At 34.8% G+C, this 138,929-nt stretch overlaps 10 protein-coding genes and 1 pseudogene across 21 annotated transcripts in view; 6 read left to right on the plus strand and 5 right to left on the minus strand.

Moving 5' to 3' along the window:
• The first annotated feature begins 6,033 nt into the window (after nt 1-6,033).
• LOC111619338 (leucine-rich repeat-containing protein 4B-like) lies at nt 6,034-7,953 on the plus strand. Its single transcript, XM_023361049.1, has 4 exons — nt 6,034-6,307; nt 6,386-6,844; nt 6,920-7,071; nt 7,219-7,953. Exons 1-4 carry the CDS (start codon nt 6,093-6,095, stop codon nt 7,362-7,364), a joined length of 972 nt encoding a protein of 323 aa, XP_023216817.1. The 5' UTR covers nt 6,034-6,092; the 3' UTR covers nt 7,365-7,953.
• Nucleotides 7,954-9,054: 1,101 nt separating this feature from the next.
• LOC111619353 lies at nt 9,055-18,092 on the minus strand. Its single transcript, XM_023361063.1, has 10 exons — nt 18,063-18,092; nt 16,683-16,905; nt 16,146-16,604; nt 15,284-15,432; nt 15,055-15,195; nt 14,218-14,230; nt 11,500-11,697; nt 10,875-11,333; nt 9,544-9,692; nt 9,055-9,448 (listed from the first exon to the last, which is right to left on the minus strand). Exons 2-10 carry the CDS (start codon nt 16,889-16,891, stop codon nt 9,297-9,299), a joined length of 1,929 nt encoding a protein of 642 aa, XP_023216831.1. The 5' UTR covers nt 16,892-16,905; nt 18,063-18,092; the 3' UTR covers nt 9,055-9,296.
• A 15,169-nt stretch (nt 18,093-33,261) lies between these two features.
• On the minus strand, nt 33,262-50,718 carry LOC111619387 (rab11 family-interacting protein 4A-like). Of its 6 annotated transcripts, XM_023361086.1 has the most exons (16): nt 50,521-50,718; nt 48,917-49,016; nt 47,583-47,626; nt 43,447-43,586; nt 43,265-43,363; nt 43,021-43,128; nt 42,726-42,761; nt 42,528-42,639; nt 41,392-41,495; nt 41,239-41,329; nt 41,113-41,162; nt 40,896-40,977; nt 40,306-40,443; nt 37,919-38,065; nt 34,630-34,761; nt 33,262-34,383 (listed from the first exon to the last, which is right to left on the minus strand). In XM_023361086.1, exons 1-16 carry the CDS (start codon nt 50,650-50,652, stop codon nt 34,261-34,263), a joined length of 1,638 nt encoding a protein of 545 aa, XP_023216854.1. In that variant the 5' UTR covers nt 50,653-50,718; the 3' UTR covers nt 33,262-34,260. The 6 variants fall into 6 exon arrangements, with proteins under 6 accessions (XP_023216854.1, XP_023216855.1, XP_023216856.1 ...); XM_023361087.1 differs by lacking the exon at nt 43,021-43,128; XM_023361088.1 differs by lacking the exon at nt 47,583-47,626 and having other exon boundaries at nt 50,521-50,654.
• A 945-nt stretch (nt 50,719-51,663) lies between these two features.
• Nucleotides 51,664-57,605, plus strand: LOC111619390 (fringe glycosyltransferase-like). Of its 3 annotated transcripts, XM_023361096.1 has the most exons (10): nt 51,667-52,080; nt 54,673-54,721; nt 54,793-54,835; nt 54,910-54,969; nt 55,035-55,182; nt 55,289-55,368; nt 55,432-55,502; nt 55,569-55,663; nt 55,742-55,824; nt 57,409-57,605. In XM_023361096.1, the coding sequence occupies exons 1-10, from the start codon at nt 51,784-51,786 to the stop codon at nt 57,461-57,463; spliced, it is 981 nt and encodes a 326-aa protein (XP_023216864.1). In that variant the 5' UTR covers nt 51,667-51,783; the 3' UTR covers nt 57,464-57,605. The 3 variants fall into 3 exon arrangements, 2 of the variants coding, with proteins under 2 accessions (XP_023216865.1, XP_023216864.1); XR_002755741.1 differs by lacking the exon at nt 57,409-57,605 and having other exon boundaries at nt 51,664-52,080; nt 55,432-55,506; nt 55,742-55,768; XM_023361097.1 differs by lacking the exon at nt 55,742-55,824 and having other exon boundaries at nt 51,665-52,080; nt 57,409-57,584.
• Nucleotides 57,606-57,621: 16 nt separating this feature from the next.
• On the minus strand, nt 57,622-69,643 carry LOC111619388 (spermatogenesis-associated protein 7-like). Of its 4 annotated transcripts, none has more exons than XM_023361094.1 (10): nt 69,618-69,643; nt 66,417-66,496; nt 65,085-65,165; nt 64,749-64,838; nt 64,262-64,309; nt 61,555-62,165; nt 60,575-60,780; nt 60,428-60,502; nt 59,766-59,820; nt 57,622-59,568 (listed from the first exon to the last, which is right to left on the minus strand). In XM_023361094.1, the coding sequence occupies exons 2-10, from the start codon at nt 66,490-66,492 to the stop codon at nt 59,305-59,307; spliced, it is 1,506 nt and encodes a 501-aa protein (XP_023216862.1). In that variant the 5' UTR covers nt 66,493-66,496; nt 69,618-69,643; the 3' UTR covers nt 57,622-59,304. The 4 variants fall into 4 exon arrangements, with proteins under 4 accessions (XP_023216862.1, XP_023216861.1, XP_023216860.1 ...); XM_023361093.1 differs by having other exon boundaries at nt 69,534-69,632; XM_023361092.1 differs by having other exon boundaries at nt 66,417-66,501; nt 69,534-69,631.
• Nucleotides 69,644-71,681: 2,038 nt separating this feature from the next.
• LOC111619339 lies at nt 71,682-72,888 on the minus strand. Its single transcript, XM_023361050.1, has 2 exons — nt 72,640-72,888; nt 71,682-72,537 (listed from the first exon to the last, which is right to left on the minus strand). The coding sequence occupies exons 1-2, from the start codon at nt 72,743-72,745 to the stop codon at nt 71,702-71,704; spliced, it is 942 nt and encodes a 313-aa protein (XP_023216818.1). The 5' UTR covers nt 72,746-72,888; the 3' UTR covers nt 71,682-71,701.
• Nucleotides 72,889-74,059: 1,171 nt separating this feature from the next.
• Nucleotides 74,060-84,582, plus strand: LOC111619391. 2 transcript variants are annotated; one of them, XM_023361098.1, is made up of 3 exons: nt 74,060-74,145; nt 74,869-75,018; nt 84,196-84,582. In XM_023361098.1, the coding sequence occupies exons 1-3, from the start codon at nt 74,115-74,117 to the stop codon at nt 84,387-84,389; spliced, it is 375 nt and encodes a 124-aa protein (XP_023216866.1). In that variant the 5' UTR covers nt 74,060-74,114; the 3' UTR covers nt 84,390-84,582. The 2 variants fall into 2 exon arrangements, 1 of the variants encoding a protein (XP_023216866.1); XR_002755742.1 differs by lacking the exons at nt 74,060-74,145; nt 74,869-75,018 and adding an exon at nt 82,387-83,996.
• Nucleotides 84,583-84,969: 387 nt separating this feature from the next.
• On the plus strand, nt 84,970-85,803 carry LOC111619392 (annotated as a pseudogene).
• A 9,120-nt stretch (nt 85,804-94,923) lies between these two features.
• On the plus strand, nt 94,924-104,970 carry LOC111619354. Its single transcript, XM_023361064.1, has 2 exons — nt 94,924-101,431; nt 101,804-104,970. Exons 1-2 carry the CDS (start codon nt 99,920-99,922, stop codon nt 102,800-102,802), a joined length of 2,511 nt encoding a protein of 836 aa, XP_023216832.1. The 5' UTR covers nt 94,924-99,919; the 3' UTR covers nt 102,803-104,970.
• An 11,800-nt stretch (nt 104,971-116,770) lies between these two features.
• Nucleotides 116,771-117,700, minus strand: LOC111619356. Its single transcript, XM_023361065.1, has one exon. It carries the CDS (start codon nt 117,698-117,700, stop codon nt 116,771-116,773), a length of 930 nt encoding a protein of 309 aa, XP_023216833.1.
• A 20,081-nt stretch (nt 117,701-137,781) lies between these two features.
• LOC111619357 overlaps nt 137,782-138,929 on the plus strand; it is a 2,749-nt gene continuing 1,601 nt past the window's right edge. The window contains exon 1 of the mRNA XM_023361067.1: nt 137,782-138,926. Within this exon, the coding sequence (XP_023216835.1) occupies nt 138,089-138,926 (838 nt within the window). The 5' untranslated portion in view covers nt 137,782-138,088. The remainder of the gene's footprint in view (nt 138,927-138,929) is intronic.

A 138,929-nucleotide genomic window follows, 5' to 3' on the forward strand; every position in this document is an offset into this window, starting at 1 on the left:
ACTGATTGAAATTTCAAACAATGTGTACGTTTATGGGCACTGAATACCACCTTTTGATTAACGAGAAAGCACCTTTAAAAATATCTTTTTCGAATATTGTTACCTAAATTATAGTAATTTTCTTTGTAAGCACAGTAGAAGGAACTGAAATGTTTACACCTATAAACTCGCCAGAAAGGGATATCCTCCTTTTTCTGCTATCTTTCCTGCAATCATCCTACGATTAATTACTAAAATTATACAAAATATTCTCAGTTAACTACTCGCTCACTTTGTAAGACATTCATTATTATTTTTACCTCTACTTGACGTATTCTCATAATTTTCAGAAGCACAGAAGTTACTTCTGTGCTTCTGAAAATTCAGCACTTAGAAAAAGCATTAATCCAATCTTGTCATTTGTAGGCATTTAAATGTAGAAATTTGGAAACAGAAAAAATACAATTCAAATTCAATAATAAAGTAAATATTTCTATTAAATTATAACTGTCTTAACAATTTAAACTAGTGATATAAATGCAAACTAAACTTTTTACTCAATTATTAAACTACAAAAATATGAAAACATACCTTAAAAAGCTTTTCATACTTGAGAAGTGAAGAGAATGTTAAACTTTATTCAATATACTTGATAGAACCTGAAAGAAATTTACGCCGTTTAGTCATTAAGCAGGTAATTTCACGGGTAGATTTGACACAAACCCAAGGGCAAATACTAATTTTCTGCACTAATCACTAAGCACAAGGTTTGCAGTAAAAACTTCCGGGAGTGAAGCGAAATTCGACTTATTTTCATTTCAAATTTTATTAAGCATTATAAATTATATTTATATTTATGAAACATTTTATGCATTATGGAAATACTTCATATTTTTCTACTTTTTGAAACTTTATATAATAATTAAATTTATTTTCACTAGTTCACAACGTTGAAGAATTACGTTCATGGTGTTAGCTATTATGAGCTTGTTTTCTGAATTACATCACAAGGATATAAAAAAAAAATCTCTTCTGGCGACGGTTAAGTAAAGACAAAAAGTCCTTTTTGTATTCCGCAATATCTTTATATTATTTAAATTGTTGTTGGACATTTTTAATTAAACTATAGGTTTAGGGAAAACTGTTGCACTCTTCTCTAATCTTATGAGTAACTTACACCAGAGTCCGTGCTCAACCGTCTTTTTTGCAAACTCCAACTTTACATGTCATATCAGAAAGTGTCTCCCGGCTGAGGTGATCGAAAAGACATTTTCAGATGACTCAATATATCTGTCTCAAACTGTTCGGATTAAAAATAAACACATGACTTTAAAGAGATACATTTTATACACCTTATTACCAGGGACGTGCCGTGACATTTGATGATAGGGAAGCTGTGTTTCTATAAGAAGCCGACTTCCAGGGGCAATCAGTTAATTCTTTCTTTAAATGTATTTTTAATAGATTATTTATCTGACGTACTTAATAAATAAACAAGTTCAATATAATTACCCTCTGTTATTAGTTTCAATAGGTTTCCTTTGCCCTCTAAATGCCAATTCTTGCTTTGATAAAAACATATAACATCTATTTATTTAGATATATCTTTAAACCAGGGCTGTGGAGTCGGAGTCGGAGTCGGATGGTAAGGAAAAGTCGGAGTCAAAGTTGGAGTCGGTAGATTTTTACGCGACTCCACAGCCTGCTTTAAACCGTAACTATCTCGTTACAATTTTCAATATTTATTTTATATCATTTACTAATGTTAAATTCTATTCCGCTTAAATTCCAAATCGCTTCAAATACGAAAGAATCGACGATTTTTCGTGTCTTTTGCCAGCTAAATCGTCAAAGCCATTCTTATTCCACACACTAATTTCATTTGAAAATAGTAGGCGAGCCAATAAAACAATTTTTGCATTTACAGAGCCATTTTATCGTGAAAATGTCGAACAAATTTTTTTATTGAAGCGTTTATATTTAACTTAGGCATTGGCCTTTCTCTTTTAATAATGTTTTCTTTTTCATTATATGATCTCGAGCCAAAACTTTTTTAAAATAAATTTTCAATATCGCAATTACATTCCGAATCGCTAGCCACGATATAAGGGCTAAAATTAAAAATAAAATTATAAAAACTTACTCGGTGAAATAAAATGTGGTGGATATACATATCCGGTACAAAATATTCTTCAATTGTACGAATATACTTTCAAAGAAAATTATAATTAAATATAGCTTTGTAATGAAACGTACATAAAAGTATTCTTTACTCTTTAAATCTTAACCACTTAGTGAAACAGCTCCCTACGAGTGGAATCAGAGACGGTCTTGCTAGGTATGCATGCACGCGGGCTGCCAAATCCCGAGGATGCCGATACCGGTTAATGTCAAATGTAAAAAGACGCGACAGGGTTCTTGTAAATTTTAAACGTTTCTCACCATAGCTGTAAAAGTCTAAATATGTTAAATTTAATAGATTGTCCGTCGTTTGTTTTCTAATTCGTTTTAGGACCAGGTGTCGTCCACGGAAATTTCCAAAATTTACAACTTTTCGGTCACTCTCGTTGAACTGGAAAAATGTCTGTCTTTATTACATCTAATATTTCGAAGAAATCATTCCCACTGTACTCAGCTACAGATTGGTTCGGTTAGGCTTTTCTTTAAGTAAAATTTCGGCTCTTTCATCAGGGTTTTGTTTACGTCCCCAATTCCCTAATCGCTTAATTATTTAACTACTTCTTAAGTAGAAATAAGTCGAAACCAGTTACTTTGTACTCGAATATTTGGAGTCTCGGGAAAAAAGTGGAAAGACAAATTTTTATGACAAACGGATACATAAATCGTAAATTTAAGAAAAATAAATTCTAGAGCTTTTTCTGTACCTGGTGCATTTCTTTCATTCATTAAATTTAGTTGTAAATGACGCTGTCAAAGTAACAGTTAATTTTTAACATTATACAAGATTACAAGTTTTTCTTCTACATCCCCTTAAAAATGGGATATACGAAATCGTAATATCACTGGTTTAACATCGAAATCCGTGAGTAATATAAAATCGGAGAGCGGAATAAAAATATCAAATATTTTAATGGATTTTTTAAACTCCCGTCAATTATACAGAACTATCGTAAAAACATACCAGTAAATTCTTATCGGTTGGGTTAAGTTATAAATCTACTCGTTATTCACGTAATCGAAATATCTAGTGGGCAGGCGGCTAACAGCCCAGAACCGGTCCTTGATAGAATTGGAATCGTTATATGTGTGCAGCTTCCACCCAAGGTCGTAGGCTTCCACCGGCTAAACCGGGTGAGGTTGGTGCTCTGTAAAGCGCATGCGCGAATCTGGCTTTTTGGATGCTGACAATACAGCGCTTCCACTCCGCCACTAATATTCGAATATACAATAGCAATTTTTTTTTTCACGTGTAGTATAGAAATTTGTAATAAGATACGTAATGCGGTTATAATAAAATATTATGCGATTATTTTCATATAATTAAAATTAATATGTATTTACTTTTTATAAAATACGAGGGCAGCGGTGCTTCCATCGCTTCTAATGACGACAAGCCACTGTTACAAAGCTATATTTAATTATAATTTTCTTTAAAAGTATATTCGTACAATTGAAGAATATTTTGTATCAGGTATGTACCTGTACATCCACTACACATTTTATTTTACAGAGTAAGTTTTTACAATTTTATATTTAATTTTAGCCCTTATATCGTGGTTAGCGATTCAAAGTGTGATTGCGATATTAAAAATTTATTTTTAAAAAGTTTTGGCTCGACACAATATAATGAAAAAAAAAACATTATTAAAAGAGAAAGACCAATGCCTAAATTAAATATAAATACGTCGACAAAAAAATTTTTCGACATTTTCATCATAAAATTTATGAATCCCTAAAATGGTTTTGTGAGTGCATAAAAATGCAAAAATTGTTTTGTTGACCTTGCCTATTATTTTCAAAGAAAATTGATGTGTGAAATAAGAATGGCTTTGACGATTTAAATAATTTGAGTAAAGCTGGCAAAAGACGCGAAAGTCGTAAGTGTCACATCGATTCTCTAGTAAAATTGAAGCAATTTGGAAATCAAAGCGGAATAGAATTTAACATTAGCAAATAATATAAAATAAATATTGAAAATTATAACGAGATAGTTACGGCTAATAGATATAACATCTATTATTTTAGATATATGTTTTTTCTCGAAGCGAGAATTAGCATTTAGAGGGTGTAGGGAATCTATTGAATCTAATAACAGAGATAATTATATTGAACTTGTTTATTTATTAAGTACGTCGGATAATCTATTAAAAAATACATTTAGAAAAGTCTACGGTTTTTACTGGCTTATCGAACAAACGAATACCAACGGACCCTGACGCGCAATTAACTGATTACCCCTGGAAGTCGGCTTCTTACAGAAACACAGCTATCATCAATTTCACGGCACGCCACAAGTGTCGTGTGACCACGGGTGCACATATTGAAGGATTGTGATTAATGCATGAAAAACTTGGTCAGTTGCCGCTGTTTATGCTGTAAGGCTTGCCCGTATAAGGCAATAAATAGATTTATTATGAATTTTTAAAACCGCACCATTGATTTATAAACACTCTGTATGTATTTTTTTCGTTTTATATTTCAGATTAACTTTCCCTGTTCTATGTATTTTGTCAACTGCGATTATTCTACCAATTTTTATAGATGGTCCCCATTGGCATAATATTGATATCCGTGTAAAATTCGTTGAACCGCATTGATGGAAATCGGTATTACATATATTCAATTATGAAGACATTCGCATTACAGTTAGTTACATTTAACTTTAATAAAATCATCAATTCATGTTTCATATAAGGCAAAAAATGTTATGTACCATTCTTGCAGTTGATCAGGTCATGAAAGCAATTTTTCAATTATATATCATTACTGTGCCTCTATTATTTATACTAGACAGGTGAGAACACTTGATTATTAAATAAGATCAATAATAAATTTTAAAGATGATATGTCATTAATAAAAAAAGGGTGAATGGACAGATCGCAGTATCGCTTATCATTTGGATCGGAGCAATGCAGCGAAGCAGCAATTAGACGACGCTGGCACGAGTAGGTCTTGAATGTAAAGTCAAGCGAAAAGTAGGCAATGGACAACCTACGATTACGACAAAACTGGTAGTTGCGCGATTGTTAACAGTGTCATCGAAGTTGTGTCCAATAACAAAGTGATCACCAGGACCATTATTAGACATTTGTGAGCGTATATTCAGTTCTAAGCGAACTGAATCTACGCTCACGGCGCCCATCATGCGGTTACTGTTGACCCGTAAGAATCGTCAACACCGATTTCTGTGGTTCCGAGCTCGATCAAAAGGACTTTGCATGGGGAAAATGGCCCTTATTTAGGTGTTAAACACTTGAAGGAAACTCGGAAAATTTTACGTGACCAGCCCGTTAGTCAAACACGAATCCACGAACTGTTCGGTGGTGTTTGGGCTCATCATATGTTGTTTGGGCTCATCATATGTTTACTGTGGGTATGGATGTAGATACTCGGGCTTATTTTACTGCTGCTACAATGATTATTGCTGTTCCTACGGGTATTAAAATTTTTAGTTGGTTAGCTACTCTTCATGGGTCTTATTTTGTTTTTAGTTCTGCTATGTTGTGGGCTTTAGGTTTTATTTTTCTTTTTACTGTTGGGGGGTTGACGGGTGTAATCTTGGCTAATTCTTCTTTGGATATTGTTTTACATGATACTTATTATGTTGTTGCTCATTTTCATTATGTATTATCAATGGGGGCTGTGTTTGCTATTTTGGCTGGTATTGTAGAGTGGTTTCCTGTAATTTTAGGTGTTTGTATGAATGATTCGGGCATTGGCAGGCAGAATATAAAGGGGCAAAGAAACTAGACCTAATAAAGTATGCATATGAATGTAAAAAATATATTAAAATTATTTGTTTCGACAGGTGTAAATTTTCAAATACTCAGTTTACTTTTAGATAAGATTATCTTTTACTGCAACTGAAGCATTTGTGTCGATAGAAAGAATGTTTTAATCATTTAACTTTCGTGACTTAAATATCAGGAAAATGTTTGTAATGGATGCCAGGCATTACAGTTTTATTCTAATAATAGTTTTATTTTCTGCAGCAGAAACGAGGAAGAAAGGTTGTCCACCCCAAGAAGATATTCCAGAATGTGTCTGCACTTCATCAGATTGGATGATATGCAAAAATATTATGACCCCACACCAGTTATTGTCTATAATGAACGTCATTTCCGACTACACACTTTACAGAATGAGGTATATTAATATATTATAGATATATTTACATACAACTGTAAAATTCCTGTTAATTTTTCATACAGATTTCTGTTACAGTATATTTGATTCCGAACTGATGTATCTACCAAATGGAATGTTTAAGAATCTTCCTATGACACACTTGACATTTTCTTCCTGCTCAATTTATGGCTGGGAATCAGAAAATGGTTCTGTAGCATTTGCAGGTGCCGAAGAGAGTTTAAACTCTATTAGTTTGAGGGATATAAAAGGAATAAAATCGTGGAACTGGTCCGTTTTTGCCGCTTTAAAGAATCTTCAAAGTTTGGATATCGTCTCGAGTGAGTTAGGACCCATTAGCGAAAATTTCAAACACATACCATCTGAAAAATTGGAAACTTTATTCATAAGTAATTGCGAAGTCGATTATATTGAACCTCGTGCCTTTTCCAAGTATGAAAATTTGAGGTGGCTAACATTAGAAAACATTACTTTGACAAAAGTCAATAGATCCATGTTACCTACGATAGCTAGACGTTTAGAATCTATATCCTTTACGTAAGTATTAAAATATTTATAGTTATATATTGGATTTTATCAAAAGTTTTCCCTTTTACTTTGGTTTTTGTGTAGCGGTAACAAGTTGAGAAATCTGCCAGAAGACATATTTACAAATATGCCAGTTCTTGAAGCAGTATACTTGAACAATAATCATTTTCATCATTTGCCATTCGAAGTCGTCAAACCTATAATAAATAATAAAAATTGGAGAGTGGTACTAATGGGTACGTTTTAACTATATTGTTCAATCCTTATGCTTTTACATGTTAGCTATTGTGTCGTTTAGTCTCGTCGACAATAAACGGTAAAGTCTTAATGTTGTAGTGACAAGTATAATGTGACATTGATGACGTTACTTTTATGTTTTATAGATAATGACATATATTGCTGTAGCGACATGTCGTGGGTTATTCCGTTTGGTCTGAAAATTCCAGCAATATGCAAATATCCACAGCACTTAAGGGGATTTCAGTTAGGTTTATTGAGAAAATCTGACTTTGATCATGGCGTTTGTTGAATGAAAATTGAAGCTGAGAAATAAAAGTAAATCTTAAACTCTGTTTTACTATTTTTACTTTTAAAATCGGTAAAAAAAAGTAAAATTCATTGTAATTTCAAGTTTTCTACAAGGCAATTTTTTCATTGTAGCCTGTTTAAAGTACTTTATAAGTACAGTACTTATAAAGTACTTTATACAGGCTACTTATACAGTGATTTCTATGTACTATGTAAGTATCCAAAAATGTAGTAAGTCGCCCAAATATAGTAGCCTAGAGCCCTACAAATATCTCAATCTGTTACTCATAATCCAATTTTGCAATCCCCAAACCCGGTCGTGTTTTATGAATCAGAGAAAAAAGGGTAGTCCATGGATGAGATGAGTCTCGAACTGTAAAAGCAAAGTCAAGCCAAGAAGTAGCCGTATTTTGAACTAACCGAATTCTTTACGTGTAAATTACGGGAAAATAGTACAGTTACGAACTAACGGAATTTCGAACTATCCTAGTTCGAATTAACGAGGATTTCCTGTACTTTTTTGTTTATTTAACTAATAATAATCTTAGGCCTAATAAAACTTTATTAAGGTAAAGTATATTGATCACGCTTCACTGGCATGTGTTCGGCTAAGAGGTGATACAGTTTAAAGCTAAATAAGAAAGTTATTTCTTTTCAATAAATAGTACAAAAGTTGAAATTGTGGTACATTATTAATTTATTTATTACACGTTGCTGAACGATTCCACACTTACACAGTACAGAACCTGCGTTAAAAAGAGAACAATAACAACTGAACCAATACTTATCAGAAAAAATAATTCATCAATAAACACCTTGGGCTGCTGAAATACAACATCCTAACAACACAAGTTCATTATTTAAAAATACTGATGAGCCACACTGTGATTATTATCGCTTCAATATGGCCGTCGCCGTCTTCACTAAGAAATCTTAAGGCTCCTGTTACTATTTTGTTTGTTGATTCAAACCATACGTAAATTGTAGAAGATAGTAACGCTCATAATTTAAAATAAATAAGTTAAGAATGGTGTCTTTTATGAGAAACCGTCCCGCATTTAGTTGCTAAATACGGGAAGCTGCACGCGGCCACCCACGATCAAATTTCGGTGGTTTTATCTACTTAGACACTAATGGGCTTGAGTGTGACACTAGTGATTCGTATCCTTCGACACCAGTGTTACTTAAATCTGCTGAAAGCTACTTTACAAATTCCATCTGTTGAAAACAGAGTAATGGGTTATTTGTTTTTGTTATTTCGGTTAGTTTTTGGCTTAGGAATATTTGTATTGAATATTTGTGGGGAAGCTTTCTCTGTGTCTAAGACATTCTTACTCATACACGTTATAGAAAAAGTGTGGAAACACCTGTATGTCTTGAGTAATGTTGACAAAATCGACTTTTTATGTGACAAGATGGTAAGTGGGTAGGGTCTTCCATGTTTGTTGAGCCAAAAGATAGAGGATTACACCCAATTACAATTTTATTCTTACTTTACAGAATTTATTCTCATAAAAATTATCTCATCCCACCCAATTACTATCTTGGCATATCAGAAGCCAATTTTGCCAAGCGAGTTTTATTCAAGATGGCATCGTAGTCACCATTTTGAATAAAGCTCACAATTTTTAAATGGAAATGATGTCACATTATTTATAAATTAAGCCTAGAATTAACCCAGAAACGCAATGGAAGTATCAGTTTTGGCCTAACTTCATTTAAATGCAGTGTCCACAAAGTGTTAAAAGACGTGTTCAATATGCTCATCAAGTTGCTAGTTGTACATGTTCAAGTGTCTATCATTAATCAAATTAACATACGTGTTTATTACTTGAAAAACCTTATCTAACACAAGTAATACATTAATTATATTTACATATTTTTCATATTTTATATCTTAAACGACTTTATTTCTTTAGAAACGACAGCAACTCTAACAGAGTTTATGTAAAAAATCTTTTCCTTTGATATCTTTTATCTTTTTTCCATCCACGACTTGTGGATGTTTGCATTCACCTTCAAAGTATTTTTGCACGTCATCCTTTACGATCCAAGAGAAATCGGAGCAGCAATAAAGATCGTTCCCTGAAAAACAAGTATAAAAATATAGATTTCAGATATAAATTCGGTAAAATACTTTCATATTTATAAAGGTTCGAATGTAGAAAACTTCTGCTTACCATTTAGAATGATGCTGAACTCTCTTCCTGTAAGAGGTTTGAAAGTATCGAGAGAAAGATGTTTAATTTTATTATTTTTTAAAGAAATTTTGTACAAAGCTGGCATATCCGTAAACATGTCTGCTGGAAGGGTGCTCAGTTTATTTTCACTGTAACGAAACGATTAGTGAAAAAGCGTATACATAATTATATGTGGAATCAAAGATACTTAATTAACAAGTGGCGGATCATCGCACAGAATGGGACCTCTGAAAACTATCATCTTCAAACAGAGATACATTCTGCGAATTTTAGCCACAGATACCATCTTTATTTAAACAATTACAGATTTATTTTTAAGGACGATTGACTGATCAGTTTTGTTTTATTAGGTAATAAATTGATTTGATAGCGTTACTTAGTTTGGCCCGAAACTAGGTTGCGCTTGGGGTCGTTCAATTGCTTGATTCGCAACCGCAAGTAACGCACAAAACATAGCAAAATGTCCTATTTTACTAATTGTATAGATCATTTATATATTATAACCCTAATTGATGTAACTGTTTTAAACAATGCATTGTTTGACGGTCAGATTGCCTAGTCATCTTATGGTTCTGGAGGATCAGGGATCGAATCTAAGCCAGTTCAAGGAATCTTTCATGAGCTATCCGACCCGTATATGTTTGGTTTCCACCTACTCATTTGTGGACATGTCTAAATCCACATTAGGTATAGAAAAAAGTCCCTCTTAGTGCATACAGGACAGAAACTTCTTAAGATATACAGTAGAGCGTCGTTTATCCGAAGGTCGGTTATCCGAAGGTCGGTTATCCGAAACGTCGGTTATCCGAAGGAATTCCAGTCGACAAATTTAAATTTTCTCCAATGCTGTGGCGCTGGAATCTTTGGCTATGTCTTCGGCTACTCAAATATTTTACGTTTTTGATACTAAATTAACTTCTGAAGTATAATTTTTTATTGTTTTTATATTTTTCAATATATTTATTTTGTTTGTACAAAATAAAAAAATAATTTTTAACGATACAATAGTCTTCGTTAGGCTTAACATCGACGAAAATTCAACGCAAAGCGACACGCAACGGAGAAAAATTTCAACACGGGATAAATTAATATATTTTTTCGTACATAATTGGTTATCCGAAAAATAAGTTATCCGAACAACCCCAGTCCCCAATTGATTCGGATAAACGACGCTCTACTGTAGTACTTGACAGCCATCTTTCGTTGAAATAAATTAAGTTTTTATTAGGAAATGTATTCTTAAAACAAAATTATCAATTATCTAAGTAATAATTTATTATATAAGGTATGTATACTTTAAAAATACTTACTCAAGAAGCAAATCCATCAAATGTGAAGCTGGTAATGGGAACATAGAACGTTTAATTTCCGTTAATTCGTTGTCCTGCAAACTTAGTTCCTTTAACATTATGTGCTTTGAAAATGCGTGCTTATCAAGGCTTCTTATTTCACAAAATTCCAGCCTTAACTGGGTTAATGTCTCCGGTGCGACCATTGTAAAATCTTTATCGATGTAGCCCAACTCGCCTCTTAAAATATACAAAAACTGTAGATTTTTCAATGTGGAAAGTACGATCCATCTCCAAGAATTCAATCCTTTCACAGAAAACAAACGAATGACTTGTAAACTATCTTCCGCGCCTTCAAACATTACCGATCCATCTTCGCTTTCTGTGCCTAGAACATCACTTTTTCTAATGTCTAATGCTCTAATTGGAACTTCTTTGAACATCCCACTTGGAAGATACATCAGAATTGCTCTGTTCAATCTTAATGAAATTACGATACACAGATTTCATTTCAACGTAATAATATGCAAAAACTCAAAAATTCCTTTATACAGTAAAACCTGCGTAAGCCGGAATCGGTTGTACCAAAAAGTTTTTTGTTTTAAACAGGTTTTCCTGTATATAAACTTTACACGTATATATTTACCTGAGTGTAGAAACTTTATATTCAGAAAGAGCATCCATTATTATGTTCAATTCTTGATGACTCATGATACCGTTACAGATTATTCCTCTAGGCCAGTCGCAAACACAACGTGGCATCTTTTCCTCTGGAGGACAGCCTGCTTTCCTTGTTTTTATTGTCTTGCAAAGAGTTAACAACACAACCCAAGTAAGGTACTTTCTATACATTATTTATTCTTACGTGTGATATAAATCTTTCAATGAACTGATCCTTTATTTCTGCACCTGTTAAAAAGTTACACTTAGAAGACTGTTTCCTTATGTTTATAGAATTTATTCTAATTTTCAAATATTTCAGAGCCAATGGGATTAGAGTTCAGATATTTCTTATAATTTTACAAATATAACAAGTATTTTCATAGATACATTACGAGGATATACGGTTGTTTAACACATGTTATACCTTCTGAAAATGACTTAAACGTGTAAATAAATATATATATATATATATATAACAGAGAATATATAATATTACAACATACCTTCACCATAAATTATTCATTGGAAAATTTAAAATAATGATAAATTTCTTATTAGAGAATTCATTTATATCTATATATTGTAATTTATTTGATAAACAGCTGCTAATTGATAAATGTTACTGTGATAATTAAACTCGATTGGATTAATAAAGGCAACTTAACTCATAGGTAATTCGCCGAGATAGTGTCTTCTATAAAAAAAAGGCATTCTATATCTATCATTGTGGGTTCAGTCAAGACCACAATAGGATACCGAGGAATGGGATCCTATATATTTCAATCATCCATAAAACATCTTCAGATAACTCAGATTAAAACTCGATTTTTAGAGTGACATATTGGCTTGTATTGAATTGGATTGATTGGCAACGCTACACAGGGAAGGGAGATGCCACCCGGGTTGTCTTTCTATAGGAAACTAGCTTCCTATTTAAGTGGTAATATAGCTGTTTTTCTTTTCCTTTACTTTCTCGCCAGTAATTCTCTTTTCTATTGAAAAATTCGATTAACAACGAACAAAACAAATCGTAAAAATTTCCTTTCAGTCAATTGATCTACAGTCTACCCTACTTATACCCTAGAGATTTTTAATCCCATGGTGAAGCCATTACTAGTCCCTTCACGCGTGACTTTCTTACTCTAATATTAGGGTAAGAAGAGATGTACTGTAAATACATTTATGTGATATTGAAATTTTTCAAATATAAATATTTCAAATTCAAATAATAAAGTATTCAAGATACTTAAAGCAAGATATTGATAACTTTTTATCAAATTTTCATCAATATTTATTTAATATAAAATTTGATATGATATTCTGGTAAACATATTAAGATTTTCAATCAAAACATCTTAATATTTTATAATTAAATTTTAAAATGAACTTTAATTGCCATACAATCCTGCAATGATCACATATCAAACTCGTGACTATTTTACATGATGAATAGTTTTTGTATTAAAAGTTAAATTTTGTATTAAAATAAATTATTTGTAGTTTAACATTTATAATTTATAATTCCATGAGCTAGAAAGATTACTTTTGTAAAGATTAGCCATTTTTAAAGAAAATGGGTGATGCATAATACCATTATCACTTATTGTTTATAGCATTGCAATAATAGAACAAACTGTTTTTCATAAAAATTCTAATTTTTTACAAACATTTTTATAAAATGTAGAGAAATGTTGAGCATACATTATTTTCTTGAAGTAAAGAATTAGAATTTAGTCTTTTATTACTTTAACACTTGAAAACTTGGAGACATCAAGGCATAAAAAAATTATACTTAGCTTTGATGAAGAGAGTCCACATTAAAATATTACTGTACATCAACGCATTATTTTATTGGCGGAATCGTTCCAACGTGTTTTCCAAATTTCTGGAAAATCCTTTTAAAAGCGTTTCTGTCGATTACGGTCTTGCTTGTAGACCATTTATTAATTAATACTCTGTTATTGACAATCGTTTTGAAGCACGTTCCAATCTATTACAATGGCTTTTGTTTCATTATTGCTCCTCTAAAAACACGATATCTATTTGCATATTATGTACTGTACCTCAAGAAACATCTCTTAAGGATGAAGCATATGCTGGGATTTTCAGAAAAAATCCTTTGTGACATTTGTGTGAAATGTCCAGAAATTGTTAATGTAAAATGGTTCCTTTATTACAATAATGTTACACTACCAATATTGTGCAACCAGTATTATAACTAGACATTACGTCACGTCACGTCATTCATATTCCCGTGTGTCATTTCTTTTTGTTTCTGCAACCGGCGGAAGTTATAAAAGGATATCGTATCTGACGAAGAGGCAGGCAGAGTTACAGTAACAAATCTTCGAGGTATGCCCAAAAATGGATTTTGGGAAGCATTTAAGACTTGAATACGGCAATTGCAGAGGTGTTTATAAGTTAATGAAGTGTATTTGAAACATGAAAAATTGTCAGAGGATATAGATAATGAAGCTTAAGGCTTGGTTTGGTTTATTTGTTTACGGCAACGCGACTCTTGGACGATCTGCCAAGGGAAGATGTCTCCCTGAAAGACTTTCTTTGGGAAATTGGCCCTTATTTACCTGTTACAAACGTGAAGAAAACCCGGAATACTTCACGCGGCCAGCCCGTTGGCCAGGCGCTAGCCCACCCTACCTGTGTTCAGGAGTTGAATTCACTCAGCCACTGGTGAGCTTACCTTAAGGCACTATCTAGTATTATTTCATGAATTAGCCCTTGTATTATGAATTGTCCATATGTTAAAGAATTGTTGGGCAATGCTTACATTCTTACAGACTAACATCGGTAAAGATGTAAATAGGAATGCCTTTTTCCACTACGACTAATATAACCCAGTCACACTTGATCCACAAATAATTTTAAAGTGCTACAGAAAACCTATTTGCATATTAACCAATTATTCTAAATAAATAAAATAAAAAATACATGAAAATTTTGATTGGGTTCTTTAACGTTATAACGAATGGTACTACTACTAACGAACAAAGCGTTACATGATTAAGAAAAAAAATGGAGATTGGATCTTAAGAGCGCGGACATTTTAATCATGTTGTACTCCTATCCTCTTAAACATATCTGTCAGCGCTTATTGTATTGAATACAGTCGACCCCCCTGTAACACTGTTGATAATTCCGTTTTATATGAATTCCATGTTGTACGAGTCACTTAGATTTTACAAATACGTGTGCCGGGCTGTGAACGACTTACGTATTTGTAAAATCTAAGTGACTCGTACAACATGGAATTCATATAAAACGGAATTATCAACAGTGTTATAGGGGGTCGACTGTATATCGTCTCGTAAATAGGGAAGGGAGATAAAAACGGTTCGTTATATCGAATTTTCGTACGTCCAGTATTCGTTATAAGGATCACAATATACTTTTATTAATAACTTTATTAGTAGGATGTAATAAAAAAATTGTAATGCGTAAGAATGAAAATCTCATTGAGACGAATGTTGCATATGTAGACGATATTATAGTAAGTTTTATTCTTAAATTTAACATAAACCGTGAGTAAAGTCGATTTCAGTTAATTCTCCGATCTTCTTATTCATCAAAGCGTGTGGATGTTGACAGGTTCCAATAATATGCTTCTGGAAATCTTGCTCGACAACCCATTTCATATCCGAACAACAATATAAATCGTTAGCTGAAAATGAATATCTCCATAATTTATCTTCGCACTGCAGCAAGAAATTATGGAATCTTTATATTATAGAAACCTTATGAAAACTTACCAATCAAATTCATAATCCACTGTCTTCTCGAAAGAGGATAAATTGTATTTTCTGATAGCCGTTGTATTTTGTTGTTCAGTAAAATTACACGAAGCAATTCTGGCATCCCAGTGAATATGTCATCTGGTAGAGACTTCAATTTGTTATCGCTGTAATATGTTTAATTTGATAATTATTAATACTTCAACTCATTATTATAGTTTTTATAATTGAAATATACTATTTGCACAATTTCTACAATTGTAGTAGGTATTTGCAACGTCCTTTGTTAAAATCACAAAAAATATTAAGAGTATTTACTGCAATTGTAGCAGATGTACGAACGTCCTTTCTTGGAATTACAAAGGATATTAAGAGCATTCACTACAATTGGAGAAATTGCGTTGGTATTCGGATTTCAGACATTAGATTCAACGTTGTATTCAATATATCGATATTTGCCTTCAACGATCTGCAACATGAAAGGAAATCGGCTGGCCTTCATGTTATTCATAAACTTAACACTTCTTTACATAGAGATATTTTGAGAATATAATTACCAAACTAGTCCAAAGACTGAACAATAAAATTGAATTGATGAAATAAGGCAGCACAATACATGGACGAATTTCCAATGGAAGTACCCCTGGAAGAATTTCTATGAGAAATGGCCCTATTTAGTTGTTACAAGCGAAGAAACACCCGAAAATTCCACGTGGTTAGCTATTAGTCAGGCGTAAACCCGAGACAAACTATTCGGCCACTGGTGCAAATACTTTGAAGGTCACTCAATTGTAATAAAATATTGAAGTTGGTGGGTTTTGGGTAACCCTGTCATAAACAAATGCTGTATAATATGAATATTAATCTAATTTCTACTTACGTAAGTTCAATATCTGTTAATTTTTTTGCTGGATTGGGAAACATGGAGCGCTTTAATTCCGTGATATCGTTACCACTCAAACTTATCTTTTCCAATTCTTCTTGTTTAACGAAAGCTTCTTGATGTATGCTCTTAATGTTAGCATAATCCAAATACAGTTCTTTTAATTTTGTAGAGGCTACCAAAGCAAAATCTTCACCGATCTGGCCAACTTCCGCTCTTCTAACCATTAAATATTTTAAATTTTTTAACGTGGAAAAGACGGACCATCTCCACGAAGTCAATCCTGTCACTTGATACATATAAATTTTTTCTAAACTGTCTTCGACCCCTTCAAACATCTTCGATCCATCTTCTGTTTCCCAACCTAAGATCTCGCTGTTTTGAACTTCTAATGATTTGATCGGTATCCTTCTGAACATTCCTTTCGGTAAATACATTAGAAATGCCCCGATCAATCTGGAATTTAAAAAAAAAAAAAAAAATTTAATATTGAACTATATTCTTGAATTTTGCACGCGCTAAAATGTGACTTACTTAAATGAAGAAACTGCATATCCATCGAGAACATTCATAATTGCATGCAAACTTTGAGGACTCATAATATCATTGCAAGTAACTCCCTTCATCCAATCGCAGACGCAACCTTCGAAAAAGTTTTCTTCAGGAGGACATGTTTCCTTTCTTCCAAAGGTTAAGGTTATCAGTGTCAGAAATACAATCCAAACAATAATTTTTCCACTCATTTTAATTCTTAGACCTGTAAAATAGGATAAACATTTAAAATATTAAATTATCAAATGAATAGTTATTTCAGTCATTTTTCTGGTTTTTGCGTCTTATTCTTTCTAAATTATAACGCTTAATGCACACGGAAGAAAAATTGTCTTAAGTAAAATCACTGTCATAGAACTATAATTTTTTTCAAATTGTATCTCAACAAAATGGCGACTTTTTAGCCGCCATTTTGTTCTATGATGATGATCAAAAACAAAAATGTTTAAAAACTAACTAACTTATTATGAAATTCAATCAAAAACTCTATTTAAATTTATTATATATTTTTCTGGCATATCAGTAAAGAAGCATAGGAGGTAAATCTGTCTTGAACGAAATCCTTGGTTTCGTTCAAGACCCTCATGATTCGTTTTCACGCTGCTACTCTAACTTCTTGATTGGAAAATATTCTTTTATAAATTGGTGTGAAAGATTACATTTCAAAACAATATTTTTAATTTTCGTACTTATTCGCTACATTGTTTGTTTTCTTCAACACGACAATGGACGATCTGCCGAGAAGAATTCCTCATAGAAGGACTACTCTCTATGGAAAATTGGCTTCTATTTAAGTATTATATATAACTTGAATAAAACTCGGAAAACCCTATGTAGCCAACCCGTTTGAGAAGTACGAACCCACGACCAGTGTTCAGTGGTTTTATCCACTTGGCCACCGGTGAGCGTTTGCTAAAGGTGTTAAATCTCGGACATAAATAGAATAAAATCGCATCTTATCCTATTTTTCGCGCAGTACAGTATAGTGTCAATCTACAACTTGAGATCTAGATTCGTACCTTTTTTTAACCCAAAAATATCTTGAATATAATATTCCTTACTGTAGTATCCTATTTAAATCTTATAATGTATCCGTTGTACATAAACCTTACTATATCGATATCTTGCATTAACAATCAATCGATCATTAAATATATTAATCAATTAATAAATCTCCTAAAAGCTAAAGTTGGAAATCTCTTAGTGCTCTTTAAGCGGAAAGAATCCAGGCTCCTAAATTGTTGGTTTGGCATGTTTAATTCATAAACTTTGAAGATAAAACAAAGTAAAGTATTACATTGTGTTTCAGAAGAATAGTGTATTTCACTTATATAAGTAATAAGCACTAGAATAAGCACTAACCTGCAGCCTTTGAATAATCCAAAATTTCTATTAACAATTTTTATCTTATTTTATAAACTTTCATAGAAAGGTATTATCGAGTTTCACAGCTGTCTGTGTCACATCTGATATTCTTATTTTTTTATCATTGGAGAGAAAATTGGCATGTTACTGATATTAATTTTAAAGAAACAAAAGGATAAACTTAACATTCGCTCTTAACAAATTTTTCTTACTTTCTTCTCTGATTTGCTAAAATAAATGTGTACTTCATTTTTGACCGTGGCAAAGTTAATAAAACCACTGAACGCTGTTTAGTTGCGGGTTTACGCCTTACCTAAGGGCTGAATTGTATTGCCTTTTCTTGACAATACAATTCATTTTTGCAGTAGTGGAGTGGATAAAACTACTGAACACTGTGGGGATTGGCACCTCATCAATGGACTGGCCATCCAATCTATTTTTTATTCTTTTCTTTCTGTAGAAACTAATAGAACCTCTTTTCCACATCCATCGTGGATTCCGCAGGCCCACAATGGAGCGGAGGGGTGTTGAGAGACAGGGCCCGACATATACAAGTCAGATTTCTCAAAATATTCTTGGAATTCTCCATTCGAATTTAATCCCGGATCCCCAGAAAGGTAATCTGACGCCTTAACCATTTTACTATTCGTAATAGATAAATGAAATGTTTATTTGCTTGGCACTTGACAGAATTTTACAGCTATCGTGTTATCTTCTATAATCAAATTTGAAATCTTACCTAATTAGAATGTGCTCACTTGTCAGCATTAAACATATTCAATGACGTGTAATTTAGACAAAATGGAAGTCAACACGACTACTTGGCCAATGCTCAGAATACGGGACCCAAGTTTAATATTTAATGTAAAACATGATATTGATATAAAGCCTTTTTCGATACTTTAATAGTTTGTATGTTTCGTATGAGAAATTTAAATATCTTGCATTTGTTTTAGTACGTATCAATAAAGAAAGATAACATTTATCTTTTCTATAATAAACTTTATCTGTTATATTTTACATAAAGAAACAGGAGAAAGAGAATTACTTAGAAAGTCCTTCGGAAAATTTGTAAGTTTAATAAAGAATTTCTTATAATACAGGAAAATTTTATGATTATTTTTGGTTATAAAAATTTTGCAATGATGTGTAGGACTCTAAAAGTTTGAAGGAAGTAGGCTGGCCGAATAGGGAAAAAACGAAGCACTTTCCCCTGGGATTAAGTAAAAACTACATATTATAATTATAAAAGTGATTGAGATATATGTAACTTACAATCTCAACCATGGGGACGCTTTACGTCTTTTTGTATTGATGTATCCTATAATCCACACGTGAAAAGCCCAAAAAATTAATAATTAAATTAAAATTTATTGATGTAGTTATTTGTCTCCAAACTTTGCTCCTATGGAAAATTCTCTGTGGACGTCCATGACTGCTACCGTACTCAATCAGAACTCCTAAACGTAACCAACGCAATAACTTAGTTAAGTAACAGTTTTACTTTGCAAAATAACCTATTATTAGGCTTCTAAAATTCAAGAAAAAGTATTATATTCGGATGTAGAATAATCTAATCAAAATATAATTAAAACCATAAAAATAAATTAATCGGTTTTAAACTATGAAAACTATCAATTTAGCAAACGTATTCGGACTACTTCATACTCTCTTTAGGATTCGTTATTTTTTTTTTAATAATAAATTCAAAGAAGCAAGCGTAAAGTGTTCGAAATCGAATGCGCTAAGTATTTGGTTTCTGTGTCCACGAGTGTCTGAGAGGACAAAACCACCAAACATTAATACAGTAATCGATCCAGGTTTGCATCTGACCAACGGGCTGGAACTATGAAGTTTTCTTCGCGTGTCTAATACCGGAATAGGTCCAGTTCCCCTGAAAATCCTCCCGGGAGGTCTTTTTGCAGATCGCCCACGTGCATTGCCTTATCCCATTAATTCTACCTGCTACAATTACCCGAGGCAAGGAAGCCGTCTTCAGATTGTCGGGAATGTCTGCAAACTTAAAACAGACAGAGTTGACAGCTTAAAGAGTCTGTCTTAGACTCTCTCGGCTGTAGCTGAAGCGCAAATCTTCTTAAGGTTCCAAGAAGTCGAAGATTAAATATTGAATCCATAAAAGCACTGCTGAATATAAAGCAATGCTGAGCCTTACAGTGCGATAAGTTTTATGATAAACTCGCGAATGACCAGAAATTAAAAACAAAATAATATGAAAAATATGTTTTCTGTGGTATCAAGAAATTACGGTCGGCCTAATCTTACGAGAGGACGGTATCCCATATCTTGCCGCCTGTCCAGAAAGACACATTAGAGAGGAAACAAAGAGATTTGCGCCAGCCAAGAACATAACCTATTTACGATAAAAATCTTATCAATTCGAAGACCATTGATGTAAATGGTCTTCGAATCCGTGGTATCATGTGTCTTCTTCCGATATCGCGGTAAATATTCATTGATCACCGCAATATCGCTATTGTGGACGGGAGAAATTAGTAGTTACCAAACAGGCCATTTTTTGACCAATCAGCAGGCTTAAAATAACATACATGGCAGAAGTCCAATGGGTTTAGAAAATACGACGTCCATATAGTTGAATTCTTTTGTACTGTACGTTCCGGATGCACGTTGAAAGTCTGCGTTCAATACTGTACTTCGTCCCTGTTGCGTCTGTCTTTAGCATCTTTCTCACAACAGCTATTTATATCTTGTGTTTGACTGCCACTTACTTTTCTTCTCCCTCGGTGTTTAGTGTAACACGTTAACACTACTTATCATTGTAATCTTACTATGATAAGTACAATATTTGTATCCAAAACTACAAATACTGTAAATTCATATTTTATTTTAGTTGAAATTAAAAATAATGCTCAGATATTTTGTACCTGGTTGCAATAGATTGTAACGTTGTTGAGATTCCTCGTGGAAAATGGGATACAACACCCGATGCTATTCTCACTAAACTTCATAATGCGCCTTACTTATGTAAAACGTTACCTACATAAAAACGAAAAATAGCAATCAAATCTGAATCATTACAACACAAGCCAGTTAAATTACAACATATTGATACAAAAGGTAAACTTCTCGTCACATTTATAAAACATAGAATTTATATAGCTGATTAATTTCGTTTATTTTTCAGTAGCTAAATCATCACACGGAAACATGTAAAATGCAATTAAATTATTGTGTGGACAGATGCCAGAGCAGTTCATCAGTTGGATTTCCTAATGGCGCTCCTGTTACTTTAATTTTTTTAAAACTCTTTTCGCCTTGTGGGCACTAAGCGGGCCTCTTTAGCAAGCCCATTATGGGTTCGGCCAGGCCCACAATGGCGCGGCTAGGTGGTGAGATATGGGGTCCGACATAAACGGACGTACTACCCGCTGAAAAATTCTTCGGATTCAATCCGGATCTTCCACAGCGGTAGGCTTGCCAGCTCCATTGCTCGGCCACCCGGCCGTCCATGTTACTCTAATATGAGCTATTATTAGCTCATATTAAAAAATTAAAAAATATTTATTTTAATATTAAAATATTAAAGTAAATATTTTCATTTTGTTGTGTTGTTAATTTGTTTAAAAATTATTATTAATTAATATTATATATTTTTTCCTTATTTGTAGCGCCATCTGGTGCCAACGTACGTAGTAGCTGTCATAACCTTGGTAATGGCAGTTGTCTATTTTGGTCGAGATGTTCCATTCCCTTCTCATCTGATGCGTAATTGCACCAACAATAAAGATAATTACATAAGTGCAACCCTCAGTCTTGTCTCACATGCTAAAGTGGTAAGTCGTCTCACCATTTGCTCCCTTTCTTTTGTTATGATCAATGACGCAGTTTAGGCTTAGGACCCACATACTTTATTAATAGCCAAAATGTGTATTTTAAATGAATTTTTCTCACGTTTTCCTGCCGTTGTACCCGCGAAATGTCGAAATAATCTATTTAAGGAAATTATATACCGTACAATTGATTGCTTTTTCCGTAATGTGGCAGTCTGTGATGTGATATTCCATAATGAGTTTATATGTGGCAGTAATTTCCCTATAGTAAGAGTTTTAATGAGGTCATGTTGCATATTTCTTCCATAATAAACATATAAGTGGCATATCCTCGTAATGTACCAATAAACTTATATTCTTTTAATGTACATGACAAGGTTACCCACATCATACTCTAGTAGTTGTATATTCGGTATGCTTTTGCTAAACTGGCTTCTCTTACCACAAAAGCGGTGGCCTTCTGCTCTGGACAGGCCAAAAAACCCGGGAATTTTTTGGGGTCAGTTCGTCCGGATATGTCCCTCTCTGCTTGGTTACCTCGTGGGGCCAGCTGAATCCGTATTTGGCTCGCTGATAAGTACTTAGTGTCCCTGGGGTCGAAAGAGCCAAAAACTAAAAAACAATGTTTTTTCTAAATACAGTAAACTTATAACATTAAATTTAATAGTGATTATAAGTTTAATTCTTTATGATTGTACACAATTTCACAATAAAAATGATAGACTGGTTATTCATTTCCTTCAGGAAGTTTGTGATGGTCTCGGGGTTCTTATGCACCTGGAAAGTCGAGGATTTTTGTTGATGTTTGGAGAAAGTCATGGAATTTGCTTCCTTGGCTGCCTTGTTGGTTTTTGCTGTTGATACGCTTGATTAAATGTAGCCGTCAGCAGCAAGAAGTAATATGGTGCAATATTGCTGTTGATACGCTTGATTAAATGTAGCCATCGGTAGCAAGAAGTAATATGATGCAATATTGCTGTTGATACGCTTGATTAAATGTAGCCATCGGTANATGATAAATTTCTTATTAGAGAATTCATTTATATCTATATATTGTAATTTATTTGATAAACAGCTGCTAATTGATAAATGTTACTGTGATAATTAAACTCGATTGGATTAATAAAGGCAACTTAACTCATATGTAATTCGCCAAGATAGTGTCTTCTCGGAGGACTTTCTATGAGAAACTGGCTTCTACTCTAGTGTTAAGTTCAACTGTGACAAAAAGTTTTGCATGCAGGGGTTTTGCAAAACATGGACTTAGTGATGACAATAGTCGAAAATGAAAAAATACTGGGATAATGTCTGATAATTAGTGGTTTAAGTACTGCCCGCGTTACATCCTAAAAACATTAAAAAAAAAAAAACAGCATTCTTTATCTATCATTTTGGGTTCAGTCAAGACCACAATAGGATACCGAGAAATGGGATCCGATATATTTCAATTATCCATAAAACATCTTCAGCTAACTCAGATTAAAACTCGATTTTTAGAGTGGCATATTGGCTTGTATTGAATTGGATTGATTGGCAACGCTACACAGGGAAGGGAGATGCCACCCGGGTTGTCTTTCTATAGGAAACTAGCTTCCTATTTAAGTGGTAATATAGCTGTTTTTCTTTTACTTTACTTTCTCGCCAGTAATTCTCTTTTCTATTGAAAAATTCGATTAACAACGAACAAAACAAATCGTAAAAATTTCCTTTCAGTCAATTGATCTACAGTCTACCCTACTTATACCCTAGAGATTTTTAATCCCATGGTGAAGCCGTTACTAGTCCCTTNAAACGTTACCTACATAAAAACGAAAAATAGCAATCAAATCTGAATCATTACAACACAAGCCAGTTAAATTACAACATATTGATACAAAAGGTAAACTTCTCGTCACATTTATAAAACATAGAATTTATATAGCTGATTAATTTCGTTTATTTTTCAGTAGCTAAATCATCACACGGAAACATGTAAAATGCAATTAAATTATTGTGTGGACAGATGCCAGAGCAGTTCATCAGTTGGATTTCCTAATGGCGCTCCTGTTACTTTAATTTTTTTAAAACTCTTTTCGCCTTGTGGGCACTAAGCGGGCCTCTTTAGCAAGCCCATTATGGGTTCGGCCAGGCCCACAATGGCGCGGCTAGGTGGTGAGATATGGGGTCCGACATAAACGGACGTACTACCCGCTGAAAAATTCTTCGGATTCAATCCGGATCTTCCACAGCGGTAGGCTTGCCAGCTCCATTGCTCGGCCACCCGGCCGTCCATGTTACTCTAATATGAGCTATTATTAGCTCATATTAAAAAATTAAAAAATATTTATTTTAATATTAAAATATTAAAGTAAATATTTTCATTTTGTTGTGTTGTTAATTTGTTTAAAAATTATTATTAATTAATATTATATATTTTTTCCTTATTTGTAGCGCCATCTGGTGCCAACGTACGTAGTAGCTGTCATAACCTTGGTAATGGCAGTTGTCTATTTTGGTCGAGATGTTCCATTCCCTTCTCATCTGATGCGTAATTGCACCAACAATAAAGATAATTACATAAGTGCAACCCTCAGTCTTGTCTCACATGCTAAAGTGGTAAGTCGTCTCACCATTTGCTCCCTTTCTTTTGTTATGATCAATGACGCAGTTTAGGCTTAGGACCCACATACTTTATTAATAGCCAAAATGTGTATTTTAAATGAATTTTTCTCACGTTTTCCTGCCGTTGTACCCGCGAAATGTCGAAATAATCTATTTAAGGAAATTATATACCGTACAATTGATTGCTTTTTCCGTAATGTGGCAGTCTGTGATGTGATATTCCATAATGAGTTTATATGTGGCAGTAATTTCCCTATAGTAAGAGTTTTAATGAGGTCATGTTGCATATTTCTTCCATAATAAACATATAAGTGGCATATCCTCGTAATGTACCAATAAACTTATATTCTTTTAATGTACATGACAAGGTTACCCACATCATACTCTAGTAGTTGTATATTCGGTATGCTTTTGCTAAACTGGCTTCTCTTACCACAAAAGCGGTGGCCTTCTGCTCTGGACAGGCCAAAAAACCCGGGAATTTTTTGGGGTCAGTTCGTCCGGATATGTCCCTCTCTGCTTGGTTACCTCGTGGGGCCAGCTGAATCCGTATTTGGCTCGCTGATAAGTACTTAGTGTCCCTGGGGTCGAAAGAGCCAAAAACTAAAAAACAATGTTTTTTCTAAATACAGTAAACTTATAACATTAAATTTAATAGTGATTATAAGTTTAATTCTTTATGATTGTACACAATTTCACAATAAAAATGATAGACTGGTTATTCATTTCCTTCAGGAAGTTTGTGATGGTCTCGGGGTTCTTATGCACCTGGAAAGTCGAGGATTTTTGTTGATGTTTGGAGAAAGTCATGGAATTTGCTTCCTTGGCTGCCTTGTTGATTTTTGCTGTTGATACGCTTGATTAAATGTAGCCGTCAGCAGCAAGAAGTAATATGGTGCAATATTGCTGTTGATACGCTTGATTAAATGTAGCCATCGGTAGCAAGAAGTAATATGATGCAATATTGCTGTTGATACGCTTGATTAAATGTAGCCATCGGTAGCAAGAAGTAATATGATGCAATACAACTTGTGGAAAGGTGTACAATGTTGGTCGGGGAAAGTCATGAAAATTGAAACAAAAACTTCAGTACGAACCCTGTAGTCTTTTTGTATGATGAATGTAGAAAGCTTGATAGAGAGGTTGCAGCCACCGTTTTCATTATGAAAACGTGTATGTTGAACGATGACCACAACCTCTCTAATAGTGTAATAATGTGTGTTTAGCCTAGTAAACTGGCTTTAACATGGTCCGATAAGTAAACCAATGGCATAGTCCATTGTAAAGGAAGTGGCTATGTATCATAATTGGCCTGCTTATCCAGCCACTCTGCCAAGTAATATGCCCAACATGATATCTAAAAACAGTATGTATTTGTAAATACTGCATTAAAAATATATTAGTGTGTTGGGAATTTTTGTATCAATTTCCGTTATTTATGCTTCCACTTTTATCGCTTGCATGGTTTATTGTACCACTGATATCATTATATAAACACGGCTTGTGAGTGTATATAATCAACAAAGCACTTATGTAATATCCATTATTTATGTAACTGAAAATGATAATGCAAAAATAGAACAAATAGGTCAAAAGTTAATGAATTTTAAAACTGGTAGTGTCTTTATAAAAATAGAGAGAGATAAACACTAGCCAAAATGTTATGCAATACTTTAATGGATGAAATTAAGTAAGTAAATTTTTTTAAAGCTTTAAAATTGTACAAAATTATAATTTAAGTATTCGTTTTTGTCAGAATTTATTTATTAATCTTGAATGTAATTTAAGATTAAACAGTGATAATCAAAATTTGTACATTGCACTTTATCACCACTAAGATAATGGATGTGTGTGTAGTGTAATTATAATAAAAAATTAGTGATGTAATGAATATTTGGTTACTATTCAGTATTCGGCCTATTTTTCGCTATTCAGCTGAACACCAAATATTTAATCACTATTAGGCCGAATACCTTACAACAGGAGTAAGAAATAACAAAAACACAGTAAATTAATCATTTTGGAATTTAGATTTAATGTTATCGGGTTAGTGTTGCTTGTTTATATTTATTTATAACTTATAACATGCACAAAATAAAAAAGAACATAATATTAGTCACTTGTATTCACAATTTATAATTACAAAGATCAGCACACGTACACACCTATTCAGTAAGACACCAACCAAATGCCGTAAATTAATCGGGCTATTTTAATGCTAAATTCTAAATAAATTACGTAATTAATTTGGCACTAGAGGTAAGCATTAGGTGCCATCTCTTATTAAAATTAATAATTATAAATATATTAATTAATTTAAATAATTTGGAACCGCTGGGAGAAAAAATCGGCCCGGAGCGGGACTCGAACCCACAACTCCTGCTTACCGTGCAGATGCGTTGCCAGTTACGCTACCCGGACCTCCGTTCCGATCTCCTCTTCCAGCGTATATAATCTAACTACTTAACCATCGACGGTTATTACAACGCCGGCTGGGGACACATTCAGTGCCCACGTCCTACTTCCCATACGGCTCTCAACCGGCCATCGCAAGCCCCGGCAAGGCGTAATATATATACAAACATCTCCAACCCGATATATAATTATAGCTACAACCAACAGACTGCCGAAAATCTATCGGGCTAGTTTTATGCTACTTATTAGATAAATTACGTAATCAATTTGGTACTAGAGGTAAGCGTTAGGCGCCATCTCTTATTAAAATTAATAATTATAAATATATTAATTAATTTAAATAATTTGGAACCGCTGGGAGAAAAAATCGGCCCGGAGCGGGACTCGAACCCACAACTCCTGCTTACCGTGCAGATGCGTTGCCAGTTACGCTATCCGGACCTCCGTTCCGATCTCCTCTTCCAGCGTATAACTATGTAACCATCGACGGTTATTACAATGCCGGCTGGGGACACAGCGGTTCCAAATTATTTAAATTAATTAATATATTTATAATTATTAATTTTAATAAGAGATGGCGCCTAACGCTTACCTCTAGTGCCAAATTAATTACGTAATTTATTTAGATTTTAGCATTAAAATAGCCCGATTAATTTACGGCATTCAGTTGGTGTCTTACTATATTGGATATCGGGTTTGGAGATGTTTATTTATACACACCTATTCGTTCGAGAATCGTCATACATCTGAGGGTTTGACCCTGCCTATCCTTGTTTTTAAGCGCTCGTCTTTGCTCTTTCCCTTTCTCTCTCCTCTATCGCTCTAGTCCACGTATGTCTCTACATACATCATAATACGCCCTCACGATACTTTCGATTCATCACTTTTCCATCGTAGATTTCCCATTTTACAATTATGTGACTCATTGCCTGGTGATAACAGAGAAAAGAGACAGATAGGACGTCGGTATAAGTCACAGTTATGATTTCACAGATTTGAAACAGTTTGGTAGCCCAAACGACTCCAGGCCTTCGCCCGTGCATGCTAAGTGACTTTCATTACAAGCATTTAGCTTTCCAAAGTCTATGACAATTATTTGGCATTCACGGCTGCAAATTTCATGCCAATAAGCTGCCTCGACGTGTTTGAGGCAGCTTATTGAGTTGATAACATAGTCGACTTGTTCGATTATGTTATCAACTCAATTTCATATTTATTTTCACTTTGTGATCTTTCTCTGTTCTTCTTCTGTTATTTACACGTGTAGGTCATTTCATTGTTATCCACATTGTTATCACATACTGCCATGACGCTCCTGTCTGAACTGTCAAGAATTAACACGATTGGCAAAGCGTAGTGACAGTGGGCCAATAGAGAGCAGGGTCCTCACCATAATACGGTTTGTGCGCCAATTTTCATTCGTGCGTTAATCAAGCCAAATAGTTTGGCCAAATATTCGGCTATTCAGCCACACTCCTGGCTGAATATACCATTCGTTGCAACACTATAAAAAATACATTTTTTATTCTAAAATGACTGTGTTTTCTTCAGTACTTTCTAATAAGATGATCCCAAATTTAAAAGTAAAATTAGGGGAACTAATTTTTTTTAAATGCTTTAAAACCAAAGTGCACAAGTGACAAAATTAAGGTGCGAACAAGAGTTAATGATCATTCCTGTTGGGAATATCTTGTAACTTCGTTGAGTGAAGATTGTTATTACAGTGTTTCTCGACCTTTCTGAGCCCACAGAACATTATTCGTAGACTTTTTATTACATGGAGCATTAGCATTGATATATTCAAAAATTGAGAAAGAGTGTCATGTTTGTTGTGCTCAGAAAACAATGAAGCAATAAACTAATAAACTTCAATGTATTGTGGCATAGTAAACACTAGTATTGTGTTTTATTCCAAAGACACGTGGCAAATTTTCCATCAAATTCCTTTATTAGTTGAGTCAACTCAACTAATAAAGGAATTTGATGGAAAATTTACCATGTGTCTTTGGAATAAAACACAATACTAGTGTTTACTACGCCACAAATATAAAACAGGACACTGTTTCAAAAAACAAATTTAATGTATTGAATAAAATAGAAACATGGAATTGTCTACAGATATGATAATATATTGTAGTACATTGGAATAAATTTGAAATATAAACTTTAAAACAATTTTTGCAGGTTTGCAGAACACCAGGTTATCTGTCAACTCTTGACGGTCATCGATAGTCATTTTGTTGCCATGGGTGCCATTTTCCGGCAAAATATGTCTATTCTGTTCTATTAGCTAAGCAGCACTTACTTGGGTGCTTATAGATTAGCCTATAATTGGAGCATTCATATACTTTGATCAAGCTTCTGATTTCTACATTTGTAGTTATTTAAATTTTAAAAGTAATATTTTGTAATGTTAGATGGCACATTTCATTTAAATTCTGACTTGTTGTGAAATGACATAGCAGACAGTTATTTTTTTGTCTTAATATAGTTTACTCTTATTTATAAATAATAATAATGAGTAAAAGTAAAGCGCAAAGCATGAGGCATAAAATAAATAGTTCATTTTTAAGTAGTTTGATCATCACCACCCCTTGTTTACCATGTTAATTGGTAATAGGAGTGTACACGATGTTGCATATATATCAGTATAAAGCTATTAATCATAGAATTAATTATAAGTGGACTTGTAATCTATCAGTATGAACAGTTTGTAATTATAATATCATAAGTATAGCAATTATCATGATTTATTGTGCATAATTATCCTGCATAAATTGCTACAATGCATGACCTGTACCTGCTTTCAAATTGACATTAAAACACACTAACCCATACATTATATATATGGGGAAATTTTATATATTACAGTATAATTATGGTATGTAAAAATAACCGTAACTTAAATCCTATTATTGTTTAGTTCTTGTATTGAAAATATTTGCAATACATGTGACAGGAAACTGCTTTCTTATAGAAATAAAGTACAGAGTAAACCTTTACTGTAGTGAAGAGTCCTAAAAATATAGAGAAATATTTGTAATACCTACATGCATACTGCTAACAGCAGGTTTGATTAGAGTCTGGTCAAAACCTCCAAAATTTTCTTATTTTGGTATTTTGGTCTCAGTCTTAAGCTCGGTCATCATGCAAGTTTAGTGGATCCCACAGTGATTACAAGAAAAGTTTTTGATATCCTATGGCAGAGAGTTTAGAAATATGCATTTATATACTAACAAACATCCAAAAAAGTTAGTAATTATATAGGATTTTGTTCTATGGCATCACAACTAATGCTAAAGATGGCGTCATTTGCTGTTTGAGATTATCGAGTTATGTTGCAATTATCATTATAACTTCCTTTTACCTTCTGAAACAATGACTCCCAATTTTTTTTACCTATAGAATTTTTAGTATTCTTTTTGTAAGTTTTAATAACATGAAGATTTTATTTTATTCTTGTTCCTGCTTTTAATCACTACCTTTATGATTACTGCCAAAGAATTCAAGCCTTGCATGCACTGGATTACTTCATTTAGTGTCATTCTGTTCTTATATCAGTTACTATATTTTNTAATGTACTCCAACCCCTCCTCAGTGCTAGTTCAAATAAACAAGAAATATTAAAACATGACCATGTTATACCATAGAAACAAACTAAATCATAAAAAAAAATTATTTTTATATTATTGTAGTAATAGCCTTAAAAATTATAACATTTGTTTGGCCCCATCTTTGACCAATAAAATTTCACAGAATATACACAGATATATTGATAACAGTAGTATTAATAATATGGATTGCCTAAAAAAAGCTGGCATTGTATACAGGTTGGAATGTGATTGTCAAAATCCGTATATGTACTGGTACATACGTAAAACAGGGCACATGTTAGATGTTAGAATAAAAGAACATGAAGTGGCCATCAGATTAAAGTACAATAATTCGCCGTGGTATGATCATACAAATAACAATAATTGTAAAATTAACCGTAATAATATAAAAATTTTGCATTTTGAAAAAGGTCTTTATAAAAGAAAATTTAAAGAGCATTTAGAAATAAGGAAACAAATAATTTAATAAATAACTCAGATGGTATGAAAATTGATTACTGCTAGTATGAATTAATAGATGGTGCTAAAACAAGTTAAAACATGGTATAATTATTTGTAAAAAATCTTCCATAGTAATTCTGATACTGGTATATTTTTAATATTGTCTGTGTATCAAAACAACTTTTACATACATATGTCAATTTTTACTGTTAACAATTTTTTACTACATCTGTTATATACCCATGTGTAAAAAAATTTAAATGATTGAGTATAATGGAAGTTCATTTGTTGGAAGTTATGGTGGTTTTAATTTTAGATGTATATTAATACGGAATGCACAATTTTATGGTTAAATAAAGGTTAAGGATGAGGAAGGTTTGCCCTCCCAATCCCTATTTTGAAAACAAAAAGAATATTTTGTAATTTACATAATGTGGAAATGTAAGTGTTTTTTATGATTTAGTTTGTTTCTATGGTATAACATGGTCATGTTTTAATATTTCTTGTTTATTTGAACTAGCGGAGGGGGTTGAGTACATTATACCAACCCGAAATATATTTGTAGTTCAATGGAAAATAAAAAATAATTTCTTAACCAGAAAGTGCTGTGAGATACATCTACCAAAGTGTTTTTTTTTTGTTTTGGATTACAGAGACGGATTTACATTTGTAATATACCATACAACAAGCCATTTATATATTAATATTACACAATGGATTGTGACAAGCAACCAAAACCAACTGCAAAAGGTGGATTGCATCCAAAAAAAGTTAGTGGGATATATCAGGTATAATTCACTTTGAGCTATTAAAACCAAATCAAACAATTACAATTCAAATATATTGTGAGCAATTAGAGCATTCAAGTGAAAAATTTTAAAAGTTGACCAATTAACAGAAAGCAGGTTTTCTTGCAGCATGCCAGACCACATGCTGCAAAAATAACTGTGCAAAAACTCTAAAGCTACAACTGGGAAATTTCACCTCATCTGCCAGATATTGCTCCCAGTAATTATCACCTTTTTTGTAGTTGCAGAACTTTTGAGGATGAGAATAATGTCAAAAATGCTATTAAATTAAATTAAATTAAAATATTTCTGATTATTTTAATTTAAAACCAAAGTCATTTTACTACGATGTGATTAAAAAGTTACATCAAGATGGCAAGATATTGTACAAGATAAAATTTAATTTAAAACTTTTTTTTTTTTTTTGTAGATATACATTGTTAAATTTTTCGTGCTACTTCCTACAAGTTCTGTTTGGTTGCAATTTTTCTCAAAGGAATCTAGATTAAAGGTAAATATCATCATACTGCAAACTCTAGAGAAATAGTTCCAAACTCTTTTGAGTTTGAGTTTGGAACTATTTCTCTAGAGTTTGCAGTATGATAATAGTATAGTATGATAATATGTATCATACTATACTATTATCTAAAATATTTATTCGGCAGCTTATTTCTTCAAATGCATATTAACAAACTTATTCGGCCATCTTTGGATTAAACGACCGAATAGAGCATTATTCACAAGAGTGTGTCGTGGATTGGTTATACATGCAGTTTTTTCTAAATTTCATATTTGAATGACATTAGAGTTTAGTTGATTTATAAAATAATTTAATTTGTTACAATAATCCAATAAATTATACAAGCTGCTTAAATTAACACAAATGAAAGTGGCTTTATAGTTCAAAAAGTGGTGTGTTTAAACAGCAATACACATGCCAATGTTCTTGTATGGTATCAACACAATTTTTCTAAAAATGATTTTTAAAATAGATAAATTGCACTAATTGCTCATTAAAGGAATAGGGGAACTGTCGGATTGCAACTTCAGAAAATGTCAATTACATTTGTATATAAGGACTTTGCTATGAACCCTGTATTTGTCTTTCGTAACTGATAAGTGCAGATAGGTACTGTACAGTTATGGTAGTGACTGCACTACAAGGCAACACTGCTTGTGACGCTCCTAGTGTTAAAATTTGGAAGTTAACACTCCTGTCTCAAACAATGTAATTCACTTTTCCATATCTTGCAAAATTGTAGAGCTGCACCAATTTAGTACAAAAAGGACTGTATGATAATAGAGAGTATGGAGTGTTAGTGGGCATGAACACAGGCAAGAAAATGAGAAATACACATTTTACTGTGACTTTGTGCTGCTTTGTCACCATGTTGCACATTGCTCGCACATTACTGTGTGAGAATGTTCCTATATACCATGTATATCACACAACAGCTTCAGAAACCATTATTGTTTCTGAAGAAAATGTTTTACATAATTCTTAACCTGAGAGGCAAACAAACAGCCATTAAGAATAAAAGAATATTTATTGTAAACTTAGAAAATTCAGAATCTGTTAATAAGACTATATAACAATGAAATTTGACACAGATTGGCCACCTTGAGAGAAATATTGGATGGAAGCGGTAATCAAACTATATCGCGTCACAATTCTAGAGTATCAGAAAAAAAATAATAATAATCCTCCGTCTATATACAAACCGATTCATTGCACCTCAAGTCTCCGGAATGTCGACCTGTAAAATATTTACATGGAATGCAGATGCTTAACAAGTTAAATATTGCAATAGAAAATATATGTATATATAACAAAATCTTACAGAATTAAATCGTTATCTTTTGAATTTTTTGGCAAACTTTTTAAAGTTACAAGGCACTTTCGGTCTCATCTCAACATACTGCATGTGACCGTGTTCAAAAGCAGAATTAGGAACCGATTTTGCAAACCCATTAAGACATTTAGAATAATTGCACATGGATTTTAAAGCGGCATAACATGCTTAAGAACATTAATGCATTACATCAATCTTCACAAGTAGAGTAAAGGAAAGAAAAATCCTGGTAGTTTTCAGAATGTGTTACAATAAAATTACATCCCTCAATTTATCTGTAAGCTTTGCTTCTCTTGTTTGAACAGAAGTAAAACAGAATAACCGACGAAGCCAAAAATGTCAAATTAATTCAGCTGTGCACCACAGATTTGGAATTTATACCATTTGGAACTTGTAGAAAATAGCCGTAGCACTTTACGTTATACTCGTCTTATACAGCACGTTAAAAAGATATACATGTTCGTACAAACTACGCCTGTTATGCTGTTTTACTTGTAATTAAAGGACCGGCAGTTTTATTCTGGCAATCATTTCTAAAGACAATGCAACAAAAACTTCCGTTACAAAGACATGTAATTTGGCAAACGCAGAAATTGTGACTTCGGCGGTCAGACAAAACTCCACGGCGGCTCTGCAAACTGCATCCGTCTTCGAAAGAAAAGGCCACAGGCCAATCACAAAATAGGTTTCACTTCCAGCAGCTCAGGATAATTCTCCACGATGTTCAGAAGAATTCCATCAATGTACTTTTTCAACTTGGTGTTGTCTTCCTCTTGTTCTTGCAGAAGTTTCCTCAACTGGAATCAAACGCAAATTTTAATTTGCAGACCTGCTCCAATTATGTACGTACTCAATAACTCTTGCTATCGAGTATGTTATCAAGATAATGCAATAACTATGTAGTCCAATCATTGCAAGGAAATTGAACTGAAAGAAATATTCTACATTCTACTGGGCAGTTTTTACCCTCGCATTCTTTTAAATCTTAACTGTCGTTACTCAATACTTTTACAAAGAAACGGAAGAAGTTTCTTTGAACTCACCTGTTCCTTCGACAAAGTTTCTAGCTCATCCTCCAAGGGCAATGGTGAACTCTGAGGCAGCTCTTGGATGATGGAAGAATTTGATATATACGCCTGCAGTTCCTCGTTTGTTTCCTGCAATTTTGTATTTTCCTAGAATTAAACAAGGATTTTACATTTTTTAATCATTTCGTTACTGCTGATGTGATGTAGCAGACATTGAATCTAACATTATATACACTAAATTTTTGCTACTGATTTCTTTAATGCATTAGATTCAGTCATTACTATATTGTGCATGACATTATTAAGGAAACAATGCACTAAAGCATTGATTCATTTCTTCCTCATGCAGATTGTAATTTATAAAATTTGCTAATTTACACATGTACATAGTTCTAAAATAACCATACTTATGGAAAGTACCACAGGAAGACGGGTGGAGTAATTTTTGTAGGCCTTTTATTATATTTGTGGTTGTAATATTTGTCACGCACAAATTTAAATTATGCGAGATATTCTGAAACATCAAATTATAGTGTTTTGGAATCTTTCTATTGTCACAAAGCTTTCAATGTAATTCCAAACAAGCAGACCATCCTACAACATTTGTTCAGCCATTAATTAAATCCAAAAAGCATTATTGTATGTTTAGTGTTTGTTCTGACACTTTAATTTTAAACTACTACAAGAATTATCAGTTTGAAACTGATAATTCTTGTAGTAGTTTAAATTAGAATAAAACAAATTAGAATGAATGTCGACTACATTGAACCTCCAAAAGTTAAGTCCCAGATATGAGGCCCCCTCCTACAAAAGCTATGAAAACATATGAATAATGTGAATATTTGTGGAAGTTCTGTGCATCCAGAGTCTAGGTTTTTACCTAGATTCTGACACAACATGCATAAGCGACTCAACAGGGAGGAGGTTTTATCTTGGTCCTTATGGCATTATCAATATTGTAGCAATTAGCATCTTTTGTTACCACTTTAATGTTTTATTCAAAATTACTATAAAAATTTAGTAATGCATTCAAGGTTTTAAGTTCAAAGAAGTACTAAAAATTACAAAAGTTTCATTATTTGTTTAATTGTCACAGAATGTGATACAGAAAATATTTTATGGAGTTAAATATAAAATAAACAACAGATCTATTATCAATCTAATAATATAAGCTAGAAATAGAAATGTAAAAACTCACAGTAGTAATATTTGGAGCAACATAATCTAGGCACAGATGCAAATAGAGATTCAGACAAAGTTTATGGATCAGGCCTTTTATTGCTACCCACAAAAAAATGTGATCATCAGTGGAAGATTCTTATGAATGAATGCCATCGTAAAAATGTGTTTTTATGCTAATGCCTTATTTAAAAAATCCAATGAGTTCTTTAACTTTCCTAGCTGTTATAAATGTTATATTTTTAATAAAATCTCATATTAATCATAACAAAAAGGCTTAATTTTCAGAGTAGGACGAGTTTTTAAAAATAATCTAAATAGCAATAATGATTAAAATTTCCATTAATTCCTATCCAAAATATGACACACAAACCCCTCTATCTTCCCCAACCTGATCTTTAACCATCAAAATTAAATGGCATCGATACCCCTTATAAACAAGTTAATGTTCCAAATTTTGTTTCTTAGTCTTTAACCCATCCTGAAACATCACACAAACTAGATGCCAAGACAGTTTGATTTTTTGGGTTCAGCAGTATCAAAAAAAATTGATTCTAAAAACCTGGAGTGTCGAATGTGACATGATTACAACATATTATAAAAGCTTGGAATGTAACTCATGTTACATTATAATAGTCAGGAAAGTAAAAATTTAAGATGATTACAATACTTTTCCCTGTTATAACAGCCGGAAAAGTACTAAAGGATTTGTATGAAGGTAATAATCCTTTTTTTCTTTTCATTACACCAATTTTAAGTAAATTTTATCATTCAAGTCTATATTAAATGGCATAAATGTCCACCAAAACTAAACAAGTTTTGTAGCATTCTATATAATTTCTCTCCATTTTCAACTTACATTTATCACAGTGGCCAAAATAGTAGTGATTGATTTAACAGTATTCTAAAGTCTTAAATTCACATTTGTTTTCAATGTTTTTCTCTCCCCTCTTTTCTGCCATTATCATTATCAAATACTTTAAGTCAATCAGTTATTTGCAAACAAAAAAATTAACAGATATTCTCCATTTCCATCTTGTCAAAAATTTTATATAATAATCATGAGTCCTTCTGTCCATTGCTAAATTAATTCATTACCTATGCTGCTTAGAACGTGACCGGTTATTGTCATTTTTAATATTTTATCTCATCCAAACTAATTTTTGCCCATTGATAAACACTGACCTAGACTAAATTGCAATTATATAATTTCTCCTCTAAAGGTGTCCTCTTCTATGCAGCAAAGCCTGGTTTCTAACCAAAACATACATTCAAATAATTGGAAGCTACTTTGTATTTATGAAAGTTATTTAGGAGTTACTAAATTATATCAATGGCAACATCTCGATGTTAGAAGAAAAATAAAAAACAGAATAAATTTAATGTCATCCAATGCATAATAGATAAAGAGGAAAGACAAGTAGAATGGATGGCAAATACTTATCAAAATTGAAATTTTCAACATAAACCTCACACAGAATATAGCACATTCCAAAAGAAGAATTAATAAATGCACCTGTAACAGTGGATGAAGCTTAAAGAATGCTAATGATTTTCATCCCAAGAGCCATCAATGGATGTGGATGGTGATGATAACAAAGTCAATGTATCTTTTATTAATGATGGATTCGTTATTGATAAAGAATGTGGCGATGATAAATCATTACATCAAATGTAGTAGCTTGACAACCGGAGAATCAAACTTTGTCATCTTATACACAATATCCAAACTACATTACCTACTTCTAGGTTAAAATAAAATCTCAGACACTGCACTTTTTTACTTCTTTTACTGTATTTCAAATCATATTAGAACAAAAGAAATGATGTCCAACATCTATTTGATAGGATTGCTTTCTAATATATTTTAAAATATTTACTCTCCCAAAAACCCAATGCATGGACCACAATTCCACTTATCTCAATTTTAAAATAATTCAATTCAAATCTGTATAGCTATTGATAATATATACTTGTACACTAGAAATGCTAGAGTTAATGTCACGACATAACAATTATATAGGGCACATCTTAATTATATAACAAAAATTCAATGCATTAATGGTTAAAATAACAAATGTTTGCATTTTTAATTGGTAGTAATTCTATAAACAAAGTAACTTACCTCCTTTAGCTGCCTCAATTCCCTCTGAAGTTCAAAGAACTGGTTAGGTAATTCCTGCATGCTGTGACTACGGAAACGTTCCAGTTTCTTCATGTCATCCTCGTAGTCCTTCAGTTCTTCCGACTTCTGCTTCAACTGTTCGAGGAGCTGAAAACACAAATAAAAATGCAAATTTCAATTACATTCATTTAGAAATGAAATGAAACATGCAGAATTTGGAAAAGCTGACATAAAATTTACTACTATTTCATTTATATAAATTAGATGAGTAAGTGAAAGTGGGCAGCACACTATTCTACGAACTGTCTATAAAGTAAAAAATATTCCAACAACTCTTGGATTTACTATTTCGCTCTTTATTGCATTTGATCCAAATAAATTTAATATTTCTAAATTTTCAAGAATTAAAACAAACTGCAGCACTAGAACAAGAATTCTTTCGTCAAATATTACAAGAATAACTGAAAATTTTGATATACAACATTACAAATTGTAAGTCCCAAATCATATTACTTTACAAATCATAAACAGATAGGTTTGATTTCAAAATAATAGAAATTAATGACAGTGTCAAAATATGAGGTTAAATGTCAGTTTGAAGGTCAGCCAAGCAATTTCTTTTCTTATTTAAAGAATAAACTAAAAACCTTCAGAAGTATTATGGATATAACGAATGTATACAAGATTAAACAGGAACGAAGCAAATTTTTGAAATGATCTTGCAATATTTTAATACAAACAAACTATTATTAACGTGTTATTTATGTAATTTTTCTAAAAAAGACATCGTTATATTTACTAGAAATATTTTTAACAGTTAATTAAAATCTTGAGCTAGACTACAGAATTTTGTATGAAGTGCAAAAGTTATCATATAGGAAATAAATTTTTTCTAAAAGCTTCTTTAATAAAAGTAAATAAAACAATTGACAATAGACACTTTAAAGCTTATAAAGCTGAACAAAAATCTAAAGCTTTATTAAAATATATATATATATAATAAATTTCCTCCTGTTAAAATAATTGTATAGATTTTTAATGTTACATTGTTTAATTTGTTTTCATGAAGGCCAAATCATTAATTTCAAGTTTATCAGAGAACGACCACTGTTGAAATAGAAAAGATTTCATTGAAAATGTGAAAGATAGTTATCTTTTGAATGTAACTTTGAATTCTTATTCAAAATTAACCCCAAAGTCCCGAGACTTGAAAATTCTTAAAAAACTGAGGACTTTTGTATTAAAGTCTCTTTTGTCTGAATGATAGTACAGTAGAACCTCGAAAACTCGGCTCTCGATAACCCGGCACTCCGGATAACTCGGTCACACCCTGGCAGGCCAAAAAAATCCTTAGTTAATTAATTTTCATTATTGACAGCTTTATAAAAGTATAAAAGCTCTCATAAAATATTTTTCTGAGGTCTGTCTTATCAGGTAAATTACTGTACACAGTGTATTCATTAATTTTCATTTTCATGTAGTGAAGACTCTATGCCTTCATAAAGTACGTACTTTTCCTTTGTTTAAGGGTATTTGGGCAGTTTATTCTCTGTTGTATTCTCCAGCAAACAATACATACAAATACAGTACACTATTTTCTGAGGAAACACGCATACTTATCCTTTTTTTAACCCCATTTCCGATAACCCGGCATTTTCACAAACTCGGCCACTCTTCGGTCCACATTAGGCCGAGTTTTCGAGGTTCTACTGTATCAAATTGCAAAATGTTCTAAATTGAAAATTAATTTTGCATTATACCATAGAAATTTATACATTTTAAATATAATTAAAATGAGAAAACCAAGTTATATTCTACTAGAATTACATTTTTCTCATTTAACATAATGCAGCAGTTATTGGTAATGTACATACACATACATTGTTAATTCATAAAAATAATTAGGATAATTATTGTACATGTGCATATATGTAAATGATTTTTCTAATTATTTTTAAGAATTCATGAAAGATAGCATAGAATAGCAGAAAGGCAACATCAAACTGTACAGCTCGAAACGAGACAATTTTGCATCATTCCTGCATCACTTTCTTTACATGGTTTGCTTTTTTAACTCTTTCCATCCCGAGATACTAAAATGGCTTTTTCTGAACCTTTCGTGGATTTGGCCAGTCTGAGAATGGGACGTCTGGTCCCAACATATCCCAGGACAGACTGCCCCTGAAAAACTCCCAGGATTTTTTGACCCAACCAGAATCGTCACCAGATCCCTCAGAATGATAGGTTGATGCTTTAAAAATTCAGCAATTATTAAAGCAAATTGTCAAATACAATTAAAAAGGAAAAGTATAATTCATTTTTACACCAATTTTGCATGCTTTTGTAACATTTAAAAAAATATATTAAATGATAAAATAAATTCTAACCATTTTGTTTTTTTCTTTTTCTTCCATAAAATTTTTTCTTTCCTGAGAAACTGCATCTTCCAAATTCTTTTTCTCTTCCTTCAACGAAGTTAATTCTACCAGATTCAATTCCAGTTTGATTTCCATCTGCATTTTATCCTGTTAAGAACACTGCCAATTATCAAAATGTTAATAAAAGCGTTTAATCCTAATTTAAAATAAACATTCACAATTACATTATAGTTGCTTACTTCAAAATACATAAGTTGAATGTTGAAGCACAGTTCCAATAGGCAGGTTTTTTTAAAGTGTGGCTGAGCAATTGACTTTTATTATTGCAAAACAAATGCTAACAAACAGCCTTTATAAATTTTAATTCATTTAAAATCTATAGTTAATGATTGTAGCAATTGCATATTATAAACTGTCGTCATTTGGCTTTATCATTACATAGTACCAACTGTTATCTACACAAACGGACCACAAGCATAACTCCCAAATGGCAATTCCATTTACAAACACGATTGTGATGACTGTGCGCAAATAACCGATACAGTAATGCCAATTGAAACCACTTTAATGTGTGTTTAAAACACTATACGCCCTCTTACCTGTTTTAACTTCTCCACTTGACTTTTCAGATAACTAACTTCTTCCAAGGCATTTTGATTTTCAATTTGTAATATGTGAATTCTAAAATTAAAAATCAAATTTATTAATTATCTATAAATTAATATAACAGCTGTAAAGAAGAGCTTGCTTCCAAAATAAAAGTATTTTTGTTCTGACAGAAAAATGGTATTAATTTAGAACAAAAGATTTATTTACTTATTCACGTAATCTTCTATTTCTTGACTCTTTTCTCTCTCGTGACGGCTCTGAAACAAGTTCATGTAATTCATTTTTCACCTAATGCCAAAGTTGTAACACAATCAAGCAAAGAAATAAAAATACCAATAGTTCTTTCAATTTCTTCTGCTCTTCCTTCATCTTTTCTTCTGACTTTATCTCATGTTCTCTTATCTGTTCTTCCAAAAGATGTATTCTGTTTCAAAATAAACTTTTAATTAAATCATAAAACAAACAAACATATAAAGAAAATTGTACCTTGTCATCAAATTAACATTTTCCTGCTTTACTTTTTCGTATCTGTCGTCGTTATCGGTTTGGACGTCTTGAAGTTCTGACAGTAGTTTCTGGAGATTGTGAATCTGTAATAATAAGAAAAAGTTTGTAAAATGTTTCATCAATAATTTTTAATTTATAAGTTTTATGATTTATGAATCTAACTGTGTGAAAGAACAATACTTGTATATCAAATATCAGTGTTATATCTGGGCAATTCAGAATGTAAAATGCTCTACTTTTCATGCAATGGCAAACTAGGATTTCTCTCTTTAATGTAATATGGTTTTTTGGTGTATAATTATATATGCATGTATTTATTATTTATACATATTTATTTGCATAGAAATGCTTCTTTTTAGTGTGACAGTAATCATGGTTACTGCAGCTTTCCTCACTGTTAACATGAACAAAAAAATACCCAAGATGATAGCTACTTACAAAGAATGTTTAAACATGCCACCCAGTTTTCCTTTTCCCTCATAAATGTCTATATCAAAGGACTTCTGGATCATCAAGTACATTAAAATAAGTAAATCTGTATGTAATAACAATATGTAAAGTATGTAATAACAACACTAAATCCTATAATTAATGTCATGAATTATTGAGTATTTCCATTTTTCTTCTTGCAGTAACTTAGTAAAAATGACCAAATGAAATTTCTTTAAAGTTGCACTTAAATTTCATCTTAAATTCCTTCATTTGTTTGCAAGAAAATTCAAATAAAATTACATTAAAACTTAATTTTGAATTCTTGAAAATTTTCGTGTTTATTTTTCACAGCAACATTCAGAAAAAATACACACAAACAATTTTTATTGCCATTTGTACTCAGAAAATCAAAAATGCAGAAGAAGCTGTTTCTAGTCACAATAAGCTGGATAAAAAAAATTTATATTGTACCTACAGAGTTAAATTCAAAGTTATGTGAGATTAAAAAGATTATGTCTATCAATTCCCATAACTTTTCTATTAAATATAGCATTATTTTACATCCAAAAGCACTCTGTTAAGCAGTTTCTACCAAAGCACTGGACTAAGTAAACTTGATTTAAAATATTGTATACCTACACTAAATTATGAGTAAAAAATCATAACTTATCAAAATTTCTTACTTTATCATATAAAGTTTGAATGTCGTCTTCTACAGAAATTTGATCTTGAGACAAGTCGGAATCATAGTCTGCACCGTGACCATTGATCGGACTGGAACTTCGGAATAATATACTATAACAGTGATGTAAAGAAATAAAGATGCTTTTTGCATACACAAGTAACTTATGATAAAGAAATCATTCAATTTAAATACTTACCGAGCAGAAGCATTCGACGATGGTCTTTTATTTGATCTGTTAATAAAAAGAAAATACCATAAGAATTCAGGTTCGATCAACTTCAAAGCTTCCTTTGAAAAACATTATGCATTATGTCACAAAGATACAAAATGGTTAGGAGCTAAAGCAAGGTTAGTATCTATACAAAACACATCCATTATAGCATCATTCACAGGTTAATGGGTTTATCGGATGGAACAAAGCACTCTACACTTTAAATTTTTCTGTACCAACACCATTTACGAGCGTGCATTATCGACTCAAAATGACGTACCGAGATGACCTACGTAAGCTGCTTCGGAGCCACGTGTTTCTCTGTTGAAACAGATTTTCCTTATTATTATTAGTTCTGTTTGTATCGTGGTTTTGAAAATTATCCGAGCTACAACATAAAACAGCATGTAAAAAATTTCACATAATTTACGTGACTGGAATTTATGAGAATTTGGATCCGAATTAATTCCATTCCTAGCTTAAATCTAACTGACAAAAGAATATTATAATTTAAATTTAATTACCTAACAGAGTGACCTCCTGGCTGAAGGTACATGCCTCGATTGTTTACTTCATCAGTGGTTTCGTACAATTCAACATCAGCGAAGTTGATCAGGTCGCTACTGCAAGAAACAACACTGTCAGCTCATAAATTACAAAACACAAAAGGCCGCTTCTATGCGAAAGACAAAGGACACATATTTACTTAGATTCGCTATCGCACAGTCCCTCGTCTAATGTCGTAAAGACGTCTTCTCTGCAATCTTCGATCTGTAGCGTGGGTGGAACATCCTTAGACATGACAATAGAATCCAACTCCAAAGATCCACCGACCGTATATTCTAGCTACAAAACATTACAATAAATTAGCATTTTATTGATTTTTGGTTTCCTGCTTCCAACATGCATTAACGAATAACCAATCATAAACAAATAAAGAGCTAAATTGATAATAATCGATTCTTATGATGCTTGCATACACAGCTGCATCCTACAATTGTATGATAAACAAACACATTTTATAATAATAAGGAAGCATTTTTATTATGTACAGAAAATGCTTTAAAGATTATCCAAACTTCATCATCAGAAGCTTTTATTACATCCTCCCATCCTGTACAGCCATACGTTACATTTGTTCTAGATTTTCCTATCTCATAACTAGTTCACTGATGTTTAAATATATCGTCAGCATGATCTACATTCTAAAATCTGCAGTATATTCATCACGTCGATATCAATATCACTAGATAGTTTTCTATAATATATACAGCTTAATGCATTTATAATCAACCAAATTGTGTATTCCCATCGAAACAATTCAAATCTGGCTAACAAATCAATTCCCATAGACTTAACTAGTCGCATCGGTATCACACACAACAACGCGACCTACATCAACAGTACACTGTTTAAGACTATTCGAATGCTACTGTAAACATTAACCGTAGCATAGGAAGGAACGTTTTAAGCACTAAAGAAACCTTGGCCCGATTTCCTTAAATGCATTATATGGATATGGAACGAAAATGAGCAAGCAGTGAAAAGACCCCTAAGAGGGCAAGATCTCGACTATGGTCAGATGTGCCCATGCATTAAATTTCCAAGTGCAAGCTTTCATTACAGACATTAAAATCGTCCCATCCATAAGAGCTACATCATGGCCATTAGGCCCTCCTAGGCAGAAGGAACAGTCTCGTCGTCCATGACATAACTCCCACAGATGGGACAATTCTAACGTCTATAACGAAAGCTGATGCTCAAATGTTAACTTTTGTAGGATAATTTAGGGATTTTTTTTTTTTTGTATGTTCTTTCATTTAAGGGCAGCAATGTAGGAAAAGTTTTATTTATGCTCTAAGAAATGCAAAATTGGCAAGAATTCCTGAGAATCTTCCTTGCAAAATTTCTTGCTTGTTTTGCATTTCTTACAGCCTAAACAAGCAGAAAGTAAGCAAATTGCTTATATAAACACATGCTTAAATGACCTAAGGGAAATTTCTACCGAAATTTCATTCAAATTCATTCTTTAACAACACTTATTACAGAAAATATGACTTAATTATGTATATGGGAGGTTAACGTGACATTGCAACCTGCCAATATGTTACATCAATGTCAAAACATCTCAATCTGCATCTTCATTAGTGCATAAAATTCCCTAAATTAAAGTAATTTTCCAGGATTTTTCTCACCCACTTACCTAATTCGACCTAATTTTACTGGGTAACATCTACTTTGACACCGTCTATTGGCTACATTTTCAATTTAAGTCGTTTAATCTTCCTTCTCCCATTTACATCTTGGAAGCAGAATCGTCTATCTTTTTGGCATTTGGGTAAATTCGATACGCTCGAGGGAAATTTCCCTAGGCTAGATGATATTCCCGTCACTTATGTAATTTTTTTTTTTTTTTAAATTCTGCTATATTATATTGTTTATATTTTATTTAAAGTATTAAAAATTATTTCCAGTTTATGCATTTAAAATACTTAAAACTTTTCCCTTAAAGAAGAATTACGAATGTTATGTTTATTGCAGTTTAGAGAAATTTCTCTCTCGATCTGACTTTCCGCGTATTAATTTTTCTGGAAAAAATTACTAAAATCGAATTTTTAAATGAATTTATTATAATTTTTATTGTGTTATTTTGTATTAAAATAAATTTTAAATAAAACTTGAATATAAAGTAATATTTTATTTTGCGTTTATAATTTCGAGAACACCGGAATTTCCCTTTATTTACATAAATTTTTTATTCGTTTGAATAGTTACGAAGATTAAATTATACGAAATTACATATTTTTTTTATTTGAAAAAAATGTGTTTTCGGGATACGATATTACATAATTCGCTTCAAAGTTCGAAAAAAATATTTCTACGCGTAGGGAAATTTCAGTAGGAAATGCAGACTCGGATAGGGAATTTTTCTGCCGCATTAATTGAAAAAACAATTTTAGTTTCTATGCATATTTCCGGATGTTTTTGCGAAATTTAAACCGGAAAAATCTTAGGAAAAAAAAAACAGTGTTCGAATTTCATCACGCGAAACCTCTTTAATTTTTTTTTTCTTAAATTATTCTCGTTTTAAGGAAAAAGTGTTGTATCGAAGGAGGAAAAATAGAAGTAAAATCTCGGTCTAGTTAACGGGATTAGGGAAATTTCCTGAAAGTTTTTTCGAAAAAAATAATAAATAAAACATTTTTTAAAAGGTTTAGCAATTTGAAAATCATAATTACCTATTTTCGAACTGGCCAATCGAAGAGAATTTATAAATTTAAAAGTTTAAAATACGTCACAATTCATATAATTTTAAATTTGTATTTTAAGATAATTAAAACTCGTTTCCGAAAATTCCGTAAATACCTGTATAGGGATTTTTAAAGTAAATTTTAAAAGAATCAATATTTAAAGGTAGTATTTATAATACAGGAATTCTAGTATAGCAACCTTTATACTCTATTTTGGCATTTTCTAGTGTCTTTAAACGTAGTGTTTCTAGCGTTTTTAAGACAGTATTTCTAGTGTCTTTAAACGTACTGTTTCTAGTATAGGGACGCATAAAATAGCTTTCCTAGTGAGGATTTTTTAAAGTAATTTTTCTCGTGTGAGATCTTTCACGATCCTGAACTAAAAACAACTCGAAAGGAACATTTGCAGTGCAGAGATCGTTAACTTTTCTAGTGTGGAGATCTTTAAAATATCTATCTAGATAGTTCAATTATTTTAGGGATCTTTTAAGCGGAATTTTTTAATATAAGGAAGGCAATGACGACGAAATTAATAATATAAAAACGGAATAATTTTCTTGTGGGACGAATCTTATGTTCTTGACGCTCGACAGCACTAGCAGAGAATTCCACGAATATTTTTAGCATTTATTAAGGGGGGCGAACACGCATGAAGGATACTTTAAACGAGACAAATGTACGTCCATATCGTTTATTTTAAAATTTTTGGAGTCACGTACGACGCTCCGGTTACGTGCCTAAATCTCGTCATTCGATCTCGTGCCAACTTCAAATTGGTCTGAACCTGACGTCACCTTACACCTCACTGTTTAAACAACGCCGTGACATATCAAAATTCCATCTTGCCATCGGGTTCGAGTTTCCTTCTTGCTCATAAGCGCGCGAGATCGTGTTCGAAGTACGTGTGCAATTAAACCTGTTTGCGTCACTTCGACTAAATTTAGGTATTACCTTAGGTGCGACGAAGGTTCTTTAGCAAAATTACCTCCCGGATTTCTTTACCTGTTTGTTACGTCACTCGTCTCACACTTTTACATCTGTTGCTGGCCCTTATTGTGACCTGTTGTATGCCTAATAGAGCTCTACTCAGACATAGGACCAAGCTTTGCAGATGCTTTGATACGTGACCTCGTAATAAACTTCATCTATAGGAAGGATGCGTTCAGTTGTAACATGATTACAAGCTTGTTTAAGGTATCTGTACTCTTTAATCACATGACTTTCTCTACACTTGTAGTCTATAGTTTTATGCATACGTCACGTAACAAAGGATGACACAAAATCGCCTTTCCTTAAAACACATCTTCGAATGACGTTGCTTGACGTGCTGTACACTTGTACATATACAAAACGCAATTAAAGTGTAATCGCTTGACCCGTTCGTGTACTTTTTACGCAAAGTGTGGAGGTGGCAGAGGTCGCGTGGTATGACCCAACAGAGGCAGCAGGCCCTTGTTTAATAACATGCACGTCTGTCGTGTGACATCGTACTTATTTATAATTAATACACTGTACGAATCTACGTATATTCGAAGAGGATGAGTGGCGTAACAACTAGAAAGTTTCTTAAGCAAATATGGGAATTACTTACCTGTTCTCCTTCGTCCAGACCTGTAACCACATCGGTGTCACCATCTGCAACAAGTAAAACAGGGTCAGACTGGCGCAGACGCAGGTGTTTCTAACAATACTTTACGGCGACGTACTCGTTCACGTGGTTGCTACTTTACCAAATGTGGGATGGGTCGGTTGTGCGAGATGCCACCTGTTATCGATCACGTGAACTGTCGCTCTAAAGTGTTTCTGTTTAGATGCAAGACTCAGTAAGCATTAGATTGCGGCGCAAAAGAAAACTATTAATCACGTGATACGGCAACTCGAAACAATACCGTGTGAACACGTGATAAAAACCACCCGCGAGCATAAAGCTGTAAGTGCCTACACCTGCAGCGTAGTCGCTGGCACGTGTTTTCAAACGAACGACATGCTGAGAGATCACGTGATTCAAACAGTAGCTACGCAGTTTACTAAACAAAAGAGGGAATTTGTAATTAAACCGTGGCTCGTGTTTAGCGATTTTTCTCGTATAATAATGCCATTGACTAAATAATCTATAAATTTAATCAATTCCTGTGTTTAGGTACCTTAGGTACCAGATAATCCCGATCACATGATATCATTTTCTTAGCTCCGTCACTTCTTAGCTTACTTCCTCCTACTTTTCCACCTAAAAACCGGGTCTGGAAATCACGTGGTAAACGAAACAAAGGGGGAAATTCCTCGAAATCTTTACCGACACCCGCCAGCACGTGGTTAGTGTTTATTTTTATCAGTAGTTTTCGACAAGCGACGACATCTGGTGAGTGCAAGGTTATCGACACTCATCTGTCAAGTTCGTCTATGAAACTGTATCGTAACAAATGAACTTTTATTGCACTTTTAAGGGATGGTTGTTGATTTTTTCAATGGCCTTGCCAGTTTGAAGGCAAAGTTTTGTATTAGACAATTTTTAGCAAGAATTTTTTCTTAATAATTAGTCGAGGACTTCATAAATACCATGTTTATGTAAGGCCATTGTTAATCATTTAGAATTCAACAAACCTCAACATATTCAAGACTTGATTTTTTTATGAGGTTCACTTGTGTAGAAATTGATTGATGGAAGAAGGCAACTTAACACATGGACCATTTGCCAGAGAGGATGTCTCCCGGGAGGCATTGTATAGGTGTTAGACGCGTGAAGAAAACACGAAAAACTATGTGGCCTTTGAAAATCTATGCGGCTAGCCTTTTGATGAGGCGCGAATGGTCATGTTTTATGATATATTCCCTCAAACAACGCATAACATGCGTATTTTCTGCGCGCAATTTAGAATTATTGTATGCTTCAATCGTTTTATGCGCATAAAACTCAAAATAACTTACCTTTAGAATGTAGGACCGTATCGACCCCCGCGCAGAATTCCTCGAAAGAAATTTCTCCATGTTCTCTAGGGTATAAAATCTCAACCAGCCTCTTCGTATCCTATAAAATCAAATTACACAAGGCATTACTCCTTTCGGGGCTACAGTTTAAGCCCCAAAAGGAGTAATGCCTTGTGGGGGGCTTTAAATTATGAGCTTTCGAAACACGATTTCATATCCGTATTATAAATTAACGTTTCCATCCCACACAAATGTATTAGATACGTAATATTTTAAATTCCACTCCTTTCAAGGGATGGAAGTAGTTTTGTTCTGTTTATATGTTAAGAAATTCAAAATTTAATTTAAAAAACAAAAATGTAAGGAGTCGCCACTCTTGAAAGTCAGTGCAATTAAATTTTGAAATTCAAATTTTGAATAAGAGATGGCGATACTAGAATAAATTTTATACATTTTTGAAGTTATTAATTGTGTTTTATCGAAAATTTATATTATTTTTATAAATATTAAATGGGTTAATATTACAAAATTCAATTTTAAAGCAATTAAAATGAATAAATCTTGAAACGATCGGGTTAATGCCCTATAATTCTTAATGACGTCAAATCGAGCGAGTCTCGTGCTCTGCCCACGTGTTAGCAGGAGAATCTCGTATTCGATTTTTTGTGCGCGCGTGTTTTTCGAACACAGGATGTGCTCTTTGAACTTTCTCTTTAATCAAAAGTCGGCTCACTTTGATTAAATTTTTATCGATTTTGACCTCTTACACCGATTCATTTGGAAATTTTATCACTCTCCTATTCTTTTACACTAGGACATTTCGTGAATTTTCACCCTTACGAGGCATACCTTCTATCGATATAACTTGGTTGTATGTCTAGGAAGAACATTATAAAATATCCCTTTACTTTGAATGTATGCCTCGTGAATGATTAATCAAAAAATAATTTTCAGGATAATATAAGTATGCCTTGTACTTTAGACTGGAAACTTAGATTTTTTGTGGCTCTAATAGGCCCTTCCTCTCCGCCAAATAATGATACGTGTAAAACTGTAAGGCCTTTAGCTGTACTCATAATGCTAGGTAGGCCCTAATTTGCAGATTATTTATATGCAAATCGGTTCTACTTGCCACAAAAAGTATGCCTCGAATTAAGGAAACTATGCCTCGTACAGGCTGTGTCGAAAAAATGCCGCTTTGTAACATACCTGCTAACATCGAAATGGTGTAATTTACATTTTACACATTATTGTGTATCGTTATACGTGTTGTGTCTCTTATCACAGTTAAATAGTCTCTTCCTAATTATAATGTCATGCTTATAGCTCGTGTTCAGCCACGCATATAATTTGGACAGACTCATTAGGATCATCTCAAAAAATACTTTTATTAGAGGCTCAATTATATCTGGCCTTCAACTGTAAGATTTTTTATGAGGCGCGTGTCTTATTAAATTAATTAATACACATTATAACGTTACTAGCGATGATTAATGTTCTTTGTACCACACATCCCAACTCTATACTATTATGTTACGTGACCTTCTATAACAACGAAAGGCTCTATCGATGGTACCGTAGAAAATAAATGTACCAAGACCTACCTGAGCGCCAAAGTATCCCCTAGCAGATTCTTCTAACTCTTCCACCGATAAATAACCGGACCCGTCGCGATCGCAGAAGTCGAAAACCTCCCTCAACTGAGATTTGGATTCTTTTTCCTCCTCCTCATCCATCACCAATTTTTTTTAAAAAAATAAAGCAGGCAATTGTTTACAAAGTCTCGCACCTCACTCGATTAGTCGAGGGGCGGTTTGGTCACGTGATTCGTATCTAATTTCGTTATATTATTTGTGTCGCGATTAGATTATGGCAGTTGTTCCTCTACGCAACATAAAGGTCCAAGAGCACTTTTCTATTGTCCACTTTTTATCTACATAACAAAAACCAAACTCAACATACCGTGTGATATGTCAATTTTCTCAGAACGTTGTCATCTTTTATTAAACATACTTATTCGTCTGACGTCTTCCTGTACGTAAATCGCTGAGACATTTATACTTTATAAATTTTGTAATGTAATTATATTATCCGCATAATAGTATAGCAATAATACTTTCTCTATACACGAATTATTGTGATGGTACTACTGCTCTACACGCACTATTGTGTCAATAATACTACTCTACACTTAAACTACAGTGACAATAATACTACTTTAAATACAAATTGGTATGGCAATAGTGGTTTATTTACATATTTTCAAGACAACTTTTTACAAGCAACGTACAGTTGTTCATATTTTACATCAAAAACACCAGACGAATGTAATTTAACCTCCAAAACTGGTAGGGCACTTCAATAAAGACTTCTTTTTTGTTGATTTCTAGCGACTAGAAATGTCGAGGTAGTATTTTCTCTCGGTAAATACACAGAAAATATACGTGATTTTCTGTAATTTCTGACACTACTCGAGTATATTCGCGACGGATCGAATAGATTTTCTAAGCAGGGTGTTTAAATGGGAATTAAAAGCTTAAATACGCAACACGTAACATCTACTAGGGGGGTCATCCTTACAAGAAGAGGCACAAAAACCGTACATAAGCATGCGCAACACGTTTCTCTCTTTAACATCGAGTAAGCGATCGTTACGAGGAAACTCACGAGCCGATTAGCGCCGGGAGCTTCAGCCAATCCGGAACCTCCTCGGCACGAACCACCTGATAATCCCGATGGCGCATGCTCGAGAGCGCGTGCCTCGCGGTGTCACGTTCCCCTGGCTTCGAATGACACAGGCGCGCACGCGATCGACCGGTTCGGACGTGCGCGCGTCCGACCACGCGGGTTGACAAGCGCGTGTCACGATGCGATGCTGCTTCAAGAAGATAGCCCGTCTGGTCACGTGCGTCATCCTCATCCTCCTGTATCTTTTCTTAATAACACTGAGGGATCATCGAAGGAATGCGCAAGATGGCGGATCGTCACACAATGTTTCCGTTTTTACGGAAGAGGAGGAGGAGGAGGAAATCATTTTTAATAATTTAATCCCTCGAGACACGGAACTTCGCGATCTGTTCGTGAGCGTGAAGACGACCAAAATTTTCCATCAGAACAGGTTGGAAATACTCCTCAAGACCTGGTTTACCTTGGCACGCGAACAGGTAAGTGTTTGGTGTCATCCTCCTCGTTTTTTTTACTTAAAATTTTGGAATTTCGAGTGGGATAACGGGAATTTTTCCATTCACCCCCCCGAGAGTCCGCAGAAAAGTGGAACGTCAGCCACGAAGGTGAAACCATTGGAATGATAGAAAGGTCACGAACTGGTATCGAAAATATTCTATCTTTGCCCTTTGCAGCGAATACAATGGGTGTAGACGAGGGGTCACATAATTTCGCCTCACGTTCCGAAGGTCGAGTAACGATTGCGTCACGAGTTTCGTTGCTCGTGACTTCGAAATTCCATCGTTCGAACGGGAATCATTTAACGATCTCGAGGGGAGGGGGAGCAGCTTTGTTGATAAAGGCCCTATTTTGGGCACGGTCATACGAGTAGGACCTCAATATATATTTACTTTATAAAATTGCAAAGAGCGTGGTTGTCGAGTGCCCCTTTTAGAACCACAAATTACGCAATCTACCGAAGGCTTAGTTTTAAACAGGCCCTCCTGTACGCCCCTTCGTATGGGCAAGATGCCCATACGCATCTATTCGATAACGATCGGAAAGGAACAATCTCCAAAGTCAATACGCGGGGCCGAAAAACAAATCATTTTCTAAAGTTAACAGATCCTGTTTGCATCTCACGACTCCGTCCTCCCGATGCACGATTCACGAACGGAATGCGCACGCCGCTTGCGAGATTACGTGGCGCGTAACACGAGGAGATGGTAACGTCACGTAGAACGTGCCTTCCTCTCGCGCTTTTAAAAACTCGCACGTGTGATGGAATGCGGCGCGTTCGGCCGGGGGGCGAAAGCTATCTCCCTTATCTGTCTGTGTTTAAGTAATAGTGTCTCGGAGCCAACTAGATTGAAATTTACTAGTTGTTCGTGACACTAGACCAGCCACCAAGTGAACTTTGAACTCTCGTCATTCATTTACTCGGCCGCTTATTGGCCCGTTTGAGGTTTGAAAATACTTTCGATTCCTTATTTTTATTGCTAATTTCGAAATTTTTGAGCTCGCGACGGACGCGGTGGTGTGGCAACGCGCGAGAATTACGCAGAGGTACCCGATGAGCGCGCGACGCGTCGCGTCGCGCCTGTTGTGCGTCGATTTACTATAATAAAAGTAAAACACAAACAATGTAACTATGACTGCGGTATCCTTGACGTGTTTCCTTTTATTCTAATTATTTTAATTCTTTAATGAAATTGCGTTACATGCGACGCGACGCGCGAAATTACCCTATAATAATATTAAATTACGTTTATTACGTCTATAAACTGTTATGACTGAGTTTAAATATCTGTAAACGTTTAGAAGTAATTTGTTTATATTAATGTTTTTGTTTATTTAGTAATCTTATCGTATTTCATCTGTTTACGCTCGCGCTATGCGACGCGCCACGCAACATCAATAAACACAAAAGTCAAGTCTGGTACAAAATTTATTTACAATTTCTGGAGTAATTAAAAGTGAATGCCCGTAGATTACGATTTTTATTGACTTTTGATTGTGTATATTAAAATTTAGACATATTACCATAGGGAAAAATCCTCATTAAATCTTGGAAAAATATAAATTTCAGTGGAAGATTGATGGAAAAATGAGCAAAATTCACATCCTGTACATTTCTAAAATGTTTACTAGCTTGAAATATTCTTAGAATATCTTATTGTTTTCTATTTTTGTTTCACTTAAACTCTTTCTCTCCACTAAATGCGCCATTTTCTGACCCCATGATCTGGGTTAAATTGCCATTAAAAATTTGAGCTTCTGGTCTAGCCTTAAAACTCGAATTCCTGGAACCAAGATTGGATTCCTTTGCAGCTCTGGAAGATTTTGAATAAGTCTGTTGTTCTGCAAGATTTGGTTAATATCCTTATCATTGTAGAAATAGTTGGCCATAGTTATTTGTTGTAGGATGACAACAGTTTAAAAAGTGTTGGCATATTGCTTGGGGACCCAGGATGAAATCTGGATGGTTGAGAAACACTGGGAATTTTTCATGGGCACTCTATCCTGGATATGTTGGGCCACCCCCGTTCCTTACCATACAGCGACCACCATTGCAAGCCTGACTGAACCCATGATAAATGTGAAAAAAGTGTTCTCTTAGTGCCCACGGAGCAGAATTAAAAACAATCATCAAACATATTGTTTACATATTTTGGGAAACTAAAGCACCATTACTTCATGGTTTTAATGGTCTGTTTACTGAAAGCAGAGCAAAAACTGACTCTTCTCCAATATTCTTAATTCTTAAATTTCTAGATTCAAAAGCTTTAAGATAGAGGGAATGAATAATGTTTTTATGTTAATTTGACGATAACTTTGTCATTCAAAGAAGAATATGAATGCATTGTTCTATATAATGTAAATGCATTTTTTGTGAGTGGTCTGTGTTAAATATGTTGGGTCTCATACAGTGCTACCCATCTAGACCCTCTTCTGACCTGTATGTTCTAGCAGACAAGCTTAATGCCTACAGGATGGAAAGAGACGATGATAAAAATAAATATAAATTTTTCAAAACTCTTTCTCTTAGTATCAAATATTTTAATCCCCATTTTCTACTTTTAATATTTCAGACTTATTTCTTTACCGATACAGATGATCCTGTCTATCAAGCCAAAACTAGTGAGTAAATTACTTATCCCTTTGAACTTCTTCCCTTTTCCAAACTAATTAATGCTTTTCTTCTCTTGCAGATGGTCATATGATAAATACAAATTGTTCCTCCTCACATAACAGGTAGGGGTAGCATTCTTCTCTTCCTTGTTTACAAAACACAACTTGAATCCTTAGCTCAATTATCTGTCTTACAGAAAGGCTCTCTGTTGCAAGATGGCTGTCGAACTAGACACCTTCGTAGAATCTGACAAAAAGTGAGTTTTATACTGCCAATAATGTTAGAACCAACTCGAATTTAATGATGAATTCCCTTCTGTAGATGGTTCTGCCATTTTGATGACGATAACTATGTAAATGTGCCAAGGTTAGTGAACTTGTTGAAGAGTTATCAACCCCAAGATGATTGGTATTTGGGTAAACCGAGCATACATTCCCCATTACAGATGACAACTAGAGATAATGTTAAGGTACGTACTTTTTTTTTTTGACATAATCCCAGATTGTTAACTAAAATTTGGATTGTTACATTCAATTAAATGCCTGAGGAATTATCATCATCCAATTATATTACAGTTATCATTTTGGTTTGCTACTGGAGGTGCAGGGTTTTGTTTGAGCAGAGCTTTGGTGTTGAAAATGATGCCATTTACTAGGTAATTTAATCAGTAAGAAATCACTTACTTTACTGCTTCAATTTACAAGCAATGTTGTTTCAGTGATGGCAAGTTTATCAGTGTCGGAGAGAGGATACGACTTCCGGATGACGTCAGTCTGGGTTACGTCATCGGTAGGTAGGGTCCATATTAATCTAACATGCCCAAAAATTACAATTTTTCAATGAAATTAATTTCAGAGCATCTGCTGAAGAAGAGGCTGACCGTTGTTGAACAATTCCACTCACACTTAGAACCCATGAAATTCATTAAACCTGAAGAATATAAAGATCAGGTAATATAGTTATAGTTAACAATCATTTATCAACTTTGTGAATATGTATAATTAAATACCTAACAAACTTTTGCTTAGATAACATTCAGTTACTCACGGCTAGGACAAGAGATGAACGTCCTTCCTATAAGTGGTTTCGACAACAGGGTCGATCCTACCAGGTAATTCTCAAATTCAATTTAATACAACACTAGGACCTTCAAATCTATTGTTCATTTAAGAAAAAAATTAATATTCTAATCATAATGTCTATCTTGATAAGAAGCAAATGAATCTAATTGATGGGATAAGGCAATGCAAAGCATGGGCAATGCATTGAGGAGGATGGACTTTCTATGGGAAACGAGCCCTATTTAAGTGTTAAACATGTGAAAGAAACCCAGAAGCTCCTCGTGACTAGTCCATTGGTCAGGTGCAAACCCACAAGCTACCAGTGTTCAATAGTTTTATCCACTATGCCTCTGGTCAGCAGAAATGAATCTGACTAAATTTACATTCTTTAACAGCAGCTAATTGTCAAAATATCAGCCGCAAACATATATTTTTTCTATAGTTTCTTTAAATATAACATAATATGTTACTTTAGGTTAAGAATGCTAAAAATTGTACTTTCTCGTAATTAATTTTCCAATAATTTAATAAGTTTCACGACACTGCAAAATCTAATACAATTTAAGAAATGCAGTTAGCATACAGATTAGTCTTTGAGTAAAACACAAAAGTATTCACAAGCAAGCTTTCAAAAACACTTGCATACATGATAGCAGAGGAAAAGAAACTAATACAGATTCTCCTCATAGAAATGAGCAAATAGGAAAGGCTTTACAGTGAATCTGATTCCTCTAGTAATAGTAGAGTAGAAACCAGTTGGGAACCTCTTATAATGGAGAGAAAGAATGACTAATTCCTATCTTATTCTTCAGAAAGAAAAGTGGTTAAAATGGATGCAGAAAACCACAGTGAAAATCTACCTGGTGATGCAGTTTCTGTTATGTAAACTTTTTCAACTGATTCAAAGCAGCAATGTTCTTTCCATCATGGGCAGACATCATCACCAGCATGTCACAGTTCTAAGTAAGCAGAAATCATGATTAAGGATTCTTTTTAGTCATGAAAAGCATGCCAAACCTCACATTACTGTGGATATAGAAAAGTACAGCATTAGAGAGGCAGTGGCGTAGCATGGGTGTCAGCTGCCCGAGGCAGAGGAAAATTTCGTCCCCCCTTATTTAGGTATCTTAATTTAAAAGACTAAAATTCAGTTTTGTCACAGAACTAGCAATGTAAAATTTCATGCTAGTGCTAACCTGTTTAAAATAGCTCTATTGGATATTGGAGGTGTACATGAATACGAATGAATCATACAAGCAGAAAAAAACAAAAAAAAAAAAAAAAAGGATATCATCTGACGAAATTACTAGTTCACCCGGACAATAGCACTGCACTAACATAGGCGCAATGCAAATATAGATTAGAATGGTTCTAATTTTTACAAGATATTATTATTGTTTATTGTGAAATTTTGCCACAAACAGGGGCGGCCCGCCCCTGCTGCCCCCACTATGCTACGCCACTGTTAGAAAGGTTAATTTCCTTATGAGCAATGGCACAAGATCCTCCAATCACATTAATGCGTGGCCTGTAACTGCCATTGCCACATTGAGATCCAATGCATTTTGAGCAAAAGTTTTCAGTTATTTTCACTGAATAATATTAATTTACAGCATATTTAAATGTTTTTACAGGTTCCTTTCACTTCATTGTTACCTCTTCCCAGAAGTTAAATTTTGCAGCAGGTGACAAAAGATTTTTGTACGGAACATGTCATGCCAACTGCTAGCTGTGATAGAAAATGAATTTTTTACCTATCATTTTGTACTTTTTTACATTTTGTAAATGTTTAAAACTATTGTGAATACGGGTAATTAAATAAACAGAAAGTTTAATTAACTTCTCTGCAAAGATTACTTGTTATAAAATTACAAATTTAATTGGGAAATAACAGTAAAATGAATAACATTGTTCAAATTATATTCTGTCTCTATTTGCAGTTTACAAGGAACAGTTTAGGAACTTAATTTCATGAGAATAATCTGAGAAAGAAATTTACTAAATTTTTCAGAAATTATTTGTAATTATTAATTATTTTTCGTAACAATAAATAATATATCTATTTTTAAAATGGCAAAAGAAACAAAATTATGTTCTCTAGTATCAAAATTTTTTAAGTCCAAGCACTTTCAAGCCTTCTCAGCTCATCTCCACAGCCTAAATTGTTCTAAAAAAGTAAAACTTCTGAAAACTATTGACCTTTAAGTATTCTAAATAAATTAAACATTTAAAAAATAAGTATTTCTTTCTGGATTTTCTGATTATTAGAATAATATAGGCCCAGATGATGAGCTAGGAATGCTCAAAAGCACTTGATTATATAGATTTCACTGCAAGAAAGCTTAAGTTTTTTATACTTTTGAGATTTGATTGAAGTTTGCCGATGTAAGTCAATAAAAAATATAAAAGTAATACTTTAACTGAAGTCAAAATAGTATTCATGGATTCAATTGATTAATAACACAAATATGCATTGTTTAACAACAGGGCTACATTCTGATAAATATGTTGTTAAGCAAACATCATAGAGTGTACAGTACTTAAATAAGCTTTAAGACAGCTCCACATGTTCAGTATTTGCAAATTGCATATTTATCCCCTTTGAACTGGCATATTATACCAATAAGGAGGTCATAATGAATACTAGACACAAGTCAATCATCTACATTACTCTGTATTGGTCAAATATTTGCTTGAAATTTGGAGCTGGCTTGATGTGAGACAGTCTACATGTAACACAATGATAAGTGTTTATGTATCTAAACACAGAAAAGCTACAGGTGACTATGAATTTTTCAGCTTCATTATAGTCTTATGGAACCTCCATTGTTAAACAACACATATCTCTACATATTTCACTACAAAATGTCATGTTAATGTTCAAGTAATCTGCAACTTTTCAGTACTTTCAACTTAAAAATTCAACTTATTAAAACACAAAACATTAAAGCTGTATTGCAATTTTATTCAGCTTTGAGTAAAGTTTGTCATATATAAATTTTATGATCACAGATAGCTTCATCATAAATATATAAATAAGTTTATAATCTACAAAGTTGAGCAGTTAAAACAGAACTCTAATCCAGTACAAAATTACTGCACTTCCAAACACATCAGATTAGTATTTTAGAAAAAAATTTATTATTTATCGCTGTAGAGGGGCATCAGTACCAATGTTTTTTATATATATTATCTAATAAAACGTTCAAGGATATTCTTCATATACTTAAATAATTAATAAACATTAATCATTCTATATTTCAGATTGCTGATTCTCTATAAGTTCATTGGAAACTACTAATTTGGCAAACCAATGCTCTTACTACTTTGGTACATGTACTATACATAAGTGGCACATTCTACAATTACTGAGATTATCACGTTATTTTTGTTTCATATTATTTTACAATAGCATTGGACAGTAAACATTAAATTGGAGACGCATCATAATGGAATGGCAACCCATTACTATATAAATCTACTAATACTAATAAATCTTTGCAACTTATCTGTTTCATGATCAAGAATTCTCATTCTAAACTTGTCTCTTTGATGGGATTAATTGAATTGCTGCTAACGTCATCTTCTTCCACACTAGAATTAGCTTGCTGTTCGAGTATTTTCTGCAAGGGTACACCATTTCCCTCATTTGAATTCTCATCTAGATGATCCTGAATTGCTTTTTCTCTTTCGGGAGGTGAAGTCCTTCTGACGGAATTCTGTTGTTCATTCAGTTCTTCCTTGGGTATGCTCAAATCATCGAGAAATTGATCCATTAATTGTTGCATAATATCCTAATAAAATAAAAGACACACTTGATAAATGAAAGAAAATCTCATATCATTTCTAATCTTTGAAGATTTTTTTTTGCATAATGCAATTTAAAAACTTCTTGATAGTATATTGTTTTTGCTGATGTCTTGAATAAAATTCCAAACATAAAAATAATTGATTTTAAGTGAATTAATAATAAATAAAACATTTTACCTACCACATTCAACTCTTTCTGCTGCTTCATATGAAATTTGAATGCTTTCTTTATTGCTCTATAATTAAAAAATATTTATATTTTCTTATATTCTATTTATTAATAATCTTAATATATACATCTTGTGTTGACTGACTTTTAAGTCAATCTTCTCACATAAAAATTGAATTATTTGCTGTTGTTTTTTTAACATTAATTTTTCTTTAACACATGCAAAGAGAATTTTATTGTAAAAAATCTGGCAAGGACTCTTGCTCGACTTTCCCAGCACTCAAACAGAAACAGAAGGTTAAGGGATCATTAAAAAGTTCAAGTTGCATTAAGTTTGAACCCACTCAACATCACAAGATCTCCTCTATATCCCACCTCCTCAACCTTTCTCTACCAAAATTAATAGCATGCTCCTTACATACAAGTTACCATGCTAAATTTTGTTTCTTCATCTTTACACTATCCTGAGATGTTAAACAAAATAGACATCAACACACACACACAAACAGGTTATATTTTCCTACTACTTTTGACATTTTTGGATTTGGGAATCTCAAGACATTGAGATTCACTACAAACCCAAAGAAGCAAATCTGACACGATTACAACACTTTCCTGTGTTACGTTATAACATCTGAAAAGTAAAAAAGCAAAAATAATGGATAAAATCTTACCCGTCAGTATAGATTCCTCGTTTAAGTATGTCTTCAGTTACGGTTGACAAAAAATTCAGATACATTTCTTCATTTCTTTAATGAAATATTAGATATTTTGTATTTGAATGCCATAGAATTATGATTTTAAGTTTTATTTTAACTTACCTATTAACAAATTCTAAGGAACCTCTGTACCTCTGAATAGGGAAATCAAACGAATCTTGATGAGGATCCTGTCTCAACTTAAAATGAAAGGTTTTAGGATTGTGTGATGATTCCTTTCTACTATTTCTTCTGTAGTGTCTCCATGAAGTCCTGTCACAGTCCAAATTATGGCTTCCGTCCGTATCTTCCGAACTATCTTCGGAATGCTATTTGTTTTCCAAAAAGCAAAAAATTCATTATGATCGATTAATAGACTAAAATAAAACAGCCGCTTAAAGTAACCAAATTATTTATTCGAAAAGAAATTTGGTCTGTTCTAGGACATCTTCAGCTTATACATGTGATGCTGAATGTAACGACTGCAACAGGAATGTCAGTTAGTTTAATTGTTTTTCCGCTATTAGAATTTGAAATATGACAGATTCTACCAAAACAAATTGTATTTGGTTCTTTCTGATTATGAAAACTTCATGGTTTTATATCAACATACTGTTAATGATCAATATAACAAACTATTGTAGAGAAGCAATGGACTAATAATGTCAATTATTTGTGGTATCCAAATATGTCACAACAATTACAAAACAAATTTATAAGAGATGCAACAAGAAACACAAACAGTCTATTTTGATAAATATAAGACAAACAAACACTCTGCTTCCAAGCAAGAATGTAAACAATAGTTATACTGTTTACATTCCTGCTTGGAAGCATACAGTGCAAATGTTAAAATGGCTCCACAAATTTTGTATTCACTGATTGCCAAATAATTGACTTTAACAAAAGTATTTGTTACGTGGTGGGCACATAAGTACAGATGTATGATTATTTGCTTTCTAACTTAGCAAATGTCTTAGAACAAGCAGATTTTGTCTGCTGTTTCCTAATAATTGTCATATTGGGGTTCATAAACTTAAGGATCAACAGTCAACAATATACTGAATTAATATGAATAAAATTATAATAATTTTTCATCTCACCAGCTTAGGATGATACTTCATGTTGGCTTTCTTCTGTTGAACTGGTGGGTGATAACATTTCATTTCTAATAATTTAGACTTGGTTTTACTTATCCTAGATTTTGCATCTGTAGAATTCTTTCTATGTCTACTATCTTTGCTTGTACTAGGATTTTGTTTTTTAGTACTGCCAATGCGAGTTTGAGTATTGTTTTGACTCTGTTCTTCATCACTATCTGTAGAAATGCTACCAAATCCAGGATAATTACTAACATATTCCTGAAAAGCACCCTGCTGTACTGCATCTAGATACCAAGACAATTTGTCAGCCACACTGGCTGTATTTTTCACATTTTGGGAATTATTCTTTGGTTTTTCAGGAGTCGAAATATCCACTTCTCCTTGAATCAGAGCAGTGGGCATTCTCTTCCCTCTATTCTTTTTTACTGAATTTAAATACCATGAAACTTTGTCGTCCAGTGTTAAATCACTGCAAGAATATCTCCTCGTTGATATATCTGAAGTGGAATTGCCTTCTTCACGTGGCATAGATGCATTTAATTTAATCAATGGAGAGGCACTTCTACTATAAGTGGATTTCTGCCAATATTCTTTTTTCTTTTGTCCCAAATCTGAAAATAAAATTCAAAATCTAAAAATAAAATTCAAAATCTACTTATAATCTTGTGTATTATACGAGTATATGGTACATCAAATAAGAATGTATTATTCTTACTAATTTCATTCATGTATTATTCTTGTATCACTAATAATTATTAACAGTATGAGCAGGCCTACCGTAAGCAGGCGGCACGTCCAGGGGGCGGCAAATCGAGCGGTCGGTCACATAATACAGTAGACCTCCCTATAATAATGTTGATTATTTCGTCTTATATGAATTCCATGTTGTACGAGTCACTTAGATTTTACAAATACGTGTGCCGGGCTGTGAACGGCTTACGTATTTGTAAAATCTAAGTGACTCGTACAAAACACGGAATTCATATAAAACGGAATAATCAACAGTGTTAAGGAGGGTCGACTGTACAAAGTTATTGTCATAATACTCACCCTACTCATAGCATAAGAAATGTCTTCGCATGGAGAAAAAAATCTGACCGGCGCATAATTACTATATTCTTATTTATATTATAGCGTTAACAGCGCCTCTATTGGCATTTATCAGAATTAAGATGCAATGCGAAACGTCTGTAGGCAGGTTTAACCATCCGGCGGCGCTTTAAAGCCAAGTACCCATAGTCGTGCTGTATGACAGAAGTTGACAAGATCGGCAAAAATAGGGAATTCCCACAGAGCTTCCTTCTCAATTTGTATTTGTACGCATTCGAACAGTTCTATCGCATATCAAATTGCGATTATTCTGACATGGGTCTAAGTATAATTAATGATATTTTAACTTGGTTAGGATTTAAATCTGAAGCTTAAAGACGATTCAAGTAGTGAAACAGACATTGACGGTTGCATTTTCCAGAAAACCAGTCTAATGATCCACGCAGTTGCGTAGCGTGGGTGTCAGCCGCCCGGGGCGGGAGAAAATTTCGCCACCCTCTTATTTAGTTATCTCAATTTAAAAGACTAAAATTCAGTTTCGTCACAGAATAAGTAATGAAGAATTCCGTGCTCATTTCAATCGGTCCGAATCGTAGGTGCGACAAAAATATGAAATTAAATGGTTCAAATTTTTACAAGATATTATTATTTATTGTGAAATTTTGCCGCCCCCACTACGCTACGCCACTGGATCCACAAATCCTATTACAATATCTTTTTACTGATGACTTAATTTCAACATTTCCGAACACAGCAATAGCACTAAGAATATTACTTATATTGCCAGTTTCAGTTGCATTTGGTGAAAGGTCCTTTTCAAAGTTAAAAATTATAAAAAAAAACTATTTAAAATTAACAATGCACCAGCAAACACTAAGTAATTTAGCTATAGTTTCAATTGAACATGAAATCTTAGAAGCTTGGATACAAGAAAATTGATAACAGATTTCGCAAACATAAAGGCAAGAAGAGTTCAATTTTGGGAGATAAATATTTATATGATTTTACACTTAAGTAAACAAAAATAACTTAGTAATAATAAATAGTTTTTCTTTGTAAAGTATTTGTTTTCTTTTTTCACACCTTATGAGACAACACTAAAGAGCTTTTCTGGCAAGCTCAGCCTAGGTAATCATAGTTAAACAGGGGGCGGCATAATCGGTATTGCACACGGGCATTCAAACAGCTAGCGGCGCCCCTGAGTATGAGTCACTATTTTCATATTTACAGTGGAATATCAACTACACAAACTGCTAATTAACTGAGATCAAGGAATGCAAGTTTGGTTTTAGATAAGCACCCACTTGTGAGTCAAATCCCAATTGTTTGAGAGCCAGTTGTGTGAGAGTCAACTCCCAGTTGCATTCCCACACAATTTTTATTCTTGTACATTCATATCTGTTCTCAGCAATCATTCAGAGTATGTTCAGAGCAAAATGACACCTTACCACATAGTCACTTGCTAACAAAATGTCAACACTATCATTGCTTGTGTTATAAAACCTATTTGCTCATTATAATGCTTAGCATTATAATTAAAATATAATTATAATGCTAAGGTTAAACTATAGTTTTATGGTAACTAATTGACAATGATATACATTTAAATAAAACACACTTAACAATTAAAAGTTTAATTTACTATTACAATACTTACGGCTTAAACTGCTCTGCATTGATTTTGGTGCGGAATTATCTACTTGAGCTATAAAATAGATTTTAAAAAAATAACATAGTATGTATAATTTGATAAAAGTAACTTTTTATATGTTATATTTAAACCACATTTAATCTACTTTAATAAAATTTATATAATTCTAGTCAAATAACAAATTAGATTATGTTAATGTAAAATCTTTCCATCTTTTCGATAATAAGGGGGGCCTTTTTTCTTATCCATTGTGGGCCTGATCAAACCCACAATGGATAAGAAAAAAGGCCCCCCTTTCAACAAGGTGAGAGACAGACTGCCTGTGAAGAATTTCTGGTGTATTTCAACACCAACATTTGATTCCGGGCTCTCCAAAACAGTAGGTTAATAACTTACCTGCTTCAACCATCTGGCCGTCTTTACAGATTTAACAAATTAATCATACTAATTTCAATAATTTTTAACTACAGTAATTGTTAGAATCTTTCTTTACCTTTAGCATTGCTGATCATTTGATAATGAGCACATAACTGTTCCAAAGCAAGATACTGACTCGTTAGTCTTGTAGACGACGGAGACAAGACTGAAATAATCATTAAAATTTAATATCCTCATACATTATGTAAAGTATATGATAGTATTTATTTTAAACAATTGATTTTTCTTTAAGCAATCAGACAAATCAAATCTGGCAACAAGTTGCATAAGTTTCCTGGCAAAAACATTTAAAACTGTATTGTATCAAGTTAAATTGTTTAAACCTTTTAAAATTGTTAAGTTTTATTATCTCAATACTATGATACTATAACAACAAACATGAATTACTAACCAGAACTCTTAAGACATAAATAACTTGGGAATAAATTATTAATGTTCGAATATTCTTCGCTTAAATTTTCACACTTTGAACCTAAAAATAATGAAATTTCCAGTTAATTATTTATTAATTAAATTTTTTGCAAAAACTAATATATAATCTTGCTAATTAAAGTTTTTATTAATAATTTTATAATACAAATGTAGATAAATTTGCTTAAAATTTAAGTCTTTTCTAAAATTAAAACTGTTTTAGAGTGAATACATTTACACATAATACAGAGTGAGACAAAAATCTTTGTAAATGTGCATAAAGAGTTCACAAGACATTCTCCACATGACTGAAATTTAAATGAATGCACATACAAGATGCATTCCTTCCAGGAATAAATGCAATATTATGCACATAAATGCATCAGAAGTACATTCCTTCGTGTAAGGTACATTGCACACATCAGGAGATGAACCAAATAAGAGATATATCAGATGGCACAATATATCCAACGTATCTATTAACCCGTTTTATTTATTTTTGATTTCTGAGCCAACTTACTTTTTCATTGGTTGTTCCTCCTACAACAGTAGTTACAAGATCAATGATTGGTAATATTTACTGGTAATATTTATTGGTAATATTACCAATATTTACTTGCCAGTAGAAATTCAATGGCAAATGTTATTTTAAAAATTATTAGTTAAAGTGTTTTTATATTTGTAAGACAGAAAAAAACATGCTATATGTACAAATGAGTGATATAACAAGGGATTAATGTTTGTTTTATACCTTTATCTAGTAGTAGGGCCAGCTTGACAGGTGAGGCAACAAGGCAACTGCTTTAAGTGGCAAAACAACAGGGTTTCAAAACAGCAGTCAAAAATATTCAAAAGGAAAAAAAATAATAATAACAATAATAAGCCAAATGCAATTAAGTCACATAAATATACTTTAAAGTTGTTTATAAATAGTTTGTACAAGAGTTTCAGAGCTAGAATCACTTGCTATCTGCAACCATTCCAAGAGAGGTGACAAAAATTGGTTTCACCCCAGGGACAAATTATCTTTGAGCTGGCACTGCCTAATAGGTTATGGTTTTCAAATGCTTCCATTAATAAATATCAAGAGAGTGAAAACTAGAGAGTTACAAAGACAATCTATTATACATGACTAATCCAGTGTTCCAGTAACTGCTAATCCAACTACTAGTGCATGTACGAAAACTTGTGACCTGTCCTGTCGACTCAGAAAACTTTCTAATACTTTATGCAGAAAGATTACATATATAATAAACAAATCTTTAGAATATTCAAATTGCATTTTCTTTTAAATTAACTTAATTATACTCACTTCCATTGTTGCCAAAACTAGAGGTAGGTGGATCTATTATCGTCAAAGATTTTGCACTTGTATTTCTGCTCTGCATATCCCTAATCTGAGAAGAGTAAAAGAAATTCATTTTCTCATTTAAAAATTAAAAAAACAAAATGATAAAAAGTTTTTGTTTAATTAAAGCAATTTCAAATTAATATATAACAACAGATTTTGACAAAATCATCACCCTATTATATTTCATGATTACAGAATGTGTTCCTTACAGATTACCTCTCCATGAAAATCATTTCAATTAGCATGTCAAATAAATCACGTTGAAATAAGGAAGTTTTTTTAAATATTTCTCAAAAAATATGTAAAAAACCAAATAAATAATGCATTATAAATGCATAAAATTATCTCTCCTTAAATGTGAAATCTCCATTTTAATTTTAAAAGCTGATTCTCGCTATTACACAATCTGCAAAGCTGTGTTGTAACTTGCTATCATCACATTATACAATGACAGAAGTTTACAAGTTGAATCAAGCTTGACTTTAGACCCATACTGCAGGATCTATGCAATGGATAAGATCCCCGTAGTACCTATTTTATAGGCTTTATAATATGCACTTTTGCTTCCATTATATAAACTTAGAGTACTGTTACTTAAGGGAAATGTTCTCGGTAGTGAGAAACAAATTCTAGTCAACTCATTTGTGAAAATTTCTGAGCCAAGAGTCATGTCCACTAACCTAGCCAAGTGTGCAGAGGAATATTGAGAATAGGAAGAGTCAACTAACTTGTAGAATTTGACAGATTAGAAGTAATTGCAGAAAGCTTACAATCACTTGTAAAGAAGACAGAATATCTTCATCCAATGGCATCATTTCTACAGGAATCTGTAAGAAACTTGTAATCGACTAGGTTGGAATACATGACTTGGATCTTCCAAGTGGCAGATTAATGCCTTTATTGCTCCAGCCATCCAGTTTATCAATAGCTTTATATATGTAAGGTTTATCAAAATATTCTAACAAACAAAATGGACATAAAAACATAAAACAGCAGTAGATATAAAGTTTGTCGTTTTGAAGCTATCAACACTACAGAATAGTAAAATTGCCAAAACCATGCTCTAGTCATGTTTACTTCTTTCCAATCACCCTAAGATACTCATTAGAAAGGAGACAAGTGAATTTCAAACCCTAAACAAAAAATCTTGCACTGATTGTGATGTATATCTACATTAGACTGAACAACAATCCAATATATCATCAGATTTAAATATCCTGGCTCCTAAAAGGAAGACAATAAGTTTAGCATATTAAATAAAAGTAAAAGTAAACGTGAATTTTATTTTAGATATTCTATAGGAAATGATTATAAAATATTCTTTCAATGATAAGTTTACAGTCCAAAACTTGCTACTTCTTTGCTTTGTTTATTACCATACTTTATGGCATATAAAACACAACTTTTGTCCAAAAATCAAAATTCAAAAACACCATCCTGCAAATTACATGTGCAGTTGCAATCACCCTTAGGCTAATGAATTTTTTAAATGGTCTTTAGCAGGCTAGAGATAACCTCTACTTAGTCTAACTCTTGAATAAAAATGTTATGATTTAATTAAACATAATATTATTATTATATTTTGATACAGGTATACCTCGACTTACGTCGTTTCGAGTTACGTCGTTCCCGATTATATGTCATTTGTCAAAAAAGTATATGGAAAAATAAAAATCAAGTTTAAGTCATTTTATTCGACTTTACGTCTGTCTGCCACAAATATTGAAGTCGTAATATCACTAGAAAAGCCTTTAAAGCACATAAAATCACATTAAAATATATACATTTACAAGTATGTACTGTATTTACAGTACATGCATTCGTAAATTTAGATTACTTTTCTTGTACTATATTAAAAACTACAATTTAATAAAATTGTTTGTAAGCTTAATAAATAAAATACAGAACCGGGAATGGTAATTTATGGTTTAGCCTAGTGACAAGTAGATTCGGAGACAAGTAAATTCGACTTACGTCGCTTTCCTGGAACCAATTACCGACGTAAGGCGAGGTATACCTGTATAGCTAAGCAGCCTTTGCAAGTATTCATGTAGAATATTTTAATGGTACATTTTAATTGTAAATGACTTCTTTTAAACCCTATTTTACCGATAACTAAAAGTGTGCATTCTAACTTTACTTTTTTAACCAAAATACATTAAAAATCATTTTGGGTAAGTGCAAAAGTGGTAGGATAGCTTAAATACACTAAATACTTTTAAACAGTGGTAGTTAGTGGCAGGTTTAAGCCCAACCAATGGACCGGCCACAATTGACGGCTGGAGCTTTTAGACTTTTCTTTATGTGTTTAACATCTAAATAGGGATCCCAGTAAGATACGAATTCTGAATGTGGGATTTGCCACCCCAGACTTATAAACACCTTGTAAATGCAAAAAAGTTAATGAAACCATACCCATACATCCTTCACAGGATATTTCCTCCAAAGGTCAGTATTTACCATAAACCAGTATACTGCCTAGTCTCCGTGCTCCACATCAGTCAAGGCAAGTGACTGAGAGCCTCGACCATTACTAATGTAGTCATGCAGTTTGATGGGTAAGATTTACTCTCCGAACGAGGGGGTGGCGACCCCCCAAAGTGTAGCCCCCCGTGCGAACAATAAATGTCTACTGAACCATACCCCTATGCACTACCCTTCCCGAGATATAAGCCCGTTTGATGCTCGCTATCCTCAGTGGCCGCACAAGGCAAGCCCCAAACCCCCTAACACTATATAGCATCAAATACTCCACAGTCAAGTGGGCTAAATAACTAAATCATAGTTTTAGCATAACAACAAGACTCCCAGCAACGTGTGACCCAGAAGTAGATCGATTTTAGGGTATGGTTCTTTTGACTTTTTTGCTCCTATAGACATGCTTGCCAATCTCCCAAGTGTTGTTGGATTGTCTTATTCAGCTAAATACTTTTCCTAAATATTCTGTAACGTGTGTTACGGAGAGGCGAGTATTACACGTCGTAAAAAACTGTATTAATGTTGAAAAAAACATATTTTAAATGTACAATTCCCGTTAATTGTACAAAATTTTACATTTTTCGTTATAAAATTATTTACCGAATTAATTTAATAATAAAAATACGTAATTAAACGACTATAAACAATTCCGATACGTGACTGATGCTTATAGAAATTACTCGCCTGCCTGTAAACAAACCCAAGTAAACAACACGTTTTTTTTTCAGTAGTGTTGCCAGCTATGTTTCGTTAAATTTAAGAATTTTATGAGAAATTGGCAAAATGTTAATATATTATTACTTTAAATTAAACGTCAAATATTTTTAAATTGTAGCAAATTTTAATTTGTCGCATTGAAAGGTCACGTGGTATGATAATGTAAATAATCTATCGCGATGAACGATCCTAGTTCGAATTCATACGGGATCTTCATAATTTATAATGCTTGTAATATGAATCAGTGAGTTGTTCTTCGCTGCTTACTTATATGCCTTTTTATTTCTTGTTATTTACTCCCTTAGAGTCAATGTTGCCATCTTTTCAAATTGTTAACCTGGACAGGGACCAAGGTCCTAGAATATATTCTAAGACCTTGGTATGAGGTAACCTTATGTTCTAGGATCTTTTTTTAACTCTTTCCGCCCTGTGGTCACTAAGAGGGCCTCTTTTTTGCAAGCCCATTATGGGTTCGGTCAGACCCACAATGGGGCTGCCGGGTGGTGAAGGACGGGGCCCAACATATCCGAACGGATCACCACCCCGAAAAATTCCTGGGGATTTTTCGACCCATTTGGATTCAAGCCCGGGTCCCCCAGAGCGTTAGGCTGCCACCTTGACCGCTCGGCCATCCGGCCGCATATTTAGGATTTAATTATTTCAGTCGAAGCGGTAGGCTGCCACCTTGACCGCTCGGCCATCCGGCCGCTGTTCTAGGATCTTGGACAGGGACAGCAATTTTGAAAGGATGGCAACACTGTCTCCAATAGATGATAACTATTTTTGAAATTCGTTTTGTGTCAGCCAATCTTTATTAAATTTACAAGTTCGCTTTCTCTTTTTTAGGTTTTCAATTTCTTGAATTGTCATATTAAATAATTAAAATAGAAATTATGTACTTGTAAACCGAAACTGTCGCATTCTCTTTACAACAGGTTTGTTTCAACACAAGTACCTGACTGGTTTCAATTTGAAACCGCACGAGCAGTGCCGGCCTGAGGAAATTTTAGGATGGAGCGAGATCCTATTAAGGCGCCCCCCGAAAATATCGAAAATTGAAAAAAATATTTTTTCCTTTAATTTTCTTTACCACTGGGGCGGCCCCTAGGACTTAGCGCCTGGAGCGGCTGCTCCGTTCGCCCTATGGTTGGGCCGGCTCTGCGTACGAGGCATGCGAAATGTCATTTTACAGCCAAAAACTAAACAATGCGCATGCCAGTTTTAAACCAGTTAGGGACTTGCGTTGGAACAAACCTAATATTTGCCAGATATATTTGCAAGTTAGAATTTTAAAAGTACATTTCCTGTCACTCTTACTTGTTAGTCTAGGAATAAGATGGGAGTAAGTTTGGGTGGGGGTGTGAAGTTAAAGTCTTTAACCGTTAAAATAAAATACCCGCAAAAATTTTTATAAATTTATTTTGTTTCATCATAATTTAACTATTTCTACAAAACCTTCGGATCGTGAATTTAAAAACTGGCTTGTCCGGGTGAAAACCGGCCTTGTGGCAACACTACTTAGAATACTTAGAAGGTCTTTCATCCGTGCGCATCATGATATTTTTTAAAATTATTTCTGCCCTGTGAGCACCAAAACGGCTTGTTTTTAAGAAGGCTGTTATGGATTCGGCCAGACCTACAACGGGGCGGTGGGATAGTGAGGGACGGACTCCGACACATCTGGACGGATCATACTCGAAAATTCTTGGTGTTTTTCACCTCTTCGGATTCAATCTGGGCTACGATTGAATCCGCTGAGCGATGGACGGCTACGTTAAAAATTTTCTTATTTAGCCTCTTATTTTTCATATATCATTTCTCTTAAATGGTTTTTATTTTCATGTTTTTACAAATTTCACAGTTTCAACGCGTATCAGCCATTGATCTGCCGCGACTATAGCTAAATGAAAGAGTATCGTGGTTCAATTTTAATTAAAGGAACGAAATTAATTTTAAGTTCAATAATTTACTTAAAAACTACTTCTCTAAATAACTAAAAACGGAAAAAAATTTAGTATATTATTTGATAGATAGTTTAGCTTATGTGCGATTTAATTTTTAATATTCTTAAAAAATGTTTTCCAGTTACACAAGGTGATATTGCAATGTTGACAATATAAAAATGACGGGAACTTGCACGAAATTGGGCTATATGGCTGGTGATCTAATACAGACATTACTTGCGAAAGAACTTTCTTACTGATGTCAGATTGATATTGATATTTCTTCTTACAACAAGACAAACAAAACAGATCATTACTCAAGATATGGCTGAATATATGCTTTCTAATGGTATCCTTCTTCTCGTCTTGCTTATTGCAAAGAGCACATTTATATAATATCGTTGCTGAGAGCTTATTTTTTTCTATGACACATTCGTGTCTTAGTAAATCAACTAGCTGAATATCCGCTTCAGAGAATACTACGTCACACAGTCCACAATGTACCGGAATGATTTCAACTTCACCAAAATTAAATTTAACTCTCATTTCCTCTATTTTTTCTGTACTGAAAGGCTTTGTTAATACAATACCCACTTCTGTCAAAAACTGATTTTTACTTTTATGATTTCTAAAATAGAAAAAAGTCGATACACCCGGATATTGATTTAAAAGCACTAACTGAACGTTTTCAAGAGCTTCTATTATCGGAATTTGATCTGAAAATAACGAAACTTCAGATGATGAAAACGCCGATTCTCTCTTTGCCTGTAACATAATTGATATACTTGGACGATGAATTGGAACTATTGATGTGCCAGGTAGAGAAGGACCAAGTAATTTCTGAATGTTAATGAGTTTTTGGATTCTTTTCAATCCCGAGAATTCGTGCACGGATTCTTCCTCAAAATGTGGCTTATTTACGATTTTACTCGTCCAAATTTCATCTGTTTATAATTGTTTAGTGACAGAAATGCATTAATTAAATTAAACAGAACTCATTTGATCTGCGATTTTTAAACAGTGCTAAGAATAGTATTATTACGTACCATTATTTTCAGGAATGGTTAAAGAGCGTTCAATTTTTTCAGTTTTTTTTACTGAAGGTTTCTTCCTATTTCTGTTTGAAGATTTTTTGAGTTTAGAGAAGTACATTGTTTCCTTTAGATTTAAAACAAGTAAATAAATATGTACACATTTTACTAAACCTCAAATAATATTCAGTACTTTTATCTTATTTCGTGTCTTGCAAACAATCGATACAATATTTTGTTGGCGATAAATTATATTGTTGCAGATTTTTATTAGTACGAAAGATTTCATTATTAATTTTTGTTTTTTTTTCTTTTAGTATTTTAAATCTTTCCATCTCGTAGGCATTACGATGATCCGTTTCAAAAATCACCATGGATTTGGCCGAACAGTGAGAGATGGAATCCGACATGTCCAGTACTAATTGCCCATTAAAATATCATAAAAAATTATTAATCGGCTTATTACTTCAAATTTTTAATGGAATTATTAAGTTTTCGGGGATTTTTAATTAAAAAATCATTTTTCCGCTTCAAATTCCCGAATCTTTTCGAATCTCAGAAATTTCAAGAAAAATATCCCAGAACAGCATAAATATTGAAATTATGTTACTTCACCTTTATTTAAAGTATAATTTCTTAAGTTCCACAAATTAATAATACAGTACCAGATAAAAGCAAATTCACAAAAACAGTTCTAAAATTTTTAATTTAGGTGCTGTGCTTGAAAATGGCAGAATTTTGAAATCGCCATCGATTTTGGTGCATTCTAATTAATTGAGTAAAATAATACATTTTATCATAATTACAGAAAATTTAATTAAAACCTTTTATAAAAAAAAACTTTTATGTATGATATTACAGTAAAACCTGTCCAAAACGGAAACCTTCATAAACGGAAAAAAATTTTCGGGAAGAAGCAAAATCCCCTAATCAAAACTGGAACTCTCCAAACGGGAAAAATATTCTATACCCGTGCGATTCCGGTTTACGCAGGTTTTAGTGTATTAATTGTCAAAAATGTTTCCTACCAGTGGCCAAGTGTTTAAAAACGTAAATGCGGAGCTGCCACGACTCATAAAAAAAGAGAAAAGCCCTTTAAATGACGAGAAACAATATATGCGTGTGAGATACCGGGCTATTATTTATAGATTTTAATATTAGAATTTTATTGAAAAGCTTAGCAAAAACAAAAAGTTTGGAAAATCAACGAGAAGTTCGCGAGATTATACAGTATTCCTTGATAACGCTTCCTTTCGAAATGATATATCTTCCTGGAACAACTACTCACCCAAAGAAGTAGAGGAAATCTGGGATTGGACGATAATCGCACTTTCTATCCGGTTTTACCAAATTTGGGTATGTCAGAATTTGTGGGAAAGTGACGAAAGCAAAATTTGAAGAAGAGTGAGCCGAGTTCAAGTAAGAGTTCGAACAGACATCGAATTCGTCCTCCCTCGTACTAAGGATTATCTTTCAAGAATTTACCTTCCATGAGGACTTTAATTAATCAAGAACACACAGGTATTTATCGAAACTCGATCAGTTTGTAAACTCCCTCTTTGCGGAAGTCGGCGCGTGTAAATTAGAATAGCATAAAATAGATAGCCTCTGGATAATATAGATTCTAGATGAAATTTCTACTATTGTTAATATGTAGTAATATTTGCTTATTTCGAATCCGAACGGGTCGAAAAATCCTCAGGAATTTTCCGGGGGGGTGGTCCGTTCGGATATGTCGGGCCCCGTCCCTCACCACCCGGCAGCCCCATTGTGGGCCTGGCCGAACCCATAATGGGCTTGCAAAAAGAGGCCCTCTTAGTGCCCACAGGGCGGAAAGAGTTTTAAAAAAAATATTTGCTTATTCTTAAAATAAATCTTTGTTGCTTTGTTATTAATTGCTCTGTAGAGTGAATCACTTTCGGGTTTATGTTTCTTCTATCTCTCCTGCATTGGCTTACCAAGGAGCGTTAGCATACCCCAAAGTAAAAGGAAAAGAAGCACTAGTAAACTTTAAAAATTTTTATGGGGAATTTTCGACCTGTTCGGATCCAATCCCGAGTCCTCAGAGCGGTAGGCTGCCATCTTAACTCAGCCTTAGTTCGTGTGCTGGATTATGAAAGTGTTCTTTTATCGTAATTCTTAATTTTTAAAGTAATAAATACTACAAACCATCTTTATATAGTAATATTAAATTAGCTTTATTTTATGTATTTTACAATTATTTAAGTATCACGTTAACAATAGGTAGCGCTTTCCGCAATCGCTTGCCAGTTAGCGAACTCGTCGGCGGGACGCTAAAGCCTCGAAGTAGGCGTCCAACTTCCCACATTAATAAGAATAAGTTAGCGAATTTTGGAGCGCTAAGCTTTAATAAAGTCTCCAAGTGTATTTCAGGTAACATTGATAATACCTTTCTTTCTGTTAAAGTTTACATTTAAGAGAACAATCGTTAATTAAGAACGGAAAACGATTGGGAAATCCTGAATTAGAAAACGTCAAAATTCTCCATTTATATGTGGATAAGCACGCTTTTATTGTGTACTACGAAATTAAATTTGTAATCTTATTTCGCATAAGGTTAATATTTTAACAATACCAGCAACAAAATATACGGCTAATTCCTTCCCCCCAACGAACTCTTCCACGCGTCGCCATCTTTGAAAACTGCTTCGACCAGCGCGGGAAGGGAAACGAGACATTTCAGTTTTCAATACGAGTGTTGAAAGCAACAATTTGACGTCATCAACAATGTTCCAACTTCGAGTACGAAGTGCTTAGTTTCCATAATACCATTATCATTAAGATGGATTCAAATGTCGTACCAATTATCCGCAATTCATTGGAAAGTAGCAGTCAACATATGGGCGTATTCAAAATATCAGCATCGATCCAGCAAGATGCTGCCGGAAATGACGCAACTGTTGGCGTTTTCTAGAGCAGTGTTTTTCAACCTGTGGGTCGCGACCCCCAGGGGGGGTCGTAAAGCCTTACACGGGGGGGTCGCGGGTAAAAGAAAAAGACAAGTGTTTGTAGGTCCTACACTATAATAAAAAAAACTACAATCTCAGTGGGAAGGCTGTGTCTGTTTATTTACAGTACAATTGGTTTTTTGATCGATATTTAGGTCTCAACGGAAAGAAACTTAAATATGTAGTTTTTAAAATCACTGACATAGTTTTAATATGGCCCTGGGGGGGTCGCCAGAATGTTTTTACCTTGTAAAGGGGTTGCTTATTCAAGAAGATTTAAAAACACTGTTCTAGACTGCTGGGAATTTAGGGAAAGAAAAACAATAAAAATGGCAAATGATGTGGACTTCCACGTTATGTTAAATGATTTTTGAGCTTTAATTAGAACAGATTAATGAAAAATAAAAATTTCAAAAAGAGAAATAGAAATAAAGATATTTTAAATTTCCGTAGGAGTTTTAAATAATTAAACCAATCCTAAGATTACACTTTAACAACTAAAAAAAATTGGGATGTCTTAGGTAAAAATACTAGTGTATTAAAATATTCTATTAATGTACTAACTAAATATTAATTTATTTGGGGTTTATTCATTGACAAGTAAATTAAATTCAAAATTGTCAACCCAAAATAGAGCTTTTAAGAGCCTTATGGTGGCTGCCATCTTGTTTGCTAGCTTATCCAGCACCAAAAAAAAAGACACTTACAGTTTGCTGAAAGCAATTTGAGATTTTGAACAGGTGCTGAGATTTTGAATATGCTCTTTCTATTGAGTGCCGAGTGCATTGAGTCAGCGCTTACTACAGCACCATTTTAATGTTGAAAAAAGGGATGACTTTTAATGAACATTGAGATCAGTACTGAGTGGGTTACTCATTTCTCGGTCTTTTGCTTATTCCGGGATAAAAGTGAACTGTTTTCTGGGATAGAATTAATTATTTTTAAGATATACAAAATATCATGAAATCAAATAATATAATTATTTTTCTTTTTTTTCAAGTAATTTAATATGTTCTGCAACCTCCAAAATCATGTTAACAATGTCGTACAAGATATATATTAAAAAATTACCTTTGAATTACGTAGAAATTTTCATAAATAAAATATTTATTAAAGTTTGTTGCAAACTGCTTACAACAACAACAAACAAAAATGCCTTTGAATTGAGTTGAAAATTTAAAGAAGAAAATAAACTTAGATCAAACTTCTAACTTAGAAGGTAATTTTCGTTATTTAAATAAAACATAATACAAAATATTATTGTAAATTTTTATAAGAAGATTATAAAAAGCAAAGATGGTCAATACTCCGATCACAAAAAAAAATAGAAACTACAGTAGAACCTCGATTATCCGCCCCCCGATCAACCGACCCCTCGGTTAACCGACCGTCCTAGTCGGCAAATTTCAAATGTCCGCTAGTGATGTGGCGCTACAATAGCGACAATTATTATTTAAAAAAATTTTTGTTAGGCTTAACATCGATGAAAATTCAATGCAAAATAGGTTAATAGCAATATACTAATTACATGGGATATAATAATATATTACACTAATAATGGATTTTTTCATACTTTTCGGTTATCTGACTTTTCAATTATCCGACCAACCCCAGTCCCCAATTAGAGCGGATAATCGAGGTTCTACTGTAATAATAAATAGGTTTAAAACTAATAAATACAAATATATTCTGACAGTTTATGAGTTGGTTATACTTTCTATTTGCAAAATTTCCTCAACCTTAACACAAAATAAGAAAAAAGTGAACTTTTAACAAATTTGTGTGTTAAAAAAACAACCGGGATCCCATTTGAGAAATCCTAGCACTAAGTCAGCATTGAAAATTGGAATGTCTCATAAGGTAAATGAGAGGATGCACTTTTTTCACACAAATGGCAATGGGCGTGTCTTGTAAATGATTTAACTTATTGCAGCATTATCTGTCAATCATGTCAAAAACTTAATAATGAGAGTGTTTTACCATTATAAGTAAACATAACAAATATTAAAAATAATTTTATATAATATTTTTCAATTAAATCAAGGCTGGCGGTTGGCAAAACTTTATTGTAATAAAGTTTTGCCAACCGCCAGCCTTGATTTGGAACTAGATAGCCTGATAGTCCGCAAATGCATGTATACCGTCGTAGCACCTGGCTAATAAAACGGGTCTTTCGTACTGACCACATTAGGGTCCTGGAGTCCCTAGAAATATACAAGTCTGGCCCAACGGTCAAGTGACAATTTTAAGGACAGTAAAGCATTATCCTATGCCTGGCATTGTGTGTGTGAAGGGCATGGTAACGAGAATGCTTGTTAAATTCATATTATTTGCTATCATGCTGGATTCTTAAATAATAAGCTCACAAGAATTGCCTTATATGTATATGTTGAATTTGTGTGCTTGCAAATGTTGAGTCTCTCTGTATATATTCCAAATATTTTAAATTTAATATTTAAAATCTTTCTATTCAACGCATTCCAACATTGGAATTTGTTGTTTCTATAACGTAAAGCAGACCTTGGAGAAGATTGAGAGTGTTTGCTACACGATTTATTAAATGTTTTTATTACCAGAGTAAAGGTTCTTTAATAATGCTATTGCCTGATATTTCAATGTTAACTCACTTATAATTAAAACTTTTAAAAATCGGGCAAATTTATGGAACAAAAATTATTGAAATTACTAAAAAATTAGAAGTTGATTATTTTCTGTGAGAAACAATGATAAAACAATTTCTATAGTTATGTTGCAAAAGATGAGTTGTAATTAGTTAAAAAATTGAAATTAAGGGTTCAAAAAATGAAGGCAAAATTAAATAAATAAAATTATTAAAAATAATAATTAAATTTAAAACTAATAAAATAATAATTAAAATCCTGCCTTTATACTAAAATCAAAACTAAAAATAAAATTGAATCAATTGAAAATTAGAACATTGTTATTCTAAACCGTTTAAAAGTTGTTTTGAAAGTTTCAAATTTATGTTGTGCACGGTGGTGACTGGTGACGGAACATTTTGCTTTTAGTATACTGTATGGATTGTTGGTCGAGGGCCAGATGGCAACCCTAAAGTCGCCCTATCTTCCCTAAAACAATTAGTACTAACTGAGTGCAATCTCTTGTTGCTCTGGCTGACAAAAGAAAAGTCCACACAACCAACATTGCCTTGTGTATGGGGCATCGCATACGCTCTGCTTTGTTGATGTAAAAGTTTCCAATAAACTAATATTTAATTTTTAATTAAAAAGTTTTTAAATTACAATATCTTTGAAACAAAAATTAATTTTCTTATAAAATATCAAAACACTNAATGAAGGCAAAATTAAATAAATAAAATTATTAAAAATAATAATTAAATTTAAAACTAATAAAATAATAATTAAAATCCTGCCTTTATACTAAAATCAAAACTAAAAATAAAATTGAATCAATTGAAAATTAGAACATTGTTATTCTAAACCGTTTAAAAGTTGTTTTGAAAGTTTCAAATTTATGTTGTGCACGGTGGTGACTGGTGACGGAACATTTTGCTTTTAGTATACTGTATGGATTGTTGGTCGAGGGCCAGATGGCAACCCTAAAGTCGCCCTATCTTCCCTAAAACAATTAGTACTAACTGAGTGCAATCTCTTGTTGCTCTGGCTGACAAAAGAAAAGTCCACACAACCAACATTGCCTTGTGTATGGGGCATCGCATACGCTCTGCTTTGTTGATGTAAAAGTTTCCAATAAACTAATATTTAATTTTTAATTTAGTAATTTAAAAATTTTTAACTTTTGAAACAAAAATTAATTTTCTTATAAAATATGGAAGAATCTAAAATCGTGATGAGAATTTCTCAGTTCTGATTTTTATACTTGGAAAATGTTCAATTCCAATTAATAGTCCCATCACTAATTGTATGGACTCGTTTCTGTGTTTGGCAGCTAAGTAAGCAAGCCAATGACGTAGTTTGTTTTGTATGAAACTATCTGTCATTGGTTAGCTTATTTAGCTGTTTGATAAGGAAACTTACCCTATAATTGTATTTTTTGCCAACGTTTTTACCACATTCTTCAATTTTCTTCTATTGTCGTCATTTATAAAAAATTCATTTGTCTGTTCAGCCGATTGTTCAGAGTTATCCTGAGTATCTTTATAACAGGTTGTGAACTTATGGCACAAGTGCCCACAGTGGCATGTAAGGAGAAATCATTGTCATGTAATGTATTTTACAATAAGTTATCTGTGTTTTTAATCATACTTTTTTTCAATTGACTTTTTACATTTATTCCAGGCCTGGCCAACCCAAATTGTTTCGCGGACCACTTTGATCACATGTAACATTACGGTGGGCCACAATTTAGGCAAACATGCTTTTAAAGAAGTAAAACAAATACAAAATGAATAAGATTTTATTGTTATATCAAGAGTTTGTACTCGCACTTGTGCATTATAACAATGACACATGCAAATTTTTATTTATTTAATTGTTTTGGTATACACATAATGGGAACAAAAGTTTTAATACATATATAATATTGCTTAGCGGACCACACAATTTAACGTGACGGGCTGTGGGTTGGCCAGGCCTGATTTATTCTAATTAAAGGATATTTGTTAAATTTCTTTAAATATTGTTATTCGAAGTTGGCATGCATAAATATCTTTAAAGCTGAATATGCTAACTATACGGTATGTGGGCTCAAAAAGGTTCACCATTCCTGTTCTATAATTTCATGCTTTTCTGACTTGGTCTTGGTGTCATAATTAGTCTCTTATAGCTTTTCTCTTTTTTCCTATTAATTTTTTTACAACTTGTTCACAACTTTATTATATTTTTCACTTTAAAAAATATTTTCCTCGTAATGAATAACAATGTATTACTTTCTGATGCTACAGTTTTTATAAGACTGTCAATTTGCTCTTGAATTAATTCTACAAATAATTAATTTTGTTATTATGCATTGTTTTTATTTTTAAGCCTACTTAACATACCTTGATTAGCTTTTACAATATTATTTCTTTGATGCAAATCTAACCAATTATAACCTTGGTTTTAACTAATGTTATTATTGGTTAGATTTGCATTTGATTTTATTTTGCATACATTTTTATTTACTTTTTGTTTATTTTTGTTGTTGTTTGATTCTTATTCGATGATGATAATTTAATTGTATATATTTATTTAATAAATTATTTGATAATATAAGTTAATTATTTTTATAATAAAGTTTTTATTACATTTTTAGTTCATTTTATTTTTATACTTTCCTAAAAATATATTATATGTATTATATTCACGATGTAAAATCTTAATGCGATTTTGTTATCTTAATGTTACATTTGCTTTTCATGAACATTGTTTATTAAATAAGTTTTGTCTGTTATACTTCAGATGAGCATTATGTACTTTTTTGGAGTTTCCTCTGTTTTTCGTATAAAAAAAAATTGGAGTTTTTTCTGTTCCTTTTGGAGTTTCCTCTGTTTTTTTTGTATAAAAAAAATTATCCTTGCATATACAAGAAATTGAATATAACATATTAATTTTCCCATGTACAGTACATTGTTATTTTTATTGATCACTGTTTTATTATTTATTATTTTGCTTTGTAATTTTTTGTATGTAGGAGCAAATTTCATGTTAAACTTATTACATATTATATCTAATTTCTCAGATATTCTTGTATGAATGGTAACTGTCAAACCTCAGTTTTTGAACGTAATTCATTCATAAAATTTGTTTTAGTTTAACAACAAATTTTATGAAATTCATTCATAAAATTATTCGTAATTCATCCATAAAATTTGTTCTGAAACCAAAACAAATTTTATGATGAGAAACAATATAAAATGGATTAAAACCATTTTATATTGGTTATTACTAGTGTTGCAACGAATACTGTATTCGGCCTCAGGCTGAATACACTATTCATTGCAGAATAGAATATTCAGCCAAGAGTGTGGCCAAGTACTGAAAATTCGGCCAAACTATTCGGCTTGATTAACGCACATACGAAAATTGGCACGCAAACCTCATTATGGCAAGGTGACCCTGCTCTCTATTGGCCTGCTGTCACTATGCTTCGCCAATCGCATTAATTCTTGACAGTTATAGCAGACAGACAAGTGTGTCATGGCAGTATGTGATAAATGATGATATCAAATGTGGATAACAATGAAATGACCTACATGTGTAAATAATGGAAAAAGAACAGAGAAGGACCGTGAAGTGAAAATAAATATGAAATTGAGTTGATAACATAATCGAACAAGTTGAGGCAGCTTATTGGCGCGAAATTCGCGGCCGTCAATGCCAAACAATTGTTGTCATAGACTTCGGAAAGCTAAATGCTTGTAATGAAAGTCACTTAGCGTGCACGGGCAAAAGCCTGGGGCCGTTCGGGCTAACAAGCTGTTTCGAATCTGTGAAATCATAATTGTGACTTATACCAACATCCTAGCTGTCTCTTTTCTCTGTTATCACCAGGCTATGAGTCACGTAATTGTAAAATGGAAAATCTACAACAGAAAAGTGACGAATTGAAAGTATTGTGAGTGCGTACTATGATGTATGCATAAGCATACATGGACTAGAGCAATAGAGGAAAGAGAAAGGGAAGAGCAGAGACGAGCGCTTGAAAAGATGGATAGGCAGGGTCACACTCTCAGATGTGCAACAATTCTCGAACGAATAGGTGTGTACGTGTGCTGATCTTTGTAATTATAAATTGTGAATACATGTGACTAATATTATTTTATTTTTTATTTTGTGCATGTTATAAGTTATAAATAAATATAAACAAACAACGCTAACCCGATAACATTAAATGTAAATACCAAAATGATTAATTTACTGTGTTTTTGTTATTTCTCATTCCTGTTGTTAGGTATTTGGTATTCGGCCAAATAGTGATTTAAATATTTGGTACAGTATTAGGCTGAATACCGAAAAATAGGTCGAATACTGAATAGTAACCGAATATTTGTTACATCTAGTTACTACCTGACCTCCAAAAAAAACAGTCTTTTTTGTTTTTGTACAAAAATATATTACCTTGATATTCACCCAGCTGATTTTTCAGAAAAAAAAGAATGTTTCAGTCTGCTAAGACCTGCTTCAGATGAAAAAATTTTTGAACAGATAGATCTTCTAATGTTTCACTGTTCTAATATGTTGAATGCAGAAGAGCTTACATGTAAATTCAAAATTAAAATTTTTAGAATTGATCAATAGGATTCGTCCAAGCGTTAAAGTTTTTAAACTGTTTTTCATGATGACATGTATTGTGAAAGGATTAGTGATGATTACATAGATGAACTGCAAGAGTGGGTCTGCAGATTTACATGTACACTGTTAACCAAACAACTCAAATTAGATAAAGAAGTAATAGTCAGCAGATATTAGAGAGGTTATTGTGCAAGTACAAACGTTACTTGTACACAGCAAGCAGAAGTACTCAGTTTACATTTTAACTCCAAGAAAAAATCATTGCGGCGCAGGTTGACAACATCACATGACTCAGTGAACATCGCGCATTGACTCATGGGAAATTTGTTGAAAAAATGGCAGATACATTTAACATTGAGGGTTACCAGCAAAGGTAAATAAACAAATTAAACTATCTTAAAGTATTTATAGGAATAACACTAAACAAGTAAAACAGCAACTGTATTTGGGACAAGACTGTCTTGGAGACTTACTACTAAGTGGAATCATTTTGACGCTCAAGATGGATCTTGTTCTCATTCTCCAATCTTCTTTGGTATTGCTGCTTTTGGGTGCAATCGTTCAAACTTTGCCGGCCATAACCACGAGGTGCATTTTCAATGAAATTAACCTATCCAATTTCGAAATTTCTCTCCATTGTGTGTCAGCCCAGGTTGAATTTTTGTCGATGTGTAATGAAAATTTTTTGTTTTTGAAAAAAGTAATCAAGGCTATTGTATCATCTGAAATTATTTTTTCATTTTGCACAAACGATATACAGTTTAACCTGATTATAACATCATCGGATCTAATGACAAACCTAATATAACGTCAAATTTTTATCAGTTCCGTGATTTTACTATTTGCGTTTTTCACCAAATGCTCGCCCTCTGGTGTTTAAAAACAAAACTACTCTATCTGGGTCGTTTGAATGTTCTTTGTATATTGTCAACAGTAAAGATGAATAGTAAAAGTAAAGTTTTCTGTTGTGTTCCAAATTGTAATTCCAAAGCCATACATGATCCCGATATAAGTTTTCATGTATTCCCACATGAAAAACAGATGATTTTTCATAAATCAGAATTTGGAGAATCTCAGAAATGTAACTGACGGAAAGAGTGGATTCGACTGCTAAGAATTGGCAAAAAAGTTACGAAATATATGGTAGTATGTTCGAAACATTTTACTCCTGAAGATTATATTTTGTCATGTATGCTATCATGTTTTTATAAATATGGTTAGATTATTGTAATACGATAGTATTAAAAAATCAAACTGAAAAAGATTGCATAGAGTCTAAATATAAAGAAATTTAGTATTTGTATTCGTTTTTAACTTATACTATAGGATTATCTTCAATAAAATGTAATTCTATTCAAATTGTGAAATAATTCTTATTTAAACTTTAGCATATGCATGTAAAAGAAGACAAAGAAAACTGTCGTACCAAGTTTACTTTTACCGGAGAGCAGTATTTGTACAAAAACATGTTCTAAAAGAATTAAAAGAAATAAGTTTTCAGAAAAAACGTATTAGACAGAAGAAACTTCCCATACAATTGAGTCAGAAATTAATGATAGAGAAGCTGCTGAAACACTTTTAATGTTATGCAATTCTAATTATGATAAAAATTTAAAATGTCACAGATCAGTTGGCATACAAATATCCACTGCAGAATTTTTGGTAAATATACGTAATTTCATTAAGACAGAATCCCAACTAAATTCCATTACTGGTATACCAACTTTTGAACTATTTAATGCTATTGTTAAACTTTTTAGTGATGTATGTAAAACAAAACAAANTGGCATACAAATATCCACTGCAGAATTTTTGGTAAATATACGTAATTTCATTAAGACAGAATCCCAACTAAATTCCATTACTGGTATACCAACTTTTGAACTATTTAATGCTATTGTTAAACTTTTTAGTGATGTATGTAAAACAAAACAAATCAGTAATACTAATTTTATTTTTGAAGATAAACTTTTTATGGTCCTATCAAATTGAAATTAAATGAACCTCAATGAACGAACACTCCTTATCAACTAATAAAGGAATTTGATGGAAAATTTGCCATGTGTCTTTGGAATAAACACAATACTAGTGTTTATTACGCCACAAATATAAAACAGGACACGGTTTCAAAAAGAAAATCAACAAATCTACAGAAACTAGAAATGGCAAGACTCATCAAACAAAAATGCAAAGAAGCCAACACCAAGATCACAGAAAGGAAGAGAAATTTCTTTTTCTGTTATATCCATATTTTTTCATTGTTCTGTACCAACTGCAAGTAGAATATTTTACCCAAGTGTGAAAATTCTTGCTTCCGTACTTAAGTGTGCAATTGTTTGGCCATCAAAAACAGATATTTTAGAAAATATGCCTAAATGTTTCGACAAGTTTTGTAATGTAAGAATAATTTTGGACTGCTCAGAAATTAGAGTGCAGAGACCAAAGTGTTTAAAGTGTCAAATACGTTGCTACTCACACTATAAAGGTGACACACCTATAAAATTTTTAATAGGTGTTTCACCAGGTGGAATTGCAACATTTTTAAGTAGTGCATATGGAGGCAGAACTTCTGATAAGGCAATCTTTGAACAGAGTGATATCTTAAATTTATTAACACCTTATAGTGACTCAGTGATGGTTGATAAAGGCTTTTTAATTGATAAACTTTGTTTAGAAAAAGGAATAGAAGTAATTCAACCACCATTTTTGAAAAAAAAATAAACAACTAAATAAATGTGAAGCACAGAACAAATGATATTGCATGTGCCAGAGTGCACATTGAAAGATTTATTCAGCGAATTAAACAGTTTCAGATATTTCCAGCAAGACTTCCGTAGAAAATGACTTTTATTATTGATGAACTTTTAATCATTGCAACAGCTGTAGGGAATCTTCCCTCTCCTATACTGTCAGATGACAAATTTTAATTCAAAATTACCATATTGTAAATAAAAATTATTTTAATAATTGTGTAATTGTTTATATTTTTAATACATCATCACACACAATATTTTTTTACAATTTTCATTTAATAAAAAGATATTTACAACAAGATAATCTTTCAATATTTAAAACATCCATATCAAACAAGCATTATGAATTAGAAAGAAAAAAATTTTTTAAATGTTTATATTTACAATATTTATACACTTTTATTGTATACACTACTCATTTTATTAGTAACAAAAAATAGAAGCATTTTATTAAAATATATTTCTTTTAATATTGAAATAAATTTATTTAAAAATTCATCATCTTTTTTTACTTCAAAAGAAATAAATGAATTATCAAATGATGAATATATAACAAAATCACACACTGGCAAATTAGTTATTAGTAACCCTAGCTGAACCTGACCATAATATTTATGTCTCTTAATTCAACATTTTCACCATTAATGGTAATAAATTTCAATGCATTCTTAAGAATTAAGGCTTGGATAGGTTCATTCCTTCCCTTTACTGGACACTTTATTTCTAAAAGAGAAGTTGGAATATTTTGTTTTATTATTAATCCATCAGGAGTATATCCTAACCATGGCAAAGCTGGTGAAATAATCAGGCCGAATTCTACAATTCTCTTGCCAGAATGTGAAGAATACAATTCTCTTGCATCATTTTCATGCAAGAGGCCATATGCTGTATTTTCATTTCCCTCAAAAATATTGTTTTGAAAATTTTTCATTCCAATTTGGATTAAAATTGAAATGATATGTATAAAAATTATAGCATATACTGCCTGTAATTCTTTTGTTCCTCTCATTCTTCCCTAATATTTTATTTACTTTGCTTTCTAGACATATTCTTTTACATTCTTCATTAGTGACCATAACTTTATTTTTATAACAACAAATCAAACTTTTTGGCAAATCTTCTAAACCAATATTTTTAAAAGTTAATATAATTAAAAACTCCAATTGTACTAAAATTTTGAATGTGGGAGAAAATAGCATTGACATTGACATCATTATTCTGATCAACTCTGTTGATCTCTCTATTTATTTCTGATAAAGATGCAAGGCTTTTCCATCCTTTCCTTTATAACAACAAATCAAACTTTTTGGCAAATCTTCTAAACCAATATTTTTAAAAGTTAATACAATTAAAAACTTCAATTGTACTAAAATTTTGAATGTGGGAGAAAATAGCATAGACTTTGACATCATTATTCTGATTAACTCTGTAGATCTCTCTCTTTATTTCTGATAAAGATGCAAAGCTTTTTTGTCTTTTCCTACAATAATAATAATAATAAATGTTGGGGCAATGATGAGGTAATCCTTTAACTTATAACTGAACTTTATTTTAATCTAAGGCTCTATATATATATATACTTGTTAATACATCCATAACTTTTGCGCCAATAGAACAACAGCTTTTTTCCTGCCTCAGGCTGTCTTAGCAGAGTGTTGTTAGTCTATGTGCAGTTTTACGACATTGATACTCGCTTCAGTTTCGCATTCCCAACAATAAACTTTATATAATATATACCAACCATTTCATATAATTAAAAATTAAAACAGATAAAACTTGCATATGTTTTGTTAGTGAAGAATTTGGTGTAGCTTCTGTTAAAATGTTTAAGTACTTTTCAGAATTAATATTTAAAGCTATTTTGCTAATATTAGATCCAGTATGGCACAATTTTTTATTGGAATTATTTCATAATTAGATTGGACATTTTCTTTTAATCATTTCCAAGAACATTCCAAGTCTGTGTTAGATAATTTTGAAGACTATGTTATTTCTAAAGATAATGATAATTCATTATTAATTAAGCAACTATCCAAACTTTTTTCATATATTAATTTCTATAATTGAATAAATTCTTTATAATTATAGTTATTTATTTATTATTACAAAAAAAAGACAAAACGATAAAAAAAACAAGTGGAAAGAATTTAGCATACTAACTAAAGTGTAAAAAATTGATAGATTAAGATATAAATATTACAAAATCTTAAAAAAACATAATTAATTAACCTTCAATACTAATTAGCTATTTATATTACACTAAAATACATATTGTGTTGTAGAAAAGAAAACAAGCTTACCTGTAAAGATACAATAATACTGCTAAGAAATGTTTGTATTTTTCCGATTTTTCAGCTTTACAGGAACAAGTTATGCTGATAAATTTTAAATTTTCAGTAATTTTGTGTGGGATAGATGTCAATGCTGATGTTTGTAGACAAAGAGCACAAAAATGTACAGAACGATCCTGCTCATTTTTCTCGATAATACCACATAAAATGACGTGTCCTGCTAGTAATAATTGTTATGCTATAAAATTTTTTGATGAACTGCTACAAGTGGCATATTTCATTATTTCAGATAGTAATATATAATTCATTTTACATTGACTAGTCACAAGCGACCCAGATAGGGTAGCCGTTTTGTAAAAATACAGCACCCTCTATAGTTTGTGAAAAATGTGAATAAGAAGGCATAGAAGTTAATTTGCAATAGGTTTGACAATTAAGCAAAAGCAGTTATGGCAACACTAGACAAATTATTTGCTCATCCTAATTTGACTCAACAGCCGGTAAATGGTGTAAGAGAATCATTGGATGTTATAACTCACTTTCTCGACGCATTAGAAATCCTAAAGCAACCATAAGTACAGTGACAAACTATTTTAGTATACTTTCTGTGAAAGAAACTCGATTTGGAAACACTGTCAGTTTATCTTAGGTTTGGAAAAGGGAGAATTACCGACTTTTAAATTGTTCACTCAAGTTTCAGCCACAGCACACAAATATATGCTCTGCAACAAGATCAGCAGTACTAAGCGGAACTAATGATTATTACTCGAAGCCGAAGGTAAAATCGAGTCTGGTCTGGCTTCCAGACATTGTTCAATATCTAATGCATGTGTATTTTTCAAATTAGTGTCATGTTCAATGTATCAGTGTTCTTCAAAGACACAATTTATATGCAACCACCAATGTACCTAAAGGAGGCTTGCAAATTTGGCCCCAAGTTCGTGCCACGCCCTAAGCTTACATATGAAAAAATTATCCCTGATGTTGAGCAAGCAGTAGAAGGGCTTAGCAAGCTTAAAAAAGAGGCTTTTAGATGAAGAACAGTTTTTAAAATAAACAATGATGTTGCAAGATCAACCCANCGTAATTAGAATGGACATTTTCTTTTAATCTGTTCCAAGAAAACAGATAAAACTTACATATGTTTTGTTAGTAAAGAATTTGGTGTAGCTTCTGTTAAAATGTTTAAGCATTTTTCAGGATCAATATTTAAAGCTAGTCTGCTAATATTAGATCCAGTATGGCAAAATTTCTTTATTGGTATTATTTCGTAATTAGAATGGACATTTTCTTTTTATCTGTTCCAAGAACATTCCCAAGTCTGTCTTAGATAATTTCTCAAGTCCTTCTATGTTATTTCTAAAGATAATGATAATTCATTATTAATTAAGCAACTACCCAAACTTTTTTCATATATTAATTTCTATAATTAAATAAATTCATCATAATTTTAGTTATTTATTTATTGTTACAAAAATGAGGTAAAACAATAAAAAAGCAAGTGGAAAGAATTTAGCATAATAACTAAAATGTAAAGAATTGCTAGATTAAGATATATTGAATCTAGAAGTAAATATAAACATTATTAAATCTTAAAAAAACCTAATTAATTAACCTTCAATACTAATTAGCTACTTATATTAAACTAAAATATGTATCGTGTTGTAGAAAAAAAACAAGCTTACCTGTTAAGATACAGTAATACTGCCAAGCAATGTTTGCATTTTCCCGATTGTCCAGCTTTACAGGAACAAGTTATGCAGTCAATTTTATGATATGTTGATAAACTTTAAAATTCCAGTAATTTTGTGTGGGATAGAAGTCAATGCTGATGTTTGCAGACAAAGAGCACAAAAATGTACAGAATGATCTTGCTCATTTTTCTCGATAATACCACATAAAATGACGTGTCCTGCTAGTAATACTTGTTCTTTTTCTATAAAATTTCTTGATGAACTGCTACAAGTAGCATATTTCATTATTTCAGATAGTAATATATAATTCATTTTACATTGACTAGTCACAAGTGACCCAGATAGAGTAGCCATTTTGTAAAAATACAGTGCCATGTTCATGAAAAATGCGAATACTAGGTAATGTTAAAAATACCCACTTGTAACAACATAAAACTGTTCTAATGTCATATTTGAAGCACTCCCAAATTTACAAAATTAGATTACAAATTTTATTTAACATAGAAGAAATTATGTGTTCAGTCTTAAGGTCAGAGTTCACTTCTTAGAATGACTGTGGGTGGTACTCTTCCTCACCTGACTTTGTGGGGTGAAGTGCCTGTTTGCAGAAGAGGGTTGCCATTTTGTATTTTATTTTGACTCTGTTCTTGGTCCCGACTACAAGTCTGGATTTTTTGTGCACAAATGATTTGGGCACATAATACTCTGTGCCAAATATCAACTCTCACATTGTACTCCTTCATACCTCTATGCTGGTAACATAAAACGGCAGTACAGTAGAACTTCGAAAACTCGTCCCTCGATAACTTAGCACTCCGGATAACTGGTCCACACCTTGGCAGGGCGAAAAAATCCTTAGTTAATTAATTTTCATTATAGACAGCTTTATAAAAGTATAAAAGCTCTCATAAAGTATTTTTCTGAGGTCTGTCTTATCAGGTAAATTACTGTACACAGTGTATTCATTAATTTTCATTTTCATGTAGTGGCTCTATGCCTTCATAAAGGACGTACTTTTCCTTTGTTTAAGGGTATTTGGGCAGTTTATTCTCTGTTATATTCTGTACAAGTAAATACTGTACAAGTACAGTACAGTATTTTCTGAGGAAATACTCGTACTTATTTTTTTTAACCCCATTCCCGATAACTCTGCATTTTCACAAACTCGGCCACCCTTCGGTCCACATTAGGTTGAGTTTTCAAGGTTCTACTGTATCTGTATATATATAACATTCAACGGGTGTCCATCTGTCCTGTAACCGTTTGATAACGGACACTAGAGGCACCCCTATCGTGTGTCATATTTCAAACATTCAAATTAACAATTATAATTAATATTTAAATTAACAATATAAATTATTATTATTATTAATTTGGTCCATAAATTATTATTTGGTCAATATAACAATATAAATAATTCAGTATATTTGTAATAGGAATTTATTATTTCAGGGGCTTATATCTCGCAAAGGGTTGTAAGATTTCAAGATATACAAAATATCTTGAAATCAAACGATATAATTATTTTTCATTTTTTAAAGTAATTTAATACATTCTGCAACCTCCAAAATCATATTAATAATGCTGTGTAAGATACATATTAAAAATTATCTATGAATTATGTAGAAATTTTCACACAGTAAGACCCTGCTTAACACGGAATGCATTCCTAGACGACAAAGTGCTAAGCGAAACAGCATTAAACAAGACCATTTTAATGTAGAGTAAATAGGGATGGGGAAACGTGACCAAAAATAAAAGAAAATTTACTTTAATTTTAAGTTATTTTTATATTAATTTGTATAATAATATATGTTAAATAACACATAAACATATGCACACAGAAATGTATAATAATATGTTAATTAGTTCATTTTTTGTGACGAAGGTACTGACTTTTCTGAAAATCTTGTTTTTTTTTTGTTTTTTTTTTTTTTTTGCAATAAAGTCATGAAGTTTCATTTGTTGCTTTTTTCTCTCCTTAAGCAATTGTTGGTAGCAGATCGCATCCAAAATGCCTTGTTTTGCTTTTGCACTCCTTTCAAAATCTAGATCATTCACTACAATTTGATCAACGATTTTGGTTATCATTACCAAATTTTTACTAAGAAAATCTGTAGAGAAATATTTTGGGTTCTTCGTATTCAGAATCTCTGTTTTCCAGTTCTACATGAATTCCTTGTTCAGCCAGTTCTTGAAGTCATCGCTGTTAAGGCTCTTACCAGAAACCTGCAGTAACTCCCCAATATCCTGCTCATCTACATCATCTGTATCGATTAAGCTGACAATTTTGTCAATCTAACAATATAGTGATAGGCTTTTCTCGATGAAAAGTTTTGGATACCTTCAGCCATAACTTCTTCCACACTCCGTTCATGCATTTATCAGTTACTTCTTGCCAAGCTAAGTCGCTATTTCCTATGGTATCCATGATGCTATATTTTTTCCAAAATTGCACCAAACAACATAGATTTAAGGAAGTATAGCACTTTGGCGAATTGCCACCTTTTGCTGATTGGTTCATGTTTGGGAATAATCGTATTATATACGAATCAATGAAATACTGCGTTAATTTGAATCAGCATAAATTTTGAGTGTTTTTAGGCGTCAAGCAGACCGCGTTATATTGAATCAGCATTAAGCGGGGTCTTACTGTAGAATAAATTTATTAAAGTTTGCTGGAAACTGCATACAACAACAACAAATGTTTTGAATTGAGTTGAAAATTTAAAAAAAATGAACTTAGATCAAACTAAAAAGACAAGTTTTCTCAGAATCACTGGAAAGAATAATTAACACACGAGAACCTTATTATTATATTCCAGTAATGATAAAAATTAAATAAAACTAATGTTTTCAACAATATTCATGGTCTTCCTCAGACTTTTGACCAGTACAATTTGAATATGGAATGTGTCGAACAATATGTTTAAATTATCTTAAAATTTTGAAAAATTTAAAACTGGAAGATAATTTTTCAGCTGAATGTGCTACTATAGTGATAAAAATATCTTTACATCACAACAAATAAATAATATGTACTTAATGGTGTAGTAGAATAAGTATCTAATGTTGCTCTCGTTTTTTCTCATAGTACCACCTCCATGCATCCTTTGTGTTGATACAGTTGCTGGCCAGTCTGGCTTTGTAAATTTCTAAAGCATCTAGGTTGTGAAGGTGCTCAACCTGACATGACATTTTTAATAATTTGGCCTTATGGATGTGGGCTTCTATTTCAGGGTCCATGGTGTGGGATGCTAGGACAGTGGGTATGCCTTTGGTTGGAGATATCATAACTGCACTTGTATTCTTTTGCTTAGTGAGTGCTTTGTTGGATCCGATGTATACATGTTGGAATCTGTGGTCTCTGACAGAAACCATATAAACACCAGGTGCTCCTCTGTCCTGTCCTTTCCATTGTGCAATAGCCCATAAGGCTATGTACATATTTGGCATTTTGCGTTGCGTTAAACGTGCATTAGCAGCGTACACACCGCATGTTGGATTGACGTTCGACGACCGTTTAGTGGAGCGTTAGCACTGGCTCAGTTTGGAAATGGACGTGAAAGTAATTGCTTGTGTGTGCCTCCTCCACCATCGCTATAAAAGACGATGGCAGAGGCAAAGAAAATTTTGGGTGCACTCAATATTACGAGATAGACTGACGCATGGAATGTGTGTGACATTGTATTCAAAACTAAGACAATATGAAAGACAATATGAACCCAAATTTTTTAATTCTTTTAGAACAGGGGTCGCCAAACTTTTTTAACCATTGACCCCCAACCACTTTCCAAAGCCTCACATAGACCCCCCACCGTAAAATTTTATTACAAGTGTATGTGTTTGAGCAAAAAAAAAAGTGGTCTCTGTGTAAGCAAAAAAAAAAAAAGGTTGTGACCCCTTAGCCACATCAACCCCCTAATCGACCCCCTAGCTGCATCGACCCCTGGGGTCGATATCAAATACTTTGGCGAACCCTGTTTTAGAATATCTATAAAATCATTTGACGATGGCTGGTCTCTTTTAGATTTCATCAATTAATAGACCAGTATCAAAATGATCATTCTCCATTTCGGCCAACATACGTCCACTCTACCCAAAAGCACGCGATCGAATGTACAACAACATGGCAGCACATATATCTTATAGCGCCCATAAAACGCGCATTTTAACAAAAATCTATCAACGCGCGCTTGGCCAAAAGTGTGCATTTGAGTATGTATGCCTATGCAGAACTCTTGATTCTTTAAAATGCGCGTTTAAAAACACCTAATGTGTACACAGCCTACACTGTGCTAGATTTCTTATTGTGTCTTTATGGGCAGTAATTTTCTTATAGACAGAGCTTAGGTGCTGGTTGTATTTCATTACTGTATGTAATTGGTTGATGCCGTTATCATGGTGTCGTTGGGCGTTACCTGTGTGTTGAGTATTGCACGTCATTAGTAGGAATATTCAAATTGTACTGGTCAAAAGCCTGAGGAAGACCATGAATATGGTTGAAAACGTTAGTTTTATTTAATTTTTATCATTACTGGGATATAATAAGGTTCTCATGTGTTAATTAGATCAAACTTCTAACTTAAAAGGTATTTTCATTTTTTAAATAAAAACATAATACAAAATATTATTGTAAATTTTTATAATAAGATTTTAAAAAGCAAAGAGATTGAGTGATTGGAGTATTGATACTCCAATCACTCAATCTGATTATTATTTTAGTAATGAAGAGTCCTGTTACTGAGAATGCCCTTTCCAATTCAATTGATGTGAGTGGAATCGTATTTAACCTGTTCCATACACCCATATTGAATTGATAGTTGTAGGAATTTCAGCAATGAATTTCCTACACAAAGTGCAACAAAAATATATATAATTAAAGGGGTCATAATGAAACAGTGATTTGTGATCTCAGAAATTTTAACTTTTCAGTTATTTTCTTGTAACTGATTCAATTTAAAATTTTTATTTGTATGTTGACTTTGTTCCACAATTTTGGCTTTTTTTGATTTAATTTAAATTGCTTCCCATTTTGAATCCTTATATATTCCTCAGTATCACCATTTTAAAGTCTACTAAGGACTGCTCCTTCAATTGTCCAATTGTCATAAGACAAGTTCAAAGATCTCCCAAAATGGGGCTACCCATTGCTACTTTCCTTTTTTGGATGTATGTATGTTAATAAAAGTAAAAAAAAAGGACGAATAACACAATAGATGTGCCAGCTCTAATATCTGTACATCACCATTTTGTTTGAAAGAATTAAAATGATCATTAATTTTGTTTATTTGTTCATTGCTACAATTCAGAATTATTTTAACTTTTTACAACGGGTGTCTGATTATGTATGTTTAATCAAAAAATGAAATTATCTTGTATCTGTATAATTTATTGTGTTCTGTCTGGCAGCAGGAAAGACCAACATCAGGTAATTGCTTTCATGCAATTTCTGTCAGCAGAATCACTGCACTTTGCTATTTTTAATGAAATAGCAAATTGTTTATATTAAAATTTGATATAGCATGTACATTATCTCTAATTTTACAAATAATAATAATAATGCATTTTGAGATGAACTTTTTACATACAAATTAACAATACATATGTAACGAAACTTATCATTGATTAATTTTATTATTCAAGTCTAAAGAAAACAAAATAATTATTTTGATGAAATTTCATCTGAGAGCAACTCAAAAAGTTATCACTTTGTCACTCCTTGGGTTTCTTGATTTTTGTAGAAAAACTTTTGCAGTGACCGTCTGTAGTGAAGGTTAACTATGTCAATCAGGCCACATCTGCCATCTTTATGTGGAAGAATAAATCTTTCTTTGACGGATTTAGGATGATGATGATTATGTTTAGTAAGTGTTGTTGTTGTTTTCTTTTGGAGTTGCTGCATTGTGAGGTTATAGCTCCTGGGAAACCCTGGTGTGACAGTCTATGGGCATCTTTCATGAGATGGCATCCCCTCGTTGGACCCCATTGCTCACTGGGAGAAGAATAAACATTCTTCAATATGAATTCAATAAAACCTGAAAGAACATGTACTGATGCATTGCCATCAAAGGATGTTAGTTTCTTTAACCAACCAGCTTACCTCATTGTTCATGCTACTGGAGAAACACCTCTCTAAACGTTCTTTCTTTTATTCAAAAATTATTTGAATTGACCATTTGGCATCTAAAAAAATACAAAAATTAAAGTCAGGAGATTTGCTTGTAGAAACAGCCTCCCCTCAACAGTCAGCAAAGCTTTTGGTAACAAAGACTCTAGGAGATATGAAAGTCACTATCACACAACACACAAGTTTGAACTCATCACATGGTGTGATATGAGATTGATCTGATGTCTCAAGGGGAATCAGCCTTTCAGACCAAGGTGTCACTGCAATCTGACACATCTCCATTCATCGAGATGGCAAGTTAATTTCTGCTAAACATCTAATCCATTTAACAAACCAACCTTGCCATTTTTCATTACAGCAGGATACCTGAACTGTCCAGTTCGTTCATACATTTCAAACCCACTGCGTTGTTTTAAATGCCAGTGGTTTGGACATTCACAAGTATCCTGTTGAGGGAAGAATGTATGCTCACAGTGTGGAATTGAAGGTGACCAGAGTACTAAGTGTACCACTACTCCGTGCTGTGTGAATTGCAAAGACGCACATCCCACCTACTCCCGGAAATGCCCTGCATGGCAGACAGAAAAAGAAATCCAGCATGTAAAAACAGTCAACAACTTACCTTATTCAGAGGTGTGTCGCATGGCTGTTTCAAGTGACCCACTAAAACAAAAGACATTCGTTACTGCTTTCAAATCCACAAAGACATGTGGAATTCAAACCGATATTTGTTTTCCCAAAAAGGTACATACTGGGGTGCCTTTTTCTATTTTATATTATGGGTAATATTCCGAAGTGTAACAGGAACCTGTCCCTTTTTATTTGGGGTGACTAGTAAATGTGCTCCAGAAAGACCTTTTATCTGTAAAGGATGTGATTCAATAACTCCTATCTCTTTACGGCTTTTCATTCCCTTTATTGTTGCCGTAACTATGTTATCTGACTGGGGAGGAAGTTTACAAGTCTCCAGTAGAATTACTTCCTTTCCTTCTTCTTCGGTGGGTTTTTGTTTCTTTATTTTATCTACTCTAACTGTGATCATAGGAATGTTATCGGAGCCAGAAGTAATTTTCCTGGGAGTATCTAATTAAATTTTTCTGGTTCCTTTTCTTGGCAAGGGTATTTATTGTCCCTTTGTTTGATTAGGTTATACCCTACCTTTCTTCTGGGAATAGGAGAACTAATAAAGGGGATAAATGTATGAGGAGGTATTATTAAGTGACCATTTTGTAAATCAGGTAGGAATCCCTTTTCTACTATCATGTCCCTACCAATTAACCCATCACAAGGATAAATAACCTTGGCATCTACTATACAATAAGGGAAGGTGAAACGTAACTCTCCAATTTGAAAAATAGGACTCAGAATACCATAGGTATGTATAGGGTGACCAGTTGCACTTCATAAATCAGTTTCCTGTTTGTAATCAATGGGCAACCTTTTCTGAATCTGGTCAATGAAAGTCTTTGATAATAGTGACACCTTGGCCCCAGTATCCACTTGTAATGTTGCTCGTATATCTTCTATTTCCCCTACTACGGTAGGTTCATTATGTATCCTTCTAACTTTTTCTGCTTCTGAAGGATAACTTTCATCTTGCTTTTTCCACGGAATTATGTTACCTGAACAATAATACCAACTAACTATCCTCCTTTTATTGTTTAATCCGGTTCTAGGGGGCATACTTCCTATTTTACCCCTATATTGATATACTGGCCTATAGTGCTCCTGATTATTTGTTGGCCTTAGCTCTCTGGGTTCCCTAGGAATGGGTGCAAACCTTACTCTTGGTTGACCTCTTCCACCTGGGTGCTTTGGGACAGCTTGTTGGAGGGGAGCGGGTTTTTGTTGCTTTGGTGAGACATTGGGTCTGGGCATTGGCGTTAAAGGGAAATAGTTATCTTGATAATCTGGAGTATCAAATCGTCTCTTCCCACGATTAGTAGAGTTGTACGAGTATCCCTTACTTTGGAACCTTCCTGCCTGTTCAGGATATTGTCCTTCCCATTGCCTTCTTCCCCTTAGTGCTGGATTCTTATTTAAGTTATTGAAATCAGTTCTTAAGGCTTTTACGACGGTTATTAATTGTTCCATCTCTTGCCCCGATTTGCCTACTGCCCTCTCCCTAAATTGGGAGGGTTGAAGTGTCTCCTCCTCTTTTATTACTTTCAGAAACCCATGAGGACGGGAAGTCAATATTTCTATATTCTCCTCACTGATGGCTACTTGCAAATCTTGGTCGAACATCTCCATTTCTGGACATTACCCGTTGTCTAATTTTCATATCTATCCCTGATAAGAATTGTACTCTAAGCCGCTCATCTAATTCTTTTTCTTTTACCCTTTTTATAATTGCTATTTCAGTATCACTAGCTCCCTCATGTTCGATTTCCACCTCTGCATCTAAAGACTGTAACCGTACAGCATAAGCTTGTACAGTACATCCTCATCTCGCACTTGTACACAGGCATAAAATTTCTGAAGCCTATATGTATATGGAATCTATTCAAAGCGTTTTATCATAACCTTCTTAAAGGTCTCAAAATCCTCTACATCTTTAATTCGCCGATCCTTTCGAGCAAATTCTCGGGCAGTGCCAGTTAACTTTAACTGTAAAGATGCCCATCCTGCCTATTCCCGGAAATGCCCTGCAAGGCAAAGAGAAAAGGAGATTCAACGGGTGAAAACTGTAAAAACTTATCATACCCAGAGGCCCGTCGCATGGTCACTCCAAGTGCACCATTATAGCAAAAGACATTTGCTAGTGTGTTGAAATCCACTAAGTCAGGTGGGGTTCAAATAGATATTTCTGTATCCCCAAGTGAATCTGTTACTCAACATGCAAAATGCTTATTAATCCATCTGCACAATCAGAAGAAAAGGAGAACACAAAGACCAAAACCTCTGTAACTAAAACGGGAGTAACAACCAGAAATCTGAATTCTAAAAAAGCCAGTAAGAACCCACTTAACAAACAAAGAGTGAAAGCAGCCCTCTCTAAAGTCTCAAAAAAATCAGAAGCTCAATCTATGAGTGAGTTCTCTGACATATCTGATGAAGAGCCTTATATGGAGGTTTCAAAATCAAAGTCACCTCCAAAAGTGAAACCGCCTGTTAAATTAAAGAGTGATACCCTCGCAAAGAATGCTGCCTCAAACACATAATGGATTATAAAATAATACAATGGAACTGTCGTGGTTTCCGCAACAACTTCTCTGACATTAAACACTTGACATCATCTACCTCATCTCTCTGTGTGGCACTCCAGGAAACCCATCTAAAACCTGGAGAAAATATTTCTCTCAAAGGATTCAATCTTTACCGCAAGGATGAAGATAGCCACAACTGAGCCATTGGCGGTGTGGCTATTCTGGTTTCCAATTGAATCCCATCTTTGCTGGTACAAATAACCACTGATTTACAAGCTGTGGCAGTCAGAATTTCTATTGGAGTAACTGTCACAGTTTGCTCTATATACTTGCCACCAGATGTCAGAGTCAAGAAGGATGAATTGGATGCCTTGGTTGAACAGCTGCCAACACCATTCCTTCTACTGGGTGATTTCAATGGCCACAATCCTATGTAGGGAAGTCCTGACATTAATTGTTGAGGCGGAGCCATTGAACGACTCATAGGCAATCAGCAAATGTATTTATTTAATACTGGAGATGCGACATACTTCCATGCCCCAACAAGAACTTTCACTGCCATTGATTTATCATTAGCCACTCCGAATCTGTTTTCATTATTTTCATGGGAGGTTGGATCCAATCCACTCTATAGTGACCACTTTCCAATATTTCTATAATATCAAGGCAGAGAAAGCTGTGAAACAGCCCATCTACCATGCTGGAAACTGGAAATGTCAGATTGGCCTGGAATCTCCTCTTTGGCTAACATCACTGAGGAAATGGTCAATACCGCTGATATCAATGACGCAGTTGAAGTTGTCACTTCCAGTATTATTCAGGCAGCTGAGAAAACAATAGGAAAGACATCAATAAGATACCCAAAGCATTCGAAACCATGGTGGAACCAGAACTGCGAGGCAGCATTTAAAGCACAAAAGAAAGCATGGGGAATTTTTAGAAGATACCACACTGCTAAAAATTTAGTTGCTTTTCGAAAGGCAAATGCCAGAAGAATAAGAAGGCAAAGCCAAAGGGATCCTTGGAGGAAGTATGTTTTTAGCATAACATCTTCCACTAGCTCAAAAGCAGTCTGGGATAAAATCCATAAAATCAATGGAAAATATGCTTCTTACTCTGTCTATGCTGGAAAAGAATGGCACAATAATCAGCGATATACAGGGTATTGCTGATACGTTGGGTGAAACCTTTTCTTATTCTTCTAGCAATATTATGTATTCAAGGAATTTTCAGGTTTATAAATTGCAAAGTGAAAAACAATATTTAAACTTTCATTCCTCATGTAATGAGGAATATAATGTGCCATTCACCAGCATAGAACTACATACAGCAATCTCTCGCTCGGGGAATATTGCTGTATGCCCAGATAAAATACACTACAGCATGATTAAAAATCTTTCAGACAATTCTCTTTGTAATGTTCTGAATATGTTTAACAGAATATGGACAGAACATATTTTTCCCGACTTTTGGAGGCTATCTATCATTATTCCCATTCCCAAGCCTGGTAAAGACCACAAGAATCCCTCTAATTACAGACCAATCTCTCTGACAAGTTGCCTGTGTAAACTCTTTGAGAGGATGGTAAACAGACGTCTGATGTATCTCTTAGAGAAAAATGAATACTTTTCACCACATCAGAGTGGTTTTCGTAGGAACAGAAGTACCACTGATAACTTAGTAAACCTTGAAACATCTATACGCGAAGCGTTTGTTAGACGACAGCACTTAGTGTCTGTATTTTTCGATATAGAGAAGGCCTATGATCGCTGTTGGCGATACGGGATACTCCGTGATCTGTACGAATTCGGATTGCGGGGTAATTTGCCGATTTTTATAAAAAACTTCCTACAGAATCGAAGATTTCATGTCAGGATGGGCAACACTTTATCTAGGCCTTTCACACAACAAGAAGGTGTTCCTCAAGGCTCTATTTTGAGTGTGACTCTGTTCCTAATTAAAATTAACAGCATAGCTAACTGTCTCCCTCCCAGTGTGAAACACTCTTTGTATGTAGATGACTTTCAGATCTCCTGTCAGTCTAGTAATATGAGTTTCATTGAGAGACAACTTCAAACTTCCCTAAATTGCATATATGATTGGTCCAAGACCAATGGGTTTACGTTTAATGCAGCGAAGACATCGTGCATCCACTTCTGCCGAAGGCGTGGTTTGCACCTGGATCCTGAAATTCACCTAAATGGGGATAAAATTCCAATGGTGAATGAGGCTAAGTTTTTGGGTGTTTGTTTCGACCAAAAACTGACATTTTTGCCACATTTGCACAACTTGAAGAGTAGATGTCTAAAATCTCTGAACCTTTTAAAGGTACTGTGCTGCTCATCCTGGGGAGCAGACAAAGTTTCTATGCTCAGGATTTATAGGGCCCTTGTTTGCTCTAAGCTGGACTACAGTTGCATTGTTTATAGCTCTGTGCGAGAATCTACTCTTCGGATGCTGGATCCAATTCACCATCAAGCACTGCGTTTGTGCACTGGTGCTTTTCGAACTTCTCCTGTACAAAGTCTGTATGTGGATGCTTATGAGCCTTTACTATCTCTCAGGAGAGAACAGTTGGTCTCTATTTTACTTTATAAAACAGAAATCTCACACTAAATCTTCAATTGATTGTACAGTATTAAATACTCAGCTGAAAAGGTTATTTGAAGCTTGCCAAAGCAGTGTCCCTACATTCGCCATAAGAATGGAGAATGTGAGCAGCACGATTGATCTGAACACAGGCAACATTTCACAGCTACTCCAACTATCTACAATTAACCAGTAACCGGTGCAAAAATTCTTTAAAATTGGCGAACGTTTTTGATTCCCGTCCTGGGATCTTCTTCAGGCTTACTTTATTTTACCTTTCGTTATTACCGGATTCTTTAATTCAAATGTTTTTGAAAAATATGGAATGTGCCATTTTTCAAAAACATTTCGAAAATGGAAGGAATCTACATGTTATTTTAAATATAATTTTTTACCATTGGGGATTCGTTGTGTGCAATACCTCATAGAATTTATCTTATAAAGCTAGAGGTTTGTAGTATATCTCCTTGGTCAACGCCTGTGATAAATGTTGACTTTAACTTAAAGCAATTTCCAAAGGAATCCACCCCAGACTACGTCTACAGACAGCACTTTGCAGAAATTCAACACAGTGACAGGAATTTAATTCCTATTTATACAGATGGATCTAAATCTGATGATTACGTTGGCTCAGCCTTCGTCTGCCAGGATGATATCATGGCAGAACAAATTGCATTGAATTTTTCCATCTTTTCTGCAGAGTTGCATGCTATTTATTTAGCTTTAAAGTATATAAATAGGAAAGGTTATTGTTGCTGTGTTATTTACACTGACTCAGTTAGTGCACTTCAAGCTTTGAACTCATGTGATCCTAGTTCTCACTCCATAGTGATTAAAATTCGTAAACTGTTTTGCCATCTTATTGCGAGTAACTTCTTTGTAAAATTTTGTTGGGTCCCAGGCCATGTAGGTATAAAAGGAAATGAAGAAGCTGATGCAGCTGCAAAGGCAGCTAGTCCTTCACAGCATGAAATGTGTATTGAAGGAGGTGATTTGAAGATAGTTGTTAAAAAACGACTTGCAGAGAGATGGCAAAATGTGTGGAATGCACAAATCCAGAATAAACTATACGAGATCAAACTTACGATAGAAAATTGGACATGCAACAAACAGTATGACAGGAGATCTGAAGTTATTCTTAGTTGTTTGAGAATTGGGTATACTCGGTTGACTCATCAATACCTTTTGAACGGTGAAGACCAGCCAGTATGTGAGTATTGCAACTGCTTTCTAAGTGTAAAACGCATACTTTGCCACTGCATTGCTCTCGATCAAAGTCGTAGACAGCATTTCGGAAATACAAGTTTGAGAGAGATTTTGGGCCAGAGGCCAAATCTGGACAACATAGTGGACTTTCTGAAAGTCAATAATATGTATAGAGATATTTGATTTCTTATTTATTTATTTACTTATTTTAGAGTTTTATTTACCTTGTTTTTGCTTAGTTATCTTGTTGTATATATCTGTTGTTTTTTATTTATTTATTTATCTAATAATGTCTTATGTTTGTTAGTGTGGTGATTAAAATTTTTACCATTTGCCCTGGCACAGCTTAGCCTACATGGCTCTTGTGCCAAAAAACTAAAACAAACCAACCAACCATGAGTAAGGCATCTGCCAGTGATGTTCTATATGTTTTGCATATACGAATGGCTGCCTTCCGTTGTATCAAAATAAGTTTTCTTTTATTGTGGATTTTGTCCACTGTCTCTCCCCATACTTGAACACCATATAGAACTATTAGCTCTATGGCTTTTTTGTATATTAATTCTGTGTTCCTTGGATTCATTCCTTATGTATTTTTACTTACTTGCTCAATAAGATCTACTTTTTCTGTCATTTTCCTATATGTTTCCTGTATATTTGATCTTCAGTTAAGTTGGCTGTTGAAAAATATCTCCAGATACTTGATATATGGTACGTTATTAACATTTTTTTCATCTACTTTTATGCCGATAGGTTTTTTTTAGTTGTCTCCTTTGTTTTTGCGAGTACAAACTATTGCTTCGCATTTATTATGATTTATTGGTTGTTTGTTCTTAATGTGGGTAACCGGACTAAAGGTAGTCTTTTCTCTAGGTCGGCAATGGTGTAATAAAAACCGCCCACTTGTCACGGAATGGCAAGGTCGATGTTACTATCCCGTGAAGTTGGGACGCGCTTTATCAGGACAGTAAAGGAGATGGATGGGTTGTTTGTAAGGCGTTGGCGATACTTGAATATACGACACCAAGTAAGCAACAAAAACAAAAATTTAATAATTTCTCTTAAACGTAATACATACTGGAACGTCGGGTCCAACTATGCTAGTTATAACCTTTCGCGACATACCAAGTGAGAGTTTACATGCTTAGTGATCATACCTCTTGGTGAGTTCTATTTTGGTTTTGACAATAAACTTCTTGTCTATTTCGGTGAAGGAGCGACGATCGATTGGTCCCTCGGGTCGGATGACAATCCGGGCTGTCTCAATCGGGTGTTGATCGGTGCGCCATTCAAGTGATTCCTCTGACCCCATTTTCGGATAGTACTCCCTATGTATATTAGGGGTCACACAATTTCAGTTACCAATTGTGCCTTTCAGTGATGACTTTTTCGTGACTCAGATTGAGAATTCAGTGAGAAAGGAAGTATCTTCCGGCAAAAGAAGGATGAGCAGAGATTTCGTTCAGAGATTCTGATATGATCTGGTACGGGGGGGTTTTACAAGAAAATTCTATATGGCTGGGCCTGCTATTCGGACCCTCACATCACATTTGTCTTTCCAAAATCATACTAGTATTTAAAGGCAAGTTCAATTTTTAATTTGTTTAAGAGGGTGACACACTCTTACATATAAGCGGTTATAAATATAAATACAAAAATGGTTGTACAGGTAACCCCATATAACACAGCACTTCTATAGCACGGATTCACTCTAACACGGTTTGAGAATTGGGAACATACTCCGTATAGCACGGGTTTACTCTAACACGGTTTGGGAATTGGGTAAAACCCTCGTACAACATGAAATGTAATAAAGGGTGCATTCTTTTATACATCCACATAATTCCGCGCGAGCATTCTAATTGTTTTCATGGCTACTTTGAATGCTCTTTCAACAAATAATCCATTTAATGGTTAAATTATACAATTGGGACCTTTCTTTTGCCTCTAAAAGCTCATTTTAGAATTATAGCGTCCTCCATATGATACTATTGATAGTGCGGGCGCCGCCATCTTTCTTTCACTGTCATTCCTAAATGCCTACAAATAGCAGTGCATTCTCATTGCAGAGCGACTGCTATTAACGAACGCTCCCAAAAACTGTTACCAGTTAATGATGATCATGCTGAGATCATCATATAAAATGAATAATCCTCTGGTAAAATATTTGCTTAAATAATAAATAAGTATTTTACCTATGAAAAAAAATGAATAATAGATCCGATTTAAATGAGGATTTTAACAACATGTTTTTTTAATTTTTGGAACCTAACCCCCCCTTTTCACACTAGTTCTTTTTTGTACAAAAGGGATTTGCATAACACGGCAATTTTTTGGAACCTAACTTCCCTTTTTACACTAGTTCTTTGTTTTGTACAACACGGATTCGCATAACATCGCAATTTTTTGGAACGTAACTCCCGTGTTATACGGGGGTTACCTGTATATTTGAACTAAAATTTTTACAAAAATCGTAATACATTATAAGGATAATTATAATTGTTATTAATGATACATAGTTAACAAAGTATAATTCTTTTCTGAGTAAATGGTTGGCTTGGTTTATCGGTGATTGGATGCACATGTGTTACTTATATCTGGTGGTTGGTTTGGAGTCGTCCAGGGATTGGCTGTTCTATGTATTGCTCTGGTAGTGAGGGTATCGGTTCTTGGAATCACGTAAGTGTACTGTTCTTTGCTCTTGAGTTGTTGTGAGGTTGGTAGACGATGCGAAAATCTTTGTTTTATACTGGTCGGCGCTTAATTCAGAAGGAATGAGGAAGGAAAAATTATTGTTCAGGTAGGTTGATGTTGCTATGAACCTGTAGAGTAATTTCATAGAATAAAATGATGACAAGTTGGGAGTTCTTCGAGTAGGAGATCTTCGCTTCGGGAGTAGGTTAGGTGACACCAGTTTCTCTCGGTAAAAATAAAAGTCATTAGTTAAAAAATTTTTGAATTAAAGTCTAGTACTTGACAGGTTGGAGGTATGAAAAATAAGTACAGAATATAATAGAGGTACTCTCTGTTGTGTACTGAGATTAATATTAAGAGAATATATAATAGTATATAATAATTAAAATGCTATATAATATATGAGTGAAAATGGATAACAAGTTAAGGATAAATATTTTAACAAATAATATATATATAGTTAGGAGTAAATATAATTAATTGGAAGAAGAGTAATATATAGATGGTTATGTTGGTAAAGAGGGAGAGAACTGTGACCTTTAGTAAGATAGAACAACAGGTTGTTGATCTCGTTGTCCAGGGTTGCTTCGGGGCATTATTTCACGGGAAGGGTTGGGTTCTACGCTTGTTAGAAGTGGAGTGGCTTCGTTTCGTCCGTTAGGAGCGGTTTCTTCCGGATTTAGAGGCGTTGGTTCGTTCTGGGCGAGTTGTTGGGTCGGAGAGGAAGTTCGTTTGCGTCGTAAAGGAAGGAGTAGTGATTTGTTGAGTGCAGAGGACCTTGACTTGGGTTTCAATTCTGTTAAATAGTGAATATTCACAACTTTGTTGAGGGGGGCCGTTGAATGGGAACATCCAAAGAGCACATAGTGAAATGTGCCATTTGACAAGTGGTTAGTTCATCTCGTTTCAACAGCATATATGATTGTTGGGCCATCAATAAGGCGATAACTGGATATGTAGTATGGAATTGAATAAAGGTATTTAAAGTAGAGATGTATGTTGGGAATTTAATAATTTCATATAGATCAAAATATCCACTGGGGGTTATTAAGGGAATCTTAGCAAAGATTCTAAATTTTCTGAGTAAGGCTATAGTTATAGTATTAATCCACTGGTAGTATTTAAATAACATATCCGGATGGATAGGTTCAATCATCATATACCCGTCTGGGAGCTGGGTTTGGATGTCTCGCAGAGTTCGTAACAGGATATCCTGGGGAATGAAGTAGGTACTTAGATGACCTTGTTCTAAAACATCTATCGCTTCCCTCAGTTCTATTAATTGGAAGTGTAATTCTTGGACAGAGAACTCTATGGTTCTTAAAATAATTTTGTAAGCTAGGTGAAAGCGATATATATTTATTTGTTCTCTGAAAGTTTCGACCTTTTTGAATAATATGTAAATTTGGTGTCGATTGAGTTTACTTATATTTAACGTATCAAACTACTTTACTGAATGATAATTCAGTAAGGTAGTTTGAGATTTTAATAAATGAATTATTTCTTCGTTACGTTGTTTAAGGTTCTCGATTTCGATATGTAAGGCCTCCACTTCTTCAGAAGTAGCGGTGCCAAAGAGGAATTTGAGAGCTTTCCTTCCTGGGTTGAGGAGTCCTCTTTTTTCTTTTCAGTAGTATTGAGGATGATTAGGGTGAGAAGTTCCTGATATTCTCGATGATAATTAAGGAATGAGGTTTTTATTAGTTCTAAGCCTTTAGAAGGAAGAGGTTGGTCAGTGGAGTTGGTCACTGGAAGGTTAAGTGCTCGTTGTTCGATTAGGATATCCAAATAGTCTAAAGACTGGGAAACGAATTGAATTTGTCTTTCTAAATGTTTGAAGGTAAAGTCATTTACGAGGGTCCAATGGCTTGCTGTCATTAGGAAATTTCCTTGATGTAGGAAAACCACACCTTTTTTTTCAGCTCTGAGGAAGTTGTTAAGGTGGTATAGCGGATGCTCCAAAATAAAATGTAAAGTTGAAGATAGATCATTATGAATGTTGTTTTTGGGTGAGGCGATTGTGGTTTCCCTGGAATAGGGGAAATAATGAAATTTTTATTAGAAAGTGAGAGGATATTAAGGGTATTGACAGGCATTAGAACGGGCAAGGTTCTCACGCTTAGCAATTAGGTTTCCTGGGGGAGAAGAGGAAAGGACCAAAAAAAATTAGACTATATAAATATAAACTTTTATTATATGCTTAGATATACATATAGTAGAGAGTTACGAATACATATATTGGGTTAGTAGTTAGTGGTTGGCTTTGCTATGGAGTAATTTGACTGCTGTAGTGTCGAGGTTGTTTCCTTTCCTGTGCAGCTTGATTATGGCGAGAATGTTCCATTGGATGTGAAGTAGGGAATAACAGAGTTCATGAGGCCGTAACAGAAGTGTCATCTTGTGGAGTGTAGTGACCCTCGATACGTACTAGCTCCTCTAAGTATGCCGTCTCCAAGTGTGGAGGGCATTTGTAATCGACGGGAAGAATAATCGTAGTGGGGGTTTTTTCTGTTGGTACTGCGACCAGTTGAAATTGATGGCGGCTTCGAGTGATGGACCCTTGATAAACTTTCGTTTTGGAGGTGGTGAGGGAGGAGAGGAAATGAAAGAGTCCCACCACTGATTATCTGTATTATCCATTTCTGGAAAGTGGTTTGGAAAATTAGGATAGTGCGATCACTCGGTATCGTTTATATTAATAGTGATAATTAGCTTAAAATTATGAAAGGCACCAAAAGAATAGATAGACTCAGCAGAAAGTTCTAACAGAGAGTAGAGGTCATAGGTGTCGATGGAGACCCATAGAGGAATATGGGAAGAGTTCCACTGAAGTGAGTGAGGTTTTCATTTTAAGCTAACTGTGTAAGTAAAGGATGAAAGAGAGGGAGGTTGGGTTAAAATATAGACCTTGATAGAACTATGCTGGTAGCCTGAGGTAGGACGAAGTCATACCTCGGTTTGATAGGCAACAGTTCGGTGAGAACTGCCCACTGGTCAGTGGATGGCTTAGAAAATGCTTTCTCTATCCCGTAAAGTCGGGATTCTTTTGTCAGGTCGAGTGGAGGAGGCGAGAGGGGTCGTCGGTAAAGTGTGAACGATACTAGAAATAAAGACGACTTTTTAATAAACAAACAAACATTTATTTAAACAACATAATCCTAACATACAAAGACTACCTACTTGCGCGTTATTCGAAGGGACCGCGCCGAGAGAGAGTGTACAATATTGGGTCATACCTCTGGTTGATTCGGTCTATTTCTGGTACTGAAGGTTTGGATCTTGATCGGGTAGGCTTCGGGTCGTATATCGGGATCGTCCCAGGGTTCGTTGGCGAGGCGGTCGGCGTGACGTCCTGGATCGCTGCAGGCGGAGTTGACCCCCCTTCCGTGTGGTACCTGGTCTTTATACCTTCGGGTCTCGTGGTCGGGTTTCACCAATCGTAGATTTTTTTGAAAGACGTCCGGGTGATTCAGTTGCGAATTCCGTTGTGAAAGGAAGTTACTCCGGGGCACGGAAGGATAGATTTCCTCCCAGGGAAAATTTTAACACACAAAGAAAAACGGAGAGTTTCATTGTTAAAACAATTGATAGTTTAATATCAAACATTTAATTTTGTTTTTATTAACTCGTTATATTTCTCACAGAACAGTGGGGATTGTCTGAATGGGTTTTAGTGACGACGATGACAAACTTCTGGCCATAACAGGCTAAGAGGGTAGCCCATATTAGTGGACTAGGGCCTTCCACATAAAGACCAAGGAAGAGTAGAGAAGATCGGTTAAATTTGTTTATTTGGGGATGAGCTTGCTGGAGGTGAGGTGAGATAAGGGCCCACTCTCCTTCCCACAGACAATTTAGATTTCTGAGAGGACAAGGTAAAGGGGTGAATGGGCACTGCTGTCCGTGAAATTCTTGATCTTCAGTTGTTAAATATTCAGGGCATTCATGTGCCTGGTTAATACATGGTAATCTTAAAGAGGAGGCTATTTGTTCTGCGACGAGACTACGGATATGTCCCATAGTGTTGTGGCACGTATGGCATTGGGTGATGCGTGGTCTGCATTGTGAACAAACAATGTGGTCATTTGTGCATTGATATACAGGCAACCTCACGCTCTCAAGGCAAATGGGACAGCTGAGTAAAGTGGTCAAAAACTTTTTAATGGTTATAGAAGCCATAATTCTGAAAGGAAGAAGGAGTATATATAAGGAATGATAATTATTATGAAATTAATTTTAAAGATGGCACCAACTACCACAAGCAATCGCAGTAGACAGGGGAGGACCGGTCTGCTTGATAGCAGGTAACCCCAACTAACCAAGAGCAGACAAAGGTGCCAGACACAACACAACACGTAATACAAACACAACACTTACACAATCACAAACGTAAACACTGGTATCCACAACAGTATCCAAACATGGCTGCTATCCAAGATGGCTGGCTCTGGCTAATGAAGATGGCTGCCACTGACAATCCAATATGGCTACTCCTGGAGATGGATCACTAGTTCAAGTGAGGAAGCCAAGATGGTGGAACTCCAAATGCAGACACTTTCAGAATTAAACTAAGCCTAGCAAAGCTAAGCCTAACTTTTTGTGCATTGATATACATTGATGCAGACACTTTCAGAATCAAACTCGCACAAAAAGTTAGGCTTAGGTTTGCTAAGACTAACTTTTTGTGCGAGTTTAATTCTGAAAGTGTCCTAACTGTAGTGCTAAGCCTAGCACTACAGTTAGGACTAAATTAGCCCTAACTCCCTATACTAAAACACAGAACTACCCTAGTTAAGCCTACCCCTCGATGTGGGTTCCTGTCCGTGGTGAGGGGACCTCCCAGAGATGGTTTAGATACTCTTCTTTACCATCCATGGGATCTGAACGCCCACCCACGTGTTTGCCGTGCGTGGTGTCCCGTATGCCGGAAAGGAGGATCCTGGTAGTTGAGGGGCAACATAACGTCCCCAACACAGGAGGCTCAAATCAGGCTCCGTTTGAGTCAATCGGCTGGTCGTTGAGTCATTCTTGACCTCGGCTTGGAGTCAACTGATCGATGCAGACCGGGTGGACATGTCATACAAGATGTGCTCTTCTTGACTGCATTGTGAGGGTATAGCTCCTGGGAAACCCTGGTGTGACGGTCTATGGGACTCTCCCATGTGACGGCATCCCCTTGTTGGGCCCCGTGGTGGGTGGGGTCACTAAGAGCTGAATAATTATTTCTAAATATGGATTCACTAAAGAACAAACAAACATGTACTAATGCTACTCCAAAGGAGGTTAGTTCCTCCAACCAACCGTCATATCTCATTGTGCATGCCACAGGAGAAATACTTTTATCTAAACGTTCCCCCTTTTTGATTCAAAAACTCTTTGAATCGACCATTGGGCATCCTTAAAAAATCCAAAAGTTAAGGTCAGGAGATCTGCTAGTAGAAGCAGCCTCCTCTCAACAGTCTGAAAAACTATTGAAAATGAAATCTCTAGGAGACATACAAGTCACTATCACACCACACACAAGTTTGAACTCATCACGTGGTGTGATATCTGAAATCGATCTGATGTCTGAGGACGAATCAGATATTCAGATCGGCCTTTCAGATCAAGGAGTTACTGCCATACGACGCATCTCCATTCGTCGAGATGGCAAGATAATTCGTACAAAACATCTAATTGTCACATTTAATAAACCAACATTACCATCCTTTCTTACCGCAGGATATTTGCGCTGTTCGGTTCGCCCATATATTCCAAACCCGCTGCGTTGTTTCAATTGCCAGCGATTTGGACATTCCCAAACATCCTGTCGAGGCAAAAGTTTATGTGCACAGTGTGGAGTTGAAGGCCACCAGAGTACTGAGTGTACCAGCACTCCATGCTGTGTAAACTGCAAGGATGCCCATCCTGCCTACTCTCGGAAATGCCCTGCATGGCAAAGAGAGAAAGAGATTCAGCGCATAAAAACAGTTAACAACATATCGTATCCAGAGGCTCGGCGCATGGTCACTTTAAGTGTCCCCTTGAAACAGAAGACATTTGCAGCTGCTTTGAAGTCTACAAAGACATGTGGGGTTCAAACAGATATTTCTGTTTCCCCAAATGAATCTCTCACACGTCATGCAAAATGTTTACTTACACCATCCACCCAAACACCAGAAAAGGAAAATATAAAACTGAAAACACCCCTACCTAAAACAGGGGTAATAACAAGAAACCTGGGTTCCAAAAAGGCAAGTAAGAACCCGTTAAACAAACAGAGAGTGAAAGCTGCTCTCTCTAAATCTAAAAAATCAGAGGCTCAATCTATGAGTGAGTTCTCTGACTTCTCTGAAGAAGAGACCCACAAGGAGGTTACAAAACCAATGTCACCTCCAAAAGAGAAACCCCCTATTAAATTAAAGAGGGATACCCATGCAAAGAATGCTGCCTCAAACACATAATGGATTATAAAATAATCCAATGGAACTGTCGTGGTTTCCGCAACAACTTCTCTGACATTAAACACTTGACGTCATCTACCTCATCTCTCTGTGTGGCACTCCAGGAGACTCATTTGAAACCTGGAGAAAGCATTACTTTAAAAGGATTCCATCTCTACCGCAAGGACGATGATAGCCACAACCGTGCCAGTGGAGGTGTGGCTATTGTAGTTTCAAATCACATCCCATCCTTGCCGGTACAAATCACCACTAATTTGCAAGCCGTGGCAGCTAGAATATCTATTGGAGTAACTGTCACAGTTTGTTCTATATACTTGCCACCAGATGTCAGAGTGAATGAGAATGAATTGGATACTTTGGTTGAACAGCTACCAACACCATTTCTTTTACTGGGTGACTTCAATGGTCACAATCCTATGTGGGGCAGTCCTGACATCAATCGTCGAGGCAGAGCCATCGAGAGATTTATAGGTAATCACCAACTGTACCTATTTAATACTGGAGAAGTGACATACTTCCATGCCCCATCAAGAACGTTCACTGCCATTGATTTATCATTAGCAACTCCGAATCTGTTTTCAGCATTTACATGGGAGGTTGGATCTAATCCACTCTCTAGTGACCACTTCCCAATATTTCTAAAATATCGAGGCAGAGAAAGCTGTGAAACAGCCCGTCCACCACGCTGGAAACTGGAAACGGCAGATTGGCCTGCATTCTCCTCTTTGGCTAACATCACTGAGGAAATGGTCAATACTGCTGATATCAATGATGCAGTTGAAGTTGTCACTTCTAGTATTATACAGGCAGCTGAAAAAACAATGGGGAAAACATCAACCAGATATCCAAAGCATCCGAAACCATGGTGGAACCAGAATTGCGAGGCAGCATTTAAAGCACAAAAGAAAGCATGGGGGATTTTCAGAAGATACCCTAGTGCTGAAAATTTGACTGCTTTTAAAAAAGCAAAGGCAAATGCCAGAAGAGTTAGAAGGCAAAGCCAAAGGGATTCTTGGAGGAAGTATGTTTCTAGTATAACATCATCTACTAGCTCAAAAGCAGTCTGGGATAAAATCCATAAAATCAATGGGAAATATACTTCTCATTCTCTGTCCATGCTAGAAAATAATGGCACAATAGTCAGCGATATACAGGGTATTGTCGATTTATTGGGAGAAACATTTTCGTCTTCATCCAGTAATATTATGTATCCAAGAAATTTTCAGGCTTATAAAGCCCAAAGCGAAAAACAATATTTAAATTTCCATTCTTCATCTAATGAGGAATATAATGTGCCATTCACTAACATAGAACTACATACAGCGATCTCTCGCTCGGGGAATAGTGCTGTAGGCCCGGATAAAATCCACTACAGCATGATTAAAAATCTGTCAAACAATTCCCTTTGTAATCTTCTAAATCTGTTTAACAGAATATGGACAGAACATACTTTTCCTGACTCTTGGAGGCTATCGATCATTATTCCCATTCCGAAGCCTGGTAAAGACCACAAGAATCCCTCAAATTATAGACCAATCTCTCTGACAAGTTGTCTCTGTAAACTCTTTGAGAGGATGGTAAACAGACGTCTGATGTATCTCTTAGAGAAAAATGAATACTTTTCACCACATCAGAGTGGTTTTCGTAGGAACAGAAGTACCACTGATAACTTAGTAAACCTTGAAACATCTATACGCGAAGCGTTTGTTAGACGACAGCACTTAGTGTCAGTATTTTTTGATATAGAGAAGGCCTATGATCGCTGTTAGCGTTATGGGATACTCCGTGATCTGTACCAATTTGGATTGCGGGGCAATTTGCCAATTTTTATAAAAAACTTCCTACAGAATTGAAGATTCCAAGTTAGGATGGGCAACACACTATCTAGGCTCTTCACCCAAGAAGAAGGTGTTCTTCAAGGTTATATTTTGATCGTGACTCTGTTCCTAATTAAAATTAATAGCATAGCTAACTGTCTTCCCTATAGTGTGAAACACTCTTTGTATGTGGATGACTTTCAGATCTCCTGCCAGTCTAGCAACATGAGTTTTATCGAGAGACAACTGCAAATCTCCCTAAATCGCATAGACCATTGGTCAAAGATTAATGGTTTTAATTTCAACATAGAGAAGACCTCGTGTATCCACTTTTGCTGAAGGCGTGGTTTGCACCTGGATCCAGAAATTTACCTAAATGGGGATAAAATTCCAATGGTGAATGAGACTAAGTTTTTGGGTGTTTGTTTTGACCAAAAACTGACATTTTTGCCGCACTTGCGCAACCTGAAGAGTAGATGTTTAAAATCTCTAAACCTTTTAAAGGTATTATGCTGCTCATTCTGGGGAGCAGATAAAGTTTCAATGCTCAGGATTTATAGGGCCCTTGTCTGCTCTAAGCTGGACTACGGTTGCATTGTTTATGGCTCTGCGCGAGAATCTACTCTTTGGATGCTGGATCCAATCCATCATCAAGCTTTGCGTTTGTGCACCGGTGCATTTCGAACTTCCCCTGTTCAAAGTTTGTATGTGGATGGTTATGAGCCTCCACTATCAGTCAGGAGAGAACAGTTGTCTCTTTTTTATTATATAAAACAAAAATCTTTTACTAAACCTTCAGTTGATTGTACAGTATTAGATATTCAGCTGAAAAGGTTATTTGAAGCTCGCCCAAGTAGTGTCCCCCCATTTGCCATCAGAATGGAGAATGTAAGCAGCATGATCGACCTTGACACAAGCAACATTTCACAGCTAGAGGTTGATAGTATAACACCTTGGTCAACTCCAGTGATAAATGTTGTCCTTAGCTTAAAGCAATTTTTTAAAGAATCCACTCCAGACTACGTTTACAGACAGCACTTTGCAAAAATTCAACATTGTGACAGGAATCTAATTCCAATATATACTGATGGATCTAAATCTGATAACTATGTTGGCTTAGCCTTTGTTTGCCAAAATGAAATTGTGGCAGAACAAATAGCACCAAATTCTTCCATCTTTTCTGCGGAGTTGCGGGCTATTTATTTAGCCCTAAAGTATATAAATAGAAAAGGTCATCGTTGCTGCGTTATTTACACTGACTCAGTTAGTGCTTTTCGGGCTCTGATCTTGTATGAACCTAGTTCTCACTCCATAGTTACTAAAATTTGAAAACTAATTTGCCATCTTACTACGAGAAATTTTTCTGTGAAGTTTTGTTGGGCCCAGGCCACGTGGGTATAAGAGGTAACGACGCGGACACAGCTGCTAAGTCAGCAAGTCCTTCACAGCATACACTGCGTATTGAAGGAGGTGATTTGAAGCTAGTTGTTAAAAAACGACTAGCAGAGAGATGGCAAGACGTGGAACGCACAAGTCCACAATAAACTACACGAGATCAAACCTATGATAGAAAATTGGACACGTAAGAAACAGTATGACAGGAGATCTGAAGTTATTCTTACTCGCTTGAGAATTGGACATACTCGGTTGACTCATGAATACCTTTTGAAGGGTGAAGACCAGCCAGTATGTGAGTATTGCAACTGCTTTTTAAGCGTAAAACACATACTTTGCCACTGCATTGCTTACGATCAAAGTCGTAGACAGCATTTTGGAAATGCAAATTTGAGAGAGATTTTGGGCAAAAGGCCAAATCTGGACAACATAGTGGACTTTCTGAAAGTCAATAATTTGTATAGAGAGATTTGATCACTTATTTATTTATTTTACAGTTTTATTTACCTTGTTTTGCATATTTATATTGTATATAATTTTAGTTGTTGTTTATATATTTATGTAATTTTGTGATATATTTTTTATGTTATTAATAAGTATTAAGAGATTTGTATGTATTTTATTATATGTATGTATTTATACAGTTTTATTTAAATTATTGTATATATTCTTTGTTTTTTTATTTATTTACTTTTTTATTTAATTTTGTTATATGAAAATTTTTCACCATTTGCTTTGGCTCAGCTTAGCCTATATGGCTCTTGCGCCAAAAAACCAAACAAACAAACAAACTAGTTAAGCCTAAAGTTAGGCCTAGCACACAAAACATAGAAAATTCACTGTCTGGAGCTCAGAAATACACAACCTACCTCTTCAGAAGCAGAACTTGCCAGGGAAAGGCAGTGCTGAGAAAGAAAACGAGGTTGAACTCGGAGGTATAGCCTGTTTTAGACAAGAAGAGGAGGAAGATTTAAAGCGTAATTAGAAGAGGTTAGAGAGAAGGGGAGTTTAAGGTATGATAGGAAAGAAGGAAAATAGTCAACCTAGGGTCATGGGACCCCATGAGTGCCCTGCATCGGTCTTTATTAAACAAATAAGACAATACAAATGGATACATAATATAGGACAGTGCATACAGTAGGATACAGTGGGAACAGATTAACATGATAAATGGCACGACAATAGCAGTACAGATATATAAGGTGCACAAGTACACAAATGAAAACATTACATACAATGATAATAAATGAACAGTGAAGCGACAAATGGTGTAAGACTACAAAGAGGCCATCAAAGTTACATAGAATAGACAACTATACAAAAGATGCAACTTACAAAATATTATGATACAGAGATAAAATACAGAAGGACGTAACAAGATGACGCGACAGTATTAATACATAAATGTTAAAGATACTTGAGAACTAAATGATAACGTCCAGTGCGCATGAAGGCTGGGCAATGGGCAAAACATAAGTGCAAATGCAATGATAAATGAGTGAACAGCAAAATAGCGCAACAATGAGTGCTAAAAGCGGTAGTGTACAATAATATTAGTTGATAACCGTAATTAAATGACATACAGAACACATGGAAAGATTACAATATAAAACAGAGGAAGCTGTCCGGAAAGGGACAAGTGTGTTCGCGAATACATTATTGAACAGCTTAATGATTGATTAATACAGCAAAGACAGTAGTTGAGACAAAAAACATTAAAACAGGTTATGTAGAGACAAAGTTAAGGTGTCCGCAGCGGACAAATTGAGGCAGGGAGGACCAAGAAGAAAAGCTGAGAGCAGCTAATCCAGTTTCTTGATCTCCGTGGCAAAGTTTTTAAGAGCAACGAAGATTTTCTTTTCACTGGTGAAGTCTTTTAACATACATGGCCAATGGAAGCCATTGTCTATGACAGTATCAGAAAGCTTCTTACGTTGCCTGGCATACTGTGGGCAGTGGAAAATGATGTGGTTGGGTTCTTCTTCTTCATTCATGCTGCAGTTGCACATACCATCAGTTTTATCAAGGAAACGTTTGAGATATGTGTTAAGATTTCCATGCCCGGTGAGAAGCTGTGTAAGCTGAAAGCTTGGAAGTAAAGGATTAAATACGTTGTCTGTGGGACAGGGGAAAAAGCTGTGTGTAAGTCTACTCGTATCACCATTGTCCCACCTGATTTTCCAGGTATTTAGCATAATTTTATGGATAAGACTACTCAGGAGCTTTTTACTGACTTTATCGTAGGAGTGGCTGGAAGTCTTTAAAGGAGCACCACGGGTGAGAAGGTCAGCCCTCTCGTTCCCAGCATGTCCCTTAGTCCAGTGAAGGTAGACCCTTATGTTTAAGTTTGTAAGATCCTGAAGATTACTAATACAATTCTTGATGATAGGTAGTTTGGAGTTGATTTTGGCAATTTGTTGCAGGGCAACCCTACTGTCACTAAATATGTGAAAGCTGTAGTTGGGCCAATTATGATGAGCATTCACAATCCAGTTAATGGCGTGTTGAATTGCCAGTGACTCCGCCTGGTTATTGGTGCAGTGCGAGGCCAGTTTTCTGGACCACTGCTGAAGGCAATGCTGACCATTATTTACTACGAAGGCACTCCCAACACCTTGGTCAGATTTGGATCCATCAGTGAAAATGGAGATGACTTGCTTGTCACTGTAGTTTGAGTCATAATTCACATTGGGAGCAAAGCTCGGGTGGTAGTGAGAGGGGAGGCTGGACATATCAGCACCATTGGTGGCAATAAATTCAGCTAGTGCAATGAGCTTTTCTTCACAGTCTTCTTTTTTGATAGTGGCATTGAATTGCTGTGTGTTGATGTGGTTATCCGCTAACTTAAAAGATTATATCTGATGTAGATTTCTATTATCTTTAAGTCGATAGGGAGAGTACGATTGATAACAAGCAAGGCCTCCGTAGGAGCAGTCTTGTAGGACTTAGCAATGTTGATTGCCATCAGTTTTTGGATAGAGAGTAGTTTCCTTTTAATATGTATTCTTTTCACAGAAGAGCCCCAAATTTCAGCACCATATGTGACAATGGGCTCAATAGCATCACAGTATAATATTCTACTTGTAGAGGGATTAAAGCCCCACTGGTTTCTACATATAGTCTTGAGTGTCTGGGCTATCTTGACCGCCTTTTCGTATATGCTCGGTCCAATTTAGCTTTGGATCTAACATAATGCCCAGGTATTTAACCGAGGTAGCATTCTTAATTCTGGTATTGTTGATTTTATACTAGGTCCCTTTTTTAGGATGTTGCCCTTTGGGAACCCGATGACATTGCATTTCTTGTAGTTAATTCTAAGCTTATTACTATCACACCAGTCAGAGATATTATTGAGAGTTGAGTTTACCCTTTCCTGAAGTACCTCATGGTTGACATGACTCAAGATAAGAGCTGTATCATCCACGTATTCCTGGATGAGCACTTAATGCTCAGGTGGAAAGTTATCTTGAAGCTTCAGAAGGTTGTTGTACAAAATGTTCCAGAGATACAGTCCAGACTTGGAGCCCTGAGGGCAGCCCCTACGGATATTACTGTGATGATAAGTGTTGTTACCAGTGTCAACCATGATGCTACGATCTTGAAGGTAGCTGGCAGTTAGATTGTAAATATTCCCTGGACACCTGTCACTCCTCAAATTGGCCAGGATAGCTGGCCACCAAGCGTGGTCAAAGGCGCCCTTAAAATCAATTGTGACCAAAATGCTGTGTTTACCTTTCTCCCGAGCATTAAGGATCCTTGTCTTAAGGTTGTCCATATTTCATTAAAAGGATTCCATCTCTACCGCAAGGATGATGATAGCCACAACCGTGCCAGTGGAGGTGTGGCTATTGTAGTTTCAAATCACATCCCATCCTTGCCGGTACAAATCACAACTAATTTGCAAGCCGTGGCAGCTAGAATATCTATTGGAGTAACTGTCACAGTTTGTTCTATATACTTGCCCCACCAGATGTCAGAGTGAATGAGAATGAATTGGATACTTTGGTTGAACAGCTACCAACACCATTTCTTTTACTGGGTGACTTCAATGGTCACAATCCTATCCGGGGCAGTCCCGACATCAATCGTCGAGGCAGAGCCATTGAGAGATTTATAGGTAATCACCAACTGTACCTATTTAATACTGGAGAAGTGACATACTTTCATGCCCCATCAAGAACGTTCACTGCCATTGATCTATCATTAGCAACTCCGAATCTGTTTTCAGCATTTACATGGGAGGTTGGATCTAATCCACTCTCTAGCGACCACTTCCCAATATTTCTAAAATAACGAGGCAGAGAAAGCTGTGAAACAGCCCGTCCACCACGCTGGAAACTGGAAACAGCAGATTGGCCTGCATTTTCCTCTTTGGCTAACATCACTGAGGAAATGGTCAATACTGCTGATATCAATGATGCAGTTGCATTTGTCACTTCTACTATTATTCAGGCAGCTGAAAAAACAATGGGGAAAACATCAACAAGATACCCAAAGCATCCGAAACCATGGTGGAACCAGAATTGTGAGGCAGCATTTAAAGCACAAAAGAAAGCATGGGGGATTTTCAGAAGATACCCCACTGCTAGAAATTTGATTGCTTTTAAAAAAGCAAAGGCAAATGCCAGAAGAGTTAGAAGGCAAAGCCAAAGGGATCCTTGGAGGAAGTATGTTTCTAGCATAACATCTTCCACTAGCTCAAAAGCAGTTTGGGATAGAATCCATAAAATTAATGGAAAATATGCTTCTCACTCTCTGTCCATGCTAGAAAATAATGGCACAATAGTCAGCAATATACAGGGTATTGTTGATTTATTGGGAGAAACATTTTTGTCTTCATCCAGTAATATTATGTATTCAAGAAATTTTCAGGCTTATAAAGCCCAAAGCGAAAAACAATATTTAAATTTCCATTCTTCATCTAATGAGGAATATAATGTGCCATTCACTAACATAGAACTACATACAGCGATCTCTCGCTCGGGGAATAGTGCTGTAGGCCCAGATAAAATCCACTACAGCATGATTAAAAATCTGTCAAACAATTCCCTTTGTAATCTTCTAAACCTGTTTAACAGAATATGGACAGAACATACTTTTTCTGACTCTTGGAGGCTATTGATCATTATTCTCATTTAGAAGCCTGGTAAAGACCACAAGAATTCCTTAAATTATAGACCAATCTCTCTGACGAGTTGTCTCTGTAAATTCTTTGAGAGGATGTTAAACAGACGTCTGATGTATCTCTTAGAGAAAAATGAATACTTTTCACAACATCAAAGTGATTTTCGTAGGAACAGAAGTACCACTGATAACTTAGTAAACCTTGAAACAAGTATACGCGAAGCGTTTGTTAGACGACAACACTTAGTGTCTGTGTTTTTTGATATAGAAAAGGCCTATGATCGCTGTTGGCGATATGGGATACTCCGTGATCTGGACCATTTCGGATTTCGGGGTAATTTGCCAATTTTCATAAAAAACTTCATAGAGAATCGAAGATTCCAAGTCAGGATGGGCAACACTTTATCTAGGCCTTTCACGCAACAAGAAGGTGTTCCTCAAGGCTCTATTTTGAGTGTGACTCTGTTCCTAATTAAAATTAATAGCATAGCTAACTGTCTTCCCCTAGTGTGAAACACTCTTTGTATGTGGATGACTTTCAGATCTCCTGCCAGTCTAGCAACATGAGTTTTATCAAGAGACAACTACAAACCTTTTTAAATCGCATAGACCATTGGTCCAAGACTAATGGTTTTAGTTTTAACACGGAAAAGACCTCGTGCATCCACTTTTGTCGAAGGCGTGGTTTGCATTTGGATCCGGAAATTTACCTAAACGGGGATAAAATCCCAATGGTGAACGAGACTAAGTTTTTGGGTGTTTCTTTCGATAATAAACTGACATTTTTGCCACACTTGCGCAACCTGAAGAGTAGATGTTTAAAATCTTTAAACCTTTTAAAGGTACTATGCTGCTCATCCTGGGGAGCAGACAAAGTTTCGATGCTCAGGATTTATAGGGCCCTTGTTCGCTCTAAGCTGGACTACGGTTGCATTGTTTATGGCTCTGCGCGAGAATCTACTCTTCGGATGCTGGATCCAATCCACCATCAAGCTTTGCGTTTGTGCACCGGTGCATTTCGAACTTCCCCTGTTCAAAGTTTGTATGTGGATGCTTATGAGCCTTCACTATCTCTCAGGAGAGAACAGTTGTCTCTCTTTTATTACATTAAACAAAAATCTCAGAAAAAACTTACAGCTGATTGTTCAGATACTCAGCTGAAAAGATTATTTGCCGCTCGGACGAGTTGTGTCCCCACATTCGACATAAGAATGGAGAATGTAAGCAGCACGATTGACCTAGACACAAGCAACATCTCACATGTTGAGGTTAATAGTATTTCACCTTGGTCATCTTCACCGATCGATGTTGATTTAAGCTTAAAGCAGTTCCCTAAAGAAACCACGCCAGACTACGTCTATAGACAGCACTTCGCAGAAATTCAGCATTGTAACAGGAATTTAATTCCTATATACACCGATGGATCTAAGTCGGATAACTATGTTGGCTTAGCCTTTGTTTGCCAGGATGAAATTGTGGCAGAACAAATAGCACCGAATTCTTCCATCTTTTCTGCGGAGTTGCAGGCTATTTACTTAGCCTTAAAGCATATAAATCGGAAAGGTCATCGTTGCTGCGTGATTTACACTGACTCAGTTAGTGCACTTCAGGCTTTGATCTCGTATGAACCTAGTTCTCACTCTCTAGTTATTAAAATTCAGAAACTAATTTGTCATCTCACTACAAGAAATTTATTTGTGAAGTTCTGTTGGGTCCCAGGCCACGTGGGTATAAGAGGTAATGAAGAAGCTGATACAGCTGCTAAGTCAGCAAGCCCTTCACAGCATACAATGCGTATTGAAGGAGGTGATTTGAAGCTAGTTGTTAAAAAACGACTAGCCGAGAGATGGCAAATCATGTGGAATGCACAAATCCACAATAAACTTTACGAGATCAAACCTTTGGTAGAAAATTGGACACATAATAGGCAATATGATAGGAGATCTGAGGTTATCCTTACTCGTCTGAGAATTGGACACACTCGACTGACTCATCAATACCTTTTGAAGGGAGATGACGAACCAGTATGTCAGCACTGCAACTGTGCTGTAAGTGTTAAACACATATTTTGCAACTGTGTTGCTTTTGATCAGAGTCGTAGACAGCATTTCGGAAATGCAAGCCTTAGAGACATTTTGGGCCAGAGGCCAAATCTGGATAATATACTGGACTTTCTAAAAGTCATTAATATGTATAGGGAAATCTGATGAATTAATTATTGTACAGTTTTATTTACGTTGAGTTGCATATATAAATTATTGTATATATATTTTGTTGTTGTTTGTTTATTTATTTTTGTTGTCGCTTATTTATTTATTTTTGTTGTTACTTATTTATTCATTATATTATAGATTTTATATTTATATTACCATTGGCTGTTTAATGGTTAAACTGTGATGTTTTGTTTATGTGTATATATGTCTTCCTATTTATTTTCTACTTTGAATTGCACCATGTGTTGTGGCGCAGTATAGCCTGTATGGCTTTTGTGCCAATAAAAGGTAACCAACCAACCAACCAAACGATTATTATTCTTATAACTACTAAAGCATATATACGTCTAATTGCTATTGGGCGAGTGTTCTAATAGGTTAAAACAACATTCTTTGGTTTTTGGGAGCCGCTCTGGCTTTGAGGTTTAATTTCTTGATGAGGAAGTGGTGCTACAGCTTTTGGCTGGGACTCTACTGCTCAGTCGTTGAGTGGAAGTTCAATTTGATCATCATGTTGACGATTAGTTCTTGGTGGTGACAGTGGAGAGGTTGGAGGAGTCTTCTTTCGGCATAAATAATATCTAACACCACGTTTGAGGCAGATCATCAAGAAGGTAGGGATAAGACAACTAATGAGTATGGTTAGAATTGGTGGTGGGTTATGGGTAGGAGATGATTCACTGGTTACCTGTAATAGGTGTTCTAGATCATATTGGACGTTAGACCAGGTCCGTTCTGCTATTTGAATATCAGAATCAGGTAGTTTTTGAAGTATTTCCCTGGCTGTTGGTGTTGCAAGACGTTGTTGGAGTAGTTGTATTTCAGTTTGATTTACAATTTGCTCAATGGCGGGAATGACTAATTATTGTGCTATTTCGAGCTGTAATGTGGTTTGCTGTTGAAAGTGTGATGCAAGTATAATCCCAGGTAGATATCCTGTACATGCATTTGGGATACTAATTATTCCTGTATAATTTAATTTTCGGGTAGTGGATTTAAAAGGAACCTTTAGATGTTGGGTGGGACATCTAATAGTTAATATAAGGGAATTAGGCATAGAGTAAATTCAGGTTCCTTGTTGATTTATGCGTTTAAAAATTGGATTATATTTAGGAACAATTTGTCGATTGCAAAGATCTTTGACCTGGTTTTCATTTCCACTAAAAAGCGCATATTCACAACTTTGAAGTGGTGCTTGTTGTATAGGAACATCCAAAGAACATATAGAAAAATGAGCTGTTTTACAGAGGGTCAATTCTTGCCATTGTAACAGCATATAGGATTGTCTATCCATAGATAGTGCGATTACCGAGAATTTAGGTTGAAACTGAATGAAGGTTTTTAAGGCAGGGATATAAGTAGGGAATTTTACAATTTCGTACATATCAAAGTATCCACTAGGAGTGATCAATGGAATCTGAGCAAATATTCTTAATCGGCTCGGCAAAGCTACAACAGTGATAATATCCACTGATAATATCGGAATAATGTGTCTGGTTGTGTAGGCTCGATCATTGCATATTCTTTCAGAAGTTGGGTTTGGATCTCTTTGAGGGTACGTAACATGATGTCTCGAGGTACGAAATATGTACTTAATCGTTGTTGTTCTAGAACATCAATTTCTTCTTGTAGTTCTAGCATTTGGAAGTGGAATTCTTGAACTGAGAATTCGACGGTTCTTAAAATAATTTCAAAGGCAAGTTTATAACTATACAAAGTCATGATTTCTCCAAAAGCTTCCTGTCGTCTTGATAATAGGTAAATTTGGTGTCGATTGGCTTTACTTATATTTAAGGTATCATTAAGTAAAGTAGTTTGTGATCGTAAGAGATGCATAATTCCTTCATTGCGCTGTTTAATTTGGGAGATTTCGTTGTTTAAAATTTCAATATCTTTGGATGTAGCAGTTTTGAACAGGAATTTAAGAGCTTTACCTCCCAGGTCGACCAAGCCTCTCTTTTTGTTATGAGAGGTGGATAAAGTAATGAGTGCTTGAAGGTCTCGATATTCACGTTGAAAATGTAGGAAAGAGTTTCTTATCATCTCAAAACCTTTAGTCGGGAGTGTAGGGGTCCCATTATTTGGGAGATACAGTTCTTGACGATCAATTATAGTCTCTAGATAGACAAGGGATTGTGATATAAATTGGACTTGTCAGTCCACATGCTCGAAATTGAGATCACTCACAAGCGTCCAATGACTTGAGGTCATTAGGAAATTTCCCTGATGTAAGAAAATTACTCCCTTGGTGAATTCGGTTTGCCTCGAGGGAGAGTTCAAGGTAGTACCTCTAATACTTAGTAAAATGATGAGAGGTTGGAGATAAAGCATCTTGTTTTCCGAGAAGATGTTGGATAAAGTTTATCTCGGGCTTACCGTTCTCTTCCTGAAACGGGGAAATATTTCTGTTAACATCGAGCAGTTGGGTAAAGAACGCAAATTTTCTCTTAATGGAGTAATATGTACGTAGAGCGTTCCCCTCGTCTAACTCGAAAGTTACAAATCTTGGAATCTAAAATGACTCTAGTTAATACAATCATTTCCTATATAAGATAAAATAAAATACCTAGTTATTCATTGTTCTCTAAGCTTAATTTATAGCCTTATACCGAACAAGGAACAGAATTCGAGATAAAATAGTAACAATAAAATTTATTGTTACTAACTATAGGGATATACATGGTTTTATATAAAATGGTTATATAACATCAAGATGATAAATGGGGAGACCTTAAGGACGTGAGGCTCGGTTCTGATTTTTAGGCATTCATGGGCGTGAGCGTCCCCTCGTAGGGGGAGTAGTGAATAATGGTGATTGGGCTGCCTGCACCAGTGGAGTAGCCTCTAGTTGATGGTAATATTGTTGAGTAAGTTCAATTTCCTCCCACAAGGCTCCTTCCATTGCTGGAGGGCATCTATAACCAACGGGAAGAAGTATTGTGGCCAGGGTGGTATTATGTCGGTGCTGGGCCCTAGCAAAAGCTACAAAGATTCACCGTTGACCTCTGCCGGCGGTGGGGACAGAGGTGGTGACGATACCGGGGACTCCCACCATTTATTGGCCTGGACCATTTTTGAAAGGCAGGAAATAAAAGTTACTGGGCGGTAATATTTAGGAAAAATTTAAAATTGTTGGCATCGCAGAAAGAATATACGACCTCAGCGGGGAGTTTTAAAGAGATCAGGCGAGAATCGTCGGGAGCGTTAAATAATGGAATATGGGAAGATGCCCATTGCAGGATGTTAGGTCCTCTTTTGAACGTTAACGTATACGAGAAAGTGGAAGAAGAGTGAGTTAATAAATAAAGGTTGACAAGAAAAATAGGATTATCGTATTGAAACTTCTTAATTTGGAACAAAAATTGCTGTTCGTAACATTCTAAAACACAAGCCCATAATTGGGGTAGAGTTTCGTCTGCATAGACGCCAAAGACAAGTAAAGATGATTGTTGGAGTAAGGGCACCTGAGGATGGGAGAGGAGAAGATGAGGTCCAATTTGGGAAAGTTCTCCCTCCCATCGACAATGGAGGTCCTTAAAGGGACAAGGCACCAGTTTATAAGTACAGTGAAGTTGATGAATGGTACGGCGGGCTTGGTTAAGCATTCGGGACAACCGAAGGTTTTATTAACGCATGGCAATCTTAACGTGGAAGCCAGCTGTTCCGCTACTAGGCTGTGGATTACCCTAAGGTCTCCCTGCATGTAGGACAAGTAGATAGTTGCTGCCGGCACTTGGAACAAAGAAGGTGCCCATTGGTGCACTGGTACACCGGCGAGTTGACCACGTCGTAACAAACGGGACAGTTCAATAGCATTGATAAGGCAGCATCTGGTTCCTGCGAGACCATATGCATCTGAAAGGGAGAAGGAGGAACTGTAAAGACTGACCGAAATATGAGAAGCTACGTAATACTATTACAGAGTTTAGTATTAATCTAGCTTCCGGAAGAGAAGGGCACTATTAGTAATAACCCATCCGAGTTTAAGGTGAGGAGGGTCGACTACCAGCGGGGGAAACAAATCAAGGTATGCGGCTTCTACTGGGTCATGGCAATACCCTGGGTTGATCTGGTACCGGTCCCTGACTTCATAGTGCATAAGGGGGTGTAAGCTCCTGTTTTACCTCTATTTCCATGTCAGAAATTTCGCTTTCGGCCTCTGGTTCCTCACTCTCATCTTTGCTTTCCGGTTAGGTCGGTTCCTCCGGTAGCGATATGGGTATAGAAGCCAAAATAGACTCATCCCAAGGATCTGTATAGAGTACTTGTTGTGGTACGGTCATTGGCGACGGGTCTCTTCTTGTTGAGGCGTCGCTAGTAGAGGCTTGATCCGTAATTATATCGGGTCCAAGATTAAACTCTTTCCTAGCAGTCATTGGTTTAATCCGGTCCGCATGTATGTTTAATTTTCGTTTCGTTTGGATATTTTCAATTTTAAAATTAACAGGGCTGAGAATTTCTATAATGCGGAAAGGCCCCGACCATCGGGGTGTTAATTTTTGCTTTAACCCCTTTGGTGTAACTACCTCCTTTAACAATACCCTGTCTCCTATCTTATAATGTGGCGGTTTATTTTTTCAACAATGTCGTTCTTGTCGGGCTTCTGCTGCTTGTTCCGAATATTGTTGAGCTATTTGATGGGCGTGTTTCGTTCTTTGCCGTAATTCGGAAGCGAAGTTATCCTCTATATTGTATGCTACAGTTCTAGGGCTGGTAACCAGGTCAAAGGGGTAGGTAGGGTTTTTGTCCCATATAGAAGGAAAAACGGACTTTCGTTTGTAGAGGCATGTACCGCCGTATTATAGGCAAATAAAGCGTAAGGGATCTATTCATCCCAGTCTCTTTGGTCAGTAGATACATAATGAGATAAAATGTCAATTAGGGTTTTATTAAATCGTTTGACTACCCCATTACAGGCCGGATGATAGGCGGTGGTAAGAAGTCTTTTTCTCTGTAGCAACTTACACACCCCCGTAAACATTTTGGAGATTAAGTTTGGGGCTCTATCAGTTAGTAACTGCGTCGGCGTAGAGTGCCGTAACACGATATGGGTAACGAATGCCTTTGCAATTGTTTTGCTGTTAACATCCGGTAAGGACACAGCTTCCGCATATCGACTAAAATGGTCAACGGATACTAGGATATATTTATTTCCGTCGGTTGTAAGTGGAAGTGGTCCTACTATATCCATGGCGGTTCGTTCAAATACGTACGAAAGTGGAGCAAATAATTGTAGTTCAGCATTTGAGCGGCGCCCACGCCGTCGATGCTTGGTACAGCTTTGACAGCTTTTACAATAATTACGAATTTCAGTAGTCATTTCGGGCCAATAAAAAGATTTTGATATCTTTGTTCTCATTTTAAGTTCTCCCAAGTGTCCAGCAATGGGATTGTCATGGAAAGTGTATAAGATATACTCCTTTAGACTGGAGGGGACAACGATTTGTTCCCACCAATTCGTTTGGCTTTTATTGGTTCCTTTATGGCAAAGAGCCCCCTCTTCATTTATATAGAAGTCGGCCAAATCTAGGTTATTATATTTTCCTGTTTTTTCTCCATCTTTTAATGCTTGTATGATAGGAGTCCATCGATCATCGCGTTGTTGTGCATAAGCCAGTTGGGCCACTGAGAATATAGGCTCAACCTCCTTTATTTGTCGAATGGGCATACAGCTAAGGGCATCTGCATTTTTATGAGAGTTTCCCGGCTTGTGTATAACATCAAAATCAAATTCTTGGAGGAAAATGATCCATCGCGATAGTCTCGAGTTTGTCGTAGAATCCTTGCAGTCAAGCAACCATCGCAGAGGCCAATGGTCTGTAACGATAGTGAATCTCCGCCCATACAAATAGGGTTTAAAGTATCTCACTGACCAAACAGTGGCTAAGCATTCTTTTTCTGTCGTACTATAATTAAGTTCAGGTTTCCTGAGTAATCGACTTGCATATGCAATTGGCTTTTCCTGGCCGTTTTCTTTCTGTGACAATACTTCCCCTAAAGCAGAGTTTGAGTCATCTGTAGCAAGTATAAAGGGTTCATTGAAATTGGGTGATTTCAATAATGGAGCCGTCGTTAATATTTCTTTAAGGATTTCTTAGCTCTCTTGTTGCGATGGGCCCAATTCAAAGGGTGCATCCTTCTTCAATAAGTCAGTTAAGGGTTTCGCTATTTTTGCATAAGCGTCTATATGTCTTCGATAGTATCCAGTCAGTTTCAAAAAGGAACGGATATCTCGTTCATTTTCAGGTCTCGGAAAATCTATAACGCATTTTATTTTGTCGGTATTGGGTTTTATGCCCCTTTCGGAAATCTCGTGACCTAGAAATTTTATCTGCCGCTGTAGGAAGTGGCATTTCTTAGGTTTTAATTTTATCTCGGCATTTCCTAATTTTTGAAATATCTGTTCTAATCGTTTCAGATTGCTAGGGAAATCCGGACTAAAAGTTAGGATGTCGTCCATTTATACGAGGCATGTCTTTTCCTTTAGACCATGTAAAATGAAGTCCATTGTGCGTTCAAAGGCTGCAGGGCTGTTTCGGAGCCCCATGGAGCAGCAGTTCCATTGATAGTGCCCATCCGGGGTAGAGAAGGCAGTCTTCTCCTTATCACCCACACTTAATTGCCAAAATCCAGAAATTTTGTCCATTGTAGAAAAATATTTAGCATCTCTCATTAAACTAAGAGACTCTTGCACCAGGGGAGTGGATAATGGTCTATTTTAGTAATTTTATTAAGTTTACGATAGTTAATTACCAGGCGTAATCCTCCCAGTTTCTTCTTTACCAAAAGTGCCGCCGCACTCCACGGTGACGTGGAATGTTCAATAATATTGTGGGTCAACAGCCCATCTATTATTTCATGTAATTGCTGGCGTTGCGCATAGGGAATTCGATAAGGAGGAGAGTAAATAGGCGCGGCATCCCCAGTATCGATTCTATGTTGTACGATATCACAATAGCCTAAATCATAATTGTTCAATGCAAAATCATGCCGATAGTTGTACAGTAGGGTTAGAAGATCTTGCTTCTCGTTTTCAGAAATATTGGTCCAGTCAAATTTGCAGTTGCTGCTACTTTAATAATATCTACGGGCTCAGTTTCTTCTATTGCCTCGAAATATGTCCCGACCTTGACCCCTTTTTCTAACCTAATTGTCTGATGACTAGCATTACAAATGCGTATGGGAACCTGTCCTTTTTTATTTGGAGAAACCAACACATTTGCTCCTAATACACTTTCCTGAGCAAAGGGGATTGTTTCTATTACTCCTACTTTGTTATTCTACTTGCCACTGGAAATTGTTGTGGTTATTATATTGTCTGTCATAGGAGGAAGTTGACATGTCTCTACTAATACTACTTCCCTTCCTTCCTCGGCGCCGGCCGGTAGATACGTTCCATCTCCCGACCTCATAACCTCACTTAATGGAGGGGATTCAAGTTTATTTCTCTTCCGGCCCTCATTTTGATTTCCATTTAGTTCATTTTGTTCTCCCTCTGGAGTTTGTCCAGAATTTACAGTTTGCAAGAAAGGTATCACCGTTTGAGGGAGAATGATCATTTCGCCACCCTTTAAATCAATTAAAAAGCCCTTTTCAGTGATCATATCTCTACCGATAATGCCATCACAAGGATAAGTAACATCAATATCTACCAGACAACACGCAAATGGGAATTGCAAACCTCCTATTTGGAAAATAGGGCTTATAATGCCGTAAGTTTGAATGGGATGCCCTGTGGCGCTTCTTAGATCGATTACGATTAAGAAGGTATCGGTTTCTTTATCGTATTAGCAAACGCTTTAGATATAAGTGACACTTTCGACCCAGTATCTATTTGTACAGTAGCTGGGATTCCGCCTATATGGCATTCGAGGATAGCCTCATTTGGTGAGGATTGACTTTTTGTCAAATTTAGAGGAGAAAGGGTTCGCTTTCGTGCTTGCAGATTTTTATAGGTCTGCTGATCTCTATACACTGGAGATCGCTGTTTCCCTTTTGATATAGAATAAGGGTGTGTGGAGTTTCCTTGTAGATTATATCAAGATCGTCGACCATCAACACTTCGCACCTTGCCCCTCCATTTGGTTCGATTTTCTTCTGCAGATTGTTCTCGGAATCGGACTCGATTTCGTTCATCTCCTGTAAAGTACTATTTTATTTTTCCGACTTTTCAACGATTATCAACACTACTGTGTGCCGGAAATAGCCGTTCCCTAACGGGTACTTTACGCGGATTCGCGTTAGTGTGCCAGGCCTGGACTTTAAGCATGCACCGAATTAAATAATGACAAAGTTTGTCAAACTTCTAGTAATAAACTATATACAGTATTTAGTAAAAATCAAACAATAATTTATTCAATGAAATTTAACAAGAATCAACCCGACAAAACTCAAATCAATCTATTTCTAACTTAATTTTATTCCCCTTTGGAATTCGACAAAAATCAAAGACTTAAACTTATAAACAATAATTCTTATAAATTAAAGATCCTAATCGTCACCTCAATATACTAGGAACCTATTTCCTCAAACTCTCAAGACTTTCTATAATCGTCGATCCACAAATCGAATAACTTCAAAATCGCCTTGGAACTATTTGATCCTATCGGACACCTCTCTCGTTCACTGCTACGAAGCTCACCAAAGCTCGTTGCTATCAGGAGTTCACCTCAGGCATCTTCACTTGACGTTCTGTTTTTATACTGTGAGGTGACGTCACAATTCTGAATGAGATCACTCCCCTCATTTACATACTTATTCGCTAACAATAAATCTTTTTCTATTTGTCTGGCAGCCTATTTTCCGACAATACTCGCTAACCTTTTACATTAATCTTTTTCACAATTTTCGGGACGTTTTTATTTTTTAAGGTTTAGCGAGTCCCTAATTCGTGCTTGTGGGGTCTCCCCCCCTTTTCTCGTTGCGGACTTACTTTTTTCCGCTCGGGAAGCGCGAGTTTTTCTATGGCGCTTTTCTTTCGTCAGTGAGTTGGTTTTTTTTCTATTTTTAAGTTCCTAAGGTGAATGGTGAGGAAACCTTCGTCCTAACAAAACATAAGCTCCAAACAAAAATAGAATAATAAGCAAAATAAAAGTAAATAAAAATAACGCTCGGACTTTGGTTCCTTACACCCCTATCTCATGTCTCCAAGGGGAATCATTTCTTGGGCGCGCAAAGCGATCGTTATTATTATCATCAAACCGGGTAGGCGATTGTGATTCTGATTGCCTTTATTGGTTGGTTGCTCTAACCGGCGACAGCTTGATTGGTTGGTTGCTCTAACTGGGTGCAGCTGGAGGATATCCAATTCGCCGGAAAGGTGGATTATTATAATTTCCTCGATTATTTCGCCTTATTATGGGGTTTCTTGAATTATTAAAGGATGATCCTCGTGTTAACCTGTCCATTCGGGCCTTAAATTCCTCCATCGCGGTTGTTAAATGTTCCAAACTGTCTATTGAGTATGAATCCGGTGATCTTTCGTTTTCCCGAACAGTTCGCATGATCCCCTGGGGACGCGTGGTAAGTTCTTCGATGGATTCCTCACTAATTGCCACTTCCAACGCTTCATCAAAGGTTGCAGGTTATCGAGACATGACGCATGTTCTAATTCGAAAATCAACCCCATTTAGGAATTGGGTCTTGAGCTGCTCGTCCAATTCTTTTTTTTTGAATTTTCCGGATCATCGCCGTTTCCGCGTCATCGGTCCCGGGTTTCGGCATAATCTCAATTTCCATAGCCAATGCCTGAAGCCTAACAGCGTATGTTTGTACGTCCTCGTCTTTCCGTTGGACACACGTATAAAATCTATTTAACCGGAAGGAAAAAGGTTTGCGGTCAAATCGTTCTAGCATTATTCGCTTAAATTCCTCAAATTCATCTACCTCCTTAATCCTATGGTCTTTTCTAACAAACTCCCGAGCTATACCGGTAAGTTTTAGCTTAGCTACTGCTAGCATTTGCGCTTTGGACCATGCCGCTACTTTCGTGACATCGACCAATGAATCAAAAAAATCCGTTACTCAGAGACTCAGCTTCTGAGAATACGGGCAATAAGGGAATTATTCCTCCCAGACCTCCCAAGGTGATTGGGCTTGGAGTAGGATTTGGATTAGGATTAGGATTTTCTGCCTCAGCTGCCGGTTGGGGATCCATTGTCTTGCCTACTCTCAACTCTATTTCTTACAACTAATATAACGCTTTACCTAACCTCCTAGTCCCTAACTCTCGACTAGAATCAATCTTCTAATTCGAATAGAGCCTTTTCCACCTCACCGAGTTTTCGAGAGAGTCGAACCCCACTCCTGAAAAACCAATTTGTGGGTCGCCTGAGGTAGGACTAAGTCGTACCTCTTTTAGATAGGCTACAGTTCGGTGAGAACTGCCCACTGGTCAGGGGAAGACGTGTAGAATGATTTTATATCCCGTGAAGTCGGGCTTCTTTTCTCTAGGTCGAGTGGAGGACGAGAGAGGGGCCGTCGGTGAGGTGTGTGCGTTATTCGAATTAAAGACTCCAATTAACGACAAAACAAACATTTATTAAACCAAACTAAACCTGACACAAGAGATTATTAACCGTTCACTTGGAATTGGAAGGACTGTGCCGAGAGAGAGTTCACATTAATTTTTGGATATCCATACCTCTCTTCAATGACGGGCTTGAGGTAGAATCGGTTTGGGGGGGTCGTCTTCCGCATGGGTCTCTGCCGTGGCTTGTAGACCGGATCAGTAGAGTATTCAACGGTAGATTATGGAGATGGCAATGATGCATCAGCTCCTGGACGGCGAAGTCGACCCCCTTCTGTGGTTGTCCCCCCTTTTATATCTTCGGGTAATCTTTTATCACATTATCTTTTTACACCAATCATAGATTTTTTTGGATAAGATCCTGTTGATTCAGATTTGGGTTCCGGAGGGAAAGGAAGTTACTCCGGGGACAGGAAGACGAACATTTGCCCCGAAAAAGGTTTGATCAAAGTGCGTCAAAAATGGAAGTTTCTTTGTTTTAAAAAAATAAATATTTGTCTTTATAATTTTTCGCTGTTTAGAAGATTTGAACTCGTTTACTTGATCCGATTTTCACATCAGCAGACAAATAATTAACAAAGATTGTTGGCTTGGCCTTTGTGTGCCAGGATGAAATTGTGGCAGAACAAATAGCACCAACCGAATTCTTCCATTTTTTCTGCTGAGTTGCAAGTTATTTATTTAGCCCTAAAGTATATAAATACTTAAGGTCATCGTTGTTGTGTTATTTACACTGGCTCAGTTAGTGCACTTCAGGCTTTGATCTCGTATGAACCTAGTTCTCAATCTATAGTGGTTAAAATTCATAATCTGATTTCCCATCTTCTTGCGAGAAATTTCTCTAAAATTTTGTTGTGTCCCAGGCCATGTAGGTATAAGAGGAAATGAAGAAGCTGATGCAGCTGCAAAGTCAGCAAGTGCTTCTCAGCATACAAAGTTTATTGAAGGAGGTGATTTGAAGGTAGTTGTTAAACGACTAGCAGAGAGATGGCAAAATATGTGGAATGCACCAGTCCACAATAAACTACATGGGATCAAACCTATGGTAGATAATTGGACACATAAGAAACCTTATGACAGGAGATCTGAGGCTATTTTTACTTCTCTGAGGATTGGACATACTTGGTTGACTCATCAATACCTTTTGAAGGGTGATGAGCAACTAGTATGCCAGTATTGCAATTGCTTTTTAACCCCTTAGTTCCCATTGACGAGTTAACTCGTCAAGCGTGAGTCACGCGGTGTCTCCATTGACGAGTTAACTCGTCCAAGTTTCAAAATTCGTTCCTGTTCTCCCTATAGACGATATAAGTCGACCAAAGCTTATTTTACCTTCTATTGGATGTTGTTTATGACATCAGAAAATTTTGAAATCATACACCCAATAAAAGTTTAAATTTTGGACCATTTTTTCGGTCCCCACCTATTGAAAGTGTATAGATAATCGAAAATTTTGTGATGTATTTGAATGTTTACGGTAACTGATGCACATCTGTCTAGAGACCGGTCTTCCCCTGCGATTTGTATGAGAATATCCCGCTAATGGCTATAAACAGCTGATCTCAAGGACATTACGCTAACTACACCGTACAGCTGCGCGTGTCACGTGATCCGTCGCGATTTTTTTCTATTTGAAAGACCATTCGTTTTTAAATAATATGCAGTAAAGGAAATTAAGTTATATGTTTAAATTTTTTAGAAATTTAATTCATAAATTGGTGTATTAAATGTTTTTTTAATTTTATGTGGCAGTTTTTCCTGTAAAACACAAAAAAACAATGTTAGGTTAATGTGGTTCAGATTAGCATATAATATAGGTAATAACAAGAAAATAAAAAAAAATTATCAGAAAATAACGTAATACAATCGAGTATTTGCAGTAACTAGTTCAGACGTNCCGTAAGTCTAATACAGCACTAATTTTATACATTTCTTGTGAAAGAAACACTTTTTATTCAACGGCCATAAAAATTATTTATATTAATGATGTCTCCAAAGGTCAAGTTATTTTTCTGCGAAAAATTATTTATCAGAAATTGCGGCCGCCGTTTCTTGTGCTGTTCCGCGACGAAGACAAGCTTTGAACAACGGGCGTAGTTGAATGGTGCACACTCAGTAAGTAATCCTATAATTTTTTGTTTATAGCATTGTTTATACAGATTATTCCCAAAAAATTATACGTGTTTTGGAAATGTTGAGTGGAATTAGTCTAGAATCGGTTAATTTTATAGAAGAAAACCTTTCAAACAGCCTTAGTCCGTAAAGTTCACACCTATCGGGCTGCGATTGGCTCATGTATTTAATCATTCCTACAACGTAAAATTCGATTAACGTGGAATGTATGTAAGCGTTATAGGGGGGTCTACTGTATATTTATTTATTTATTACATTTTTGTGTGTTGTTGTTTGTTTGTTCTTATTAAGTATATATTTGTTTTTGTTGTTGTTGCTGTTGTTTATTTATTTATTTTTGTCATATGTTTGTTATTTGTCATGTTTAAAATTGTTTACTATTTAAAGTAAATAGTAAACAATTTTAAACATGCCTATATGGTTTACAGCTTAGCCTATATGGCTCTTGTGCCAAAAAACAAAAACCAACCAACCAACCAACCGAGACCAGGCACAGACAGTATTTTGGGACAGGATGTTTGACAGATATTCTGGGTTAGAGGCCCAATCTTTATAATGTATTGGACTTTCTAAAAGTTACTAATTTGTATTAAGAAATTTAACTATTTATTTATTTTTCACTTTCTTGTGTGTTGTTCATTCTGATGAGGTATATAATTTTTATGTTTTTTTTTTTTTTGTTATAAAGAGTAGTAAGCCATTGTATAAATAACTATGTATTTATTTATTTATTTTCTGCTTTTTTGCATATTGTTTGTTTGTTCTTGTTCTTATTATGTATATACTCATTTGTCTTAGTTGTTATTATTATAATATTGTAAGATATGCACGCGGTGATTGTACTTCCAACTAGAAGATAAGCAAACAATACACATAGATGTTCCTTCTTCACCCGTGTTTATTTTCTTTTTTCAGGATTCTTTTAGAAATTTCGACACTCCTTATTTGATATTTTATATACAATTGCGGCAGTTAAGTTTAATCGTGCGACAAAAAAATATTTATTGCAGTACAAATTAAAAAGGGGAAACTATGAGTAATACTTAAAACTACTTACACTAAAAAGGAGGAAGAAAAGATAGGCAATAGGATAGCTGGAGATGTAATAGAAAAGAGTGGGTACCCAAAGTGTTGACGATCTTGGATTGATGGTGGTGATGGCTGAATTATGAAATCTCGGAGAAACAATTGGTCGGATAACTGTACCAGAGTCTTTAAATAAGCTTTTGACGATTCTTATATTGATATATATTTCTAGCTCCTCTGGATCACTAGCTTAGCTTAGGCTTATTGTCTCTATTGTCCTTCCGTCTTTCTATATTCTGCACAACCTGATTCAGTGCTAATCTTCTTTTCTGTTCCAGTTCTAGTACTTGAATGTCCATTGTTTTTAGGTAAGCTGCATTTAGTGTTTCGGTTTCGCTCAGGTTTCTTCTCCGATCAGATCATCAGAAATGGGATCATTTTGTCAATTTTGCCTTTGGCGTAGATTTTGGGTGCTCATTTTTGCTTTTATTTGATAAGCTCTACCTCTCACTACGGGGAAAAAAGCGTTGTTCTTTCATCTTATTTCTCTTTTGCCAATAAGCCTCGTTTCTTTCTTTCCTTCCTTATTTCTTTCTCTAATAAAAACCGGGAGGTCCTTTCCACACGTCTTAACTCTCCAATGTCTAAGCCAAAAAGTGAGTTCGGGTTCTCCTTTTTAGCCCTCAGGCTACTGCCTTTTCTTGGTTTTTGAAAGTAGGTTACCACCACCTTACCAGGAAAGGATTAGGGAAGAAGTTTCTGGAAGGCGATAGACAAAGGAGGAAAGAAAAAAAAAGAAACTAAGGGAATACTAATAATAAATATACAAAATAAGGCGTACGGCCACATACGCCCCCCCTACAAAAGTAATGTAACTTACGGTAATCTACTCTGCGATCTCATAGGTCGTACTGCCATTGTGGTGACTGGCTGGGCCTCATATCAGGATCCCTATCCTCTTCGAGTCTTTCAAGTTTGTTCTGTTGATCCTGGGGCTCAGATGGAGGGTGAATTGTTTGGTAGTTTGTGTCCATGAGTCCCATGCCTGATATATTCACAAATATCTTCATTGTTTGAATTGTTAATCGGTACTTTTTCTTCTGGTTTCGTGAGACGTCTGTTACACTCTCTTTTTTTTTGCGTCTTTATACATTGGAAAATAACATTGTTTTAATCAATCTACATGCATATATATACCTGTTATTCTTACGATTATCACCAATTTCTACAGTGATGGGGCCTAGTTTACATGTAACCTGATAGGGTTATAGATACTTCGCTGAGAACTTCCCAGAGTTCTTATTTTTACCCTTACAAAGTAACCATACTCGTTGCCCCTCTTTCCAATTGTTCATTTCCCTATTTCGGTTGATACGTTTTCGATTATTAAAATTCCATTTCCTCCTTAGTTTGTAGGCAGCTTCCTGTACTGCCCTTAATCTATCTCTCAATTCCATTCCGTGGGGATTTTCCAAGCTGATATTCTGCTGTTCTGCTGGGAACGCATTAGGGAAGTGAGGGTCGAAGCCGTATAATAAAAAGGCCGGGATTTGTTAGTTGATGCATGGGTAGCGTTGTTGTATGCAAATAGTGCTGGTGATATAAAAGAGTCCCAATTCCTATCATTCCCCTCTGAAATGCAAGCCCCTCGATGTGGGTTCCTGTCCGTGGTGAGGGGACCTCCCAGAGATGGTTTAGAAACTCCTCTTTACCATCCCTGGGATCTGAACCCACGTGTTTGCCGTGCGTGGTGTCCTGTATGCCGGAAAGGGGGATCCTGGTAGTTGAGGGGCAACATAGCGTCCCCAACACACTGCTTTGGCCCCTGCTTCGGATAAACGGGAGGCTCAAATCAGGCTCCGTTTGAGTCAATTGGCTGGTCGTTGAGTCATTCTTGACCTCGGCTTGGAGTCAACCGATCGATGCAGACCGGGTGGACATGTCAGTCTAGATGTGCTCTTCTTGACTGCATTGTGAGGGTATAGCTCCTGGGAAACCCTGGTGTGACGGTCTATGGAAGTACTCCATGTGACGGCATCCCCTTGTTGGGCCCCATGGTGGGTGGGGTCACTAGGAGCTGAATTTTTTCTGTAATTATGGATTCAAAAAATTCAAAAAGTTCTTGTGCACCAACAACAAAAACAAACAAAAAAATCACCACTAATCCAGCGTACTTAGTAGTGCACGCAACCGGAGAAAAACCCTTGGCTAAAGCTTCTCCTTTTTTGATTCAAAAATTGTTTGAATCGACCATTGGACAGTTGAAAAAAATACAAAAATTAAGATCTGGAGATTTACTGGTGGAAACAGCTTCCCCACAACAATCGGCAAAACTTCTGGAAACAAAGACCCTAGGAGAAATGGAAGTCACTGTCACCCCACATGTGAGCCTAAACTCATCACGTGGGGTAATATCTGAGATTGATCTGATATCTGAAGATGAATCAGATATTCAGATTGGCCTTTCAGACCAAGGTGTCACTGCTGTCCGACGCATTTCCATTCGTCGAGATGGCAAGTTGATTCCCACCAAACACCTTATTTTGACATTTAATAAACCGACTTTGCCATCTGTTATTACAGCAGGTTATCTGCGCTGCCCAGTTCGCCCATATGTTCCAAATCCGCTGCGTTGCTTTAAATGCCAGCGATTTGGACATTCACAAACATCGTGCCGAGGGAAAAGCATATGCGCACAGTGCGGAACTGAAGGTCACGAGAGTACTGAGTGTACCACTACTCCGTGCTGTGTGAATTGCAAAGATGCCCATCCTGCCTACTCTCGAAAATGCCTAGCATGGCAGAGAGAGAAAGAAATCCAGCGAGTAAAAACCATTAACAACATACCATACCCGGAGGCTCGGCGAATGGTCACTCAAAGCACAGTAGTGAAACAGAAAACATTTGCTTCTGTGTTGAAATCCACAATGTCATGTG

The sequence above is a fragment of the Centruroides sculpturatus genome, unplaced genomic scaffold (genome assembly GCF_000671375.1).
Source record: "Centruroides sculpturatus isolate CEXI.00-Female unplaced genomic scaffold, Cexi_2.0 scaffold174, whole genome shotgun sequence".
NCBI classification, from domain to species: domain Eukaryota; kingdom Metazoa; phylum Arthropoda; class Arachnida; order Scorpiones; family Buthidae; genus Centruroides; species Centruroides sculpturatus.

What these genes read in the sequence shown, in the direction of transcription:
- LOC111619338 (XM_023361049.1), top strand. Translation starts at nt 6,093, where the DNA reads ATGTTTGTAATGGATGCCAGGCATTACAGTTTTATTCTAATAATAGTT. An exon ending in TACACACTTTACAGAATGAG is followed by an intron (nt 6,308 to 6,385) that starts GTATATTAATAT and finishes TTTCTGTTACAG; the next exon opens with TATATTTGATTCCGAACTGA. An exon ending in TTAGAATCTATATCCTTTAC is followed by an intron (nt 6,845 to 6,919) that starts GTAAGTATTAAA and finishes GTTTTTGTGTAG; the next exon opens with CGGTAACAAGTTGAGAAATC.
- LOC111619353 (XM_023361063.1), bottom strand. Translation starts at nt 16,891, where the DNA reads ATGAGTGGAAAAATTATTGTTTGGATTGTATTTCTGACACTGATAACC. An exon ending in TATGCAGTTTCTTCATTTAA is followed by an intron (nt 16,605 to 16,682) that starts GTAAGTCACATT and finishes TTTAAATTCCAG; the next exon opens with ATTGATCGGGGCATTTCTAA. An exon ending in GTGGATTATGAATTTGATTG is followed by an intron (nt 15,196 to 15,283) that starts GTAAGTTTTCAT and finishes ATTCATTTTCAG; the next exon opens with CTAACGATTTATATTGTTGT.
- LOC111619387 (XM_023361086.1), bottom strand. Translation starts at nt 50,652, where the DNA reads ATGGATGAGGAGGAGGAAAAAGAATCCAAATCTCAGTTGAGGGAGGTT. An exon ending in TACGGTCCTACATTCTAAAG is followed by an intron (nt 47,627 to 48,916) that starts GTAAGTTATTTT and finishes TACTTGTTGCAG; the next exon opens with ATGGTGACACCGATGTGGTT. An exon ending in TTCAAACTTTATATGATAAA is followed by an intron (nt 41,496 to 42,527) that starts GTAAGAAATTTT and finishes TTATTATTACAG; the next exon opens with ATTCACAATCTCCAGAAACT.
- LOC111619390 (XM_023361096.1), top strand. Translation starts at nt 51,784, where the DNA reads ATGCGATGCTGCTTCAAGAAGATAGCCCGTCTGGTCACGTGCGTCATC. An exon ending in TGTCTATCAAGCCAAAACTA is followed by an intron (nt 54,722 to 54,792) that starts GTGAGTAAATTA and finishes CTTCTCTTGCAG; the next exon opens with ATGGTCATATGATAAATACA. An exon ending in CTGAAGAATATAAAGATCAG is followed by an intron (nt 55,664 to 55,741) that starts GTAATATAGTTA and finishes ACTTTTGCTTAG; the next exon opens with ATAACATTCAGTTACTCACG.
- LOC111619388 (XM_023361094.1), bottom strand. Translation starts at nt 66,492, where the DNA reads ATGCAGAGCAGAAATACAAGTGCAAAATCTTTGACGATAATAGATCCA. An exon ending in TAGTTTTGGCAACAATGGAA is followed by an intron (nt 65,166 to 66,416) that starts GTGAGTATAATT and finishes CATTATTTTTAG; the next exon opens with GTTCAAAGTGTGAAAATTTA. An exon ending in TTTATGTCTTAAGAGTTCTG is followed by an intron (nt 64,839 to 65,084) that starts GTTAGTAATTCA and finishes TGATTATTTCAG; the next exon opens with TCTTGTCTCCGTCGTCTACA.
- LOC111619339 (XM_023361050.1), bottom strand. Translation starts at nt 72,745, where the DNA reads ATGTACTTCTCTAAACTCAAAAAATCTTCAAACAGAAATAGGAAGAAA. An exon ending in AACCATTCCTGAAAATAATG is followed by an intron (nt 72,538 to 72,639) that starts GTACGTAATAAT and finishes AATTATAAACAG; the next exon opens with ATGAAATTTGGACGAGTAAA.
- LOC111619391 (XM_023361098.1), top strand. Translation starts at nt 74,115, where the DNA reads ATGAGGACTTTAATTAATCAAGAACACACAG. An exon ending in AATTAATCAAGAACACACAG is followed by an intron (nt 74,146 to 74,868) that starts GTATTTATCGAA and finishes CGTTAACAATAG; the next exon opens with GTAGCGCTTTCCGCAATCGC. An exon ending in AGTCTCCAAGTGTATTTCAG is followed by an intron (nt 75,019 to 84,195) that starts GTAACATTGATA and finishes TTTAAACTTTAG; the next exon opens with CATATGCATGTAAAAGAAGA.
- LOC111619354 (XM_023361064.1), top strand. Translation starts at nt 99,920, where the DNA reads ATGGAAAATATGCTTCTTACTCTGTCTATGCTGGAAAAGAATGGCACA. An exon ending in TACTTTATAAAACAGAAATC is followed by an intron (nt 101,432 to 101,803) that starts TCACACTAAATC and finishes TAAATATAATTT; the next exon opens with TTTACCATTGGGGATTCGTT.
- LOC111619356 (XM_023361065.1), bottom strand. Translation starts at nt 117,700, where the DNA reads ATGTCCAGCCTCCCCTCTCACTACCACCCGAGCTTTGCTCCCAATGTG.